This window comes from Amphiprion ocellaris, chromosome 4, assembly GCF_022539595.1.
Source record: "Amphiprion ocellaris isolate individual 3 ecotype Okinawa chromosome 4, ASM2253959v1, whole genome shotgun sequence".
In the NCBI taxonomy this organism is placed as follows: domain Eukaryota; kingdom Metazoa; phylum Chordata; class Actinopteri; family Pomacentridae; genus Amphiprion; species Amphiprion ocellaris.
In genome coordinates, this window is record NC_072769.1 from 6,201,378 (window position 1) to 6,344,805 (window position 143,428).

Here is a 143,428-nt window from a genome sequence, read left to right on the forward strand (position 1 = left end):
TGTTATCTTTGTATTTCACATAACTGGAAAAGTTTGAGTTCAACAGTCCTTTGACTCTTAATTTTCGGCCACCTCAGGTCTCCTGCTGCTGCTAAGTGGAAGTCTGTGGACACGTTAACCAGTTTAAATGCATGGAGGAGGATCTTTCCAGTGACTGAGAGGGGCGTCCTCTGCAGAACGAACTCTGTTGGTGATCTTTGTACGTCTCAGCACTGCGGCGCTGCTTCAAACACTGATCTGAGCTGCTCTGTAAAGGAAACATACAAATTGATGGGCACAGTATGCACTCAGACTGGAAACATGACATACTAATGTAACAGGCCCCGTAGGTGAAGCCTGTTTTCCGATTAAATTGTCCTGTGAAAACCAGGACAAAGAATGAGACGGGCAATAATGGCTGTTGTTCTTCTTCCCTCGCTTCTGCCAGTCTGTTTATTTCATTTACATAGAAATGTATTTCATAAATGATACCTATGATGCATCTTAGTTAACTTTTTTCCTCTTTGTCTACTAAACTTCCATGTCTTTTCACATTGTACACAATGCAATAGTACAAATAAAATCTATAAAATGTGCCACTAAAACAGATAATGGGAATCCCATGATCCCATAAAAGCACTGGCGAGTCCGGCAAAGTTGACACAACCCCTTTTTTACACACAGAACAGATACAGAACAAAAGAACACAGAACTATACATATTTTAAAAGAATGTCAAAGGAGCCCCACAAAGTTAACAAAAGCAAAAAAAGCACGAAAACAACAATACCGCAGCCATTATGTGCTACTCCTAGCTGAATGTAGCCTGCTAGGCTAATACTTGCTAGCATCTGGCGAAACGGACATTACAATACACAAAACACACATACTGACATCAAACATACCATCCTTATGAAATTATTTAAGGCATAACAGACCATGTATGTTATTTTAACATCATGTGCACTTTATGATGATAACCAACCTGTGAAAACCAGGAGAAAAAATGAGATGGACAATAATTGCTGTGGTTCTTCCCTCGCTTCTGCCAGTCAGCTGCCACCTAGAGGAATTTACCACCAAGCGTTTTGTCAACTGCTGCAAAATGTCGAAAATAATAACAACTCAAGTATAAAGACAAATAAATGACTTCACCTGAAATTTTGTGTCTGATTATAAAGTGCAATAGGAAACTCATATTATCTTGATGACTTACTAAATGCTAGTTTATCTACGTCTATCTACAATGCTCACCGTATTTAATACTTGACAAAATCCTACTAATGTATTCAAATGAACTTTTAAACATGTGCAAAACATATGAAATACTTTTGTGAATTTTCTAGATGGTAATTTTTAGGTGGGTTACAAATACACTAAAATTGCATATAAAGTAAATTAAAACCAGCACCAATAAGAAAATAAACATTTACTTGCCAAACTATCAGAGTCCTTTCAGTGTCATCTGGTAGAATCTGCCATTGTTAGAAAACTGGTAACTGGGAAGAAAAATTGTCTGTGGAAAATGTTCTGTTGCTCCACAAATACATAAACTAACAGTTATTATAACAGAATTAAATCCAAATGAGGAGAACAGAGTTTTTTTGTGATCAAATTTTTATTTTATTTAACATAGAAAAAAGAAAATAAGTCAGGCATGATGCGTTACAAACTAAAGTGCAAACTATAAAATATACATACCTGTACAGAACTTGTATAATAATACGTAATTGCAGTAACTGAAAACATACACTTAAAACAATACAAGATAGAACAAAATCAAAACTGAAAGAAAAATAAATAAAGAAATAAAATTTAAAAGAAGAAACACCCCTTCCCTGGATCCAGAATTACAGGCCTCATTCTCACATTACACTTGTAACCCATGGAGACTAGTTAGCAGTGAGTACCAAGTCTTCACAACAGAGTCTGTGGCTCTGTGGATTCTGGCTGTTGACAGCTCCAAATAAACAATATCCAGATACATCAGAACCCATGCTTGGAAAGAGAGCAAATGTGGAGGTTTCCATCGCGTGGCGACTAGTTTTTTCCAGCTGTAATTCCGGCTAACAATGCTCTTCTCTTGTCCAGGGTTAAACCAAGTTTTGGCAAATCATTGAAGATGAGTGTAGTAGGGAAGGAAGGCAGATTGACCTTGAATAGCTTAGAAAGGTTAAAGGCAATCATCTTCCAGAACTTGAACACTGGGGTACATTCCCAGAACATGTGGAAAAAACTACCAATGGCTTTGGAAGAACAAAAAGTACATATAGGATTATTAATAACCTTCATCAAATGGAGCTTTCTGGGAGTTGCACGTGTCCTGTGTATATAATTGTAATGTATTTGCTGATGGTCAGGATTTCTGGATGCTAATCCCACATTAACCCAAACTTTATCCCACTCAAATGTGGGTTCCAGATCTGGAATGTCTTTCCTCCACAACATGTCTAACGCCAGGGGTCTGTAAGAATGCTGCAACAAAAGTACATAGAGTCTTGACACAAAGCCACTTGTGCTTCTAGTAGAATGAAAAAGTTTATAAAGAGGATGTGGTGTGAGAGGCCTCTGCAAAGGGACGCCACTACATTTTAAAGATGACCTCAACTGCAAATAAAAGAAAAAAGACGTACATGAAGTACCGAACTTAGCACATATGTCCTGGAAATTATGCAGTCCCCCCTCTCCATATATATCACCAAGTGTACGGATATTATTTGTTTCCCAATCAGGAAAGTGGATGGGTTGGCCACCAATCAACAATTTGTCATTGTTGAATATTGGAGAATGTACAGCAGAACAGTCAGCCAAGTTCTCAACCTTCCTCCATATAGAGAGTAAGTATGACGTTAGAGGACCAGTTCTCACACGGCACTGATGAATTGAAATATTAGAATGCAGAAAGTTATAAAAAGAGTAAGGAGCTAACCTCCGTTCCTCCATCACTCGCCAGGATACCTGTGCATCAGATTGAAACCCAGTTAGTAGAGGCCTCAATGTGAAAGCCCATTTATAAAGTTTAAAGTTTGGGAGAGATAGGCCACCGTCTTGTTTTCCTCGCTGCATTGTGGTGAGCTTGATAGGCGGTCGTTTGCCTCGCCAGAAAAATTTTGATATCGCTGTTTGTAATTTGCTCCAATATTGGGTGGGAGGCGGAAGGGGAAGCATCAAATGAACAAAATTGACTCTAGGCAGAATATTAATTTTGATAATAGCTAACCTACCACGAAGTGAATTTGGTAGGCTAAACCACCTGTCAAGGTCCGCCACTACGTTTTTAAGTGTATTAGAAAAGTTTTTATCAGTTATTGTCTGTACGGAGGGAAATACTTCTATTCCTAAATAAGTAAAATTTTTTGTGACAGGAATAGATGCAGGGATGGGAGCATTACCCATAGCCTGATTTAAAGGTAGCATAACAGATTTCTGCCAGTTTATTTTGAAACCGGAAAGCTTGCTGTAATGTTCAAAGGCAGTCAATACATGTGGGATACTTTGCAGTGGGTTATTTAAATACAGCAAGACATCATCAGCATACAATGAGATGTGGTTGTTATGATTTTCTTTGAGGCTCAGGCGCAGAAACAGAGATCGAGACAAGCTGATGCTAACAAGAATACTTTTATTGACAAAGCGCAAGGATCAAAAGACTACAACTCCCAGTAGCTGGTCCCCGGAAACAGGAATTGGAAAAAAAAAACAAAAAAAAAAAAAACCACACTATATACAAGGGCAAGGAAGTCCCTAGTGGCAGGTGGACAAATGGTCATTTCTAATACAAAACAAAAAAAAAAACAAAAAAAAACAGCAAAGCAAGATCGGGAACTAACACAATGGCTAGTGGAGCTGATAAATACTTGTGGTAAAAAACAGAACGAAAAACGAGGATCTTTAAGTTTCGAAGCTCACAAAAAACCATGCAGATTCAAAGCGAAAGAGCAAGTAAGCTCCCTAAAAAATTCAACGCAGACTCCAAGCTGTAAAGCAACTAAGCTCACTAGAAAACATAATGCAGACTCGAAGCGGAAGAGCAACTAAGCTCACTGAAAAAAAAAACACAATGCAGACTCAAAGCGAAAGAACAAGTAAGCTCACTAAAAATGACAGGGTCTCAGGTAACGTTTAACTACACAACTCTAAATACCTCAACCTGGCTCGTGCTGGGGACGGACAGCTGACTAGGGGGGTAACGGGCTGAGCTAAAGGTAGAGGCAGCGACAGCAGAATGGAGTCCAGACTGAAGATGGAGAGTGGGTGGAGAGGATCCCGGTGTCTGCCTGGAACGGTAGTTGTAGGGAAGTCCAAAGAGGGGCAGATGGTTCGGCCACAGGAGCAGGTGAGGTTCCAACTAAAGGGGGAGAAAACAAAATTACAAAAAATCCAACTTAGGTTTGGCTAGAGTGAACAAACGGCAGAACTAACTGTGTGCATTCACAATCCGGCGTCCAAGTGGTGACTGGCGTCTGAATATATGGAGAGGAGGTGGAAGACTGACTGGCTCCGACACACCTGTTCCTGCTTCAGCTGATGCCCCTGATTGTTCACCTGCCGCCGCTGCCACAACACTCTGGATACCTGAAAAGGAAGAAACACAAAAGGAGGGAGGAGCCCTAGCCAGAGCCTGCTGGAGCAGCCCTGACAGTGGTGGTTGGTTCCATTTAAAGAAATTGGAGAGACTGTAGGCGAGCTGCGAATGGCTTGAGCCAGTGGTTCAAGAGAAAGCGCTTAATAGTTAATCAAATTTATCAATTCAACTTGCACTGATCAACTAATGAGTAGACGTTGTTAAATCTGATTTCAGTCACCTCATTTACAAAACAAAGAAATAAATGTCAGCACAGATAATAATCAAACATAAAATAATCATTGTCTACTCATTATGCTGTTTGAAAATATGAAAATGATACAGCAACATGAAAACTACAAATACAAAGACATGGAAAAGTGGTGTAAAGTGACACTTTCACTTTTACTGAATGATTCTTCCACCACTGGTCATCATCAAGTATCTGTACTTTAGTCATCATTACTCTTTAAATGTCAGGAGTCAGGACTGATCCCAAAGTCAGAATATAGTATGGTACACTATATAATACACAAATACTACCATTATGTCAGATAAGATTCACATGCTGACTCCTGAGGCTATTCATGATGATATCTGTGAATATGGCTGAGAGGAAGTAGATACTTTATTATTTTTTTGGGGCTTCTAGTGTTTTGAAATACATTTGAATGATTTATGACCACATTTTAGTTTTACATTTTACTAATTACTGCTTGCAGTCAGATGGGAAACCTGGGATTAGGGTTATTTAGGGGACACCTCATCCATCCATCCATCCATCCATCCATCCATCCATCCATCCATCCATCCATCCATCCATCCATCCATCCATCCATCTATCCATCTATATTATTTGAACTGGAAAAGTCAAAGTTATCCAAAGAGGATAAATACCACATGTGGCTGCTTTTGACATGAAGAAGAAACATTCTTGCGTTTTATTTTAGCAATGACTTTAATTTTTGACCTTGGAAACATCATTCTGACAGAAAAAAATGACTCTTTTCACAACTTTAGCTGATTCTTATGATCTTCAGAAGTAGACACAGTCTGAAGAAAAGCAATTCATAACCCATAAGATCTGATTTTGTCTGAAGGATAACTTTTTACAGAAATATCACTCAACGTTATTATAAAAACTGTAATATGGATGGGCAGGTGTTGCTGTGGTGCAACGGTTAACACTGTTTCTTCTGGGTTGAAACCTGCTTGTCTGATCGGAACTTTGGGCCCTGCGATGGACTGGTGATCAGTCCAGGGTGTATCCAGCCTCTTGGTTGGTTCCAGTTGGGCTCTAGCCCATCTCAACTTTCTGCAGGATGAAACATGTCAACTGTAGGTCATTTGAAGTTCATTCATCTCAGAAACTTCAGCTCCTCTGCTGCCTTAAAACTGGAGTTAACTGCACTGAATGCAAGACATTAAGTTCAATCAATTACTCACACAGAAAACATAAACGGCAAGGCAAGGTGTTTTTATTTGTTTAATGCATTTTACAATACAAAAAAATGAGTGAAGGAAGTACTTTCATTTTGAAAATAAAATTTGTCAGTTCAAACAGTGATGCCAAAACCATGTATGGTCAACATTTCATCAGCTAATCAGACTAAAGTTACCAACAAAAATTAACCAAAGGAACTGAATAATCTGTGTTTCTGTACACATCCAAATAAAGTACAACACATACAATTAGACAGCTGCATTACAACCCATGTCAGCACAGCACTCACTCATTTTACAACATAACAGAAATGAGTTCAATTTCTTTCTTTTCTTTAGAAATCCTTTTCTTTTCTGGAAAGACCCACCACAGAAATACAGACTGAAGTTGAATTGAATTACAACCAATTTACATACATCTGAACTTAACATGAGGGTTTGACAACCATGTAATGTGTTCCTGTAAAAGTCACCCAGTATCCATTGAGCAGGTTGACAGATTTTAAAAGATCCATCTGTCAAAGTCTGACATGTAATAAACTAACAGAATCATTGTTGAAGTGGTCTAAAGGCGCTTTAAATCTACAAGACCTACTTTTACCCTGAACGATGTGAATGAATGCATGTTTTTTCAAGGTTTGTTCTCACTGATGTTCCAGGACAACAGCTTCTCACCTGTGTGAGTTCTCATGTGGGCAGTCAGATAACTACTTTTACTGAAATATTTCCCACATCTTTCACAAGAATACGGCCTCTCACCTGTGTGAGTTCTCATGTGGGCAGTCAGATGACTACTGTGACTGAAACTTTTCCCACATGTTTCACAAAAATATAGCTTCTCACCTGTGTGAGTTCTGATGTGGACAGTCAGATTACTGCTTTTACTGAAACTTTTTTCACATCTTTCACAAGAATACGGCCTCTCACCTGTGTGAATTCTCATGTGGACATGAAGAGGACCAAGTTGACTGAAATTTTTCCCACATCTTTCACAAGAATACGGCCTCTCACCTGTGTGACTTCTCATGTGGACAGTCAGATTATTACGTTGTCTGAAACTTTTCCCACATGTCTCACAAGAATACAGCCTTTCATCTGTGTGAATTCTCCTGTGGGTAGTCAGATGACAACTTTTACTGAAACATTTCCCACATGTTTCACAAGAATACGGCCTCTCACCTGTGTGAATTCCTATGTGGACACAAAGTGTACTATGGTCACTGAAAATTTTCCCACATCTTTCACAAGAATATGGCCTCTCATCTGTGTGAGTTCTCATGTGGACTTTCAGCACAGACTGGAAACTAAAACTTTTTCCGCATGCATTGCAAGCATATGTTTTTACACCCTTGTGGATATGTTGGTGTTTCTGGAGTTGGTCCTTATTCTCAAAGGTGTTTCCACAAACATTTTACAGACTTTCTACCTGCATCAGTATCATGGTGAATTCCTGACAATGAAGACTTGTCTACGTTGTTACTGTGACTGCTCTTTCTATTATGACTCTTCTTTGGCTTCAGCGCAGCATTTCTAGTTGACTCTGAGTCTACATGCTGACTTCCTTCCTGATGTGGGCTCTGACCTACTGCTAAACTGTCAGAGATGAGCTGGTCGCTGTTTGGTTTGACTTCACTTTGGTCACTGTCCTTATCAGTTGAAGTCAATAGAAAGGTATCAGCCACTTGCTTCAATACAATCTGCTTTCCCTGCTGACTGGTGCAGAGTTCTTCCTGTTCCTCATTAATCTGTGGAGGCTCTGGGTCTCCAAAACCCCGGTTACTGATGTCCACATGCAGACGCATAAAATGGAGAATTCGCAAATCTTCACTTTGGTCGGAGTTTTTAAAAAGAATCGTTTCTGATGACGTAAATCTGCGTTTTCGTGTGGATGATAGGCCGAATCATAGAAAAATATCTTCGTTTTGTGAGATACCCGGCTACGTGTGGACAAGGCCTCAGTCAGTGCTTTGATCTTTGTTCTGTTTAGTTCCTTGGTAATTTTCTTGTGGTAACAGTTTTTCTCCTGTTCTGTAGTCCTGGACATCCACCTGCCTGCCGTTCCCTCTCCAGTATCCTCCGTCTGCCTCCTGCCATCTGTCTGGACCCCTCCTTGGATCTCCACTCACACATTCCTCCCTCGTCTCTGCCACTACTCCTGCCACACACCACCTCCGCCCGCCTTGCCCAGCTCTGTTCAGTTCCAGTCTGTTGGCACTTAAATTCCTAGCTCAATCTCCAAACCCAGTTCTAGCTTAACTGTTGTATAGCTGATTACTAGGTTTGTGGTCTGCCGTGCTGGCTTGTAGTAGTTTCCGAGTCCTCTTGGTGAGTATTATTCTGATTAGTGTTCTGCTGACCGCTTTCGGCCCTTGTGAGTTTAGTTCTCAGTATTTTCTAGACCTAAGTATTTCTTAGTGTTTTTTGGTTATTTCTAATTGTGCCGTTTTGGCATCTCATTTCTCTGTAATCTGTAGTGTCACTCTGCTTAACTTTCCTGGCTTGGTTGTACTCTGTTCGGGTTAGTTTTCATAGAATCATCCGTTCCTTGACTGTAGTCTGGTATTTCAGTTTTGCCCTCCCATTCCCATAGGGGACTCTCTAGTTTGCTGGCGGTTCTGCTTCTGAGTCCATGTAACTGTCTATTTTTGAAATTAAATCACTGAATTTAAATTCCTGTCTGTCGTGTCGCTGTTGCATGAGTGAGTCTTAGTAACGACACTGTAACACCAAAACAACTGTTAGTGACATCAGCAACAACCTCCAGGAGGCAGAAGTGAAGGCATCACAATATACTGTTTGGAGAAGACTTCACGAACAAAAGTACAGAGGCTACACCAAGAGATGCAAATGACTCATTCACAGGAAGAATAGGAAGGCCAGGTTGGAATTTGCCAAAAAGTACAAAGATGAGCCTCAAAAATTCTGGGACAAAGTTTTATGGACTGATTAACTGATGAACCTTTACCAAAGTGATGGACAGGCTAAAGTTTGGATTAAGGATCTGTTCATATTCCCAAACATACAAGCTCATCTGTGAATGCAGTGGAGGTAATGTCATTGCTTGAGCTTGCATGGCTTCTTCACTGATGACGTAACACATGATTGCAGCAGCAAAATGAACTCAGAAGTCTGCAGAATCATTTTGTCTGCCAATTTAAAGACAACCAAACTGATTGGGAGATCCTTCGTGCAGCGAGATGTTTAGATTATTCAACTTTATTGTCATTACACATGTACAAGTACAGGTAATGAAATGCAGTTTGGCATCTAACCAGAAGTGCAATAAGCAGCAAGTGCAAGATTTACAAAATGTACAGAGATAAACAGATGAATGAGACTTGATATATTATAACCATGAAATACGAATGGTTTGTTGTTGACATAATGCACCGAATATTGAGATGCTATGCACATATTTACAGATTGTAATATACAATTGGAGGTGCAATGAGCATACTATGCCAATAGACATAGAGACATATATGAATGGATATAGACATAATATACAGATTACAGGGACAAAACACAGTGCCAAAATAATAAAGGAGTTCATCAGGGACCAGAAGTTAAAGATTTTAGACTGGCCAAGTCAATCTCCAGACTTAAACCCTATAGAGCTGCATTTTACCTGCTAAAGAAGAGACTGAAGGAAGTAATCCCCAAAAACAAACAACTGAAAGAGGCTGTGGTGAAAGCCTGGAAAAGCATCACAAAAGAAGAATGCAAAAGTTTGGTGATGTCAATAGATCACAGACGCGATAGAGTTATTGCAAGCGAAGGATTTGCAATTAAATATTATTCACTTTAATCTATTTTAAGTCTATCTGTTCCTCACCTAAGACTTTGGTGTTCGGTTGCAAATAATGCTATCTTCCAAGTTGTGTATCAGATCCAGATGGAAATACCTAGAAATAAAAAATGAAAAATTAATCTCTTGTCTCATATTCATCGTTTGATGAATCCAAATGTTTTCAGTCTACAGCAAAAATAAAGGAATTGGCCTTACTGTTACTTTTAGAATACTTTTAGAGGGGACTGTATGTTGCACGCAGATAACATTTAGGCTGCATGTTTTTCCTCACTCTAAGTATCAGTGTGATGCCAAATACAATGAAGAGTAAGAACATGTAAAAAATGAAAAGGTTCCATTGAACATCACATTTGAAAAACATTCACTGTCAGCTGAAGTGACATTTTGAAACAATATTGAGATTATTATGTCTGTATATAAAATGATTGTGTTCACTTGCATACATTCATCTCATACAATGTCTCTAAACTGTAAAAATCAAGGTGAACACACTCAAAAGGACATAAAATGAACACAAAAACAAACTTTCTGTGTAGTTTACATGAAGACTTATGTGACCTTTGCAGGAAAGGTTCACAGTTGTATTTGTTATCTTTGTATTTCACATAACTGGAAAAGTTTGAGTTCAACAGTCCTTTGACTCTTAATTTTCACCTCAGGTCTCCTGCTGCCGCTAAGTGGAAGTCTGTGGACACGTTAACCAGTTTAAATGCATGGAGGAGGATCTTTCTAATGACTGAGAGGGGCGTCCTCTGCAGAATGAACTCTGTTGGTGATCTTTCTACGTCTCAGCATTGTGGTGTGCTGCTTCACCAGGAAACGCTTATCTGAGCTGCTCTGTAAAGGAAACATACAAATTGATGGGCACAGTATGCACTCAGACTGGAAACATGACATACTAACACACCCCAGCAACAATGATTCTCTTACTGGGACCACACTGACTGTAAGTCACACATTTCCTTATCATCTTTCTGTGAGTAATTCAGAGGAATGTGCTTACCATAACCAGCATGTCTTTCAGTCTCTCAATGGCCTTCTGATTGGCTCGTCTCCGTGACACATACGAGGTGAAGATTATGCTGAGGAAACACAAAGTGTTTCATGTCACATTCAAAGACCAGCCGTTCAAATCAAAATACTGCATTGGTATTTTTAAAAAGCTTATCTTCATGGATCATGATGAGTTTTCCACAGAATGTCATTTTATTCATTTAGTTTGTTGTTTGTATGTTGTTAAATTTGTTTATTTTTCATTTCATTTCTATGTTGTTGCTGTTTCCACACTTAGACATCAAAAAGTTTGAAAAAGTTACACAGCTTTCTCAAAGATGAAAAAGTCTGCATCAACCATAGCTATAAAAATATTATATATTACGGTAATATTATTTTAGTACATTTTTAACCAATATCTGTCCTGACTTAGCTCTTAGGACTTAGCTGTAGGAGAGGTGTTACACTAACAAAGTTTGATTGGCTCCTGTCCCTTCACCCACAGGACAGAACAGTCTGGAAACAGGTTGAACTGAACAACTTATCACATTGGAAATACAAACAGGTTGCTTTGTAGTGGAGTTAAATCTACTGTCACTTTGCATGCTTACATCTCAGCCAGTATGAGCGGCAGAGCGAAGGCCTCAGAGGCCAGATAGCGGATGGTGGTCTCTGCTGCGCTAGGGAGTTTATCGACACAATCTTCTGTCACATTAAACACAGTTTGTCCATTTCCAAACGGACCACAGGAGGACCTGGAGCAGAAAGAAGAGGAACAAATTAGAGGAAGTAGCAGCTGAGAAAAGTACAGCATAAATATGATCTGCATGACTGTGTGAAAATGTCAAAGAGGTTTTACATTAACAGTTAAACACCTAAAGAAGATAATATGTGTATGTTTTGGATGCAGTGCTGAAGGGTGCAGAGTTACAGTAAAGTCATGTTTGTGTCCAGTGTGAGCACTTGCCAGTAAGGGTAAAGGTAAAGGTTGAATCCCAGTGTGGCTGCAGCCATGAGGAGACCAAGCAGCAGCATGAAGTGGAACAAAACTGAGGAGGTGGAAGCTCGAAACATCCGCTGCTCTGCCACACAGCAGCGCAGGACACTGAACTGAAAACAGAGAGAGAGACGGACAATGTTGGAAAACTATTTGTTAAAAAAAATTAAAACACAGCTGTCCAACAGTCATCAGACTTTAGCAAATAAGAATGCCAACAATTAGATTTGTTTTCTCTGTAGACAGTGCTTTAGAATTATTTGTTTTATTATTTCATTTTCCTCTCATTAATCAATTCCATCAATTTTGTCAAATTAATTCCTCTGTCAGATTTTTTTTTTTAATCAGGCTCTTAAACTGCTTTTATGTTTTTTTGCCTGCTTGATCTCTGGTGTTGTTTTCCTTCCAACCTGTCTGAAAGTTCCTTGTTCTTTTGATCATGATCAATAACAGTCCATCCATCCATCCATTATGGATACATCGCTTTTTCCCCTGTAGGGTTGTGTGAGGGCGATGGTTTGGAGTCTATCTGAACTGACGTAGGGAAAAGGTCATGCTCATTCTGGACAGGTCACCTTTCCATCTCAGGGCCACACAAAGAGACAGACAACCAAGCACACTCACATTCACACCTACAAACAATGTAGAATCACCACTTAACCTCGGCACATCTTTGGACTGTTCTAGGAAGCCGGTGAACATGCAAACTACAAGCAACAAGGAATTAAATACATTAACTCAAGTACTTTACTGAAGTATAACTTTGAGGTCCTCCCATTTTACCTCGGTCTTTAACGCTACTTTAAACTTCCATTCCAAAACATTTCTGCTCTGCAACATTATTCTGACAGCTTTAGTTAGTTTTAAGACAAAGATTTTACACACTGAATGAAATAACAAGCTTTCAAGTGCTACTTATTTTTAAAGATCAAACCAGCTGTTTCCTACTTTTTGGGATTTTTACTAAAAACCGTGTGTTTTCAAGGTCACTTTTTTAGATGTCTATGAGTTGTTAAAAGCCTAACCAAAAAATATTTTTTCATATGGTCTCATTTCAAAGAATCTTCAAATGATCCAATATCCAAAATACATAAAAATCTAAGAATAGCGTAAAAACCCCAAAACCAGGGAGACAGATTTGTGTATGAGGTTGTTAATCTTCTTTCTTTTATCTGAGGAGCCCTCAGATTTATCTGCTGTCTCTGTATATAAAACTGTGTTTAATGTAATTTAAACTGGCTCCACCAGCTGAACAGTAACATGCTGCTGATATACTGATATACTGATGCTTCACTATTAATGATGTAGAGATGCCACATATAAAAATATATCAGTCAGAGGGACTTACCTTCATACTTTAACCACATTTTGCAGATGTACTTTTATTAAAGTAAAGGGTTTTTTTTGCAGGACTTTACTTTCATTGAGTACTTTAACACTAATGTATTGGTATTTTTTTCTTAAATAAATTATTTTTCTGTGCTTTCCTAATATAATACTATAAAATGTTGTTTTAATTTATTAAAGTTGTGCTTGTAGCTATTTGGATTGTACCTGTTTTGTAGATTATTCTTGCACACTTTGTAGAAATCATGTTAGTGCCATTTTGAATTAAATTTTAACATTAGAAAATACACAGAGATGGTGAGATATATTTGAAGAGTCGATTCATGATAGGTGATGTATAACTGTCATGTTCCAGACAACCTTTTTGACATAAAATGTGGCCCCCAGTGTGACGGTTGCTATCAGAGGCAGCAGAGGGCAGTAGTAGACTCCCACCCAGCACACAGTCTGACTGTACACCAGATCCAGAACATTGAAGGGGATCAGAAAGTGTTGTTTCCCCAACAACCGGGCCAGCAGGGATGTGGGATACTTCTCCTGCAGCAGCCTGTCAAACACAAGGGAGATATTTATTTGTTCTTTGTATGTTGTTAAAATGTATGATGTCTTATTCAGTTTCACTGTTGATTTTTTTTTTTACACTGAGACGTCAATTTTAAAATGTGACACAGATTCATTGAGGATGAAAATGTCTGCCTCAAACAGCCATAGAAATATTACATATTAAGATTATTTTTCACTTTTACTGTATTTACTTTACTATATTCATTCATTTTCAAGACTTTAATCCTTAAATACTGTTGATTTTATGGGAAACAAACATCCCACTCAGGAGATCAAAGACAGAAATGGACATGTCAAAAAACTACCATAAGAATGGTAGATACTGATATTATTTTCCATTTTCACTGAATAAACTTCCACCTATATTCACCAAATTTAAAAAAAAAAAAAGTTTTAAAAGGTTTTGTTCACTTATTTATAAAGTTCACAAAACCTGATTAAATCTTTCCAGATCTGCTGTGGAATCTACTTTGGACAGACATCAAGCACACTGATCTTTCCATCTAAGGCACAGTGGTGACTAAGAAAGAAACTGAGTGCTGATCTTATGCAAACCCACTTCCTGGGGTAGTTCAAAAGAAAGGTGGCGCAGAAAGTGGCGAGGAAGTTGAAGATGCAAAGCTTGTACATCTCTCTGCCAAACTTGTTCTCACTGCACTGAAAAAGATGCTGCAAAAAAGCAGACAAAAAACTGGGTTAAAGAAACCACTTTATTCCTGAAATTACGTCAGTCCTGAAAGTGTGAATCAGTGAGAGCACTGATAATGTCTCTTCGAAGCTGCAACAGCATTAATCTCACTCTCAACTCACTTGCTGTTGTTCTGTTGTTGTGAACACGAAGAATAAGTAGATCCCGAGGGAGGCCAGCTTCAGGAAGATGCTCCTGAAGAAGAAACAAGATGAATCCATGCAGGTGAGTTTGTGTGTGTAGTTGTGTATCTCCCTGGCCTGTGCATCTTACCTCACAAGTGTGGTGTTCACCTGCGTGGTGAAAGAGTAATCTTCAAAAGACGAGATCTTACGGAAGATGTGAGGGAGCACGAGGTTGACGAAGGTGATGGTGATGGGAGGAAGATACTGGAGGACCAGACTGACCAACCAGTAGTGTTCACTCTAAGAAATACAGCCACATATGAAAAGCCATTACTTCAATCACACACCACAGAAAAAAACAGGATAGTCAGCATCGAATCCCTACCTCATTTTGAGATGTTTTTGTGGAGAAGTAGATGAGATAAAAGGCTCCACCCAGCAGTGACAAGACAAGCAGGTTGAGGATGAACCTGAGCAGGTGAAGACGGATCTTGTGACCTAGTGTCCTCTGAGCCGCCCGCAATGAGAAACTCTGCTCCTCCAGGAACAGCTGAGGAGGAACATGAAGAGATACAGTCTGGTGGTGTCCATATTGAATCACTTTCATAACTGATACAACCGACAGTTAAACACCAGAAGAACCACAGCGCATGTCTGCATTATACACTGTACATGGACATTTTCATTCTTCCCTCTGAACCCCAGTACCTGCTGGAGGGTTTAAACAGTATGTTGTCTTTAAAGAAATGTCAAAACCACACCATTTATCCGGGTCACAAACTCTTAAAAAAATAGAGAGAGTCAACAGAGTTTATAACAGCTCTTGAACAGTTGGGAAACTCAACCAAGTCAAAGCTTAAATCCATTATCAAAATAATTTTATCTTTAAGATCTCATTACAGAATTGCACAAAATGAAGCATTTACTCTAACCAAATTCAGAGAAAAACACACACACACACACACACACACACACACACACACACACACACACACACACACACACACACACACACACACACACACACACACACATATATATATATATATATGCAACTGCAAACCTATGAGTGACTCAGCTGCAACCAACAGTCACTTAATAAAAATATCAAAGACTTTTCAGCTGAACTGCAGGCTTTGTTTAGTGCAAATTGTAGACAAGTATGGAAAGAAATTTTAATATATATTAAACAATATTTAGAGTGATATCTATGGGAGATATCTGTGGGAACTTAGAAAATAGTTGCACATGCTGATTCCAGATTTTTATTTTATTTTTGTGATTTATGGTTTAATAGTTGACATGCTATAGAAAAGACATCTTTAAGTTCTCTCTACTTCTAGCCATGGTTGTACCATTTCAATAGAGGTGCAGGATTTTATATCACAGTAAAAAAAGAATTACCCAGTAGTGAGTACAAATGTGATGTGAGCAAAAACAGTGAGAGCAACACTAAATGACCTTTTGTTGACAGAAAGTTTTAGAGTTTTACAGTGTAACCCCCTTCAATGCATAAAACCTGTTATGGTGAACAGTTGAATCAGCTTTAGGGTAATTTGGAGACTGTAGTTTGTGGTGCAATAGAATTGCATTGACTTATACTGGTAATATTTTGTAATATTTTGCCATTTATGAGCTTTACTGGGCTTTGGTCAGGAACTCCAGCAGATTTACACCTCTGTACTAAAGAATGGCCTCATTTATGTAGATATAGAGTTTATTTACCTTGAGGTCATTTCTGATGAAGCTGTGTTTGAGAGCAGCAGCAGCAGGATCCTGGATGGTAAAGTCCCAGCCACAGAAGATCTTATAGCTCACATTCATGCTGTAGCGCTTCCCCAGCATCCACGTGTGCTTGTAGCCAACTGTGGTTCTATCAGAGGTGAACAGATGTGAGGAAAATGACTATTGCAACTTTTGTTGTTGCATTGTTCGGGATCACTAACCTGCGAACCACCATAATGAGACTGAGGAGGAGGATGGTGAGGATTCCAGCAAGGTACAGCAGAGGTGTGTTCAAGCACAGCAAATCCAGGGAACCACGAGTATAAAAACCATAGAAGACCGGAGACCGATCCAGGTAGCCCTAGAGAAAACACCAAGATGAATATGAAACATGTACAGAAAACACACACTACACATGAAGAGTAAACTAACTCTTACCGATCCCAGGAAGAAATCTAAAACAGAGTCATTGCCTCCGAACCTCAATGGTTCTGTGAAATCAAAGAAAACTGTCTTGTTTAGGAGTCTACATGCAGTTGTGGTTATTTTACTGACATCTTTGATCACAGCTGACTCACCGCTGTTGTGGCCTCTGCCATAAAATGTTGTAGGTCCCAGAATGAATCCCCAGATAAGAGCACAGTGTAGCAGGTTTAGGTGAACCAGATATCGAAGGAAGACAAAGTAGGACTTCACGCCAACTCCAAACCTGCCTGGAACAGACCGCAGAGAGTTTGAACTGTGAGATGGATGGATGAAAGGTTGCTCATTGTCTCTACAAGCATATACACAGTAGAGGTGTTTAATACCTTCAATGATGTGAAGTGTGTGCCGCCATGGCAACAGGCTGGACAGAGCTTCTCCCATCTGTGCCCAAACCCTCCTCCTGCTGATAATCTGGCTCCTCCTCCAGGACTCCCAAAAACCAATATTACTGATCTGCATCTTCCTCCTTTCCCTAATCAGCAGCATAAACAAAGTATTCATGGAACTGATTCCAAGGCCTTAAATGTGTAAATGGCAAAAACACAATATTTTATCAAAAACTAAATATAAAGCTGACAAAATTTTTATGCTGAATGAAGATTTGAACCTATTGGGCTTAAAGGGTCAATCCACTGATTTTATGCCTGAAAATCTATTAACGTCTCTCTTTGGTCTTTCATTATACCCTTAAAAATCAGCCTCTGTCTTTCTCTCTACTTACAGCAGCTCAAGTACACCAGCTCAAACACTGTAAATCTTCTCTCCGCTGCTCCGTGGCAAGGTGTAATGTTGGAATAATTTAGCCATATATCAAAATCAGGAAAAATATTCCAAAGAAGAATAATGATATTGGAAACCCCACCCTGCAGGTTGACCAAGTTGATTCCTTGAAATTTTGGGGTTTTTTTTAAGTATGAAACCCCTGAACTCTGAATCCATGTTTTTGAGTGTATTATTGCAATTTCCACCATGATGTTGACTGCTTGTCTTCCAGTGTATAAAAAACACTAAATGGACATGAATAGCAAGGTAAAAAGGTTGATTTTCACCAGAGGTGGTCAATCATGGGCAGGACTGTGAAAACAGCTGAACAATGTCTTCTGTGATTGTGTGGAGGAGCTTTTCCAGTCTATGAAACAAACAGACTGAGCTCGTGGCAGATTTGTTGAACCAACTTTTGCAAATTGCTTAAAATGGTAACATGCAATTGAATTAAGTGGGGTTAATTATTATTAGGTTAACAAGCACTATCAATGTCACTGATTTAAGTTAGATGTACTTAAACAGTTAAATTCCTCTGAAAGCAACAATTTGCATTACTGAAACTTTATTTTGCGAAAGTCAACTTGACTTTTGGTATTTGCTTAGGCCAAAAATAAAATGCAAAATGATTCTGTTACACTTTCTTCTGCTTTTCTTTTGTAATTACATTTTTATTCTTTCCTTTCTCTACTCTGTAATCCTACTTAAAGAAAATGGCAGTTGATTTGCAGCAGAAAAAAAATCATAGAAATGAGGACATCACGATGTCAGGCGCATAATACTAACGATGTACCAAATGTAGTTTTTGCACTTTTTCCAGAATCAGAATATCAGTTTAAATGGACAAAGTGTGATCTCGAGTTGACAGGATTCCACAAACATGCTGTCGTCAGAATGTCAGTGAATTAATCAAACATTATATTTTACATTAAGCTGTGATTTTGTGCTTGCATATGTAGCAGCAGGAACTTTCACACTGGATGTAAAATGGCGATTAAAAGGAGCCGGTTTGGTCAGTGTGTACTTTTCCCACCTGGCACTTCTCTTCCCTTGAATACACATGGCCAAGTTTCTGAGTGGCTCCTCAGACGTCTTGTCTCTTGGTCCTCTGGACGGGTGGCCCTGGCTGATCCTCTCCCCAGACGCTGGACCACCATGGTGGGCCTCACAGGCTTCCCAAGGACCATGTCTGCTCTGTTCGGGCCGCGAGGCCTGGACGCTGGGAAGCTGGTCAAATATCTCCGTCTGATAGTACTCACAGGAGTCCGAGGACAGAGTGGACTGAGTACTTTCCTCTGTGGGAGAGAAACATTAAATTAAGTTGCAGGGCAAGACTCTTTATCTTTCAGGACTGAATGTATTATTTCAATTATAGAATATAGAATAGAAGAATAGAACAGAATATTCTTTATTGTCATTACACAATGTATTACAATTATGAATTATTCTGTAGATAGTTTCCTTAAGGTTACATCTCCAAATGTCTAGCAGCGCAAGACCCAAACATATTCAGTTTACAAAGACATAAACAACTGAAAAACAGCAAAACAATCTATAATTGATTTAGTTCTTGTTGTATGCTTTATTTAATTTATATCTACTAAGGTTTAAAGATGGCACCATATAGATAAACCATTTCTAGTGTCATTCAAGTGTCTTCTTTTTGAATGCAAACACCTTAATGTGTAAAAAAAAAAATCTATATATTTTCGCATGTATAGTCTTGGATTTGACCTGAGTTAGACACAAACCAGCAACTTGTTTCATGCTGCCGTAAATCGCAAAAAAATGTACTGCATGTTTTGTACCGTAAATGCATTATTCAGCATAGTTACATACACAATCACACTGATTACATAGACTGGGCATTGAAAAAGCAAGGTGTCACCTTACTCTCTCACACATATATACATTTGTTTTATTCACTGTTACCTGATAAGAGTCTCAAGAAGTTGACAGTTTCGTGCTCCTCCATTTTTTTCTTCTTGCACTTCCTCTTTATTTAAAAAAATGGAACAACAAAAGCACCCAAACTCCTCACATCTTTTACAGCACAAAGTTCTTCACATAAACTGTTATTTAGATTTCTAAAAAATTATAATATCAATAATATCTGCTGAAGTGAAGACCTGTGAATGGCCGATCTGGAGTCGTTCCTCAAGCTCCGTTGTCACGGATCACTTTGTGGCAGGTGGAGCAGATGTTGAATTTGTCCACACCGAGGCTGAATTTGACAGCTCACAGGAAATCACATGACAGGATGCAGACGCAGGCGTTGCATTAGTAAGAAAAAAATGCACAAACATACACACTGGACTGATGAGCAACAAGTGAAGTGAACTTTGACAGTTATATTTAGATGAATTTGTAATTAGAGAAGTATGGTTGGGGTTTTGCTTAAGGTTGGACCTGGTCAGATTGGACATCCTAGTGAGCTTTTTAGTATTGACATGTTCTGATTTGTCCACTGAATCCATGAAAACTATCAACAGGCATGCTACAAAGACCAGACATCATCTACAGTGGAAAGTGCTGGACCAATTTGTAAACTGTTGTTTCAAAGTAATGTGTGAAATGATGTAGCAAAAAGGCTCTTTACACCCACACGCTACACCACAAAGACATTTGAGGCTTCCATTTACACAAGCATGGGCGTCATTTCTTATATACTATTTCAACATGATCGGTTTCAATTCTACTGAGACTTCAGCATTTACAGATTATTTTCATTTAGCTAGAAACATGAGCTCACAGCAAACCTAAGATGTGGCACCAGGGATGGTGTTAAGAGAAGTACATTTCTCTGTACCAGCTTTTTGGCTGAAAGTCAACCCAGAACCCACAGGGTGTGTGGATCTTTTTACTAAGCAGTAACATTTAAAGATAAAAATATGACAGTAAGAATAAAAGTACTGCATTCAAAACCTACTTACATACAACTACAGAGAAGTCATCATTCAGCAAAATTACTTTTATTGGTAAATCTGTTTTTTTGTTTTTTTTAAAAAACCATCTATATTACAAAACTGTAAAATAAAATTTAAAGAAAATCTTACTATATGTATAACTAATATAACTATTTGCAGCTATCATTTAACAGTTAGTGCTGCTCTTCCAAGGTAGTTGCTCTAATTCAAACAAAAATAAATGTAAAGTACAGAAAATGTTACTCATAAAATAGCAACCACCTTAAAATGACAAGCATATAATGAAAGATTACGTGTGTATTACATGAAAGATAAGGTTCTATATAAATATAGAAAAATAATCTGTAATTTAGAATGATAAATCCCTCAATAACAGAAATTCTGGAAAAGTTAGCATAAAATACCTATAAAAAATATATTTTTTCATGGTTCGATGTGCCAAAAAATGAATTTTGTCCAGTTTATATCAGTTTCCATCTGCTTTTATGCAGTAGGACAATAATTTGTACAAATACATTAAACTTTATATCTATGTTGATGGCTAAGGTATATTTTTGTGAAACTTTAACGTATCACACAACCAAATAATTGTGAGGAAAGAAATATTTGTAGTTTATCGTGTAATCAGGCATGACTTTGTGATTATAAGTAATATTATAATTAGTCTTTGTGATGTTTATGGTGGATGTGTTTGGTGTCTAACATTCTTGTTCATATCTGCAAACTTGACTGTACATGATTTATAGATGGGTTTCAAGCAAAAAAAAGTTATCATACGATAGCTGTAATCCTTAAAATCTAGCTCTCATGAATGAAATCATTCTGCCAGCATCAATTACATTACATTACACAGGTAAAATAACGCACGGACAAGAACAACTGAAAAAACGCTTTTTGACACAACTATTTTATGTGAAATTACAAACACGCCGGTCGTTTAGCTGTTAAATTACACTCTCTGACTGCCTTTTTATGGAGGACTAAAAGTGCCAAAATTAAATAAATAAATACATCATTAAATAATTAATTAAATATGTCATTAATTAATTAAAATTGGAATTAAATATTTCATTAATTAATTAAAATTGGAATTAAATATGTCATTAATTAATTAAAATTGGAATTAAATACTTAAATGTGTTATTAAATAAATATATCATTAAATAATTAAATATGTCATTAATTAGTTAAAATTGGAATTAAATATGTCATTAATTAATTAAAATTGGAATTAAATACATAAATGTGTTATTAAATATGTCATTAATTTATTAAAATAACAATTATTTTAAGTAAAAAACATATTTCATTATTTCACGATTTAATTAATTATTTCATGGTCCTTGTGTTGCAGTGGATCATGAATTAATTTTATCTGTCAACCTCGCCCGTCAAAGTCCGTGGGCGGGACTAACGTGAATCAAGTCTAATCCACTGCTTTTGTCTGCCTTGAAACCGGAAGTAGAAGTCTTTCTAAACATGGAGGCTGTGTAGAGGGAGAGTCGCTGTGAACTTTCTAGAGAGTTGGTGAGAGATATTTTAGACCTTGCAGAGTATGTGGAAGCAGGACCTGCTGACCGCGAGCATGTAGCGTGTAAAGCAGAGGAATTTATTGAAGTTGTTGAAGTTATTTCCGCACTTTCCGACCAAGATGTTGACCGTAGAGTGACTGCAAATTTAGAGGAAGTACTCCGCCGGTTTTCTGGTACCAGGGTGCAACAGGAGCACACACAGGGACCAGGGCGTTTGGCATACCGAGGGAAGTTCTGGAACATCACGTTCTTTGTGGATTACCAGCCTGTCAAATTGCAGCGATGCTCGGAGTGTCGAGCGCTTTTCCTTTAGGACCTACTCGGCGCGGCACGGCTCCGCTCGTCTTTGTTTAGCCGCGATTCCACAAGCATCTACTCGGCACGGTACGGCTCGTCTCATCTTTGTTTGCGAGCGTTTCCATACGGACTAATTTTCAGCACCTTCTCGGCTGAGGTTCCCAGCGAGCTGAGATGAGCCGATAATGTGGCGTTTACATAGTGCAGGCCACTGATTGGGCAGGGAGTGACGACACAGAGCAACTTCAGCACGAAAACAAAATCCTGCATTAAAAAATGACTGTAAACAGCGACGGTGTGCATTGCTCTTCACGAAACTCTCTGTTCTTCATAATTTTAATGTGACAGCCAGACCTGTACCGTGGGTGAATGAAGAGGTCGAGACTTTGTCTTTGGTGGTGGATCAAAGAATACAGAGAGAGCTGGACGGAGAAAGTTTATCAGGAGGTCTCTGAGCGGATGGCCGCTCACATATACAGTAGACTGTATATAAAGAGAACAGAAGCAGTGTAGGGAGAAGCTGAAAAAGCTCAAAAGTGACTATCGGTCCACCCAGGACCACAACGGCCGGCGTGGGTCAACCAGGAGGTGTTGGAAGAGGTTTAATGGACGCTATTTACTGGCACCGCACCGGCGAGCAACAGGAGGGAGACTCAGCCGCTTCATTGTTGGAGACGTTCGAGGACGGTGAGTGTTTTGTGACTTCAAGAAACTTATACATCATTTATTCCATTGGTGGCAAGCTTCTTTTAAGCAAACAAGTATTTTTAGAAAGTAACGTCGTTGTCTCCTGTAGCAGACAATAAGATAGCTAGTTAGCCATCGGCGCTAACTCCGTGCTCTGCTTGTATTTCGTGCTGCTGTTTCTAACGTTTAGCTCTCAGAAGCTAATACTTCAGTCAGCATGCCGTGTTTTTCTTGTACTTAGAGTGAGTGTTTATTTCTGTTCAAGAATCCCTTTCCACATGCGAAGCCTACTCCACCTCCGTCGCGGAGCCCCCGGCTGCCCTGTCTCCTCTCCAGCACCAGCACCAGCTCGGACACCGACACCAGCACGTCACAGCAACGTCTTATCACCGGTAAGACACGGTAAACAGAGAGCATGGTTGATTTTCGCATTATTATTATTATTACTACAGGTGTAAATGCCTGCAAGCATGATCAGAACAGTGAGACCAACGACCAAGAATTGAGGCAGGTGTAAATGCAAACTGTGCAGCAGCCAGCTCAGGAACGCCTGATGAAAGTTACATGTAGCTGCAGTGACACATAAACAGAACACATGCAGCTGCATTTATTTTCCATTGACTTAACAAGTAAGTCACTCTAATTAATTTACGTTCTGGTGCAGTGTAGTATTGCAACCATTCTTCTTATAGTCACTAGGTAGCTGTGAAACTGAATGAAAATATACATAAAATGAGAAAACATAGCTCTTCTTAGCAACTCCAAAATGTGCACAGGATGAAATGAAGTTCACACCACGTCGTTTTTGTTTGTGGTGGAGGAGTTACTGCTTGTGCTTTGGTTAAAGCGAAGAGTGCCAGAAGTTTATTAAAGTATCAAAGACATGATCATGATTGAAAATGGATGGACGGGTGGCTAAACACATCACATCATAGCTGTGGAGTCCTTCTAGCTCCTGGGGACTACAATCTCTCAGGACCTCCTGAAAAAGGCTCAGCAGAGGATGTATTTCCTACAACAGCTGAGGAGACATGGCCTGCCACAGGAGCTGTTGATCCAGTTCTACACTGCAGTCATCCGATCTGTCCTGTGCACCTCTGGATCAACCACACAGCAGGACAGAAACAGACTACAGCCCATAGTACGGACTGCAGAAAACATCATCAGAGACCCCACTCACCCTGGACATTTGGACTACAGAGCCCTGTACACAAAAATCACCACTACTGTGTTTATAGCAATTACCATTTTGCTAATGTGTTCATACATTCCAGTCTAGCTGTACATTTCTGTTTATATTGTGTTCTATTTTACTATTTCTTTTTCCTCCCTGTTCCTCTTTCTATTGTTTATTTTTTATTATTCTCTTCCATATTCCTAGGATGACACCAACAGCCGAAACCAAATTCCGTGTATATTGTGTACTTACTTGGCCATTAAAGCTGACTCTGATCACTTTTCTGTCTTTGGTCTAGGCAAGAGGAAAAGGGGCAACAGAAAATTGGACCTTCCTAGCGTACTTGTGGAGATGCAGGCTGAGGAGGAGTGGAGTCATGCCCAGCATGATGAGAACATCTGGTTGCTCCTCAGCGAGGCAAGAGAGAATGAAGCGGCCTTGCAGCGGGAGGAGATGGCCCAGAATACTGCCTTCAACCAGTCATTCCTGGGTGTGCTGGGGCAGCTGGGGCAGGCAGTGCTGGGTGTGCTGGGGCAGCTGGGGTAGCTGGGTAGGCAGTGGGCAGCCGGCGAGTGTGAGCGAGTCCACCTCCCATAGACTTGAGATTTACAAATGCTGGTCATATAATTAGAATATCATGAAAAAGCTCGTCTTTTGGACAACTGTCAGGTCAGTAGTCTTCCCCATGATTGTGTAGCCTACAGAACTAGACTGAGAGACCATTTAAAGGCCTTTGCAGGTGTTGTGAGTTAATTAGCTGATTAGAGGTGTCTTCAATATTGAACCTTTCTACAATATTCTAATTTTCAGAGATACCAAATTTGAGATTTTTGTTAGTATTCAGGTATAATCAAAGTTAAGAGAAATAAACATTTGAAATATATCAGTCTCTGTGTAATGAATGAGTATAATATACAAGTTTCACTTTTTCAATGGAATTACTGAAATAATGAACAACTTTTTTCATGATATTCTAATTATATGACCAGCACCTGTAGTTGTATATAGTTTTACTTTTAGCCCTCCACTGTAGGAGAGGCCCACCACAGTTTGTACTTTGCACATTGTAAATAGTTTTGATTTTGCTGCTGACTAATAAACTATTTTGTGACTTATGTGACTGCATCACAACTTCTCATTTTGTCTGTTAAGACACTGGTAGAAAAAGAGTCAACAGTCTGAACCAAACAATTCTATATTCCCTAATAATGTATTTGTGTTTAATGGGATTTAACATGTTTTAACACAAACTCCTTTATGGTTCATAATTCCGGTGACTGAATTACACCAAAGCAATACTGATTTATCAAACTGTAATTTTCTTAAAACAGCTGTTTTAATGTTTTGGCGTTTAATTTTTTATTTAATCTTGCTAACCTTCACAAACAAACAATAGCATAGACACATCTACAAAAGTTTATTGTCAGAATTGCATTAAAGAAAACAATAGCGGTCCGGGGACCGAAAAACAGAAGTATAACAAGAAGAATAACTTTGCATGACACGTAGTGCATCAGTGCATCCTGTACATCTCTGTCCTCCTCCTCTACACCTTGTGCTACTGCAGGCTCATGTGCTGCTGCTTCAGGTAAATCCCATGAAGTCTCATCAGACAGCATCTGAAACACATACACAGCACACATATTTTAATACCTAACAGCGATAAACTGCAGCCATTACAGGGTCGTTCACAGGACTGATACACGATAGCTAGCGAACTAGCATTAGCTTACCCTCATATGTCGTCTAGTTCATATCCTCTTGTCTTCGGCTTGATACTGCTGCATCGCCTCCCAAACTCTCCTGTGTGTCTCCTCAGTGTTTCGACTCGCCGCTCTCAGCTTTCTCCGACTCTTCTATTACTCTGAATCTGACAGAAAGCCACAGACCGAGCAGCAGGTGTACTATCGCCTCCATGTACATTGTTGCATTGCGTTTGTGTCGCACAGAAATGACGGTAAGGGACTTTCGGGCCGCCGTGCTATGACGACTCCACCCACGATGAGGTGGTTCTCAATGTAATGGAAAAACAACTAAACCGAGACGAGCCGTGGCGCGCCGAGTAGATGCTAAAGGAAATGCTAAAGGAAAATTTGTCTTGCACCGCATGTATCAACATTTGGGAAAGAGGACCGAGTCTTTAGCGGTTGCTAATAAAGTTTTGTTTTATTGAGTATCCAAACCAACGTAGAGGTGAATAGCGCCACCCAGTGTATCGGAATGTGTTCACAAGCTCTGCGTCAATCCATTATCTGGAATCGATTTGCCTTGACTTGATGTGCAGGGTAACCAATCAGGTGTTAGGATCCGCCCACCGACTTTGACGGGCGAGGTTGACAGATAAAATAAATTCATGATCCACTGCAACACAAGGACCATGAAATAATTAATTAAATAGTGAAATAATGAAATATGTTTTTTACTTAAAATGAATTGGTATTTTAATAAATTAATGACATATTTAATAACACATTTATGTATTTAATTCCAATTTTAATTAATTAATGACATATTTAATTCCAATTTTAATTAATTAATGAAATATTTAATTCCAATTTTAATTAATTAATGACATATTTAATTAATTATTTAATGATGTATTTATTTATTTAATTTTGGCACTTTTAGTCCTCCATACCTTTTGTGTGTGTTTGCTTTGTTTGAGCTGCAGACAAACACCGGTAGACGAGCCTGAATAGGACTGAACCAAGAGTGCCGACTCTGCGGGGGTACGTCAAAGTTACTTGGTTATCTGTAACGGGTCGTTCAAGTGAACAGGTCGTACCATTTGGAGGTTACGTGACATTTTAAGAGATTCACCGTGATGTGAGTTGGAATAGACGAACCATCCGTTTTAGCAGTTAAGAACGTAGAAACTCAAACGTCCCACCAGTGGTTTCTCCCCGTTATCCTGTTGCGCGTGCAGACTATTTTGACTGACAAACTGGCAGCAAAGACTCAACGGGTTAGTTTGGTTTCCGAGCAGGTAAGTTTACAACTGACAGCGTTCTTAAGAGTTGAACTGTTGTTTAGCTTCGTTTGGCGTCCTTCTGTTAATTGCGAAATGATTCGTGCTCAACTGTGAGTTAAACTTCGGTCAATTTCATGAACCTCTGACAGGTTGACACGGGCAGCCAGCCGTTGGTCCCCAAGTAACTAGCATAAGTTAACCTTTAAGCTAGTCGACAACAAACAAACAACAACCAGGGAGAAGTTCGCTTTTAAATGCCACGGACTGTATCCCTTTGCCCTTAAAATCACTCTGAGATGTGAGCTTGTTAAGCAGAAAAGTGCTACAAATTCACAATCTCGCCTGAATAAGCATTTCTCCTGTATTCTGTAACTCCAGACTGGCATGTTGTAGTGTTTTTCCCCTACTTTAAAAGGAAGACATGCATGTTTCTTGCCACATCAGTTTCCAGTTTCTGTGATGCAGCCAGCTTTAAGCCTATAATTTAGCGTCCTCTGTTCAGAATGAGAGTGGAGAGACTATTGTGAGTCTCAGTAAGAGTGCAGTAACAGTGTAATTTCTGTATCCATGGACGTAGGTTTTGTTTGAATGTTTGGGGAGGAGAGGGGACATATTAAATTGGAAACTGGGGATTTTAGAGCATATCACTACTACCTGCTTTCTGGTGAGGTTTTGTGCTCCAATTGGTACCTATTTGAAACAGTTTATGGTTGAAATGTATGCATGTAAAAGAAAGCACAAAATTCTGACATTTTAGATTATAATGGTACATAAGGCAGCATTGCTTTTGCAATCCTTGTGTTCTGTAGTGCTGCACTTTTTGTTTATATTATCCCTGGTGAGTCAACACTCAAATATAGACACGATTTAGTCTTCTGTCTTCTTTTGTGTATTTTGTTTTGGGAAGTGATGTATCCCCCTTACGCCTATGCATGACTGTGTTAGAGACAGCAGAGTTGTGTTGATTACATGCACATTTTCTCTATTGTGTGCCTTCATCTCCCCAGTTAATAGCCTGTTACTACTCTCCGCCTCTCCTGCTTGACGAGTTTCCTTTTTTTAACTTTTGTCCAGCTCCTAACCTTTGTGTCTTTTCACCTTCAACACAAAATTGCAGGTCTCATTCTCTCTCTGTAATCCTTCCATTCCTGAGGCAAACTGTGATGTGTAACTGAAAACATCAGGGTACAGAAATACAAGTCTCTCTGCTGCCATGTTGACTGCAGCTTTGTGTTCCCCTGCTGCCTCTATTGGCTTTTCTCAGCACCGTGGGAACTGATTGCCTTGCAGTTGTCGAAAGCTGTCAGGGTGGACAGATTCCTTTACACCCTTCTGTCTTCTTTACCTCTTGCTTCACCCTCTTATCTCCTGGTAACCCTTCTATTCTATTCTGCTGATCATGTGATGCCCAGCAGTGATAAGATTTGTGGACTAGAGTAGTTTCATTATTCTCTTTTGTATGTCATCCAATTCTTGTAGGATTTTGTCTGGATTTATTTTATACTACTTATTTCCTATTTATAAAAGAAAAGTGTTCTGTAATGAACCCGTTATCTAGATTAAACTCACACTGAACCACTGCTGTCCCTTACATTGTTTTCCAGGATATTTTATTTGGCAGTAGTGCAGCTCAACTCTGACCCCCTGTCAAGCTGTTCTTGAGTGTTCATCCCACTCCCACAGTATCCTGCCGTGGCTGTAAAGCCTCAGAGGACAGCTTCAATATTAGTAATTACATACACATGAAAATAAAGAAAACAGTGATTCTAAATGCTCTCTACAAAAGCGAGAATGACTCCAGTTCTGTAGTGTAGCATAAAGCCATTTGTTTTGTTTGTTTCTCTGCTCTGCAACAGTGGCAAACTGGCTGAATTAAAGTTGTTAAAAACGAAGCAAAGCAGAAAGAATATATGGAAATGAGACATAAGGAAAGTGTAACATGATCCTGGAAACCTTGGGTAATGAGAAAAGTAAGTTTGAGAGGAACAAAGAGCATATGTGTGCAGTAGATTGCTGTAACAGAGCCTGAAGAGAACACCCTCAAAAAAAGGATTAAGGTGGTAGAGGGATATTTTTGAGCCATTCAGTCATTTCATCAGTGTGTTGGCTGATAACCAGAGCTTTGCACTGATTTATGCATGCTGTTTGGATCATGCTCTCTCAAGATCGAAACCAGAAGATCTCCACCCAACCAGAAGACCTGGGTCTTTGTTATAACCTATACACATGCATATTCATGCATAAGTAATAACTGAACTATTTACCTTTTGTATGCTGTTATTAAAGCAGTATACATTATATAGGGCACTCCCATTAAACAAACACATTCATTTAGTATTTGTAAAATGGTGGATGCATTTATCTTTAGCTCTTTGCAGTGAGTAGTTTCTGAGCTGTATGTTATCAGTGTAAGAGCCTCTTACTTGGAAAAAAATAGCTTGATAGTGGTTAAGCAATTCTCAGATTTGTGGGGATTTTTTTTTTGACTTTCCCGGAATGACACAAACTTGTGCAAGCTTCTTACATCCATGTGTGCACTTTAAAGGTTTGTTCAAAGGTAAGCTTAACTGAGTTTAGCTTGATTACTGGATGTCTGTAGGATCAGGTAGCAGCTCTTCACAGAGGCACATACAGGGAGATATTTCTCTGGTGATTAAAACCTCAGCAAACCTAAGCACTTAGATAAAATCCTAAGAGTCCCATCACCACTGTAGTTACGAAAAACCGCTTCTCTCATGGTTGCATGTAAACAGGAAATGGATCTGACATTTGATGTAACCTAATCTGTTCTCACAAGGAACTTTATAAATACAGAAATTGCCATCTGTTATGAAGTTGTCCATCTTTAAGAAGCTGCTCTTTGATCCCATAGATATCAAGTTGAGACAAGTCAGGCTAAGCTGACCTTTCATAATAGTTTTCAATAATGCTATGTCTCAACTCCATAATGAAACTTTTTGTCTCTCCAAATAATTAATTCTCATATGATTATCACTTTTGTAATGGGATTGTAAATAATTAACACTCTAGTAATGTGGTAGAACTGTGATAATTCATGCACAAGTAATTTTTCTATGTTGGCCACCCGTCTTTCAAGCTGCTACAAGTGCAAAAACAGCATTTAATTTGAGACAGTCATAAATTAAACAGAAAAGGACAATAAAATGTGTTCTTTTGCTGTTTATGTAACTTTATTTTATGGAAAGTCCATTGCTAACATCTGATGTAATCATAGCTTAATGGCTGTTTTTGGCTTTTCTGGTGATGCAAATACCCAAAACATCTCAGTATTCTGGCACATTAACATAAAAATCCTGTAAAAATGCATTATATCCATTAAACGGTCATGCTCATTGATTTGCATTGTTATTCACAATGACCTCATAAACCAAAAAATATTAAAAGGGAGCTCTACCATGATATAAAAAGAATAGCTAAATCTCTAATGGTTGACATTTTAAATCAGTTCACCTTATGTGTCACCTATCGCCGGTCCCTTAAAGTGAAATTTATAAAAGTAATCTGTATGCTTAATATCAGTTTATATCCTCCTAAAAGGTGAGGTATGTGGATATGTTGTTGGAGCAGCTTTTTTTTATTGTCAGCTGTGATGTCAAAAGCTGTTCTATCAAAGCACAGCTGGGTAGATCTTGTAAAGACATTTTATTGGTCATTAATGAATATCTGGATTCAATTTCCTTGAATCCCAAATTCTCTACTAATACTGGCTTTAATGTATAACCACCGATGTCATAAAAACAACAGGACAGATCCTCACTGGGTCTTTGATGAAGGATTATATGAAGTTGTTGCACATAAATGAGGGCAGATGGGCATTCAGTGCACCCAAACACACAGTAACCAGCGCATTTCCTCCAAATCTTTGATACATAACACAATTTGATGGTACAATCTGACAATGCATCATTCTGTCTAAGTTCATGAATATTCATTTCACTGGTGACACTGTGCCTTCTGACTCTGACCACAGTCCTCATCACAAGCAGTGCCACAAAGGAGCTCTCATATCAGAATGGACAAAATGACGCAGTCCCTCGTGACAAGTCAACCTCATGAGTCACTGTCAAGTCATGCTTTTTGTAAAAGCTGCAGAATGTTGACAGCAAGAAAAAAGGACATAGAGAGATTTATTTTTTTCCTCATCAACATATATGGAAAGTATAAATGGGACCTGAGGGTGGGAGTGGCAAAAGCAGCTCTCATATAAACACTCCTTGAGGTTTGTTTCCTGTGCAGAACAAGCAGTAACATGATAAGAGCGTTCAAATTCCACGGAAGTCTGCTGGCATTTTTTCTCTTACCTTTAACTCACTTATCGCCCCGCCTCCCCCCCCTATTTCCCCTCCTCTCTCAGGTAGAGGAATAAACACCATGGTGGAAGTGGAGTGCAGGTCTGAGCAGGTGAGGGCGTGATCCCGCCACAATCGGTCGACAACGAGGCCGACAGCTGGACTAATCGATACTGCCAGTGGAAAAGAAGAATGGCCCGAAATGTAAACTTTGACTTGAACCATCCTCTTATGGAAGCTGGACTAGAGTAAGTGTTATCGTAGGCCTCTCCATTTCTTCATGTTCCTCCCATTTTCCTCTCAGTTCTTCTGTTTGGTTTTGCTGATTTGAGCTGTTGCCTAATGACACTCAACGCGAAGGCCGTGAGAGTGGGAGGAAAGGATTAGCTGGGTAGACGGCTCATAATGCAAACTGTCCCAGGGCTTTCATGTATGTTTTTCTTTTTGAGTCATGTGACCAGCTACTTACCCCTTTGTTCTCATAGAAAAGACTCATGTTTGGTTGAATGCGTTTGAATACATGTGTATGCTTGTATGTTTTGCTTTCTGTGGTATCTGTGTAAAAGTCAAAGAGAACTGGACGTGCTGCCTTCCCTTATGTTCTTTTCCTTCTTGCTTTAACAAGACAAAAACAGCCAGTAAGCTTGACTTTAAAGTACTGTACATCTAGATAGTGCCGGAAGAGGGGCACACAGAAGGCAATCTTGGCTATACTGCTGTACCCATGAGACTACTGGTGACTGAGTCAGAAAGTGTTTTATCTGTTGGGGAGTAAGTAGCCTACAGTGCCCAGAGCACTCCAGAACTGTACTGAAGCATGCCTTTGAATCCAGCCTATCTTGTACCACCCTCTTTCCCGTCTTTGCGTCTGTCCTCATGTCCATGTGTCCCTCTGTCAGGAGTCCAGTGGATGAGGAAGGTGTTCATGACTCTTTCAACCAGCTGATAGCAGAACAGAGTCAGAATGGAGGAATATCTGATGCCTATGAGCTGCAGCAGCTGCAGAGAGAACTGGACGAGGAGGGCCGAGGTACTGTGTTTAATGCATGTGATGAACTTAAATGAAATTATACAAAAATTAAATATCCTGAAAATATAATATGGTTAAGTCATATAGAGTAATATGATCTGGGATTGTGGATATTGTTTTGATATTCCTGTATAAGCGTGGTTGATGAAAAACACCGATGTTCCAGAGATAGACACGTTCATCAAGAAAATAGAGAATAGTAAAATGTTCAATAGTGTCACTTAAATCCCTTACATGCAAGCTGCTATAAAAGAGCATAATGAAAACACACAGTTTAGTTGCATGAACAAACGCCAAACAAGCTCCCTCTGTGGTTCATAAACAGTCTAGCATATATCTTAATAATCGCCCTACTCGAGGCTTCCATGCAGGATTCAGGAGGCGCATTAATCCACAATCACCTGGGCCTCTTCTCTCCCTCGATTATGTGCCTGCAGATCTCCCCTGGTGGGGACTGCAGCCAGCAGGGACCAGTGGTTGCCCTTGTGAGATGACTTTCACAATCAAAAAACACCCACAACCATGTATCTCACACCACTGCCACCTAAGCGATACACTCCCTGAGGGTGGTATAGGGTCCATCTGAGGACACCCAGTCTTGGACAGCCAGTCTGAACTTTAACTTCAGCACGGTGTGAATGCTTTGCCCTGGTCACCCTCCATACACCTCCGATTCTTACTTTATTCCTTTATCCCTTATTTTTTATCGAGGCACGGAAATGAGTTTGTGTGTGTTTTTAATTGTTGTTGTAACATTAAAATTATACCTGTGTATCTTGGTTAAATGGTGTCAAATTTGTAATTTTCCTCTTGGTCTTTATTTAAATTAGATTGTTATAAAATTTATTGACTAAAATGGAACGTTTTATCAAGGTAAATTTATTGCCCAGCACTGTTTCTATAGTTACTGACAATGTAATTTTCTGGTTAAATGCATGTCTCATTTTAGTTAAGTGTCCTTGCTGAACAAAATGTTCTGCAAAGTCCTAGCATCACTAAAATCTTCTGATGTGGAAGTCATTTCAGAGCACTGTTGGTTATTCCTAAAATGTCAATTTACAGTCTAACGTGTCAGTGCTTGATTCTCATTTGCCAGTTTTGCACAGAAATATTTAAAATTTTTTGTGGGTTTTTTTTTTTTTTTTTTTTTTTTTTTTTTATCCACAGATGATGTGGCCTACCTGTCCAGCCCTGTACGTGAGTTTAGGGGCCGGAATAAAGGGCGACGGGATGTGGAGTGGGAGGAAGATGAAAGACAAACAGACCCCCTAATAGCTGAACGCTGGTCTTCGGCCACCTTGAGGATCCTGTCCTCCATGCCCAGTCGCACTATCGGTGAGTCCTGCAGAACGCTACTGAATACTCATGCAGAGAGAGCAATAGAAATAAATCTGGAGTAAACTATTCTTCAATTGAAAGTCCACTGAGCATATGAATTAATTCCTGCTTTAAAAATTTGTATTTTTCAAATGAGTTTTACAGATGTTATGACATTCATCATTTTGACATTTAGTCCTACTGAGAAAATAGGAAACAAACTGCCCTGACCTTACTAACCACAAGGGTGAAAGCTGCTAGTTGATAAAAATGAAACATTAAACATTTTTTTGGTAAGATCTTCGTTTTAGCTAATCTCTTGTCTCAGTAGTAGCCTAGTGTTGCATGGTAGATCAGCATATGTGTTCTATAAGACTGAACAGTTTTGCCATTGTAGCCTTTTGACATCCCTGAAAGATCTCAAGCTCCTTTGCCTGTTGCAAAAACTGTTACCACACTTAGTCTGTAGAAATCCAGTCACAGCCCAATATGCATCCTTTCTGAGAACAAGGCTGCTCATCATAGTTCATTGGTACTGTGCATGCTGGAGATGTGAAGTTTCATAACACTGTAAATACTCTATGTGCACTGAAAGCTGGATGGATGTAAAGTGCTTTATAGTAGCCTACTTAACCAGAAAACTAAGCAACTGTGTTACCATACGTTAACTTTGTGTAACTTTAACACTTCAGCTGGCATTATTGGTGTCATACTACACAATGCTGCATGTTAAAAGGTTCAAAAAATAAGTGTGTTTCAATTGAGCAGAGTTTCATGAGGAAGCAGTTTGTTTGTCGTCTTCCTGTCTGTGACAGATCATGTGCTTCATCATGTTCTGAAGATAGCTTGATAACTGCTACTTGGTACAAGTGGGTGGTAACAGTTTGTATTTCAACGCTTAACTTATGTAAAAAGTCACATAAAGTCATGCTACAATATGCTTGTTTTTTGTGCATTGTGTACAGAATTTTATTATGATGTATTGTCTTGTCACTGTTGCTATCTTATTTTTGTCTCCAAGTTCTCAAATTGAATTTTAGTGAATTAATAATTAAACCGTGTGTTAAAGAACTGCTGAATAGATTTTAATGCTGAGGTAGATTTGAAGTAGCTTTGTGTGTAATAATAAGGTTAAAATTGTTCAATGTTAGTGGAGCACCTTTAAGGGAATTAAATGCAGTGGATCCATCTCTGAATTGTCTGATCCTCTTTGTTGTCCAGGCCGCAGCAGGGGAGCCATCATCTCTCAGTACTACAACAGGACTATGCAGCTTCGCAGGCGCAGGCAGAGCAGACCATCCATCAAAGACTTTTCCCGCTCTGCCAGACCGAGCATACGAGGCTATGGCATGGAGGCAGATGAGGCAGATGGAGAAGACACAGAGGGTGAGGAGATTGATGTGCACTGATTAGACTGTTTACTTTAAAGACTAATCTGTTTGTACTTTTAAAACTGTTGTCCATATGTATTGCAGTGAGTAAAAGGGAACGTTTGGTGAACAACCTGCAGAACCTGTCAGTGACCGACAGAATCAGGATGCTCCGTGCAATGCCTCTCAGTGTGGCTGAGAAGAATGAACTCAGGTAAATGCCTTCCTCATTCTCATTACTTCTGTTTAGAATAACTGTGTTTTTATGTATCAGTCTGAAATGACCCTTGTTTTTTTCTGTGTACAGAAGGTTAGCATTACAAAAGGAAAAACAAACACTTTCTGGCAGCAAGCTTCCCTGTTGCAGTCGACTCAAATATTACATCATCATTGTAAGTAACAGACACTACAAGAAGCATTTGTATATGTTCTGCCTGCTGACTTTTGTTTTGTTGGTTGTTTTTTTTAAGCTGCTGGGTCTCTTTTCCTTTAAAAGGGTGGCTAGATACTGTTTCATTTGGTATTTCTGTTGTATAGGAATTAGCTAAACAATGTATATTTAGGTGCTGCAGGTGAAAAGTAATTTTTAACCTTGAGAACAGAAGTTGGCAGAACAGTTTCACCCCAGGATCAAATTAGTGACTGCTGTGGAGCATTTTGATCAGATCATACCATTTTAATCATTTTGCCTAAATACCATTGAACTGTGCATGTTCAAATTTCTGTTGTTTTCCCTAGCTTTAAATATCTTCTAATCCAAGTTGTGTGGTCTATGTTATTCTAATACAATGCATTTTTTGTCAAATTCACACCGCCCTGTAAATGTGTAACAACCAAAGTAGCTCTGACTGATCCATACAACACTACTCCAGCATGTGTACGTTTGACCTGGAATGGAATATCAACTCTCTTTCTCACAGACTCTGCCTTTAACAGTTAAAATCTAAAGTTTACAGGATTAAAAGTATGCTATTAAATCTTAAGCAGAGTTTAATTGTACTGAGTTGAAAAGCCCTTTCCCCACACATTTTAAAGTTTTAAAAAAATCAGCCATTACCATGTCTGTGTCTGTTCTACATTGCTTGCTTTGTGATTGTCAAATACAACAGTAGCGCATGTTGTCAGGTTGTCCTTATCAGTAATGTGTGATATCATGAAAACACAGTCACATCCCATACAATTAATGGTGGCTACATTTTATTTGTACAGTATGAACAAATGAGCAGGGACCAGACAGTATTATTGTCGGTGCTCGCTGGTTAGTCCTAAAGACAACATAAATTGAACTTACAGTAAATCTTACAGTTGTAGAGGAGAAGTGTGGGTGTGATGTATGCAAGCAAACTGCTGATTCGATGCTTGCTACTTTTTGCAGCAGAGACTTCCTACAACACTGCATTTCCTGTACTAATAAATAACTAGTGAGCAGTTAAAGACAGATCATATGCCTCTCTAATATTATCTACGTAGTAATCGAAGCATGATAATAGTGTAGTCAGTGTGGCTGTGCTCTTTCAAAATAGAGTGACAGATTCCTAATTATATAAAGAGGAACACTGTAACAGTTCTGGTTTATGTTTTAGATTAAATATATAGTTAGAATGTGCTATGAGTTCAACATGTGCTGTGAACAACATGTGAATTGTAGTCAGTTTTGTCAGATGATTAAAGGGACACAGAAACATTGACATGAATGAAAAGACACCACAACACATTCTTTAAGGCTGCAGTTGGGTATCGGTGCGTATTTCCTGTAGGTGTTGTTATCATGGCAGTGTAATTGCTCTGCTGCCCAAGCATTTATGACTTTCTGTGTGAGTCACAGATGTTAGATTTACAAAACCACAAGCACATGTGTACTTGGCCTTGTATTGCTACACTGATTTTTTTTTTTTTCTCTGCCTGATCTCCTGCACCGTCTCATCCCAGGCTGTGAGACAGAGTTGGTACAGCTGGTTGTCCTTCCTGCACTCCCTCCAGCTGTGGCAAATGCCACTCAAGAGAGTGAGCGGCCGTTTTGGCACTGGAGTTCTCTCATACTTCATTTTCCTCAAGACCCTTCTCTACTTCAATCTCTTTCTGTTCCTGGTCACGGGTGCCTTCTTGGTGCTGCCTCAGGCCGTTCACCCTCCAATGCTGCCCGCAGAGAGACGTCCTTTCTCTGGACTAGAGCTCCTCACTGGAGCGGTAAGCTGTTTGTTGTGGTGCCACGTTATTGCAACGCTTCTCACATGCAATTCAGTTTGTATAGTTTGTAGAAAGCATCCATCGCATCCTTGATGTGTACTCAAAAGCTTTAGACCTGTACAATGAGTTTACAGTAATATAGCTATCTGTAACCCTCTGAAGCCAGAGCAGTTTCTAGATGTTTTTTTATTTTTTGGGGGGGAGGGGGGGAGGTTGCTCTTATCGCTTTGGACTCATTTTACATTGTGATATAACTTCTGCACTTTTATGTCAACAGTACAGCCATTGTTAGAAGTAGAGAGAACTAAAAAAAAAATCTTTGTCTCCTACCTAGTCTTTGTAAGTGCATTTAAAACCCAATTCTGTCAAAAATCCCTGAATTTGTGTCATGTGACTGTTGGCCACAGCAAATATGGCTTCTCAGTTTTAAGGAGCTTAGAATTTTTAGTTTTTTGTTGTTTGTTTTTTGTTTACAAAATTTGGTTACTGCAAACAGTAGACAAACATGCTGAATGAACTGATTTTGAAGAAATCTCATTTATGTGCTTAAATTTGGTTGTTGTTCCCAACAAACTGAAATTGCATATGATTAGTTTAGGGGCCTTTGAAAAGTTGATAGCCGGACAGTTCCATCTATTTTACTTTGTCTTTTTTTGCTTTGATAGATGCCGACATTTTGGCTTTTTTTTAGGACAACATGCCTTTCAAACCCGCCAGTGGGTTTTGGGATTTAGAAGTTTAAACTACTGTACCTGAAGTCCCGTTTCTCTCAAACATTTAGGTTTCTCTATAGTATTTTACTTGGATATTTGAACTTCATAGTGCCAAAGGATATTTGTGCAGGGTTTTCTTCGAATAATTTTTAATGCCGTCCAAAGAGATTTTATGCAGCACCAAAAAAAACATCACCAATATTAAACTGATACGTACAGGGGATTTTTAAAACATTTTAACCAATATTGGTAATCAAGGTTTTATTTGCTCCGGAATAATACATTTTGTTGTTTGTTAAATGGTCAGAAATAACAGGCAAATTCATAGATGTCAGGTAAGATAACAGACTCAACTTGTTTGGAGCCAATTTTACTCTGTCACTGAAATAGACGTGATGGGGAAATTTGAAATCTCCACTGTAGATTAGCTGAGTTGGGCAGTTTATGAATTTGCTAAATAAAAAAAAGCTGGATTTTTTTCAATGAAGGGAAAAGTGTAGATTTTGCAAATTTTAGTATGGTAATTATGAAAAAGAAGTATTGCAGACAAAATGTGTTTAAGGCACTTTGATTTAGTGTTTTTATGCTTAAAATATCCTAAAACCTCAAAAAAGTATGCTTGCAAGATAAATAGTTATCACCTTATAGATTTCAACCCAAGCCAAATAAGGCAATGTCATCTGTGAAATAATATACATTTTTCTTAGTTTATTACAGGCTTAGTTGTACTTGCTTGCTGCTAGCAGTGTTGATATGAAGTAATGAGGTAAAACTAAAAACTAAACAGCTGCTTTTATCATGTGTTCCTGTCTTAGGGCTGTTTCTCAGACTCAGTGATGTACTATGGATACTACTCTAATGACACACTGCATAAGAGCTGCAAGGATGATGGTGCAGTGCAGAATGACTCTGTGTCCAATTCAACCGGACACGACTGTGTGTCAAAGCGCCTCTCTTATAAAATGTCACTGGCATACTTCTTTACCATTGGAATGGCCTTCTTTATCACGTGTATCATCCTTGTGTACAGGTACAAAATCTAAACCATTGTAACTGATTTCATTTTAAAAATCTGTCGACCTCAGGCTGGCTTCTTTGCCTAAATGCATTTTTTTTAATGTGATCTCCCAACAGTATGTCAAAGTCGTTCGGTCAGAGCTTCAGAATTGACAAATCCCATAGCATCTTGGCCATGAAAGCCTTCTGCTCCTGGGACTTCAAGGTCATCAAAAAAACTTCCGTTAAACTTATGTCAGAAAATATCTGCACACAGCTCAAGGTAAACACACACATGCATGCACAGAAATTACAAAAATACATCCTCCTATCTATTGACAAACAGGAAGATGATGATCTAATACATTCTTTCCCTTAATTATTCCCTGTCTCTGTCCCTCCCTCGCAATATCCTTCTGCTCTGTATATCTCTCACTCCTTTTCTCTCTCATGTTATCTTTCTCTTCCTCCTTCATCTCCAGGAACTGCTGGCAGAGGTGAATCATAAACGTGTCAAGAACACAGTGGGCCAGAAGTTGTGCCGACTGATGGTTCACGGCCTGGCATGGACAATCTGCATAGTAAGCACCGCTGCCTGTGTGACTGGCATTTACTTCTTCTCGGACTACATGCACCAGGTGAGTTGGGGTGGTTTGTTTTTCATTGATGTAGAGTCTTGGGTCCATGTGTTTCTTTGCACATAGAATGCCTTTTTCTACTACTACTACTACTACTGTCAATATCAGTGATGATTCTGTACCACATTTAAATTGCAGATGAGCTGCATGACTGCACCTTCTAATAGTACGGTATCATCTAAGCAATGATAATCTAAAATAAATAAATCTCAACAGCTGTTGTGTAGCTCAGGACTGAACCTGAGGACGGCTGCTATGTAACAAATGATTTGATGGCAGCTGATAAACTGTGACTCTGTGTGACAGGTCACCTGTCTGAGGTGAAGAAAAACACTAACTTGTCATTAGATTGTGACTGATCTTTTCTCTATGTCAGGAATAATTTATACGTGATTAATGAAGTTACTGCTGTTGTATTGTGCATACACTGTGGCTCTGGGGACCCTCATATGAATCCTGCTGCTGTCTGATGCAGCAGATATTTAACAAACTTTGAAGAATAACTCCTACAAACATCTGGGAGCAGCAAACTAAACTTCAGCTTATGGTCACATGTTCTCAGCAGCCAGATTACATTTATTATAGGTGAGTCATTATTGTGAGTCCTCACCATAGTAATTTAAATTTTTTTATGGACATTTCAGTTTGTAATTGGTGTGAAATTGTCAGGGAAAGTGAATGAGAAAGGTGCTTTATGGTTTTACACGCTCTGTGATGTTTTTGGACCAAAGTGGATGCTGAAATTGGAAAAAGCCTTCCCAAAATCGCTTCACACAACTCAAAGTGCATCACTTGTGTGTGCCACTCTGTTAATGTGACTTGTTGGCTCAAAGAAATTCAGTTCAGTTCTGTTTTACTTGTATAGTGCCAAAATGTAACGTGTCATCTCAAAGCGCTTTAAGGTCAGGACCATACATTATTATCAAGAGATATCTAACAGTTTCCCCATGCCTTAGTGTGCTTAGTGACAGAGGAAACAACTCAGTTTTCTTTTATTGATAGTGAGGCTTCAATCAGTGAAAAGGAGTTTAATAATTAACATCTGGTACAAACAACTGTTTTGGACTGTAGAAGAAGTGTACAACATTAAAGCAGACATCATCAAGTTACAAATTAACTTTCACCACCTTATCCATCTTTGGTTTTGCTCTCTCCTTGACAGAACCTGCAGCAAAGTTCTCGTAGTGTCAACCAGGACCCCTTGTTGAATGAGGCCAGCCTGCTGGCTCTACCTGTGCTGGTGTCCCTCATCAACCTGCTGCTGCCTGGCCTCTTCAACCTTGCGGCCTGGATGGAGGACTATGAGTCACCTTCTGTACGCACATATGTGGCCATCAGCCGGTATGAGCAGGGAATCTGCATGTACAGAAATGATGTCAGAGCTAAAGACAGCTCAGAACTGATAGATTTGGTTGTTAACATATTGTTTGGTGTCCGTGTAGAAACTTGATGTTGAAAGTGAGCGTGCTTGGAGTCCTGTGCTACCACTGGCTGGGTCGGGTGGCTGCTGACCCTAACAGTATTGGGCTCAAGGTAATCTAAATGACACAGTTTACGCTTTCAAAGTGCCAGACCACAGAACCTCACAGCTGTGTGAAAAAAATATCATCTTAAGTTTCTGCTGATTTAATGACAACTTTGTGCTCTGTTTTGTGTATTTTCACAGTGCTGGGAGAGTTTTGTTGGTCAGGAGCTTTATCGCTTCCTGCTCATGGACTTCATCTTCACCCTACTGGACACCTTGTTTGGAGAGTTTCTTTGGGGGTGGGTCATTCATCAATAAGATCCTTGTAACTGTACCTTTTTTGTGTGTTAAGGCGAACTGTCATCATTTTAAGACTAATTATTCAGTCAAACCCGTGTGAGTCAGTGAAAATAACACTGTTTCTGTTGGTTTTTTTTATTTTTTAATGTCTTCTTGTTACTCTTCTTGTTACTACTTAAGTCATCTAATTCTGCCCTGCTGCTTGTCTGCAGGTTGTTTTCTGAGAAGGTGCTGAGGAGAAGGAGGAAACCAGCGTTTGATATTGCCAGGAATGTCCTAGAGCTCATCTATGGACAAACATTAGCCTGGTACAAACCTCATTGTTCGTGCTCAGTGAAGTCAAATTGTTATGATTGTTTCTGGAAAATGAGATTTTTTTGTGTGTGTGTTTTTCAGGTTGGGCGTTCTCTTCACTCCTCTTCTCCCTGCAGTGCAGATTCTCAAACTGCTGCTCCTCTTCTACATTAAAATGGTACTTAAAATGAGACACTTAAGTTAAAATGCACTGAATATAAGCTTAAGTTAATAATGAGAAAGAGGAAAACCATTAATAGTATTAGTGTAATTCTTTTAAATGTATGTTGTTCTTGTTTATCCTGTCACATTTTTAGTCAATGTGGGCTTGTTTTTCATTGTCATGTAAAATCGTGCACCTCTATGGAAACAGCACAACCATGACTACAAGTATGGAGATCTCAAAAATATCTTTTGTGTGGCATGACAAAGTTTTAATACCATAAATCATAACTTAAGAAAAAAACTAATTCGACCTTAATTGATTATTTATTTTACGCAGTTGAAACAAACTGTAATCAACGCAGGTCACAGAAGTTACCAGCACTGTAAAAATAGATGGTGACATTTCGTACTATAGATATAGCGTTTTTAATTTGCTTCCGTAATTGTCTTTGATCTGCTGCATGTCACTGTTTGTTGCAGCTGAGTCGCTAATAGCTTCACACTTGAACTCTGGAGCTCCTAATCTTTAGTTTGTTTAGTCTTGTTATTGCAAATAGTTAATTTAAAAATTAGACATGCAGAAGTCTTCTGACAGAACAGCAGATCACAGGGTTCTGCCGATTCTTTCAGTTTTACAGTTTCTGTACTCTAATAAATGGTGTAATCGTGGCAGATTTTTAAAAAACAGTTACCCGTCAAAACTACCGGCAGGTTTTAGATACTTGGCTGGTTACTTCTCACCACATTTTGACCATGTGTGTGTTTTTATTCTTACAATCTGTTGATTAAATTTCTCAGTACTGCAGCCATACCATGTGTGCTCATATCATTGTGCAATGTGTATACTGTGTTTGACCAGCTTAGTTTGTGTTAGTCATTCCACTAAAAAGCTTTAACTTATGATCCACTCCATAGTTTCTAAACTCCTCTGACAGTGCTGTTTGCTCACTGACTTCACTGAACCACAACTTCCTCTGTCACATTTTCTCTGCCTTGTTGTCGAGCTGCTGAGGGTTGTTATGGAGACAGTGACCTCTGACCCCGGCCTGCGTTTTTCTCCCCACAGAGCAGTGTGATGATGAACTGTCAGGCCCCCAGGAAGCCGTACAGAGTCAGCCAGATGACCACCATCTTCATCACCCTCCTCTGCTTCCCCTCCTTCCTTGGCGCCTCAGTGTGTGTCACTTACACAATGTGGAGGTACTCGCACAAATAAGTGTTTCATTTTGTCACTTCTTTCTCTGTGGACCTGCCCTGTCCTGTCCTTCACTGTAACCACTAAATGTCCAACCCCAACCCACAAACTAGTTCTATAGCCATGTTTAGTCACTGTGGTAATTTTGGCACCTTTTTCAATTTAGTTTAATTCTTTTGACAGAAATATGTATTGATTCTAGTATAGTTTTTATATACTATAGTCGTATAAAGTATTGCGCAGTACATAGGAAGATTGAAAACATTTTTGTTTAGTTTCCAAGGTGCCATTTTAGTCTAATTTGTGCTTTTGAATTTTTTCAAAATCACCTAAGTACACTGAGGCCCCAGCTGTCGCTATCTTTGTGTGCGATTACCACGGTTACAGGTGTTACTGTGGTCTGTGGTGAAGTAAATGGAAAAGGCTCAGTGTTCATTTCCCTCTGCTCTGCTTTAATACAACAGACAGACTGTCCTCCTCAGTAAATCCAGTTTCCAGTTTAATTTCCAAACTCTGATCTGCTCCCTCTCTGCCCTGCTCACCTATCATTAACTTTACCCCAACTACATACCTCCTACTCATTCAGTAGATAATTTACCCATTTGTTCACTAAACTCCTGTGTGCTGTCTAGGCTTAGCTTTAGAAGATATAATTAATACAATTATCCAACAGTGTTTCTTTTGTAAGCATCAAGAGGAAACTTTAGCTGAAAGTACCATTATTTAACATTATACCCACATCACCTTCGTTAAGTTAGCAGTGTAACATTAATCTTAGCTGACCTTTTTATAAATGCTGCTGATTGTCTGCATATTTGTAGTTTGTCTCAGTTGCTTTGTTGCCGCTTCTCATCATAATTTCTAGATAAGTTCAGTTCATCAGTCTGTTTACTTTCAGATAACATTACTGTCTGACATGCAACATTACTGAATGTTAGGAGCTCGTTAATTACCAGCAGTACAACAGGTCAAACTGATAAGCGGAGGAAACTTTGATCAGGAGCAGCAGTATATGATTCCACAGATTCTGCATCTTCACATGAACAGTGTTTTGTTCATTTGTCCATTCAGTCGTCTTAAACGTTATTTTTTTTCTTCATTAAAGGAAAGAGTAAAACATTTGCCATAGTTCCTGTCTTAAAATATTACTTTTTATTTTATTTTCGGTATATTTTCATTATGAAATATATTTCATCATAGTTGTTGTTAATGAAATCACTACTGTTCAGACCAACCTTAGCCCTGCTTGAACAAACACATTTCCCTCGTTTATTTGAAAGTGTCTTAGTTTAACACAACATAGTAAGAAGGGCTGCATTGACCATCAAGTAGCCAATCTGGTACATTAATTTGCAATTTAACAATTACTGTAGTTCTCCTGATTAACCCATAATCATGGTGAGAGTTAAATGATTGTCGCACCTCAAACTGCTCTCTCTTGATTGTATTTACAAAACACAATTCCACAAATTGAACTGTTGTGGGGTTTCACTGTTATGTTTCCCAACGGGAGGCAAGTCCCCATAGAGAAATTGTACGACAAGATTTTTATCACTCCAAGCTGAGTCCAAGCAAACTATCTCACACACAACATAAGTGTTTTTGTGTATTTAATCGGCATGTGCGTGTTGAGGAAAATGAAAATTGACTAAAGCAGTCAAGCAAACACACACTCCAGAGCAGTTGTTTAACTGTTGATCGGGATTATGTTTTATTTCCACAACTTTATCTGAGAATCACAACTTCGTTCTGTGACCGTGATATGATTCACCTCTTGTTTTCTGGTAACCTGCACACATGCTCACAAAAAAACGCTTTCACACGTACAGACGTCTGTGTCTTCTGTCTTTAGTATCAAGCCATCTGTATCATGTGGTCCGTTCCGTGGGCTCCAAACGATGTTCCAGGCAGGAAAACTATGGGTGCAAGAAATGGAAAAACATGATCCCAAGCTGTCCGTAGTGGCCAGAGCTCACTCCTACCTGGTGGAACACCCTCTTTTCCTGTTTGTGGGAGCAGGAATATTTCTGTGAGCATAAACATACACATGAGCAAACATTAAAACTGCAGCATTAAGGCAGATCAGAGTATCAGTCTGTGTTGTATCTCTCATCTCTCAAGCAAGAAAAAATATCTTGTCATGCTGCATGTTTGTTTAGGAGAGTGTTCTCTAGTCAGCACTGGTTGTATTGATCACTTTGTTTCCTTTTCATCAGGATAGTCATCTACTTCTACAGTCAGGTCGTGGATGGTCAAAGAAAGATCATCAGTTTACTGCAGGAGCAGATAGAAAATGTAAGATATCACCTAATGTACATATACAAGTTTGTTTCAGTTTAACTCATTTTTAAAGATATGAAACTATAAGAATGTCCTCCTCTGCTGATATTTGTTGTCTTTCAACAAATCTCTTTCACCCTCTTCTTCTTCTTCCTTCTTCAGGAGGGAGAGGATAAAAAGTTCCTGATCACTAAGCTCCAGTCCATCCATGAGCAGAAACGAACGCCTGCTCGAAGACTCACAAGTCAGGTTGGTCTTTGAAGCTCTTTTGCACATCTTTTCAACTGAGTGTGATACAGTATGAATCTGGACATTGTGGCTTTTGTTTAAACCCACTTTTCTTTTCTCTTCTTTTCTAGGATTCTACGTGTTAAAACACTGCAATCTCCAGAAGACAAGCTTATTCAATTCTCTGAGATTTGAGGTCAGGAGTATTGCTAAACCAGACGGTATATAACTGGAATATTAACATGGAAAGACAACAAATCAAGTGTATTATGCATTGGTAGAAAGTTTTGCCTGATTTTAATGGCTGGAGTATTTGTAGATAGAAGGAACAGGGTACGGTTATAAGATAAAATACCTGAACTGGAACTTTTAAAGTCAGAGTAAAGTCGGTGTTACTTGTGAGGCCATCAGCTCTGTATAACTATTGACTACTCATAAGAATTGAGGAAATGCAGAATTACGCAGGTGGCACAGGAGAGGAAGATAACCGAGTTTTAAAAAGCTAACTAAGCAACGAGAAGGCAAGTCTGTATGCATTACAACCAGCAGTGTAACTGAGATATAGCTCTTCTCAGGTAGAAGCACTTTTATACCAACTGTGAACAGTATTTTATTCATAGGTGAACTTTGGGTGGTGTGGGTGTGAGCATGTTGATACTGTAAATGATTCCTGTTTTTAATGCTTGTTTTTTCTGAGTTGTTCTTTTAGGGTGATGACTGCTGTCTCTGTACTTTTTTAAAGTAAATTATGTTTTATCATAACAGCGTGTATTTGTATTTATTAGTGTGGGCACCACTACATTACAAGACAATACTTGTTACAAACTTTACAGCCTGAACAACAATATGCACAAAGTAAGAGAACATGCAAGTATAAAAGTAAAATGTATGGAGACATTGTTAACTGTGTCTGACTATAAGGACATATAAAAGCTATTTTCAGTAGAAAAATAAATAAAGCACTTAACCGTGGCCTGAAGTACAAAGTAATAATCATAATCTTTTTATTAGTAAATATTACCCATTAAATTATTATATTTTCCAAACAGAGAAAAAGCAGCATATTTGGTGGAGGGTAGAAACAGCAGCACCATAGATGGATTTCTGAATGTGATTTTTAGAGTTGACAGAAGAGAGCACCAAATCCCCACACACATGCTGGGAAAACCCACAACAAGCTTCTCGGTCCAGTGCTTTCCCATCAACACTCTGAAGACTACTTTAGACAACTATCATGATAATCTCACCTGCACGTGCATTTTATAGAGCACACGTTACTGTAAACACCCAGCAGCCACAACATTAAAACCACCGAGCGACAGTCTCGTTACAATACAATGTTCTGCTGAGAAACCTTGAAATCTAAACACTGTTGCAGAGGCCTCCCTCAGCAGGACAACGTACAAGAGCCCAGGGCATGACCCGGCCTCCAGACTCCCAGATCCACAGTGCTGGAACAGGCTTGATCCTCAGAGGTCCTACCCTGCAAACCACATGACCCAGAGGATCAAACACCGCAGGACTCCCCCAGAGGTGCCCCACCTGGCCAGAGCTATGGAAAACAAGGTCATCTGGGCATTTCTGTACATCTTCAGTCAGTTACCACGGTGGAAACAAAACCACTCACTGGCCAAAATGCAGTAAATGGAATGTTTTTGTACTCTTAGACTTGTCATCGTCGTACCTAAAAGTTGTGAAGCAGTGTGCAGTATGGAGCCCAGAGGAGCACCTAGTTTTTATAAATCTTCACAGTCATTAGACCTAACAAGACTTTACCTACCTGCTACTACTTGCATAGAATGATTTAAAGTGACTGCAGCGTTACCAGTTACTGTGATACATTCTAGCATCATCTGTGCAGGTATTCTGAGTCATGTCTGCAACAAGCCTTACACTTATTTGGAACATTTTAACAACCATTTTTGCTCTTGGACCGGTCAATTGTCAGTTTTGATTGTCGTAAGCTGTTTCAATTTAATATCTGTGCAGTTGCATGTAGGCTGAGTTTGACCTGCAGACAGAGGACAGTTTAACAGCCCGTACATGTGGTTTGTTTCCACCACAGTGACTGAGGTGACGTGCTCCAGTGGCAGGAGGAACCTACAAAACGTTAAGCTGTTGATTTTAATGCTGCGGCTGATTGGTGCATATACACAGTTTCACACTGCATCCAGCTTCTCCGAATAATAACATATCTGTATATCTTATGCTGATCTGATGTGATTCCATATATTGTGTTTAAACAGCTCAAACTTTCTGGTTTGATTGTTTTTGTCTTGTCTTCAGAACTCATGAGGCACTTCTGAGTTTTTGAGTCGTTTTTCAGTAGATTTTTATGTTGTTGACAGAAGACTGCGAGTCTCATCAGTTTTTTTTTTTTTTTTTTTTTTTACATCTGTCATCTTCCCATTGTGTTCAGCTTCTCGTGCAGAATGGCTTCATGACACGACAACGGCAGTTTATTCAGAATCAGTTTCCGTTATTGAGCATGCCCAGTAGCTTCTTGGCGTCCATCCCCTGCTGCTGAGCCATCTTCTGCACGTCGAAGCCCATGTGCTTCAGGAACTGGATGACGCTCATCTCTTGTCCCGTCAGCTGGTCTCGAATGGTCGGGCAGGAGGGGTTGCAGTGCGGCCACGGGCAGCTGTCGATCAGATGTAGGGGGCAACCTCTCGCTGGAGGGGTCTTGTTGTGCTTTTGGTGGTTGTGGCTGCTGTGGCTGCTGTTGCTGCTGTTGCTGGAGTGGAGGTTGTCTTGGAGGCTGCGGTCCCAGCAGTGCAGCGCTCTGGCCAGAGAGGTGCCTTTTACCTGAATGTCCATCCAGTACCTGCAGGGAGAAGAAGACAAAGAGCGATGGAGGATGCAGACGAGGAAGAACACGAGACTAATCGACTGTCATCGACTCATGTCATCACTTCACAGGTGAAAGAATACGATGTGAGCCTTTCAGAATACGTAGATTATGTATCACATGAGTTTTTGCTGCCAATCAAAAACAGCATTGAGACACTGTGTTGAAAGAAAAGTTGTTTTTTGAGAATGTGATTAGATTGTTTTAAATCAAAGCACCGTCAAAAATGGAAGCTTTTTTCATTTCTATGGCATACATGTTCTTTCTGTTTGCAATTATACATGGTGCAGTAGCACAGTGATCTCTCGTCTATCGTAGGGGTTACATTCCAGACACCCGCGCGACAGGTGAAAATCTGCTAAGTAGCGACCTTATTTATTATTATTTCTATATGTGTTTTAAGGCTTTATAAACCTTCTACACACACTTAAAAAAACCTTTTTCCACACTCATACACTTTCTACACTCTTAAACCTACGTTATGTTAACAACATATAAAATTCTATATGGGCACTCACCAGTGAACATACTACAACTTTAGTGATGAAGATGATGATGAATTAGCTGCAGTACTGATGACGATGAGATGAATGTACTGCACAGTGAGAACGGACAAGGCCAGATGCTAAACGCTGACATACATGGAAGACGGAGGAGACAGATGCTATGGTCGCTGAGCCAATCAGTGCCCAGCGCTGTACGCTACGCAGTTTATTTGGATTTAATATTCTTTTAAACCCTTGATGCCTATTGTCGCGAATTCGCAACATACCGCTTTCATTCAGACTGCGGCCGAGATAGCGCATCCATTCCCCCAATGCCGGTTTGTGCATATTCAACCTCGGAACCTTTTGCAAGCACTGGTTTCTCGTAGGATCAGTCGGAGTGGGACCTAATTATTAGATATCTGTTATCATATATCTGTGTATCTGTGTTCTATGTGTAAAAGATAATATTAACAATCTCCACTTATTTTTGTATCAGCTGGAAAGAAAAAACACACAAAAAATTTTTTTTATATTTAATTGTAAATAAATTCAGGTGTCAAGGGGTTAATTTGTTTTTAATTATTATTTTTTAAATATTGTTTTAATATTTTTAGGCTAGAAAATGTGTATTTTACTGCCAAAATAATTAAAATAATACATATATAAAAATACCTATATACTGCAAAATCCCACGACACCAAATACAATTTAAAAACCCGCGACAGAGTGAGACCGCGAAAAGTGAACCGCAACATGGCGAGGGACCAATGTATTTTTTTTCGGTTCCAAATTGATTTTCTGTAGAATGAAGATCATTTACTGTTTTAATTCACTTTTTCAGGATCAATAAAACAACAGCAAACAAGAGTAAATGATGGCTACATGTGTATTCAGGGTACAGAAGGGTTCACATGAGCTGCCGTGTGATGAACGGGACCAGTTTTATGAACAGAATGAAGACACGTGAGCCTAATACGAATATAGTGTCAACTGTGGGATGGAAGGCAGAGTTCATTTGATTTATTTCTTGATATGAAATGGTTTTGCAGTTGCGTTTACATAAAGGTATATAGTGTGGGCCTGAAATGCACATAGAGAAAATAGCTTTTTTATCAACCTGATTGTATCACACTTTTGTTTTGGCATTGCTGGTTTTTTTTGTTAAAGGGTTGCACTGGTGGTATATTTTTTTTTTCTTTAAGTTTTATTTCAGATTTATTTGAAAGAAAAACCCTTACATGAACAGGTAGGCGCAGTCGTTGCTGCATTTGGAGTAAATGCTGCGTGTTAGGGATTATTTTCAGCAGTGATGAATCTACATTTGCTGCTATAATGATTATTTATGATTATTATAGTGTAAAGTAACCAAGTATTTGCTTTACTTTATGCATTACATCTAACATAATACTTTGACCTTATTAAAGATTATAGGTTCTCTATAGGTTCGTCTTACATGTTAGGCATTGAATCAGCTTGTGGAACAAATTGTCAGAACTTGTATTAAAATGTTTTGTTTACTTACGTTCTGGTAATGAGTTCATGAGACAGACATGCTGGAACAAACATCGCCCTGCCAATCGAAACACAGCATCACAGTCAGTAAAACGGTCACTTCATCTTGCGTGTGTGTGTGTGCGCGTGTGTGTGTGTGTGTGTGTGTGTGTGTGTGTGTGTGTGTGTGTGTGTGTGTGTGTGTGTGTCTGTCAGCCTTACGGTACGTCACGTAGTGTGTTCCTCAGCTCCTGTCCCAGGTTCTGGATGTATCTCCACTGGCCCTCGTGGACGGGCTGCCCGGTCAGATGGATGTTATCGACTGTCAGCTGGGCTTCATCAAACAGCCACTGCACCACGAACACCGGGCCTGCAGGGTGGACAGAGGAACCGCAGGTCAGGCTTTAAATAATGTACCAGCGTCCGTCTTTGTCGTTTTGTGTGTGTCGGCACTCACTTTTCAATGTGGGGAAGACTTTATATCCAAAGAAACAGTTCCACTCCTCTCCCACATGAGCCTGTCTGCAGCTTTCTGGCACCAATCCGCCCCAGTACCTGCAAAAAAAATATCACCACTTTTCTCAAGTGACTCTTTGATCCCTCCTACAAACCATCTTGTAGTTAACACCATCTTTGTCCTACCTGATCCCTCTCTTTATGGCCTCTGTCGGGGCACAGCTGATGGTGTCCAGGCAGTCGGTGAATTTGTACTGTTTGTTGTCCAGGAACCATCCAGAGTCGGCGAGGCCTCTGACCTGCACCCCTCTGTGGCCCTGCGACGCCAGCTGCTCTGCGACCTGGTCCACGTTCAGGAGGACGCCTGTACCGCCGGCACTGGTGACCAGAAGAGTTGGATTAGATCGACCAACTGAGCAGTTACCTTTGGTAAAACACACACTTATACTAACACTGACCTGCTGCCGGCCAGAAGCAGAACCTTGGCTTTGTCCAGACCTTTCGTTAGCAGCTCATTCACCACCTCCTTAATGATCAGAGAGCCCATGAACGCATAATCACCTGAGAATGTAAATAGTATTTATTTATGATGCACACAGGAGAATTATACAGGGTTTCTGTAGAAATCAGCCAGTCAAATTTAATGCTTTTTAATGCCATTTTAATGCTATACTGTAAAAATTTAATGCCACGACTGTGAACGCAACAAATTACACAGGTTTGTTTTTTTGTAAAAGATGATTTTTATATGAAAACTGTCCCCACATTTCACTATTTCTGAATCCGGAAACCACCCCTGACCACCCACGGGCTGCAGTCATTCTCTGAATTCCACGTTTTCGAGCCATTTTTGCTAGAATTTGCGTTTCCCCATTTCCCAGTTATCCTCCACCTTGTCCAGGCAGCCGGACACTTTCCAAACATGCAGTTTTGGGCAATTGTACCTGACCGGCTGGAACAATTACTGCAGTGGTTCGGCATGTTTATGCAGATGCACATGTCTGACGAATCGCAGTCTATAATTACATGTTATTATATGGTTATTATCAAATGTTTTTCTTGAAAGCTTCAGAAAGATTTTTTTATGCCACTGAGAATCAAATTTAATGATTTTTAATGCCATTTAAGGTCTTAATTTTCACAAAATCAATTTAATGACTATTAATGCTTTTTAATGCCCTGCAGAAACCCTGTTATAAATCTACCAAAAATATGAAAGAAAGAGTTAGAGCTTGGGAGCTTGGCTTTGTTGTTTACATTGGTGGCATTTCAAAAGTTACAACACTGTTTTCCAAGTGTCTCAAATGTAATAAAATTAGCTTTTCAATAACCCAGACATGGACAAAATCATAGATTAATCTGAAAAAGTTATCGCTGATACGAGAGCAAAACAGCGAAGGCACAGAAAACTGAAAAACAGGCTTCGTAAGATTATCTGTTCTGTTCTTTTCACTCGCTTCTTTTCACTGCCTCTTCCAGCACTTTATACATCCTCAGTAGGGCTGGGCAATATGGCTTAAAAAAAAAATCTCCGATTTTTTTCACAAAAAATCCCGATTCAAGATTTATCCGATTTTTTTTAACCCCCTACCTAATCTCTGGAGGAGTCCAGTCTACTTAATGCAAATGAGCTACAGCCAGGTAAACACACCGGATTGCAGCTGGAAATGCGCCGCACGCAGAATGCTGGTCCGGTTGCAGTGCGTTTCCAGCTGCCATCCGGTGTGTTTACCTGGAGAGGGCTGCAGCTCATTTGCATTAAGTAGAGTGACTTCTACTTTATGCAAATTCAGAGAGGCGTGCGGGGATTCCACGCATCGTGAAACTGTCCTCAAACTTCTAAACTAGGCGTCGGTGACCTAAAACGAGGACAGATTCAGCTGCTGCACAGATTATTTCTCGCCTCAGATGCTTTCAGAAATACTTTTCGGTGACGTGTTTTTTAAATAAAAGGGAAAGTTTGCGGCTGAGCCGCTGTGTTTATCCGACTTGTCTGCAGGACTGTCCAGCTGAAAGCTCGGTCACGTGACCACGTAGCGGCCTGCTGTTGCTCAGTGCTGTCATGTGATCATATTGTGGTCCGCTAGTGACCGCCGTCCGTGCGATTTTCAGATGTGGTGCGTTGCTGTGCGGGAAAATAGCATCTAGTGGACACGTGTCTTTAGACCTGCACCGCTCGCTGCCATGTTGTTTGTGTATCAAGCGCGGGGGGGAGGGGGGCGCACTCTGAACTACGGGAGCCCAGCAGGCAGGCGTTGGTGGCGGATGTTGATGAGAAAATCGATTTTCATAAAAGCAAATCGACATTAAGTACAAAGTCGAATTAATCGATAAAGTCGATTTATCGCCCAGCCCTAATCCTCAGCAAAACTTACAAGCTCTCAAAGCCAGACCATCACATTCACTGTGTCTTACTGTGATCAGTCTTCAGGGTGACTCCGCTCCACACATCACTGGAGCAGTACGGGATGAACCTGCAGGAGACAGAAAGACTGTTAGAAGCAGCAGAAACAAGCTACAGTCACAATCCAAATCAGAGCGCTTTTCATTTGAGCTGGTTTGCGAATGCTGACAGATGTCCAAATAGACACAACAAGGCCTCAGACAAACTGATCACAAACACAGCAAGTGTGCGCTCAGATTTGAAACAGTTTTTAGTAGAAGCCAATGACAGACCGCTGCTAGAAAAACAGAACTACTGACAGGCAAATACTGGCGATATTTTTTTATGGATGAAATGTTGAAACATGAAACGTGTACGTATCACAACTGTTATCGAAAGTAGCAACATTCATGTTAAAATTGGAAAATAAACTAATAAAGGTTAAAGCCTGTACTATGCAAATAACTTATAGGTATAACATAAACACCATATCAAATATAAAATGTAAAAACACTCATTCAGTGAAAAGGTACGAAATTACTATGTATTAATACTCATACTAATACTCATACTAAACTTACTTTCAGATAAACTGAATAAACATTAAAAGGCCCATAAATCATCTTTCTTTGTAAGTATTTATACTAAAATGAAATAATAACAACCAAGGAACCTTATGTTTTTGTTGTCTTTTTGTTTCTCTCTCCTGACCTTTTCTCTGCTGTCATGTTACTCAGACTGAGACACTCAGATGTAGACTGCAGGTATCAGTTTGACATCAGCCACACATTTCACATGGATTTCTTGTCCTATTCTGCTTTCTACATGCTACCATTTTTAAAAGCCCCTCCACTACAGGAAAAAGCAAACATAATTTCTGGGGTAGCAATACACGACTCAGAAATTTCAAGTTTTGCCAAAGGTTTCCCGTCACTGCTGCGTCCTTCACTTAGCTCCACCCAATACAACTGTGACTGGTTTAAAGAAATACAAGGCAGAGCATTTTCCCACTATAGCAGAATGATAATGAGGTGCAGCCAGAACATTCTATGCTGTAGAATGATGTGGCCATGAAAGACTCCCCCTCACCCCAACCAGCCGAGGCAGACGGTTGCCCTGCCTGACCCAGGTTCTGCCGGAGGTTTCTTCTGGCTAAAAGGACGGGGTTTTTTTGGTTGTTGTTTTTTCACTGCACCAAAGAGCTGTTCAGATGGAATCACTGGATTTGTTGGGCTTCTCTTTATAAAATATTACTGTCAGGCTTTCATCTTACAATGTGAGATGCCAGGTGATTACTTACAATAGGAAATGATGCTATATACAGTAAATAAAACTGAACTGAAAATTTAATGGAATTATTGAACATTGGCTAAATTAACAAACAAACAAAAAAATCCTATTTTAAATCAAATTATTTTCATTTTGATTTAGAAAATTGTGTTTTATTATTATTATTATTATTATTATTATTATTATTATTATTATTATTATTAATAATAATAATAATAATAATAATAATAATAATAATAATAGGTTAAGTATCACTGCATTAACCTGTGAGAAGTATTTTACTGTTGCACATGTTTCACAAGTAAAGCTAAATCTGACTACTTCACAAGTCGTAGTACTTTTAACACACTGACCACTGCATCATGTTTTACAAAGATGATCTTAAGCTTTTATGGCAAAGTTGACACAGAAAATGGGAAAAGTCATACAAGGCACCTATGACAAAAAATATACATTAACACTAATAAATTCTATCTTTTCAACTCAACATCCTGACTCCCAGGAGCTGTTGTCTCCCAGGATGTTGCTTTCCCAGATGTGTGCACCCACACACACACACGTTGACACTGACGTAAGTAGTTATCCTTGACAAACAAGTAAATGGAACAAAAAAACTAAAACGCACACACATGAATGCATTGACTGGCATGAGTTCTTACACCATGTTGGCGTTCCACCAGTGAGGGTTTTCCTCCGGCTGGGGAGACAAAATTCCTGTTCCTGTAAAAAGAGGGAAGACAGATGAAACAGTTGAGGTGAGAACTGACACATTCTGGACAAATGTCCTCATTGTAGAGTCAAAAGGCTTCAGTAGAGTTAACACACGCTTCAGGCTACTTATTATGATGAGTGTGTTTATTGTGGATGTGTGGTTTCCTCCGCGGCAAATAAGTCATTAACTTTCCCAGCTTTGGTCAGCAGTTACATGCAGCCACTGAGGAGCTGTGCGGCTGCTGCAGTGGCCACCAGTGTAAAGTATGCAGAGGAGGAGGGAGAGTCATAAACAAACAAGGAGTTCCCTGATGACTGGAGGCAAAGAACCACAGAGTCAGACTTCTAAAGATTAATGCAAACTCAGCTAAAGAACAAACACAAACACTTCCATGAATCTCCTTCATTCAGAGGAAGTTTTTTTTCCGACTGAGGAAATCTAAAGCTCTGTGGGGCTGTGTAGAGATTCTGCACAATCTGCACAAACAGGGTAACACTGTCAGGAATAAGACACAGCGCTGTGCCTGGATTCTGCAGCTCACAATGCAGGACTTTTACCTGTTCTGGTTTGTGGCCACTTGGTGGAGCTCATCAGTCTCCTCATGGTCTCGTATCTGCTGTCACAGGTCTGTCTGTTGAAACAGTACCATCCACCTAAACACAACACACACACACACACACACACACACACACACACACACACACACACACACACACACACACACACACACACACACACACACACACACACACACACACGTTTGTTACCAGGCTGTGTTGAGCTCTGTGTGTTAAGCTCTGGTTTAGTTCACAGGTTCATCCTCACCTTCCAAAAACACCAGCCACCTCCTGCTGCCTTTGGACTCCTTGATGTAGTACCTGCACGAGAACACCAGAACAAATCGCTGTGAATGCGCTCGATTGTGCACGCCGATGCATTCAAACACCAGCGCCACACTGGGGATGCTACCTTTGATCCTGACATGAAAGATCTGGCTCTGATCGCACCACTAAACTTCTCTGCAGGAGCCTGAGTGGAGGCTTTCAGGGCCCTAATGGGTTTTTTTTTCTTTCTTCACATATGTAGAGGATGTTGGCAGCACACACACTCTCACACTTGACAGCTTGGGTGGCATGTGGGAAGGTCCTCATATTCACAGGGACAACAGTGTGGTAATTAATTAGTGGTTTATTTTGTCCTGTTTTAGTGCTTTGCACAGTTTGCCAGTAGTGTTGCCTAAATGAAAGCTAATTGAACTAAACTGCCGCTGGTATACCAGTAACCTCTGGCTTTTTTTTAAATAGGCAATGCTTAAAAATTATTATTTATTTGAAAAAGTAGAGTGAGTCCTTGTTAACTTGCCTCTGAAACTGACTACAGTTCATTTACTCACCCCAAAATTGTAATTCATAGTGATGAGATACTATTCATGAGCAATGCACCTGAAACTCTCTATGACATTAAACACTAACATTGATACCACTTATATACACTAAATCTTTCTGCTATGGGATTATTGGCACAACTCTTGGAATTTGATGCCATCTGCCTAATATAGTCTGATTTGGACATGTTTTTGCTTTAATGTGTTTCAAGACCAATCCAGACTGTAAAAATCTTTCACACTCATTGGAAACTACCTGAAAAATAATATTTTATTTCCTCGAGTGTAGAAAAACAGATGCTTGTCAAGGCATAAACTTTTAAACTAACTGTAATCAGCTGTGCTGCGAAGACCAACAAGCTTCTTCATCCCTGCAGGGATAAAAGCCTCTCTGTCGGGAGCGCGCACGGTCTCTCGCTCCCTCACTCAGCGGCAGCGCGCACTGCTCTCTCTCTGATCTTGTCCTTTGATCCATTTTGGTCACATCCGGAGTGACAGGGGAATGAAGGGCAGAGAGCTAAACCACTACACTGCCTGCCTGCCTGCCTGCCTGCCTGCCTGCCTGTCTGTCTGTCTGTCTGTCTGTCTGTGCGCCTTCATGGCTTCAATGAGATTCACTCCAGTTACCAAATACTATGCCAGGCTGTTTAAGTCACATGTTACTGCTGAGAAGCTGCAGCCCAAACACTTACCCTGCAGGTGACCCGTCATTGCACGTCACAGACACATTCTTCAAAAAGTGCAGCTTCATGTCTTGGTCCAGCTTTTGCGCAGAGCACGGATACAGCGACTGCGCCAAGTTCTTAATCTGCACCATGAAGTTGTCCATGTTGCCCTCCACGGCTGTGAAGTCCAAAGGGAAGCTCTCCGCTCCTTCCACCCGCTCCCTGTACGCCGGAGAAGGCGGCGGCTGCTGCTGCTGAACACGCCGAGTTTGCGCCCGACCGCCGCGCACTCTCCTCGCCTCCAGCGGTGCGCTCATGTGGATGAAGAGCAGCAGCAGGCAGGAGCGCAGCGCGGACAGTCCGGCCGAGCTTCTCAGCACACCGCGGCTCTGCATTTTCTAAACTCTTAGTGGGAAACGTCTCTCGAGTGTGTGCGTGAGGTGTGAATAAAACTCAGCATATCCTAGGAACAGACGGAGAGGAGGTGGAAAGTTCTTCGAAAACGCACGGAGACTTCCAGGAAACTCACGCAAGGTGTGCGGACTAAACGCAGCTCACGGACCTCCATGGTGCCCTGAGAGGTGGGCAGCTGGCTTCAAATTCGCCCCACGTGAAGTTCCAGTCCATTCCCTTAAATGTGGAGCAGCTCATCCAGTAAAAAAGCGTCATTACGCGCGTAAAAATAACAGTGAAGTCTCGTTGCGCGCGGCTTCACTGGCGACCTGTTGCCTCTTGGCTCAGGTCCTCATGAGCTGCGGACGAAGGAGGGAGTTTATTTGAAGTCCTCCCTCTCCTCTCCCCTCTCCCTGCCCCCGTGCCTCTCGCTCCCGCGGGCCAATCGTTATTACTGTTGACTGATGCTCCTGGCGGGGCGTCGGTCTCACCCCGAGAGCGCGTGTGTATGCCTGGCACGCCCCCCTCCGCTCGGTTCACTCACACACTCGGCCCCTTTGATGTTGTGTCATCATATGACCACGCTGCCTTTGAAGTGTCTTTGATTGAACGTACTGTGTGAGGAGAGACAGGCCGTCCTGCTGCAGCCTCCACTGGATGCATATATGCATGTTTTGTTATGTTTTTCATTCGCTGAAAAGCAAACCTGCAGTTTCTTCTTGTTTGTGTCTGTGATGATTTTATATCTCTAGAGGCGGTGATGTGACTGGGAGGCTTTAAACCATGACTGACACTATGAGGCATCTCTCAGTCTTTACTTAATTTACTTACAGACATGAGATATTCTTTAGTGTTGTGTCAGTTTGAAATAAATTTCTTTTAAATTGTCGCTTTGTTATATGACGTCCAGGTGGATGAGCAACGATCTCACACTTTGTCCAGCAGCAGCAGCAGCGCCGCCTCCAGCCAGCATCACTTCTCAGCATATTTGCTATCTTAAGACATCAAAAACCTGCAGGTCACTGGTGCAGAAATTAAGAAATTATCTGCAGAAAGGAATCTTCCCTCTATTGTACAATGTAGATCAAATGTATGGATCAAATGTGCAAATCTGTACAATATCATCATTTATCAACATATAAATGTGTGCAATATCATTATTTTATATATCCAGAGCAATCTATGCAGTATCTGAATTTCCACATATGGAAGCATCTGTACACTACCAGTCAAAAGTTTGGACACACCTTTTCATTCAGTGCTTTTTATTTATTTGTATTATTTTCTACATTGTAGATTAAGACTGAAGATTAACACTTTTTTGTTTACAACATAATTCCATGTGTATTATGTTATAGTTTTGATGTCATCAGTATTAATCTACAATGTAGAAAATAATCAAACAAAAACCACTGAGTGAGAAGGTGTGTCCAAACTTCAATCGTAGTGTATGTCTTAAGTTTAATTTTTTATTCTGATGTTCGGTCCATGTTTGCACCATCCTAGGAATAATAAAGGTGTATCTTATATAGTGAGCTCCTGCTATTTTTTGATGCGGTTTTCTGATGCCATTGGTTGTTGAACATTTACCTATACCTATATACCTGTACCATCCTTGTATCTGAGCCCATCCAGGGATCAGATGAGCTCATCAACCTACTAACTGTGAATGTCTTTGAATCTGAGTCAGTGGCCACTTTTCATGTCAGATCTTTCAGTTTGTGTTCCACAGTTGATTATTCCTCATAACATTTCGCATAAAACCACCATTTTCTTTCAGTTTCTGGCACTCACGTCTGAGTATTTCACTGAATTGTACAGCAACCTGGTATGGTTGAAGCACTCTGATCAGATAAATCATTTTCTTTTTTACATCTCTAAAGCCGCTCCTCAGATCCATCATCCTCTAACATTCAGCAATTCAATGTCATTACATTTTTATTTCCTGACTTTGATACGTGTTTCAAAAGGAAGAGAACCCTATTTTCTAGTGTGTGTTTGCCATTCTGTGCTTGACTTGGAGTTTGCATTCCGTCCAGACAGTTTAAAGTTTTCTGTCCTGCTGAGTGAGGAAGGAAACCGATTGTTTGCTTGTTTATTCAGATGATGGCAATTTCCCACCAGTACTGAGAACTGTATTCACCTCTCTGCCACTCTCTCTCTCTCGGGTGGACTCTGCTTCTAAATGTTGAACTGGTCAGCCAGTCGTACGGCCTCTAAAGCTCTGACCTCACACCTTTCCATCTGTTGGTACCACATGTGATGTTGTCCATCCAGTCTGATTCCAGCTTGGATCCGATCTGATCCTCGCAGACAGAAAACGGCCTTGATTCTCTCAGTAACTGTGCAGGTGAACTGCATATGGTACATACATGAAGCCATCCATATGGGGAGCAGATTGACTGTGTTGTGTCCAGTTTACAGACATACTCTTTCTTCTTCTCTTGCATGGGCCGCTGGAGTTAAATATACTAAAGGTCAAGGAAGAGGAATAACTATCTTTGTATCATTTTGGATCCAAATTATAGAGAATCTGATTGTATAAGGACTTTAGGATTTAAGAACACATAGGAAGCTTGACTTGAATGTTATTCTTTTTTTAAAAACTTTATCAGGCTAAAAGAGGGCCAGTTGCCATGTTTAATAAATTACAGCATTTTGATATGGTAAAGCTACAAATGAAACATTGCAAAAGCAGAGAAGATCAGTGAAAACAGCCACAACCTTATCAAAAGTTCATCGCTCTGCCTTCGTCAGTCCCCCTTATCTGTTTTAATGAATGTGACGTGTGATCTTACACCAGAGAAATATATTAACTTGTGTGGAAATGGCGTCATTTAGTGTTTTGGTCATGATTCTGGAGAGAGCTGCCTACAGTTCACGTTTGATTACAAAATCTTGCATGTTTATCTGGGTTCTTGTAGTGACTGCAAATGCAATTATATGCATAAATACAATTAACAATATTGTCGTACCTCATTTTGTGACTCTGAGTGCTCTCTGTATGTAGAGACAGACTGTTTCCCCACAGGCATATTTGATTATTATAAGAAAAAAGAAGCAGGTGGAACAAATTTAACGAGTGGTGGCTTAATTCTACTAAAGTGCCCCAGTAAGTCAGTTCAGTGAGCCAGTATTCATGCAATATAGTGCTGAAACTGACATGAACATGAACATTCATTAATTTCATAATTGATGACATGTTAGAACTCATTTATTCATTTTTTTTCTTAAATTTGTCACATCCATATGTATATGTGTTTGTAGTATACTTAAAGTAATTCTCTGGTTTGCTAAATAAACCTAAAAAAAATCGTGTTTAGAACTTTTTTTCCATGAAAATAACCCTTTTGTGCTTAAATTCAATTAAATTAAATTCTGTTTATATAGTGGAGATTCACGTCATCTCACGGCACTTAGCATAATGAGGTACAGTACTTACGAATAATAAAAAGCTTTTAAAAAACCTGGAATCTAACTGTGCTGTTAAGTGAAACTACACTGTTGTCCCTGTTTCTTTACACCCATCTCACTGCACCTCATACACACCAGCTCACCTATGAGAGCATATAAAAAACAGTATATGGACATTTTAACAAGGTAAAAAGCTAGATTTTCACTGGAGAGGGTCTTTAAACAATGAACATACTTTGCAGCGGAAGTCATTTAATCATTTTCCTCTGTTGTAGAGTAAATCCGTGTTCACTGCTGTGAAACAAACCAAAAATATCTTACAATTTGGGTGAACTGGCCCTTTAAATCACGGTGTGATGGAAGGTAAAGATTTAAATAAAGTTCGTTCAAACAAACACCGTGACGTCACTACAAACAATGGCAGCCAGCGGCACAGCTGTAACGGTTCTGACTCCAAATGGGAGAAGACAAACAGTTAAAGTGGCTCCAAACACGCCGTTATTACAGGTAATTTGTGTTTACGGAACATTTAGTGTTTTCTGACGTGGACGGTTTTATTAATTCTGCTGTTTTGTCAGCACAACGGAGCGAATTGTGTTCATGTCAGTTAGCTTGTGTGGCTAACAGTTGTTAGCCAGTGACTGATCAGTTTCCGTTTTCGTGCGACAAAAATCAAGTAATGTGTCTAATTATGAAGCAGAAATTAATTTATGACATCTTTCTTACATTTTCCGTCGTCAGGTGCTGGAGGACGTCTGCAAAAAGCACGGATTTAACCCCGACGAGCACGGTTTGAAGTGAGTATCAGTTGGTTCATGTAGTCGTCACGTTAGTAACATTTAAGACTACGAGTTAAGCTGTTAGACTACAGTTCCTCCAGCTTAAGCCGTGGACTGCATCTACATACACGTTAATACAAACGTAATAGTAGTTGACAGTAGTACAATAACAAACTGACATGGCTGCTGATATTTAACCAGTTAAATAAATCAATATTGTTCGCAGCAGGTGTCAATCCTGACTTGTTTCTTTGAGCTACTCAGCTCTCATATCTCTCAAATCATAGTTCTGCAATAAATGAAAGTGGAAAGATGATTTTTCTATAAATTTGGTTGTAGTTAGACAACAGACGAGAAGTCAAGGTGACAATAGTTGTTGAATTTTCGGACATTGACCTAATTCACCCTCAGGTATCACATTACTGTTTTCTTCCTTTTAATGATGGAATAAGTCATCAACTCCAGAGCAGGAATATTTTGTGAATTTCAATAGTTGTTCCTTTATTATTATTATCACATAGGCAGAAATTGACTATCTCGTCATTCTCAGCTGCCTCTTTCCTCTATCGTCACCTGTTGACAGGTTTCAGAGGACCGTTCTTGACCTCACGCTGCCATGGAGGTTTGCCAACCTGCCCAACAATGCAAAACTGGAAATGGTGACAAGTACGAGAAAACAAGGTGCAACGGACAGCCAGGTTAGTTACAACAAAGTGCAAGGTTGTATGTGTATAAGAGACACACATATGGGTAAAACGTAATATAATGCTGTTAAACTGTGGTGGTTTACTACATAGTAAAAACACACAGTAGTAATTGGCAGAAGTGTGTCTGTGAAGCACACAATTTAAGGTACGTATGGGGATTGTGTGGTTTTCAGTATCAGTGGTAGCACTAGAATAGTAGCCTGAATCATAGGTCTGGCTTAGTGAAGCAGAAATAGCACTTTAAGATGTAGAATACATATCTGAATTTTTTTGTATTTAGTAAATGATGAACAGTTTCATGCATCAAATGTAGTTAACTGCAGTTGTTGTTTTTTTATGGATTTCAGAATCAAGAAAGTTTTTACTGAAATTGGCTGAGAATTCCTTGTCAATTCATGCCGCAAATCTACATGGCTGCATATAGTTACTTAGGCTCTGCATGCATCTACCGTTTATGTTTTGGCACATCTGGATGATGTTGACTGAGTTCAGTTTGATAACATTTTAGACTGAATAATTTATATGTTGATGATCTTTTGTTGTGGTGTTTTGATTAATGACCAGTATGGACTCTGGGGAGAAATATTAATGTGACAAAGCAGGTAGAGAGATTCAATGTGGTTTTCGCACAAGTACAGCAGTCAGATAAATGTAAAGTTTTGTAACAGCACTGTTCAATTCTATGAAAAGCTGATGCTAGGCTACAGATTGGTGTCAGATTAAAAGGAAAAAAATGGCACAAAATGTCACAGTATGATGCTCAGAGCTTTTCCTTGTCATAGTTCCTTCAAGTCTACTGGAGGGATGAACACCATTCAAAATATATTGCCATGTTTGGTGTTGGAGAGAGTAAAATCTAAACTGTCGGGCATAGCTTACAGTTCACGTCATTGTCTAATTATCAGGTTGTGAAGTGACCCCTTGTGCACTGAATGAAAACATCTCCATGGGTGTTGATTTCCTCTTCCTGATGCAGAATCTATTTAGGAACATCATCAAGGTTATGTCATGACATCTTAATAACAGAAAAAAAGCTAGCTCTGAAAAGGAAAGATGTTTCTTCACAAATCAGTCTCAGATCTGTTCTGACTATCATCCGAAGAACCTGCAGTGTCATACAGTTTATGGTAAACGGATATAACTAAGTGAATAAACAGGACGTCTGCAGAGAGACCGAGTCATTTAATTTGTTCATTAACAAAACACATCGCATCACAGTGATGTCAAACAGCTGTAAACTGCCAAAAAGGCAGGTATGTCAGTCTTGTATCATGTGAGACTGTATGAAGATAAAGGCTACTTGTCCAACAGATAATTGTCTTGGGAAGAAAAATTCTCAGTTGATTTGTGACCTCATCATGCACCATGTTCTGTTATTTTCACATTTTAATCAGTTGTATTTGTGGGTCAGTACCTGAAAGTGCATGAATTTTCCATCTGTGCTCACTCTCTGATTTGTGTCCAAGAAAACACTTTGTAGCTGAGCTGTAGTTTCCTATGACATCATGGCATCGTAATCTAAGCAGTAAAATCCCGACTGGGTTTGATCTGCTGTTTTTGTTCATTTGATGGATGGTTGACTGTTGATACCTCACAGATTTTTATATACTTACACACACCCACACACCTCAGCCAGACTGGTGTGTGAGAGCGTGTCGTGTTTGACGGCCAAGGAAATCTTTTCATCTCTCCCGGTGTGCCGAGGTGCAGTGCGTTCTCCGTGCTGGACAACAGCATTATTGAGTAAACACAAACAACATGGAGTGACTCACGGAGCAAAAAGAACAACAGAGGCTCACACTTATGCCTGGTGTTACTCATTTTCAGACTGAGGTAGGCCCACATGTGCGGCTGAATCAAGTTTGATTATCAAAGTATTTTCTTCCTGCAAAATGACTCAAGACTGAAGAGCCAAGAACTTACAAATGGCCACCTAGGGAGATTTAGATCCTTAGTATCGTGAGTTTCCGTTAAGGAATTTGAGGAAACTTTTCTGCTATAAATTCCTACAACGTGAAATGCTTGAAGTTAAGACATATATTGTGGATCTGCACCATTGCTGTATAATGCAGGCAAAAACGCTCCCAAACAATCTTTGAAACAAAAAAAAAAGTTATGTTGTGCGTCTTATTTTTAGCTTTTGTTGTGAGAAACTAAATGGGTAAATGACTTCCAGACCCAGTGGGAAACTTTAAAGTGTTTAATATGTCTGTTTAGCATTAATGCAATGGTTTCCATTTTTTTTAAATTTGTTTTTCACCTGTGATAAGTTCCTTGGTCAAATCCAGCTGGTGGCTTTTCTTGCATCTGTCACTTTCTAACAACTTATCAGAATGCGTGAAACTAGAATTACTGCCTCTGCCAACCAGTCAAGTTACAGTTCACATCTATGTCTGTCTAGATTGGTTTAATAGAAATTGTGAAGACTTTGAAGTGTTTAAATTCATTGAGAGAAACAAAAACTGAGTCACACTCCTTGTATGTGTTGGCATGTATGGTAAATAAAACTGAATCTGAGCAGAAAGTTGTATTCATGACTGTAGATAGAGCTTCAAAAATAGACATTGCTGCAAAGGAACTACAAATTGTAATGAAAAGGAGCAGTGTCACCAATTCAGTGTCTGATCAAATGTGAAATATGGTCACAATCATGCCTTTTGTTCTTGAGTTGTGATGTTTTTGCAGAACTTTCTGATGCCACTGTGAAGCTTACCTTTTGACTAAAAATGTGATCACTTCATAATTTTATCCTCTTAGAGAATTGTGGGTAATTTTGTCACAAATAGTGTTTGAATTATTGAGTTTATGGCCAAAAATGTGTTGTTTGAGGTCACACTGAACATCCAGTTTGTTCCAAATTCAATTATAGTGTCTCAAAGCATTCAAGAAATACTGTGGTCACAAGTTGCGACATACATGTTTTGGAGCATTGTCTATTGTCTGTTCATTTGCATTTTGCATTTTTTAATCCCTCTTGTCAGCATTTTTTTGTGATTCACCAAATCACCATACTGCACTCTTTATATGTGAAAACCTACTTGGGAACAAAACTGATTCTCATTCTGCAGATTGATGAATTACTCAACAACATAATGTATTAGGTTTCAGCTGTCATCAGCACAGAGACATAAACTGACACAAAAACCCCAAGTGACCCCCTCAGAATCATTTCACAACCTCTTGTAATGCACTCAAGCTGTAGGTTTGACATCTAGATTGTGTTTATTTGTTTGGTTACCATGTAAAGATTGTCCGTGACCTCTGACATACATTTTAACTCCACTTCTGTGTTCTTGTGGTTTCATACTCATCAGGTGCGGATTGCTCTCCAGATGGAGGACGGCTCTCGGCTCCAGGATTCCTTCTCCTCTGGATTGAATCTTTGGGAAGTGCTCACACATTTCCCCCAGATCAGGTGTGTACATGAGCATGTGCGTACAGTGGATATAAAAAGTCTACACACCCCTGTTCAAATGCCAGGTTTTTGTGATGTAAAAAAATGACATGAAGATAAATAATTTCCCAACTTTTTCCACCTTTAATGTGACCTATAACCTGTACAACGCAACTGAAAAACAAACTGAAACCTTTCAGGGAGGTGAAGTAAAAATAAACAACCGAGATAATGAGGTTGCATAAGTGTGCACACCCTCTTATAACTGAGGATGTGACTGTGTTCAGATTTAACCAGTTACATTCAAACTCATGTTAAATTGGAGTCAACACACACCTGTCACCATTTAAAGTGCCTCTGATTAACCCCAAATGAAGTTCAGCTGTTCTAGTAGGCTTTTCCTGACATTTTTGTAGCCACATCTTCCAGCACAAGCCATGGTCTGCAGAGAGCTTCCAAAGCATCAGAGGGATCTCATTGTTCAAAGATATCAGTCAGGTGAAGGGTACAAAAGAATTTCCAAGGAATTAAATATACCATGGAACACAGTGAAGACAGTCATCATCAAGTGGAGAAAATATGGCACAACAGTGACATTACCGTATCTTACGAAGAAAAACATCCAAGCCCGGCTTCATTTTGCAGAAACACATTTGAAATCTCCCAGACGCATGTGGGAAAATGTGTTATTGTCCGATGAAACCAAAGTTGAATTTTTTGGCCATAATTCCAAAAGGTATATTTGGCGTGAAAACAACACTGCTCATCACCAAAAGAACATCATACCTACAGTGAAGCATGGTGGTGGCAGCATCATGTATTGGGGGCTGTTTTTCTTCAGCTGGAACTGGGATCTTAGTCAGGGTGGAGGGAATTATGAACAGTTCCAAATACCAGTCAGTGTTGGCACAAAACCTTCGGGCTTCTGTTAGAAAGCTGAAGAGGAACTTCATCTTTCAGCATGACAATAAGCCAAAGCACACATCCAAATCAACAAAAGAATGGCTTCACCAGAATAAGATTGAGGTTTTGGAATGGCCCAGCCAGAGTCCAGACCTGAATCCGAAGGAACATCTGTGGGGTGATCTGAAGAGGGCTGTGCACAGAAGACGCCCTCGCAATCTGTCAGATTTGGGACGGTTTTGCAAAGAAGAGTGGGCAAATATTGCTACATCAAGATGTGCCATGCTGATAGACTCCTACCCAAAAAGACTGAGTGCTGTAATAAAAGCCAAAGGTGCTGCAACAAAGTATTAGTTTAAGGGTGTGCATATTTATGCAACCAGGCTATTTTAAGTTTTTTATTTTTAATTTTTCCCCTTTAAAGGTTTCAGTTTGTTTTTCAGTTGCGTTGTACAGGTTATAGGTCACATTAAAGGTGGAAAAAGTTGTGAAATTATTTAACCTTGGTGTCATTTTTTTACTTCACAAAAACCTGGCATTTGAACAGGGGTTGTGTAGACTTTTTATATCCACTGTATATGCAGAGTCTGCGTGTGTGTGTTTGATCTTGAATATTTATCTTTGTAAAAACCAAACTGAGAACTATTTTTGGAAAATGGAGATTCTCGTGAGAATTACACTGGTTTAAAGTTGGGATTACCATTAAGGAAAATCCAGTTACAGAGTGGCTGAAGCAGTTCGTTCTGCAGTTGTTTTTTCCTTATTCTGTATCGTCAATTCAAAAGTTCTTTCAACAGTAATGTTAATGTTAGTTAACATTAGTCTTGCAGATAATGTAAGGATCCTGTAGGTTTACATTATGGTCATTTGTTCAAACCTTTTGTTTTCTTTTTTTTTTTTTTTTAAGAAATGACGCTTTTTCTTTATTTCATTTGACGTGATAGACATTTAGAAATACTCCAGTACCCATGAGCTGCCTCAGCTGCCGTTGCCATGGAGAAGAAATCAGTCAGAAATGTGAATCCGAGCAAAATTGGAAAAATTTGGTGCTGCTTGGGAGTTGTAGTTAATTTGTAGCATTCCGTAATTTGACTATTTTTTAATGAGCCAGATTTTTTTAATGCAGTTGTTAACCCTTTGTCCTGAGTCATCTGACTTCACTTTAACTTGGCACAAAATAGCTTTTGTAACTTTGCAACTTGATTTTTATAAAAACCAAAAAAAGTATGATTGCATATTGAGTTTTAAAAGGAATTGCACACATAATACAATTCGATTTTTCTATTCAATTCAATTCAATTTTATTTATATAGCGCCAATTACAGTCAAATTGTCTCGAGACGCTTTACAGAACACATATGCCTGATCCCCAGAGCAAGCCAAAAGGTGACAGTGGCAAGGAAAACACCCTTTTAACAGGGAAAAAAACCTCGAGCAGAACCCGGCTCTAATGTGGGGGGACCCATCTGCCTGCTGGCCGGGCGGGTTGAGAGGGACAGAAGAGGTAGAGAGGTAGAGATAGAGGGATGGAGGTAGAGGGGAAGAGGTAGAGATAGAGAGGTGGGGGGGGACACAATGACCATAAAACACATAGTATAATACATGCATGATAAGACAGATGATACATGCAAAGTACAACTAACATGGAAACTAATTATAGTTTACTGCTATGGTGTACAGCTCTGGCATTAAATACACTACGAATATAGCTGGTGGTAAATTCAAAAAATATGTAGATAAGCAAATCAAGTATAGTAAGGGCAATGCAGAGTAGATCGGTGGAAATGGGCAGCTGGAGGTGGGAGAACAACCACACATCTGAAGCGTCCAGCTCTGGGACCAGGGACACTCAGAGAAAGGACACAGAAAGAAACAGAGTGAGTGTAATGCAATAATGGTATATATAGTAAATACATAGGTAGTTAGAGAAGGGCTCAGTGCATCAAGAGAGGTTCCCCAGCAGCCTAGGCCTATAGCAGCATAACTAGGGGCAAACTAAAGGGACATCAAGAGGGAAAGTCAGTTGTGCAAATGAAAACACCAGCTCACCCCGTCAGGGTCCCCCAGTCAGCCCTAACTATAAGCTTTGTCAAAAAGGAAGGTTTTAAGTCTGGTCTTAAAAATAGAGAGGGTGTCCGCCTCCCGAACCCAAACTGGGAGCTGGTTCCACAGGAGAGGCGCCTGATAACTGAACGCTCTGCCTCCCATTCTACTTTGAGAGATTCTAGGAACAACAAGTAAGCCTGCAGTCTGAGAGCGAAGAGTTCTGCTAGGGTAATATGGTACTATCAGGTCTTTAAGATATGATGGAGATTGGTTGTTAAGAGCTTTATATGTCAGAAGAAGGATTTTGAATTCTATTCTAGATTTAACAGGAAGCCAATGAAGAGAAACCAATATAGGAGAAATATGATCTCTCTTGCTAACTCCCATCAGTACTCTGGCTGCAGCATTTTGGATCAGCTGTAGATGTTTTAGAGAGCTATTGGGACAACCTGATAATAAGGAATTACAGTAGTCAAGCCTAGAAGTAACAAATGCATGGACTAGTTTTTCTGCATCACTCTGAGACAGGATGTTCCTGATTTTCACAATATTTCTCAGGTGGAAAAAGGAAGTCCTACAGATTTGTTTTATGTGTGAGTTAAAGAACATGTCCTGGTCAAAGATAACACCGAGGTTCCTCACAGTAGTACTGGAGGCCAATGTAATGCCATCCAGAGTAACTTTGAAAGCAATTCTCTAAGATGTTTGGGGCCAAATACAATGACTTCAGTCTTTTCTGAATTTAGTAGTAAGAAATTATAGGTCATCCAGGTCTTTATGTCCTTAAGACAATCTTACAGTCTGCCTAGCTCATTAGTTTCATTTGGCTTCATAGATAAATACAACTGAGTGTTGTCAGCATAACAATGGAAATTAATACAGTGCTTCCTAATAATATTGCCTAAGGGAAGCATGTATAATGTGAACAGTATTGGTCCTAAGACAGAACCCTGAGGAACTCCATGATTAACCCTAGTATGCTCAGAAGAGTCATTGTTGACATGCACAAACTGGAACCTGTCTGATAAGTAGGATTTAAACCAGTCCAGTGCTGTCCCTTTAATGCCAATAGAATGTTCTAGTCGCTGTAATAAAAGTTTGTGGTCGATTGTATCGAATGCTGCACTAAGGTCCAATAAAATAAGTATAGAGACCAGTTCATTATCTGACGCTATGAGAAGGTCATTAGTAACTTTCACCAGAGCTGTTTCTGTGCTATGATGCACTCTGAAGCCTGACTGAAACTCTTCAAACAAGCTATTCCTTTGTAAATGTTCACATAATTGATTTGCAACTGTTCTTTCCAGAATTTTGGAGAGAAATGGGAGGTTGGAAATTGGTCTATAGTTGGCTAAAACATCTGGATCTAGAGTGGGCTTTTTAAGTAAAGGTTTGATTACAGCAACCTTAAAAGCCTGTGGTACATAGCCTGTTACTAGAGAGAGATTAATCAGATCTAACATTGAGGAATTAATTAAAGGTAAAGCCTCTTTGAACAGTCTAGTTGGGACAGGATCTAAAAGACATGTCGATGGTTTGGATGTAGAAACTATTGAAATTAGTTCAGAGAGAATTATGGGAGTTAAAAATTCTAAATATCCATCTGGTCTTACAGCCAATTCTAAAGCATCTGTACTTGATGATACATCTGTGACATTTGTAGGAAGGGCCAGATTAATTTTTTCTCTAATCGTAATAATTTTATTTGTAAAGAAGCTCATGAAGTCGTTACTGTTCAAAGCTAAAGGAATACAAGGTTCAACAGAGCTCTGACTCTTTGTCAGCCTGGCTACAGTGCTGAAGAGAAACCTGGGGTTGTTCTTGTTTTCCTCTATTAAAGATGAATAATATGTTGTCCTGGCATCACGAAGAGCTTTTTTTATAAATTACTAGACTATTTTTCCAAGCTACATAAACTTCTTCTAAATTAGTGGAGTACCACTTCCTTTCCAGCTTTCGGGATGCCTGCTTTAAAGTCCGCAGCTGGGAATTATACCAAGGAGCAGGTCCTCTCTGAGATACAACTTTCTTTTTTACAGGTGCAACACTATCAAGTGTTGTACACAGTGAGGCTGCAGCATTATTAACAATATAATCCACTTCTGTGGGGGTAAAATTATAATATTTCCCTTCCATTATATCAGTAAGTGGTGCTGGACTAAATAGAGAGGGTATTATTTCCTTAAATTTAGTCACCGAATTGTGAGACAGACATCTACTGTAATGATATTTATTCTTAACTCCTATACAATCTATTGTTGTAAATTGAAATGTTATCATAAAATGGTCAGAAAGAAGAGGGTTCCGGGGAAATACTGTTAACTGTTTGATTTCTATGCCATAAGTCAGAACGAGGTCAAGGGTATGATTAAAACTATGAGTTGGTTTATTTACATGTTGAGAAAACCCAATTGAGTCTAATATTGAATTAAAAGGAGTCGTAAGGCTGTCACTGTCCACGTCAACATGAATGTTGAAGTCACCCACAATAATGACTTTATCTGAGCTGAGCACTAAATCAGATAAAAAGTCTGAGAATTGAGATAAAAACTCAGAGTAAGGAGCAGGAGGACGATATACAACAAATAAAACTGGTTTCTGAGCTTTTAAATCTGGATGAGAGACACTGAGAGTGAGATTTTCAAATGAACTGTAACTAGGTTTAGGTCTCTGGTTCATTTTTAAGCTAGAGAGCTAAATTGCTGCCACTCCTCCTCCTCTGCCTGTGATTGGAGGAACATGACAGTTAGTATGACTAGGGGGAGTTGATTCATTTAGACCAGTGTTTCTCAAATAGTGGGGCGCGCCCTCCTGGGGGGGCGCAGAGGCATGTCAAGGGGGGCGCGGGCGACTGGGAGGAAAAGGTCCTTCAACGTGGAACTAATTAGCTGAACTATTGTTTTAACGTCGGCCTGTTTTTCGTGGCGTACAACAATACTGAAATTGTGCTGGCCCCATAGACTGTATATGCCATAGATATAAATAATAATAATAACAATGATCTTCTATATATACCTATGGTATATGCACTGGCCGTTCAGACTCCGAAGTACAGACTCCTGAGAACAGGAGAACGCGTCGTTAATGTGCAGTCGGAACACCAGCGTACTCGATCACGTCACATACTCGGCTCATCTCCTCTGATTATTTTTACCAGCAATGTCAAACATACGGCCTGTGGGCCAAAACCGGCCCACCAGACGGTTCATTTCGGCCCGCGGGATGACTTTACAAATGATAAAAATTACAACAACATTAACTGTAAATTTGTAAAGCTGTAAATTTAAAATAATTTCTAGAACTTGACAAGTTGTTCTGATCATGAAGTAAAATACTAGATTGTTCAGTTGCAGATACCTGTGACTGAATGTTTTGTGTTTTTGTAGATAAACTGTTATCTGGCAGTTACAATGCATGTGTAAATGATGAATTGAGGCATAATAGGCTACTGTTGAAATTGAACTTGTTTTCCTTAAGAAATTTCAGATTCATAATATTTTGTACAAAGATAGTTCATTAAATGTGAATATTTTCAGAATGTACTTTTTTGAACTAAAAGAAAGGGGGAAAGTTGGAGCTGTGGTTATTTATAGGTTATTATGCTGTGATTTTACTGGTGAGGCCCACTGGAGATCAGATTGGATTTATGTGGTCCCTGGACTAAAATGAGTTTGACACCCCTGATGTTTACTGTGAAAAACAACAAAATGGAATCAGATAAAATAACACAGCCCTGCATATTCATGTTTTCACAGTTTCATATATATATATATATATACACACACACACACACACACACACACACACACACACACACACACACACACACACACACACACACACACACACACACACACACACACACACAAAGTTATTGAGGGGGCACGAAAGTTTTTTGTCCTCCAAAGGGGGGCCCGACAGAAAAAATTTGAGAACCACTGATTTAGACTAACATATTCTTCCTGCTGCAACCAGGTTTCAGTCAAACAGAACAAATCGATCTGGTTACCAGTTATCAAATCGTTTACTAACAGAGATTTAGACGAGAGAGATCTAATATTTAACAGACCACATTTAATTGTCCTGTTTCTTCGCTCAGTTGAAGTAGTGGTATTAATTTTAATTAGATTTTTATGGTTACTATGTCTTTTGTTTACTTTTGAATTGTTTAATTTATTGAATTTTGGTGGTCGGGGGACAGACACAGTCTCAATAAAGCTAAGTGATTTACTGGAGGGTGACAGCTGAGAGGAAACTGCAGAGAGGTGTGGAAGACTACAACTCTGCATCCTGGTCTGAACTCTGGGTTGTCATGCTTTAGGAGTTCTAATAAAATCAGCCATATTTCTAGAAATGAGAGCTGCACCAGCCAAAATGGGATGGATGCCGTCTCTCCTAATCAGACCAGGTTTTCCCCAGAAAGAGCTCCAATTGTCTATAAAGCCAACGTCGTTTGCAGTGCACCACGTAGACACCCAGCGGCGAAACGACGACATGTGGCTAAACATATCGTCGCTGGTCAGATCTGGCAGGGGTCCAGAGAAAACTACGGAGTCCGACATGGTTTTGGCAAAGTTACACACCGATGCCACACTAATTTTGGTGACCTCCGATTGGCGTAACCGGGTGTCATTACCGCCGACATGAATAACAATCTTACTGTATTTACGATTATCTTTAGCCAGCAGTTTCAAATTTGCTTCTATGTCGCCCGCTCTGGCCCCTGGGAGGCATTTTACTATGGTCGCTAGTGTCGCTAGCTTCACGTTTCTGACTATGGAGCTGCCAATGATCAGAGTTGGTTTCTCAGCGGGTGTGTCGTTGAGTGGGGAAAAACGATTAGAAATGTGAAGTGGTTTGTGGTGTGCCCGGACAGTGGGCTTGAGTTTAGGACTACGTTTCCTACGAACTGTCACCCAGCTACCCTGACTTCCCGGCTGCTCGGGAGCTGCTAGGGGACGGCTAGCAGAAGCTACACTAGCAACTATGCTATTGCGGTCCGCACCGGCTAAGGGGGCCTGGCTAACAGCTAGCGGGGTGTTTTCCATGGTGCGGAGCCGTGCTTCCAATTCAGAGAGCCTCGCCTCCAAAGCTACAAAGAGACTGCATTTATTACAGGTGTCGTTATCACTAAAGGAGGCAGAGGAGTAACTAAACATGTGACACACTGAGCAGGACAGAGAGGGAGAGGAAGAGGGAGAAGCCATGCTAACTGCTAAGTGCTAGGCTAGCGGACAGAGATAACAGATTAACTTAGAATTATGTACTGAGAAGGTGCTTGAAGAAAGTGTATGTTACGATTCAAATAATACCGCTACACACATTAAATGAATATCAAATTACATGGAGTGGATAAGCTACAACAGTCACAGAACACAACACAGTGCTACAACAGGAAGTGACGCAATACGCTCACCGTAACGTCAGACGTCAGCAGGAAGAGTCGAAACTACTATGGAGGCAGATCTGGGCAGCCAGACAGCTGTGGAAATATTTTTTAGACCCCTATGACCACTGTTTTCTGCCTTATCCTTTGCGATTCTTGGTGGAACTGTATTGTGTTTCCTTGACAGCTGTTAGCCGACTCCTTGCCGGTTAGCAATGGCTCTCTCAATGTATCCCTCTAAAAACCAAGATGTCTGTCTTCCTGTCATCTCACGTTCACTTCTTTTGAGCATTTATGTATTATAATTTTGTTTAAATTATCCGTTGACTTTATATAGACAGCTTGTGCAACAAATAAAGGCGATTCACAAAATGTTTTCAGGTATCCAGGGCGAATTTTGATATTTTTCCGTTTTAATTCATCATATTTTAAATATAATTTGTTCTATTATTAGATCATTATGTGACATATTTTATGTCTTTTGAAAGATTCTGTAATTATTTAACTACTATACTAAAATTGAAACAAAATAATCAATATTTAAGTCCTGTTGTGTAGATTTTGTAAAGGAAAACAACAGGTGGCTTAATAATTATTTCCAAAGCTGCATATGGTGCCATGTTATCGTTCTACAGATTTCTGTCAAAACAAAGGTTATTGATTCTGTACCAGTAAAACTAAAAACTAAAATCTATCAGAAAGACAAAAAACTTAGCAGTGTTACTTTGTAAAGTTTAGTTTTACTTGACATTTGTGTAATTCTTAGCAGTGAAATGACTGCTTTCCATACATTGTTAGTAAAGTGAAGGTGGTCATCATGTAGGAATGAACACAGACCAACATAACATCCTCTCTTCTCACCACTCCTCCACTGAAATTGAAGCTTTCCCACACATCACCACCACTCATTCAAACACACACACATGCAGCTGTTGCTCAGTAGTTCCAGCTGTGCGGTCCCAGGTGCTCGTGCATCCGTCCAGCCCTCATCTCATTACTATTAAATGACATCACTACATATCCTGATCCTCTTCCAAGGAAGTTAGGCTTCCATGAAATGAATATTAGCTCCGCGCCAAACGTAAAAGGCTTAAGGAATGTTGAGAAGCAGAGGGGCAAGCTTTGATTTTCAGAATAGAGGAGAACAATAGTAAAACATTTATGGTTCAATTAATTTCCACACGGGATTGCGCACACATGGTTTACACATGCAGATAGTGTGCCCCTGCATCGCATGAGCTTTCATTGTAAAATCACAGAGCTGATTCCTAGATCAAGGAAAGAGCCACTTCTGTGTTTTGCTTTGTTACTGTTAAAGAAATGAAAATCATTTGGCTATAATTTTAATCACAGTTTCTCTTTTATTCAGCGTGTCGGAGCTGTCTGACTCAGGATCCACTCCTGTGTGTGTTTACATGAGAGACGAGGTATGCAGCGCTTTAACTCTCCCTTTCTCGAGAGATGAAAGTGAGTTTTATGGTAACACAGATGTGCGTGTGCGTGTCTGTGTGTGTGTAGGTGAGCGGGGAAGAAGCACTAAAGAAGGCCACTCTGAAGTCTCTGGGTCTTACAGGTGGAAGTGCCATTGTCAGGTAGGCTGCTTGTGAAGCTTTGATGTGCTTTTGTGAATGATTTTGTATTCATTCATACAAAGTCAATGTAAAGTACAGCTAATAATCTGCTCATGGAACTGTCAAGTCAAATCACTGTTATTTATGTAGCATTTTTAACCATAAAACAATATTTTAAAAAAGAATAAGATTAAGAGCCTCCATAATCATAAATAATAGAGATTTATCTAATTTAAGTATAACTGTGCAGTTTGGGGAAACAAGGTCAATTCATGCTTTCCATGTCTGCAAAGGTAGATGTGACATAAAATTCGTCATCCACCAAAGTCTGCCAGGGTCAACGTGCAGCCCAGTGCAGACAGTCCACGCTACAAATGCGCCAACTGCGAATTGTAGTGAATGTTTGGTATGAGGAGAGACTGTACAAGGAGATTCTTGGTCATCCGCACCTTTATAATTCATCATTAAAGGAGTTGGAATTGAAGTTGTCGCTGCCAGACTTTAGAGGAGCCCTGCACAACTTGAGAATAATGACCGAAGCAGTGCTGCAGTGTCAGATGCTGTTTCCTCTTTTTTTTTCTGTTTTTGATGTGAGGGGAAATGTAAACAGCTGTGTAGTCGTCTGCTGAAGTACGAACAGAGCTGCATCTGCAGGACGCCTTTTAGAAAGCATGAATTAGCCATGACGCTGAGAGTTCATACTTATGGTGAAATAACTGCAATTTCTGTTTAAGATTTTTACTCAAAAAGGACAAAACACCAGGAGAGGAAGATGAGCCTGAAACACCTGCTATGCCAACCACACCTGTTGCCAAGGAAACCACGCCTAGCGTATCACCTCAACCTGATCCTGTTCCATCGCTTCCAGAGGCGTCAACCACAACGGTGCCAATTAAAAATTCAAGCCCTGATTCGCCAATGGAAACCATACCTGCACCAGTTCCCATGATGGCCACAGACACAACTCCTGTTCAGAATAAAGATGTTCCAAACTCCCAGGATGCAGTTCAGCCTAAAGTCCCTCCCACAGGAAGACAAACACCAGAGGCAGATGGAGAGGAAGCAGGGCCTTCAGGACTGAACTGTCACCCATCTTCTTCTGCTCCCTCGGCTCCATTCATTCCTTTTTCTGGGGGTGGTCGGCGTCTTGGGGGTCCGGGAGGTGGAGCAGTTGGTCGCTCACTGTCTTCATCATCATCATCATCGCTGTCAGCTCTTACTGCTGCAGTAGAATCACCCAAAGCCAAGAAAGCCAAATCCAGCCACAGTTCGAGCAGCAAGGTGAGCTGCAGCATCACAAAAAGTCCAAGTGAAGTCAGTCATATTATGTCATTTTAGGACAATGAAGTCTTTTTCAGCTGTGAAGCAGAAATAAACCTCCCAAAGCCAGAAACAGTGTCAACACCAGATTGTTTGCACATCTGTGAGGGAATAATAGATGTTTTTGAATTTCTGAGCACATCAAGGACTGTTTTTCACATTGACTTAAATACTGATGATTTGCCTTTTCTAATGAAGAACATATGATTTGCTTGAAAGCTACAGAGCTGCTACTAAATGGACCTTGCACTGAAATTGCTCCCAAATTGTTTCCAAGGTCACGAATAACTTTTAGCCTCAGATTGCGAAAGCAGAGGAGAAATGGTTCTGAAAAGTAGATTGCACAGTTAATATCCCAAACATCTTTGAAGTAAAGCTGGGGCTTTTTGTTTATTTACATAAAGAGGCCAATTTCAGACTATACAGAGCTGTATAAATCTTGTTTTTTGTGTGTCCTGTATTGTAATGAAAATGAAAAATTTATGTTGTCGACTCAAAAATTGAGCTGAGTCAAGCCTGTTTGTTTAATTTCCCATCAAGGCTTTCTTTCAAACTGATTTTTTGGCATCTTGATAGTGAACAGCACAGAGATAGACAGACAGCCCTCTAAACACTTTATTACTTCAGGTTTGACAGTCTTCTTCATGCTAGCCTCTGGAAATTTAAAGTCATTTTGCCTTCCCCATTGACAGGTTTCTTTTTCAACATTTTGCTTGAGATTGAAGTTCATCATGATTAATAATTGTTGTAACTTGACCTTTTCTTGATCCTCTCACAGTGTAAAGCCACTGCCAGCCTGCAAGACAATGACATGGATCATGAAGAAGAGTTCTTGGAGGTAAAACCAATTTGTTTCCGGTCAGAAATAACTTGCTTATTTCAATTTATCAGCTTCCCTCGCTGTGGATTTTCAACTCGAATGAGGCTTGGCCACAATATGATGAAGTATCTCTTAAATATGTGCTTGTTCCAGACTTGTGCTAAATACAGGGATAATCATGATGTTTCAGGGTTCTATAAATGAAAACATTAGCGTGGAAACTCTCATGTCTCTGCAGCCGGTGGAGAGGGAGCCTCTTATCTACCACTTGGACTCGATGTCCCATCACTCTGAGGACCTGTCAGATCTGCCCGACGAGTTCTTCGAGGTGACCGTGGATGACATCCGGAAACGCTTCGCCCAGCTAAAGAGCGAGAGGTGAGGAGGAGGAAGTGAATGGAAGTGGCTGAGTGACTTGTGTGTGTGATATTTAGTATAAATACCGTGTTGCTGCAGAAACACGCCTGGATCAGATGTGTTCCTGTTCTGTTTGTAACAGATAATTAGTCAGTTTGGCAACTGGTCCTGCGGTGTTTTGTCGATGTGTAACCCTTAATTGCAGAATACCATAGCAATGATGAGAGGCCATCGGCAGGGAGAATGCCGGGCATCACTGCGTGCGTTTTGAAGTTTTTTTATTCACTAGTTTGAAGTTTTTATTTATTTATGAGCGCTTCTTCAAAACAGATGCGTACAAGTTTATTCTGCACTCTCTGGATGTGTATGCAGCAGACCACAGCTGTTGAGACATTGTGTGTGTTTGCAAACATGTTCTCATTTATAAGACACCACACACACTACAAAAGCTTCTAAATACGGCACACTGTTAGCAATTAGTAATTCTGTTTTGTGTAGACGTTTATCTTCCAGCCATCGACCAAACACCGTTAGGCTGAGACCTCACCGCGCACATCCTTTAATCTCCGTCTACATTGACTTAGCTGGCTGCCTCATGGCTACACTACTACCATGTCAATGACTGCAATTACTAAGGGTGGAATTAAGCCGACCACAGCAATTTGTCTCTGCCTCTGACACGCATTCACGGCCACACGCGAGTAAGGGCAGGAGGACGAAACACTGCCTCTTTCTTTTCTGTGCTCATCTTTTTCATTAAACAGTCTGTTTTTTTTTAAATTTCGCAGCTAATTTCAATCTAACTCAGTTTGTCTTTGTCCCTCATTTCTTTAGGAAGTTGCTGGAGGAGAGTCCGCTTATGACCAAATCTCTGAGAGAAGCACAGATGAAAGAGAAGATGGATAGATATCCCAAAGTGGGTATAAGTTAAAGATGCATTATCCTCTTTTTTGTATCATGTTTGTTTAAAATATGCAGATTATAAATAATCCGCTGCCACTGTGCACTTCCAGGTGGTCCTGAGGGTCCAGTTTCCAGACAGACATGTTCTGCAGGGTTTCTTCAGGCCTCTGGAGACAGGTGTGTGTGTGTGTGTGTGTGTGTGTGTGTGTGTGTGTGTGTGTGTGTGTGTGTGTGTGTGTGTGTGTGTGTGTGTGTGTGTGTGTGTGTGTGTGTGTGTGTGTGTGTGTGTGTGTGTGTGTGTGTGTGTGTGTGTGTGTGTGTGTGTGTGTGTGTGTGTGTGTGTTTGCTTGTGTTTGTGTGCACAGAGTGTTCATTTCAGCTGGCTAGCCACAGGTATGGCTGCAATGTGAAAGCTACTTGCAGCTGCCTCACCACAATTATGACTGTAGCCACACCAGAGTGACAGAGACAGAAAGAATGAGACAGGTCTGTAATTCCAGGGATTAGATGCACCTCAGCCTCAACAGCAACACGACAACCAGCAGAACAACAAATTGGAGGGAAATTCCTTGTGAAAAATGAATTCCACTCCACACAGTGACTGACATAGATGCAGAAAGGTCAGTTTGTTCGTGCTTCAGCTGATTTTCTCTCTGTGTTTTGTGTCCAGTCGGTGCTGTGAAGCAGTTTGTGAGGAGTCACTTGGAGGATCCTCAGCTTAGTTTCTACCTGTGTAAGTGTCATTTAATTTCCCACTAATTTGTCCCTATATCATCAAGCCTCAAAATTCACCATGTAAAGGGGTGAAGATGTCTTAAAACTATATTTCTGTTAATTAATGCTTGCACTGATTAAGAGACAAATTTAGTTTATTGCAATTCAGGTCTTATGATCACAGCTCTAGTCAAGAGTTCTATTATGGAATTCACCAAAATATGTTCGATTGCCAGGATCTGGAACATGGATTGCCACAATAAGAATGTTGCCAGTCTGTCATATTATCAGTCAACAGTTTAGCTAGGTGTTTATGGTTTCCACACAAAAATACATACCATGAAATACCAATATTCTTGGTTCCTGGTTCGATTTTTGGCTGGGGATGTGTATTATATGTCATTCTCTAAATTTCTCCCAATGTTTAAAGTTGGTCTGTACTGTCAACTATCAAATTAGGACAATGTTTACCAAAACTTTAAATTATAGCCCAAGCCTAAAGAAACTGAAAATAATTTGACAGCTTTCCTCACCTACATTTAGCTGTTTTTGGATTGTATTTAGACATTTTTTTCAGTCCCAGTGCATGTAAGCAAATCTAACTTATGAAGAGACACATCTTTTAATGGAACTTTAGCCAATTTGGCAAATGCAAAAGCTTACAACAGAGGATCTGTTGAGACAAAATGCTGGTATGAGGCTTCATTTGAAAGGCAACATCTTCTAGTTTCTGTTTAGCTTGCGGCTAAAACACAACCAAAACTACATCACTTCAAACATGACTCAGAAATGTTTTGTTTTTTCTCTTTGGTATCATAAGTCGTATTTTATGCCAGAACTATGCAAATCACCACATACTTTCTCCATTTTGTCAACCACACCTGTATGAAATTCCAGATCTCTTGGCCTAACCATACGGAAGCTCGGGACTTTCCATAAAATAAACAGAACAGTTGAATTATGTACAATCTAACCAGTCCAAACACATGTGGCATGTCCATATTAACAAAAGTTTCAGCAGTTATATCTTTGTGTGTAATTCTAGGCCTTTTTCAAAGTAATTTAAGCAGTTAAAAGCCAAATTTTGCATCTTATAGGTTTATTATTTATACTGTTTATGTTGTTTTACTTAGAAAGCACTAAAATCTATTCAGCCTTTGTCTGTCCTGATTCTCAGTCAGTCAGGTCATGATGATCATAAGAGTAAAAAGTGACTCGATTTCTCTTTTTGTTCTTGAAGATGTTTCAGCTCTCATCCAAGAGGCTTCTACAGTTCTCAGAATAAGAAATTTTGTTGCTTTTTCCTGAAACTCTCATGATTCAGCCTTTCTTGTGCACAGTAACTGTTGATAAAATGTTGAAAGCATCATTTTTTTTAGGTAAAAAGTGATATTTTGGAGAAGCTTGACATTCTGTCCATTTGTTTTCAACTAGATTGTGAAAGTTACCATTTTTGTGTTTGCAGTGTATGTTTGTAATGTCTTCCATTTTTCAAAACTTTCTTTCAGTCATCACCCCTCCAAAAACTATCCTGAGCGATCCTTCAGCTACACTATTCCAGGTAAGATTCCTCACGCTGTCCTTTAAAGCATGTAGACAATGCCTCATTTGAAACTCAATAATAAAATGGCTGATTTGGCTCAAACAAACCACATCACAGTCAAACACCAGAAAACAACAACTACAAGCCTGTGACTGTAAAATGCATCGGCTGGTCCTTGTCTCCTCTTCAAAGCCCCACCACATTCCCGTTCTCCCCCTTTTCTCTCGCTTCCACTCACACTTGTTCCCCCCTCTCCACTGTCCTTGACCCCAGCTGGGCTTGATTTTTCCCAGACTGGCACATGGGGTTAATACAGGCCTCGCTTTGATCTCGACACACTCACGCACACACATGGAGCAGTGGGCAGCCTTGATGCTTTGTTGCCTTTGAGTTTAGAGCAATTCAAATAATGAAACCGTCAAGAGTGAAGAGATACAAATAAAGAATCTCTGGTGCGCTTGATCGTTCTGTACCTCAACACCCTCGTGGATGTTTGTTCTTTTTATTTTTAGGTACATTATTTTAGAACATTTTCATCATCAGCGCCTCCCGTTTCCTCACTTGACACTTTGACTCAACCTGAAGCACACGAAAGAAGCAGAAGTGGAGGAAGAGAAATTTGTGTGAAGTGATGTGAAGTGATATCGTGTTGTGATGATGAACAAGATTCAGCTCCTCAGAGGGACTGCAACAAAAGATAACAATCCTCAAAAGCGCACTTTGAAACATGTCTGTGTTATGTGCCCTTCTGGTGCCACGATCTCTCTGAATCACATCTGATGTTCTGATGTAAGTCGTCCGTCTCTCTTTGTTTTTCATCTTTCAGTCCCTTTCTGAACTCTCGCTGCCTGTTTTTTCCACCACTTGTCCCTTTCCTGTACCCCAACTCCAGCACCCATACGCTCCCTCTCTCCGGCCCTCTCTTGTGCCTCACCCCTCCTCCTCACCCCCATGTGTCTCTATCCATTAGGGACTTAAAAGCGTTAAAGTGCACAAAAACAAAATCTTTCATCCCCTCGGTGTCATTTCACACACACACGCACGCACGCACGCACGCACGCACGCACGCACGCACACACACACACACGCACACACACGCACACACACACACACACACACTGTCTGCCTCTGTTTTCCTGTCTATACATCAATCTTTGCAACACACAAGGAATCTTTAATCTTTTTTTGTCATGTCACATAGACATGAGTGCACGTGCATGTGTCTTTCTCTCTCAGACACACACGCACACACACAGACGCACACTTTAATCACTTTGTGTCATGTCAGGAAAGGAATGTTTCCCAACCCAGAAGCCCTTTGATACCAGGCGTCCCCTCCCTCATCCGTCTCCCCCTCTGTCTTCCATCAGGATCCGTTCTGCCTCTTTTTCTTTCTCCATTCCACTCTTCTGTGTTTTTCTACACACCCTTTCTTTTTCGCTCTAACACACACAGACACACAGAGACACACACAGGTTTCGTCCCATTGGCCCATCTTATCCCAACTGGAAGTACCGGTGCCGGTGGGAGCAGGATAGCAGGAATGCCCGGTGTTCAACTGTAACACAATGTTTTCTGCTCACAGAGCTGTGATAATAGCAATTAGGCCAGTGTGTCCCAATTTAGCAATCGGCTACACAAAAGACAGAGAAAGGACAGTGTGTAAGGCGGGTGATAGTGGAGGGTAAACCCAGTAGACCCCAGCAACAGCCCTCTGTTTTATACCGCTGATTATTAAAGTCTGGAGTTTCATTGATGGCGCTAGCACTGCAGCTAACCATTATTTTCAGTACTGAATAGACTGTCCGCTAAGTCTCGCCCCATTCGCTGCTGTTGTTAAGCCATTTTCATTCTCACACTGAAGTGTGCAGTTTATATGTGCAGTTATGAATATTTTCCAAACAATAGCTCCAAAATAGATTTAGACAAAAGCAGCTTCTCATTTCTAGTTGTAGAATGAGAATAAGTGATGCTGATGGGTTTTATGATGTATCCATTTCAAACAGCTTTGTCCTCCCTTCTTCTGTCTGTTTTACATTTTTCTATGCTGTGGGGAAACTATAGCAGCAACTCCTGGACTTTCAGCATACGACGGTGAAAATTTCAAGTTCTGCCGAGGATTTGGATCGTGCAGTAAAGCAGCCCCACTAGTTTGTTTCAAAGGATTCTCCATTTTAATCACAGAGCTTATCTTCCTGTGTGCAATTGTTCCATCAAAACAATCCCAACCATCACTATTTGGGAACAGCTTCATACATGATGACTGGTTTAAAGAAATACAAACATGTCAGAATTTTACCCCCTATAGCAGAATGATAGTGAGATGCAGCTAGACAGTTGTGTTGAACAGAGCAGGTAGAAAAAGCAGGACTGGTGTTAAGCGAACAATAGCTTGATAAGTTAGTTGGAAAATACAGGCACCCAGTCACTTTTTATAATGTCTCAAACTTGAAGCTGCAGACTGCTACATGTAATAGAGTCACCGCAGGGAAATTACATGTGAAATAATAACAATATTGACTCAGCCAGTTTCACAGTCCTGGTGTTGTGATTGCTGGTTCACTGGGACACCGAAATTCATCATTTTTCCTGTTTCACCTGTGCTTTTGGTGCAATGACGAGTCAGATTATCTCTCTAAAGGGACTCTGGAGGACGTGTAATCTCTAAGACAGGAGTGTGGTACCAAACTAATCATTTGTAGAAGAATTACTTTATTTTAACACTAAAGATGGGGTTGAAGTCACTTTTTCACAAATGTTTACTGGCATTTTTTTTTTCTGATAAACAGTTAGGATTCCTGAAACACTACCACTGGAAACATTATAAGGGAAACATCCAACCAGTTGTGGTGTTGCACTGACTCAAATGTAGAGTCATGAAGGTGTGTGTCTGTGTGTGTTGTAGAAGTTTAACCTGTTTAGAAAGAACACTTTTTTAAAGCTTATTTTATGCCAAAATCACCAAACTCTTCGAGGTACTCCTATCATGAGTCTGGTGAGTCTGTATATGCAGCTTTTATGTCCCTGTGACATTGAAACTGCAGTTCTGGCTCTTTCCCCTTACATTTAAATAGGAACCTGGTCTTGTTAGCCCAACATCACTGGGCAGGGATGATGCCAAGAAGGCTGTCAAGTGGCATGACTTTGCTACAGCCCACACAATTATTTGCAGAGGTTTATCTTGTGTATGTAAACTGATCAGCCACACCATCAAAATCGCTGACAGCTGAAGTGAATGACGTTGCTCGCCTCCCTACAATGCAATATACTGCCAGGAAACCAAACATTATTGAAGACCAAGCAGGACAATGCCCCCCGCTACACCACAAACACTGCTCAAGAACGGCTCGAGAAACACGATCAAGAGCCCAAAGCATTGACCCGGCCTCTAAATTCCCCAGATCCCAAGCTGACAGACCATCTACAGAATGCATCAGAACAAATCTTATCCACAGGACCTAAAAAAATTGGATTCCAAGTGCCAGATACCACAAGACAATCCCAGAAGTCTTGTGACCATAGCCCAACAAAATGAGTGCTTTTTCTGGTGGTACAATATTAGGCAGGTGGCTTTAACGTTGCTCTGTGGCTCAATCTTAAGCTAAGAATATACGCTAACCTTTTGAAAATGAACGGGAAAAGCAGCAGCTGTTACTCCTTTTCCCGAATATTTTTCATGAGGGTGAATTTCTTTAGTTTTTTTGGCCACACGATGACCACTCGCTGAAATCGTTAACTTCTGCTTACAAGCTCTCTTGTGCCGTAAATGTTTCCTTTCTATTAGGGTGACAGACTTGTGCCCTGCCTGCCTGCCTGTCTGTGTTTCTACCTCATAATTGTACGGTTCATAATATCTGCCTGCGACTGGTCCATTATAACCATTAAGACTATCACCGGAGAGGAATGCGGTGCTTCAGGGGTGAAAGTGTTGTCTCTAACCATTTGATTGGTGCTCATTTTGTGGTCTTCTTCAAAGAAACATGGTTACTGGTTCAGATCCCCGAGCAATGAATCATCCTCCAAAATGAACTTGACTTTTGCTTGGATGTGGTGGCGGCACTTGGTTTGCGTGTAGCAGGAGGCAGTTTTGTTTGGATATTTCCTTGTTTTGCAGAAATTGATGTGTGCCAAACATCTTTTAAGGCTTCTGTTCACTCCGCCTCCCTCTGTCTTTTTCTCTCTCTGTCTGTAGGCCGACCTGTTTCCTGGTGCATTAGTGTACTTTGGCTCCGATGTAAAAACAGGTTTTTGTCTTTTTTTGGTTCCTTTCTTTCATATGCTGATTTGACTTAGATACTGGTGTGTTACTGAGGAATGTAATTTAAAAAAACAATCGTTTACATTGTGTGTGTGCTTCCTCCGCAGAGTTTTACATAAAGGGAGAACTGCTTGAATCTTCTGTCTCGGCCTTTCAAGCAAATGAGTCCATTGCGAGGTATGTGCGCTTGTGTGTATGTGTTTAAATGTGTGCCTGGCCATGTGTGTGTTTGGGTGTGTACATATGCACTTGTATCCTGCGGCAACCAGCCTATTTTCCTGTCACAAAGCTGTCATCATTGGAATCCCTTTGAGGTTCTGCCTAAACAGCAGGTGCCCCCATGCGCCCTCATTTCCTCCACACACACATGCAGATTCTCACACATACACACACACAAACCATTTTCCAGTCCTTCTAAAGATAGAGCCGGTTTTCCAAACGTGACCCCCATCTGTTGTCCTTTTTCTACTTTAACAAGGTCATCACTCCACCTCTGTTTTAGATCTTTATGTCATTTAACTTCAGCTCAGCTCCTCTGCCAGCAAGATAATGCTGTTTTAAGCAGATACATGAATTCCTAAACAAAACAACATCCTGTTCCAACTCCAAAGCATCTGTCCCGGTGACACAATTAAGCTTTAAAACTTTTTGTGTTGTTTTTCTTGTTCTTTCTTCTTACCTCAGCTGCATGCTTCGGTCCCCGACGCCCCTGTCCAGCTCTGTGGGGTTCAAGGAGTCGCTGCCGCCTGCCCAGGAGCCCACAGCGAACAGCAGCGGATCCACACAAGACGAGCGGGATCTGTCTGCACAAACCCAGGCTGCTAAACCCACCAGATCTGACCCGGGGAAGGTGCCAAAGTGGCTCAAACTTCCAGGTCAGAACAGGATGGCGAACACACACAATTGAGTTTGAGTTTCCACACCTGCACTTCAGCTGAGGGGGTCCAGATCAATAGGGCTTTTACCATGATTTATGTTTTTATAAATAAATCATGAGCACAGAAGAGACCAGAAGGTAACTTGTTCATTGGACCGTTTTGCCGATGCAGCGCATTACTGGACCTCATGTTTATTTGTCTTCTAGTGTCACAAAGAGCTCACCAAGGTGTTAATGATCATGAAAAGCAAGCTCCTTCAAACGTGGAACATTGCTGACTTTATTCCGTTAATTTTTGTCATTCAGACAACTTTCATACTTATATTAATGTTCCTCACAGCTTCATTCAGACACACCCACAGACATGGATTGGTTCAGGGTTTGCACATTATTTGGGCTGGTTGCGTCAGATTGGACAGAAGTGATGTATAGTGTCTCCCCTCAGAGTTTTCATTTAACAACATGTTGGTGGGCGTGCAAGAGAGATGTTTTTTCTCGTTCTATCACTGCTATCTTCAGCAATCATGTTTTTTAGTGAGCTGAGAAAAATCGACACAAAAGATGTGCATGAAAAACTGAAGCAAAGCAGAGAAGAAAGCAGTGCTAATACGCAACAACAAAAGCAGAAGCTGTTTGCTTTACCGGATCCAAAGAAACACCAACCGGTTTAGTTGCCATGAGAATAATGGAAAGGAGTGCATGTCTAAAAAGGGCTTTATTAGTTAAATTAGGTACATGGTCAACAATTTAAAGGGTTAATAGGTTCATTCTTTGGCTCCTTTCAAAGTATGAATCGCCAAGACACTGAACCCCTAATTGCTTGATAAGTCTGTGTTTTAATAAAAGCCCTGTACAAATGCAGTAGATTCACCACAACAGAACAAAATACAGTATAGCAGCACAACACAGATTTGTTTTTAAGTCTTTTTACTTTTTGATGCATCATATAAAGTTCCCTTGCTTGTGGTAATGCCCCTATGTGTTCCTGTGGTTTAAAAATGACCATTATATTATACATTATTCAGACTTTGCTCTTCACCATGACATTCTGCTGTCATTTCGACTGCTGGTCCATTTCTGCAGTAAAACACTGGAGTTGTTATCACTTGTCAGGAATTAATTTCGTCCATTGCAGCAAAACACGAGCTGTCGGGAATTTCTCCAGTGATATGACTGGCTAACCACAACTAAAACCCCAGAAACAAACGAAGCCCAGCAATGGTAAGGCTACAAACACCATAGCTGTGTTATACCAATGCTCTCTTTTCACAGAGAAAATGGGATGTTCACAATTATGTGGTATTTAAATATAATACGACCCCACTTTGATTTTTACTTGTGCATTTAACAAAGGAAACAGAAGGCAAAAATATGTGTTTATAAAACTTAGCCCAGGTTCAACACAAGCAAAAAAACACAAAGAAAACTTTGTTCTCCACAGACACATCTATCAAATATGGTAAGTCATCTGAAGTCAGTTGCATTCACAGTATTACCTCAGCCACCATAGACTGGACTTCAGCATCTCAAGCACTTCATGTAAAACCTCTGTCTGTAATGGCAGATAAATTGGCAGTAATCCAGGAAGGGTTTGCACCTTTTGTTCAAACTTTCAGTTGTTGAAAGTGTTTGCCAGGTCTGGAACCTGAACAAATAGTTTTTATTATTTTGCACAATATGGTAGGACATTAGATCATTTTCTGTGATCTAAATTAATTATACACATGTTCAAGACACCAAGCAAAAAAGTTACTGGATCTAATTGAAGTTAAATTCTCAGCGTGCTAGTCCTCGACTTTTTGAAATAAAAATATTTACTCTCATATTCATGTCAGCGCTGCAGCTTCCATCGACGCCTTCTTGACAGTTTGTGATCAGCAGATGGGTTTAATATTAACACAGCTTTTGAACTGAAACAAATATATTTGCTGTTGCAAAATTGTGCAGTTGGTCTGTTTTGCTTTCACACCTCAAATATGCTAAAATCCAGCAGGAGGACCCACTTTTTCTGACAGCGTTCAGTCTGCATCGGGGCTCGGGTTTGATTGGCAGCTTCCACTCCAGCCCAAACGAACCGGTGAACACACCCGAGTGAGGTGTGAAAGCACCCACACGCACTCAGTACAACAACAAACAAGTATTTCACCCCCTAGCCGTCCTCACTTCCTCTTTTCTGCGGGGAAAGAACAGAAGGCTTTGAGCCACACGATTCTTGTCATGGCAAACACACACACGAAACCCCAAAACCGCAGTTAATAGGATCTGGCTTTTTGAAAGCAGAATTCCTGATGACTCAAAAGATAAGGATGCATGTTAGGATGAACCAATTAGTTCAGGCTGGTCACCCCCCCACCCCTCCGGTCCAGGAGACCACTACAGACACTCAGTGCCCAGAGAGGGAGCCTGCTGCTGGGCCACATCACACGGCACGAGTCCCTGCGGTCTGTCCAAGCAAAGAGCTTTTTTGTTGTTCTATTGTGGTGTTTCTGGTCACCGTATTGATGTTTTTGTTCAGAGCACTGCTGCTTCCTCGCTCTCTTTCTGTCTTGTTTGTGTTTTTGTGCGCATTTTATTTCTGGCTGATCTCTGTGTGTGTCCATGAACGTCTCGTGGCTGTTTTCTCTTTCATGAGGAAAGTTAAAAGAAAAAGACGGAGGGGAGGGGGGCTGAATCAGGAATTATAGATTCCATGTGTGGACCACTACAGAGGACACACACAACCACACACAGTTAACAGAGTCCGTCTGAAACTGGTTGTCCGTTACTGAAGATATTAACACTGACATGCCCGAGTGTTCTGATGCATCCTGGAGGACTCAGCGTTGGAGCCAGTTTACTTCAGGTCTGCAGCGCTCTGCAGACTTTGTGGCACTTGTTTTACAGCTTAATATCTCTTAAATAAAAAAAATTGTCTACTTCTTCTTATATTGGGATGATCGACATTGTGTTGATGCCGCGTTGACAGGATTTGTTGCATGTCTCATGTTTCACACTGAGTTTTCAAGAATCAGTCCCAACTGGATGATGCAGTGCTTGTTTTCCATTGCATGCAGTGTCAGTTGTGGTTAGAAAACAACATACATGCTTTTTTTATACCTAAATTATTCATCTTTGTGGTAAAAACACTCGTATCGATCAGAATGTGTGTTTTGATGAGATATGTCTGAGTTTTGACTTGTACACCAGCATTACATGTCAGAAAATCCTGCACACTTTCTAAGGGAAAGCTACAACAGTGTTAAAAAGCACAGCTATTAATTGCTTTTTCTTGTTTCCTACACAGGTAAGAAATAGGACTTGTGCTGTGTGTGGATGGAGGAATGACCACGACAGACTGACGCACTTAAATCTTAGCTATGCTTCACTTAGAGGCTCAACTTTGTGACCGCAGCGGACTTATTCCGTCGTGGAGGATGCCTTCACTTACCTAGATCTTAAAACGGTCAAAATTATGCGATAAACAGCGGAATTACTGAATTGCTGAGAAGAATGCTGTGTTTCATTCTAGCTGATTGCTGGAAGGAGAAAGTGTTGAGGAGAAAATGTAGTGCGAAGTGAATAAACGTTGTTGTACTAAAGTGTGTCTTGTGTTGTATTTAAATTTCGATGATGCTACCACTTGGCTAGACAATCTGTTACAGTAAATTTAACAGCTGCTCAGATTTCAGCCTTTATCAGCAGTAGATAGTTGAGCTTCAGTGTTTACCACAATATTAAGAATAACTTGGAACAGATATTTAGATTTGATTAAAAAATATATATATATATATATATATATATATATATATATATATGGTCTAACTCAACGAGTCAAAGGCAAAGCATGAAATATTTTCTCATTAACATGCCTAAAAATGTCATATTTTGTTGATTTGTGTACTTAGATTATCCCAAATGTTTCCAACAGAGAAAGCAGTTCATTCTTATCGTCTTTCAGTGGCATTACAACCCAGCCTCAAGGGTCAGCTGGACACAACAAAAAAACAGATTGATTCAGGTAGAACAATTCATTGCTTAGTGACAAAATTAACACAAAAGAACAGTGGCAGTACAAAGAAAACGGGACTGGTGCATGCTGCTAAACCAAAAAAACAAATAAAACCAAACAAACTGCTAACAGTTATGGACCTAGCTAAATGAAAAGCAAGACAACTGAACTCCTTAGGCAAACTTAAACACAATAGCAACATCCACCACAAACAAAAATAACAAACGAGGGCTGAGTGCACAGAACTAACTAGACCACAGCAGGTGCCTCAAAATACTCATTACAGAAAACACAGGATGCGAATCACCACCCCTCAGTGGCTGCGAAACACAGGATACCTGGAACTTCCCACCAAGTTAGACAACTGCTAACTGAAGTTGATAGTCTTTACCAAGACTCGGGCTACTTCCACACTAAGCTAACAGCTGCCAACAGAAGTTAAAAGTTACACACACACAGATCCAGGTTAATCAGCTGAGATGACTGGCAGCTGGTGTTCTGGAGCGAGCTCTCAAACCAGCCACAACTGGGCCTACGTAGGCCATGTCCCTGCACAAAGTCCACCACAACAGCAAGACAGCACACAAGCACTGATTCCCCTAACAGTAGCATCATATCACTTTAAACAAGTGTAGCTGGAGAAACGCATCAAACTCTAGAGGAAACATGAACATGTTGAAAGGCTAGCTAGCTAGCCAGCCATTCTGTTGTTTCCTCCTTTTGTTTTGGTTGCTTGTAAGGGATCATTATTTTTTCAGTATGATGGTTTCATCAGAGACAGCAGTGCCAGGCTACCGCATTCCTGAATTCATCACATAACATCAGCTACACCGATCGGGCATAACATTATGACCACCTGCCTAATATTGTGTTGGTCTCCTTTATGCGGCTAAAACTCCTCTGACCCAGTGGGGCATTGACCAGGACCTCTGGACGTGTCCTGTGGCACTGGGATGGAGGCAGTGAATTCTGTGGGTCCTGTGGGTTGCAGGGTGGGACCTACCTAGATCAGGTTTATCCTGGCACATCCAGATGCTTAATAAGATGTGGATCTGGGGAATGGTGAACCTAGGTGAACAGCTTAGCTCTGTCATGTTCCCCGGACCACTCCTGAGCACTTTTTGAGGTGTGTTGAAGTGAAATTGCCCTGCTGATGGTGGCAACTGGCATCAAGGACTTCTGTTGCCATGGGGGGTGCGTGGGTTGCTTGACCTGCAATGTTTAGGTGAGTGGTACATGTCAAACATCCACATGAACATCAGGACTCAAGGTTTCCCAGCAGAACGTTGCATTGTAACAAGATGATCAATATTAGTCATAATAATGGTAGTGGGTGTTAGCTTTATGTTAGTTAACACTACTTGTGGCTGTTGGCTAATGTGGCTAACGTTACCATTAGCTTTGAGTATATATCCATTCAGAGATGGTGGGAAATTTAAGACTGATATGAAACAAATAAACAAGGATTTGGCAGGTAACTAATTTCATACACAATCTTACCTTATATCTTTTTCTCTCCTGCTCACTGTGCTCTTATATACTGCTTTTTCATGCAGCTGGATTCTCAATATAGCTTTTCTCATTTCATCTCATATTTTTTTCCATTTCTGTTGTCAGAGAACGGAACAAGTATACAATAGCGACTGAAACGCAGTCCTTTAATATTACATGTTACCCAGCAGTAACTTCAGAGTCATTTTCAAGCTGCTGGTCTGCACAGCTAAACTACTGATTTTATAACTGTAATGTCATCAGACAAACTCCCTGAACACGAGTTAAAAACAGCAGTTATGCTGTGAAATCAGCAATATTTCCACGTCAGATTAGTTAGAAGTAATAGAAAGTCCTGATCTCACACTCACTCATGTTTGTGTCAGCAATAGGGCAGCCATTGGTTGTACTTTGTGCTGTCAGTCACACACAGAAAGAGTCTTCTTCCTGAAGGGGGTGTGGACAGCAGCATTTAAAGCCGCAGACACTGAAGCAGCCTTTTTAGAACAACAGTAAAACCAGGGCAATTGTGAATTGATCCATCTTTGCAGTATTCTGAAGTGAAATGCTGAAAGACACATTTTGTAGACGTGAGGCTGTCATTCATTTGCTTTAAAGGGACACAATGTGCGAAAATAACCCTACATAGAGCACCCATGACAAGTTTAAATGGTTATAAAGTGGACATTCAACACTGAAGACTAAAGACTTCTGGTGAGCTTCATCACCCCAGATAATTTAGTGTTTTTAATTTTCAGACGTGATCCTCAGCTAAATCTATTAGATTTAACACAGGTTCCTCTAAAGTCACAAGAAGACCCAGAGCAACATTTCTGCCAAATATTCACTCATACTCCACAAGACCTGTCAATAGAATTACATTTTTTAAAATCTTCCCTTAAAGTATCAACTCATAATACAGTGCAGACCATCTTGGACCAGCAGGTGGAGACAGAGACCTGAACACAGATCTGCTGTTTGTGAGATGGCAGACTAATTACATGCATAAACTCAGAACACAGATCTAACTCTTCTGGTCACTGCTGCCGCTGTGAGGTAAAGCTGAAGTCGTGGTTCAAGCCATGTGAGTATTTACAGGGTTTGTAGGCACCAAATATCTCAACACCCAGCTTAATTATCAAAGTGACATCAGCTGATAATTAGAGAATAGTTATTAGCAACCACACTGCAATTAAAGCAGCCTGAGTTACAAAGTTGGAATCACTTCACATCGGTCTGTACCTTTATATCATCCAATAATAAATACATTTTGACAACAAGGAAAACTGCATTTCAGACTTTCATTTCCTGAAAGCAGATGCTCAGCAACATAAAATATAACTACATGTCTGAAGAATGGTTTATTTGAATGTACACGGGCTAAGATGTGCAATGTGATCCTTTACAAAAATAATGAATTTAATCACCTCCAAGGCTAATATTGTCAGCATGTCTAGTCATTGTCCCTGTCTGTCCTGGAATTTTGTCATTTTATATTTTCCTCGCAGCAGTTTTTATCAACCAGCTCAAATTTAATGATTCAGATCAAACTGCATCTTCATTAACCTGCATCCAGCTGCAGCTAAAACAAAAGCTTGATAAGTCCTCTGCTGGCTGCTCAACATGGTGCAGAATTATCAGCCGTTTGTCTTGGCAGGTGGAGGAGACCAAAACAGAGCAATAAGGAGAGAGGCTATCAGTTTTTGGCAGGAAATACAGCCTGAATTACTGATGATGCTCAGTAGGGGATTCTCATTTATGATAAATGTCTCCTTGTCTCCTTCACTTGTGTCTTATTCTAATATCGTAGTCCCTCCTAGTGGAGACACGAGGAGAGAGGAATTGAGAACTTCTACTGAACAAGACTAAGGCTGATACGATCTTGTCAGTGCCAGTACTAAATCCGAATATTAGTGATCAAGAAGATCAATATTTTTGAACCAATGTACAGCATACACGCAGTAGAAATTTTATCTTGCTGTCAAAATTTTAGACCAGCAGAAACTTCAACACGTTTATTTATGTTTTAGAAATATTTAATTAAAATACAGCTTTTGAGCATTTATCACTGAGTGTTGATTGGCTGTAATTTGTGGCGTGTAACCAGTCAAAGCTGTGGGCAGGAGATTGCTCGGCACCACAAAGTAACCACAGTTATTTCATTTATTTTAATCGGAATCTGTAAAATAAATACATAAATAAAAGACAGTACAATCAAGAAAATGCTGAATATTTGATTTGATAATCATCCAGCCTGATAGTCAAGTCGAAATGAATTAGAGATGGGTCTGCAGGTATTTACTCCATCATGTGTTTTAAAGTGTGTATTTGCAGAGACAATGTGACGAATACTCCACATAATAACATAAAAATGAAAAACTATTTAATACCACATGTTATTTCATTAAAGTGAGTTTAGATCATTTAAATGTGATTTCACAACGTTTTAGTTCATGTTTTTAGGTCATTTATTTACCTAATTATTTATTTCTTATACCTTTTTATCCATATGATATTGAACACTTTATATAGCTGAGAGGCCCTCTGACACATAAATTACCTTGTGTTCTCTCCAGAAAGACAAACATCTAAAAGAGTAGAAGTCTGTTCATTCAGTGGAGGTAGCAGGACTGACGCTGAAATCCTGCACTTAGAGGCACAATGAAAAAACTAAAAAGGATGTTAAAAAAAATCTAAATTCTTCTGGTCATGTCAATTCAGTGGTACCAGGAGTTAAAAATGTCTATAGAATTTATTCAATGTATCTGATATTGATCCTGATTTGTGTCTGTGCTTCACGGTCGGCTTGTCTTGCCGTCACAGGGTCAGTTATCCCACCTCATTCCACAGGGTCTGTAATGTGTCTGCATGCCCCGACTCCACGCCCAGCCACATGTACGCCAGCCTCCGACGCTCATGTGGTGACGGCCCAACCCCAAATAACTTCCATTCTGGTCTGTGAGCTCCCCTCCTCACAGCACAAGGAGGGACACCGAGGAAGGAGAAAGTGTGTGAGGAAGAGTGCAGGACAAACAGAAAGTAAAAGGATGAGAGCTGAACGTCACGAGGGGATTCTGAGTCTGGACCACTTCAGCTGCGGCATCGGCCCAGACCAGGTTCTGATGTGACGCTGTGGCAGCTATTTACCACAAGACTCACCAGAATCTACAAGTTCATCTCAATTTCAACTCATCTTTTGTGGTTTTCTGGGTGCACAATACTGAGCGTGAATGTTTGTGCATGATCAGAGTGAACTCTCAGCTGAAGGGTGAGTGTGTGACCGACTTGAGCTCTGACCGAAGATCTCAAAAATGCGTCTCCCCTGCACTGATTCATCAACACAGAAATAAGACTGTCAGAAAGTCCCCACCAACACGAGTGACACTGCAAAACCACCTGCGCCTCTGGATATCCTGCCACGTGTTTGGACACTGGAGGATTATTTGAGCAGAAGGGCAGACACAAGTTCTGGCTTTGGAGGCACCAGAGTTTTCCAGGGACTGAACAGTGTAATATTTCATCTGAAGGGATGCAAAGCAAAACTGAAAGTGGATGAAGAGAACACAGAGAGGTAAACACACACGCTGATTTTAAAGTGGAATCTGAACTTTAAAGCTATGAAAGTAAATTATTTTAACAACTCCTTGCTTTTTTTCTGATAGATGTCATCAAGACGCTGGAAAAGGTCACATGACTTCATCTAAAACTCAAAACCCAGAAGTCTTAAGACATTAAACTCCACCTCACCTGTTTTGTGCGGCTACTGGATCTTTGAGGCCCTGGAGGTTCAATTTTGAAGATTTCACTGCAGTATATTTATCTCCTCGCCATCATGGATCCTCAGGGTGGTCCGTACCTCAACAAGAAGGCCCTCCTCTCACCTCTGGGTGCTGCCCGCCTCTGTCAACTGGCCATGGGATGTGCTGTGGTCGCCATGGTAACCCACAGTGCCGGCTACAGCGGTTCACACGGCGTCTTCTGCATGGCGGCGTGGTGCTTCTGCTTCGCCATGTCGGTTCTGGTGTTCTTCCTGGACGCCACTCGTCTCCACGGCTACCTGCCCGTATCCTGGGACAACCTCACGGTCACGTGTGCTGCCTTTGCGACGCTACTGTAAGTCACATTTTCAGCTCTGAAAATGATGGTACAGAAGACTTACACACAGGAAGCTGCACCGGGGCCCATCGCTGTTATCTCATCCCACAAGGCATCCGTTTTTCCACGAGGCAAATTTGCATCCGCTCAGCCATGACTCAGATCCATCAGAGATTAACACATTAATTATGAGGCACAAACCTTCCTTAACTTTTAACTATCTTTGCAGAGAATTGGGACTTGTTTTACCCTAAGTGGAAAAGAATTGATGAATACGCTGTTAGGTTACAAAAAGGCATAAAAATCTTACAGTATCATATATATAGTGTTAAAATCATGTTGTCTGCTGTCATAATCTATCATTTGAATTGTATACTGTGGCCAAAAAATGGTTAAACCTACTATATAACCAACATTATTACATTAAACTCCACCCTGGTTGTTAATTTAACCCCTAAAAACTAATTTCTGTGCATTGAAGTCTTGTATTTAGAAGTTCTTTCCATGAAAACTATGTCATCTTGTCTTAAAGTAACTTAGATGTAATTCTACACTATTGCTTCCACTAGAATGTGCCGATCTACACACCCACCCCCTCTCGCTGCATCTCGAACACACCAGCTCACCTTCAACTCTGATATAATACTGGTAAACTACCACACTGTGGCAAGCTGTAACATGTTTAAACTGATTCTAAAGAAGAATAATGTTATAAAATGTCCCACCAGCAAGCTGACAGGATTGGTTCTTTAGGTCTGTTACAAAAAAAACTCTGTAAGTCTGAAGCCAAGTTTTTTTAGACTGTGATAAATGCGCTGCAGTTTTAAGGTGGAAATGCTCAGCCATGGTACAATGGTAAAAGTGACAATGTTTGGCATCAAAGTGTTGAAACAACTGAGAATTATCATTAAACTCTGGAGTTCCTCTCAGCTCTACAAGGAATTGTTTTAACTCATTGCTTTGGTTTCACTGTTTGGTCTACTTTTGCCCGTCTTGTCAGCATCTTCCAACAGCTTCAGGCTGCTGTTTGCAGCTAAAATAAGGCTCTGATAAACCCTCTATTCATGCTAGCTGCTCAGCACCAGAAGGCATAGAGACAAAGTTAGCTCCTCACTAGTGAACTTAAGTATGTATACCAGCGCATTAGGCAGCTCAAATGGTAAATAGTTTGCTCTTCAATATCGCTTTTCTACCTTAGCGGCACTCAAAGAGCTTTGCAAGGTTTCCTATTCACATATGCACTAACTTTAGGGTCAATGTCTTGCTCAAGAACACTGCAGAATGACTGGGAATTGAGCTGTGAAATTTGCGATTAGCCGTCAGTCTTATCCCCAAACTGAGCCACACCCAGAACCAGATATTAGTGACGAGAGGAAAAGAGCTAAAAGGAAAGTGAACAATGTGCTCCACATGAGTTTTCTGATTTGTTCAAGTCAACGATTTGCTCTTTCAGACTTTTGCTGAGCTCCTACTTTCCCACTGTGGAGTTTGTTGCTGAGTGTAATGAGTGCATCAAATGGGCCTTACTGTGAGTGACTCAGAGGAGTCAGCAGCTGTAGTCAATCATATTCTCTCATAAGAAGTTAAGAGGCCAGAAAATGTGATATTTCCCAGCTTTTTACATAATTCAAGTTGCTGTATGCATATTTTTGACGCATCAGATTTTGTCATTTTTCCAGCAGACCTATAATAATTTTAGGAAAAACAAACAAACAAAATGCATGATTGTTTTTCTTGTGACAAAGGCACATAGGTTTTGATCATTTTATCATTAGGTTACAAGTTACAAGAGTCACTGGAAACTAAAGACTGCCATGGTATACATAGTCTTTACAAGTTTATGTAAACTTATGTTGACGACTCTAGTTCAGAACTCCACCTGCTGGATGAATAATTGTTCACTAACTGGTTCCCCATATAAACTTCATGTTCTGTTTGTGCAGATGTAAATACAAAATCATTCCAATTTAACATCTGTTTGATTCAAGATTCAAGACCGCAAACACAATTATACATAGCATAATGTGCAGTGAAATGCATTGTGCACCTCTCAAGAACTTGCAAACACATCTCATGTTCTTCATCACTAAAAGGAAATGGATCAGGCATCTATACATGATCCCAGAGCAGAGCATCAGGAATGTTTGAACAAATAGTTCAATCCTACATAAGTAGCTGTAACCATCTTTGAACCGAGACAGAGTTTAAGGCTTTCGTCCTACATATAACCACCTGTTATCCTTGTGCCGATTGAATAGTTTACAGCTACAACAAACATCTCCAAAAACAGCCACAACATTTTAAATTATTGACCCCACTGTGACCCTCCAGAGCAGCTTTTCCTCCTGTGCTTTAACAAAATATGAACAATCACGTTTTTCTGTCTTCCTCTGCAGCTACGTGACGGCCTCTGTGGTTTACCCGCTGTTCTTTGTTAGATCTGAGTGTCCCTACGCCGGCTGTGATGTTCGAGATTTCCGCATCGCCGTCACCGTCTGCTCCATCCTGGGTACTCTGGCCTACGGAGCTGAGGTGGTGCTGTGCCGAGCCAGGCCGGGCCAGATCGTGGTGGGCTACATGGCCACCGTCTCCGGCCTTCTCAAAGTGGTTCAAGGCTTCGTAGCCTGCATCATCTTTGGAGCTCTGGCCAACGGGAGTCAGTACTACCAATATGCCGCTACTATCTTCTGTGTTGTTGTCTACGCTTTCTGCTTCACTCTGACTGCGGTGGTGGTCATAATGACTGTGTGCAGGCGGACCAAGGCGGTGCGCTGCATGCCCTTTGACCGCTTTGTGGTGGTGTGCACGCTCCTGGAAGTGCTGCTCTACCTGAGTGCATCAGTGGTGTGGCCAGTGTTCTGCTTTGACACTAAATATGGTTCCCCATTTAGACCTTCGTCATGTCCACGGGGAAAATGTCCGTGGGACAGCAAAGTAGTCGTGGCGGTGTTCTCCTTTGTCAACTTTGGACTTTATTTAGTGGACCTGATCTACTCTCAGAGGATACGATTTGTCTCCTCACAGGTGTCCACTAACTCACGAGTTTAACACCGTTTGAAAACTTGATGTCACATCACTAGCTTAAAAGGTTTAACCCTCTGAACCCCAAGCAGTTTCTGGGTGTTTCTAGCTTCTGTCATATTTCTACTTGCTGTGGGCTCATTTCTACTGCAAACATGACACAGCTATGATTCCTTAAAAAAAGAAAGTTGAATTTCTTGAAGTATGCCCAGCCAGCAGGCAGATGGGTCCCCCCACATTAGAGCCGGGTTCTGCTTGAGGTTTTTTTCCCTGTTAAAAGGGTGTTTTCCTGCCACTGTTGCCTTAGGGCTGCTCTGGGGTTCAGGCATATGGGTTCTGTAAAGCGTCTCAAGACAATTTGACTGTAATTGGCGCTATATAAATAAAATTGAATTGAATTGAATGTTTTACCAAAGCTAAAACCTGGAATGTACATTTCCCACATGCGTTTAAAAAGTTGGTTCTGCACATAATACATATTGTACTATTTTCATTTTTGTACAGCCTGCAGTTCAGCCCAGGTCTGCACAAAAGTCCCTGAAATTTTAGGGTTACTCACTGACTTGTTTATTTTTGGCATTTTTAAAGGCGACTTTCAGAATGACACGATTCGGATGATCATCTTAAGCTTGTTAAGTTTCTAGCTCTGATAAATGATAGAATTTTAATGATTTGTTTTCAAACCTGCAGGCAGGTTTTGGGGTTCAGAGGGTTGAGCTATTTTTTTGCATCACTGTTTATTTTATTTGTGAATATATTTGATATTTAAAGCCACAGAAAAGACTGAAGGGTGAAAATGGTTATTTATCAAACATCCCATGCCCACAACATCACTGGTGCTGCATATAGTCTGCTGCCTCAAAATCTAACTGTAAGCACTGTTGAGGAATTTCACCACGGTGTCCCCTCTGCCACACCCCACTCAGGTGGCCCCTGCCTCCCTGAGAACCAGCCTCACCCAAGCAGCCCAGGCCCACTGGTATGTTCCAATAAATCCTCATAACACAAGACACTCCCACAATTTCTGACCCTTGGCATAGCACATACTTCCTGTATATCTGTTCAAATAATAGATAAAGTCTTGAGTATAAATAGTAAATCTGGCTTTGGCATCTGTGGCATCCCTGCCATCTGCGAACCCCACACCAGCGATGTACGGACTTTACCCAGGCTGCCAAAAATAAACATGAGCTGCCTGCGCTCATATTGAAGCCATGACACAGCATTTATAAGAGGTTGGTGACTTTAAAAGCCTCTCTGTGAAAAGCTTCCCTCAGTCTGTAAAGTAAAGCAAAATCAAGCTCAAAAACAAGTCTCTTTGCTGCGTTTTGTCTGATGACCTGCAGTCTGAGTTGCCACGTTTCACGGTCAGTGTGACCGAGGAGTGTTTGCACATTCTCACAGAAGATGGTACAAATGACCCGATATGTCACTAACAGCTAAATGCCAAACGGGTTAGAAATGATCTGTGTGGTTAGATGGCCCGTGTAAAGTGCATTGATGTGATTTTTATACTCAAATAAACTTCGCTAATTTACCGACTTCAAGCTGCTGTAGTTATTCCAGCTCGTTGAACAGGCTCTTATAAACTGATTGCACACTACCAACCCAGCACCAAACAGAGTTAGCAACTAACTGGTGAACATGATGGAGTACTTAGCAGCTGAAGAACCACATATTTTTCTCAGGGGTTTGTAGAAACCCAAACAACACTAATAGAAGAATGAATATTTGACTCCCTTTTCCTTGGCCTCCAGAAACATGATTTCAAATGAAACCTAATGTTGCTCTGTACACTGCTGTCAACTTTGTAAGGCAATAATTCCTCAGCCACAGCATTAAAACAACTGAAAGATGAAGTGAGTGATTTTAGTAATCTCATTACAATGCAATGTTCTGCTGGGAAGCCTTGGGTCCTGATGTTCTCCACATAAATGGATTATTTGCAGCAGCACTCCCCTTCAACACTGGCCTCTCCCAGCAGGACAGTGAGCCATGCCATACTGCAACAGCTGCTCGAGGAGCACGACCAAGAGTTGAACAGTGAAACCAAAGGATCCTTTGGTGATGTTCTGGGACAGCTGACCATGACCAAGGGGCTCTACTCCATATGAAGCAGATAGTTTTTATGTTGTATTTAACGATTGTCGCACGGCCCCCTAGTGGCCATAAAAATCTACGGATTCTGGTTTAAATTTAACAATGCAAAGATATGAAATTATTTTACATAATTACCCAAATATTTAATTAAATTAAGCCACTGTTATTTATACAGCACACCTATAAGAATACAAATTGAGCCAATTATGAAGCTATTTTAAATTTGCCTAACTTTTAGGGTTACTGTTCAGCATTTACTATGACTAAAAATGAGGGGCAAAATCCATAACATTATTAATTCTATAAAGTTATTAGATTAATTTAAATATGAGAGGCAAATGCCATAGTGTTACTAATTCTAGAAATTTATCAGGCTAATTTAAATATCAAGGTTAAGACTCTACAGTATTATATGTTGCATAAATTTATCTGACTAATTAAAATATTACGAGACTCAAGACTGTACAATATTATTTACTGTATCAACTGATCTTAATAAATGATATATTAAATGTTAAACCATACAATAGTATATATTATATACATTGACCTTACTAAATTAAATATTAAGGTTAAGACCCTACAATATTATGTATAATGTAAATGTACCTAAATAAATGTAATATTAAGAGTTAAGACCCTATAATATTATTTATTGTGTAAATTTACCTGAATAACTTAAATGTCAAGGTTAAGACTCTCATTTACCTGACTAAATACTAAGGTTAAGTCCATGTGATTGAGAACACTGGTGACAATAGTTAAAAAAAAAAAAAAAAAAAAAGACCTCTTGCAGAATTATACCATTTTCCAGCATTTTCATACATAAATAATGAACTAAACTCAACTGTGCTCAAATTTTATGTACACCTCTTCACTCTGCAGACATGAAAGCAAATATTGTTCACTCTGTCTGCTGCTGCCACATGTGAGTATTCAAGTGGTAAATGACTCCATCTGCAAGCTGTGTGACGCGATTCTTAAATGGTCTCTTTCAATAATGAATCCACAAATTCAGGGCTTGCTGTTGTTTCTCTGCTGTGTCAATTTCCTTTTCATCATCTCCTCAGCTGTGTGCGTTCAGGACATGATCACTGATTCTGACCGTACAACCCAACAGATCCTCTCACACAGTCTCAAGCTCTGGTCCTCCATGATTAAATTGCCTGATGGAGTGACTTTCTACCCGACCATCTCTGCACCTTTGAGGGTAAATGAGGAGAGATGGAGGTATTTTTTGTCGGCAGTGCTAATTTCCGCAGGAATGAGACAGAAGATCTGATCCGCTCAGTCTCTCTTTGTTCTCTTACATTAAGATTTCTCTCCCCTAACTCCAAGATTTTCTCCTTCTCTTCCTGCCTGTCTTTCTCCCACATCATCACCAGTCGCCTCTTCTTCCTCCTGCTCTCCATCCTTCCTTCCTCTCTGCTTTGGTCACCTCGACGAATCTCATCTGTCTAATCCAGGATCAGTGTAGTGCCCTGTCACATCTGCGAGTGCTATGGATGTATTATATTAAGTCTTCGGGAAGCGACTGTGGCACAGCAAACACCTCCTGAAACTGTCTCGGTGCTCAGCAGCAAATCCAACACCAGTTGGCTGCTCTTGTATCCAAATCTGTCTCAGGCTGCAGGAAACGTCACTGCGAATCTGAGAGATTTGCTATTTTCGACACTGTGCCAATTTATGTAAATTAGTAAGTAAATACAAGTGAATAGCTTGTACATACAGAGAGGACAGCTGAGCAGTGGATTTGGAGGTGGTTTGTGTAAACTGGTGATGATTTTTTGCAGCAGTAAATGTTGAAGTCGTAAAAAATGTGCTGCTTTTAAAAGTATTTTGATTCTCTGATGTATTCAGCATCTTTACTTCCATTGACAAACCCTTTAGAGGTTTCATTCACTTGCACTCTTCTTTCCAGAGGGAGCTGTAATATCAGTGGAATATGACAGTGAAAGTGATGGAGGGTGTCACTACAGAGAAATCTGGAGCTCCGTTAAGGTCTTCGCCCTCCCTGCTCCTCTACAGACCCCCTTATAGCAGCTGTTCCATGTTTGGCACTGGTTTTGCTCCTCTCTCCCTGTGGGCCTGGGTCTTAAACATAGCAGTGTATGAACTCTGCTGACAAAGATGAGCTGCGACAGGTGTCCATCATAACTGTCCTCTCCTGGTTTTTCCAGCTGGGAGGCACATGGAGGGACGACTGGCTCGCTTTTGTGACTAATCTCTGATGGCGCATGTTGCTGAAGTCAGCTTCCACTCGTAGCTCTCGGCTCTTGTTTTGCCTAACGTTGTGTGTAGAACATTGTTAAAGTCTAAACCTTCACTCCCAGTGGATCTAACGCAGCTCTCCTATCCTGGAGTATAACAGAAACAGCAAAAGTGCTTATTTTAAAGTGCAGAACAGTTTCAGAGGTGGATGAAATAACAGAAAAATTGAGCAAAAATGACACATATTTAATGCTGATTTGGACTGAATCACATTGCACAGTGTTCCTGATGTAAACTATCTATATAAAGAGATTTTTAATATATATTTATTAGTTTTAATAAACCAAAAAAAAAACATCTGCTCAGTTTCCTACACATTCTTACTTTACATCAAAAACATTGAACAAAAACCTTGCAGCATGTTAGCTAATATACTCGACTCCATGTATGTCACATAAGATTCCCACATCTTATCCATCCAGCTATCCATCATCTATACACCACCTAATCCTCATTAGGGTCGTGGGGGGGCTAGAGTCTATCCCAGCTGACTTAGGGCAATGACAGGGGACAACCTGGACAGGTCTCCCACATCTTATATAATTGATAAATCTTTGAATGTAAAACACATGTAAGATATTCCAACATTCTCTGACAGCTCTAAACTGTTGGTACTTTTTCATTGGTGCGCTGCAGTAAAATGTGCATAAGTAAGAATAATATACAGTCTCTTGTTTCTTGGTGTAACATGGCTGTTTGGAAGGCAACAGATGAGAGACACTGGGTCGATTTCAGATAAAACATTGAACCAGTAGCTTTGGAACTTACAGCATGGCCAGAAACAGTGAGTACCAATTTTGGTCTTCGATTGCTTCTCTCCTGCTCCCTGTGCTCAGGTATACTGCATTTTAAAACAGCTAAACTCCCAATAAAGTTTTCTCATTTTGTATATTTTTCTGTTTCTGTTAGTAGACAATGAAATGACTATAAAACAGCGGCTGAAATGCAGCTTATTAAGACTACAAGTTTATCGTGAGTCATTTCAGAGTCACTTCATTTCAGAACCCCAGTTTTGTAATTGTAACGGAATCTTGCAAATTCACCACAACACGAGTTAAAAACAACGGCTGAAAATGATGATATTTGGCAATATTTCCGTGTAATATGTTGGCTCAGAGATGCACACACCTGTTTATACAGTCACTGTGAAATTAACCATCTTTGCACTATTTTGAGCGAAAAAAAAAAGACATTATGGGTCCATGTGAGACTTTTATTAATTTGATTGAAAGCGGCACAGTGTGGGACCTTGAAGGAAGGCTGGAGGAAAAAGATCTCTTTCTCAGATGAAGAAACCCTCCTGCACCTATAGTCCTTCTGTTTGTTTTGCTGTTGTTCCACATTTTCTTTTTAAGGATGCAAGTCTGAGACTGTAATTTTGTTGCTATGTGCTGCTGATTGCTGCGTTGAGCAAAGTGTATTTTCTATGAGATGATTTCTGGATTATTTAAAATCAAGAATCTTTTACTCTTATATTATGGCTCACATTTTTCCATTATCATCCATTTTACACTGACATAATGGTACTGTTGTTTCAAGAAAAGCTAAAAAAGGATTCATGATCAAATTAAAGGCAAGTTTGATCGTCTTATTTTGAGGATTATTAGACGAACACAACCCCCTGTCAACATTAATTTCCATAAAAAGTACACAGATGACACAGCCTTTAGTACTTATTCATCCTACTGTGACATTCTGGCCACAGTTTTGCCCTCTCAATCTCCTCTTGGCTACCTCACTACATTTATGAACAAAGGAAGTCTGTATTCTTTGATTAATTCAGTTAATTCCATCATCAATCTGTCCTTAATACCTACTGAACCCGAGATAGGAATACAGAAGAAGTGCACCTGATTGTACAGCTCGTCTTCTACAGGTTCTTTTGGGACTTTCAGGCTGATTTGTTCCTGGGATTTTGTGATGTGCTGTGGGAAATTAGTTTTTGGTTTGACATTAAATTGAAAGCTGGCATTACACTGGATGCCTTAACTTCCCTGCTGTCGTTTCTTTTGTATTCAGTCTTTGTCACTCATTCTTGTCTCAGACTGCAGGAGGGAGACGTATGAGCACTTGGGAAAGATTTTCTGTCTGTCTGAGATATTAAATATGCACATCTTCTTCTCTCATTCAACAAAGCTACTTTTCTCTCTCTCTCTCTTTCTCTCTCTCTCTCTGCTGCTCTCTCTCGTTGTCACATTGTCAAACGTGCACACAAACACACTCGTACACACCTCGGGACCCTAATCACTGCAAGCAACAATTTGTTGTAAACGCTTCACCTAGATCTGCTTGTCGCTGTGTGCTGGAAAGACGAAGAAGAAGAAGAAAAAAAGATTTGTGCTCTTCGGTATTTTTAATAAATCTCTTGGGGTTTTGTCAAAAAAAGAAAGACCGAATGAGTGTTGTCACGCCTCAGCACACATACGGAGTCTGAGTGATAGATAGAACAGAGGCAGGCAGTGGTAAATTGACTTTGTCTGTCTGTCAGACTGAGAGGCAGAGTTGCACGGATGTATCACTGGAAACTTCAGCTCGTTTGAGACGAGGTTCAGAGAACAGATTTGTGGGTAATAATTATTCCAAGTCAATGAAGGGAAGAACACTGACACTTTATATCACCAGAAGGGGAATATTGTTCCCCAATTCTCTAATTTTTCCTGTTTTGTTCTGAACATGAATGCACACGGTGGAAGAGACAATCTGGCATTCTTTGCCTCTGATGTTTCTGCCGATACTATTTAACAAATCACACAAAATGAGGCAAAATCAGTCATTTCTGTGTCATTTTGGGGATTTTTGCTTGAGGTTTTAGTGTACATTTTACAATTAGAGAAGAAATCATCAATTTAAATTTAAATAGCTTTAGATTTATTTGCTTTAATGTATAAAATATTGAATTCAGCAGCTTATTCCAGCACTCTCATCTTGCACTTATGGGAGAGTCGCAGGTTTGACACCCCTCCCACTGTCTCAATCTGTCCTGGCTCACCTCAGCAGACAATTCAGCTTCAGCTGATAAGGTTCAAATGGATCTTTGAGCTATATAAACTGGCCCATGAGCTTCCTCCTGCCTCACTGTTTCTTCATCTTTTCAGTCTGCACTTTCAGCTCCTCCTCAGTGCAAATCCACATATTGCTTTACAGCTCAAGCACACAATGTATTTGAGAGGGATTTTTATTGTAATTGTTTCCAAAAAAATCTATTTAAATCCTGGCATCAATCAGTAAATCAAGTGTTCCGATACTTAGAAGAGAAAAAATCTTTTCTTTGTGGCAATCACAGGCCTTGTAAAAAAGTGTCCAATCACTGACTTTGACCACATGCTGTGATTAGATGGATAACCTACCTGTCTGTTTTAACTGTGTATCTGCCAGTCAACCTACATGCATTCTTACTATGCACTTATTGCACGCCACCACAAGGCTTGGCAGACACTTTGCTGGAAATAAGAAGCAGGTAGCACAGGAATGGCAGACACAGTTCAGCCACTCTCCCTATTACATATCAGAGTACGCTCACAATGATATTAAAGCTATTGCTAAGTTTGAATAGTTGCATAATGCTGCTTAAACTATGACCGGTTCCAACTCAGAACTGGTTCCAAAGCTTCAATTCTAAAAGGTTAAGGAAGATTGATTTTAACTCTGCTTAACAGCTCCAAAACAAATTTCACTCGTTTTGTTCACACCTACTCTGTCTCTAGTGCTTTTCCACTATGTAAACTGAATTCATGCCTGTCTTCTGTCTCCTGATTCATTTGTCTTAAGAAATCTGGAGTCTTGAGTTACCTACTCAGCTGTTAACAATTTGCTTGGTTATCGGGTGAACGGGTCAAATGATTGCCTCGTAACCATCACCTTAACTTAGCAAATGCTGCCACAAAATGCTTTCCAAGAACAGCAAATGCAAAATTTTACTGTTGAAGTAACTCAAATAAACTAAACCTCAGACGATCAGTATCGAGGATTGTTTGGAACCAGATTCAATAAGCAGAATAAAAATCCTCTCATGGATGTGAGGAGAAACATTGTCAAGAACTACAAAAAAGGGAAGTCCAGTTGTTTTACTGAAGCGTTGCCAACAACTGCAGTTCCTTAAATGTCCACTTGAGGCTGGCTAAAAAAGTGAGTCATTCCACATAGACAGCCATGTAAAAATACTGAACATTACAGCAGAAATAAATATGTTTACAGCCTGGTACAGAAAACTGTTTTGGTCTCTATAGCTAGTTTTCCCATCCCCGAAAACTGAACAGAGCATGAATTTTTAACTAACTTTTCTGCTTTGATTATATAAATACTTAAAGTTGCATATATTTTTATTATTAGATTTTTGGATTAGTGGAGAGTTAGGAGGACTCAGGCATTGACAGGATGGAACTGAGCTTCAGAACTGTTTTTCAAGAAATCTATGGGTAATGTCATGAAGGGTTTGTTCATCTTTAAAAGGTTAAATCCAGTTTAGTAAGACACATGGAGGCTTGTTAAGTTGTGACCTGTGAAATCAACATTAGTGATCGTCGTGGTTTGGGGAAGAAGAGACAAGAGACACGTGAGAGATTTTTAAATAAGAATACTTGAAACCACAGCAGCAAATGTGAAGATATCCTGACTTTTAGTCTTGGTGTGAGTCAAGTTCCAGAAATGCTACATCCTACACTTCCCATAATGCAACAGGATAGTTACTCACAGCTTCGTAAATGTCACTTTCCACACTCCACGTTTAAAGTTTGCACCAAGCCTGATCAAGCCTGAGCTCAGATAACCCTTGTGACCACCTTCACTGGGGTTATATTTTCAAACTTTAAAAACCAGAATGGCAGAAGCCAGTCAATCAGGTTTTTCCACATCTGTCTGTGAACTAAACTTTACATTTAAAGTCAGTAATGTGACCTTTCAAATTTATACAGACTTAAGTCATCTGATGTTAATCCAGTAGAATTATATTCTGGCAGGTGGAGACAACATCAAGTAACGAGGTTAAACTGGCATAAACTGAACCATTCATTAATTTAAATACATTTGATATTATATGGCTGTGCCCAGCTAACTGGAGAAAGAGTATTCAAACAGCTGGTGCTTTTAGAGCTCAACCTCAGGCCATGCATTCTGTTTTATATATAGACAGAAGCATACGCAATCTCACCGTCTGCATTCCTGCGAGAAAATAAATGGAATGTGGTCCCTCACAGGAGACATACTGCTTCCTCCTGTGGAGTGTAAATTTAGCCTGGCATGGCATGGCATGGTACGGCATGAGAAACATGAAAGGAAGAGACAAGCAGATAGACAAGGAGAGGGTCAATCCTATTAAAATGTGCAGAGGCGAGGTTTAAGCATCAAACTGACAGCTACAGGACAAGGCCATGGCTAATTTTAAGAAGGCGCATCGGTGAACTACCAGGGGATAGCAGCCAAACTGTATTCATATTCCACGGCTCATTAGTGTATTCGCCATCCGATTGTGCTTTATTTCAAATTCAGTCAAATCTGCGGGGAAGGGAAGTCTCCTGCCAGAATAACAATCCTCCATTCAGATCCAGGCCCCTATAATATCACGAGCCAATTCTGGTAACATGAAATGTTTTAGTGATTCTTGTTCAAATTTCAGTGCATTTGCATTCAGAATGATCAACACTGAACATCTGTCTGCTGGATGATTTGTTTTGTTGGCATGTGAAGAGGTGATTTGTCCTCTCCAGTGCAGAATCACAAACAACAGCTACTTCTGGTAAACCTGCACCCATGTGAATAACAGCTGTGAGTTTTTACAGGATTGAGAGAATAACAATATAAAAACATCAGTGTGCAGAGTGTACGTCCTGTAACCTGCCATTTTACTCTGCCTCTTTATACTCACTTTGTTGTGTAACACATGGGAAATCTGGGGAATTTCTCCTGAATGTATCTGGTAAAAAAGCATTACTGTCAGGTAATTCTCAGCATATGGACAACAGAGATGGAAAAAACAGAAAAACAGGATGAAGTTTAACTCAGGTGAAAGAAGGGAAACAATATCAATAAAATATAATTGAATTATGATAATTTTTTTTATGCATGATTTCCTCTTTCGGAGTGTAACAAGTGTAGATTATGTATTACTGGATTATTGCAGACTACGAGTAAAAGTCCTGCATAAAAAAAAATCTATTTAATTAAAGCGCAAAATGTTAGCAGCAAAATGTACATAAAATGTAAACTGAAAGTACTAATACTGAAATATTACATATGGCATCATTAACAGTTAACTGGAGTCTGTAGTTCACCTATAACTTCATACACAGTTTTATGTGCAGAGACAGCTGATAAATCTGAAGACTTGCTACATGATTAACGACAAGAAGAAAAAAATAAATTCTGGTACACAGATCTGCTTCAGTTATTGAACTTTTTCTGCAGTCTTGGACTTTAGGTGAGACCTGTGATCATCTGACCCTTTAAATGAAACCACATGAGAGGTTTAGAGGAGAAAATCACTATTTGGTAGTCACTGGTTTATTATTGAACAATGTGTTGTATTTTAAAAGCTTGCTGTGTAAAATCTTCATCTTGAAAGTAACTATAGCTGTCAGATTAATAGAGTAGAATACACAAAATGTTATAAAATAAAACAAACAAACAAAAACATCGACCAATCCACATTTAAAAATAAATAAATAAATAAAAACATGCAGCAACAACACCAACAACAAAAAAGTTGCTCAAATCCAACAAACCCTTGGGTTGGTTGTGTATCATGTATATTTTTATAGAGTCAAAACTTTCTAAATTAGTCAGATTAATCTCTTAGTCTTACTGTTTAAATTAGTTAAGAACCATAATTTAGAATTTAAAATTCCACAGATCCTTCGCTATATTATTACATTAGTCAGGATATATTCTCTGTATTGTAATCAGGTAGGATTTTCAAGTAGTATTTTAAACATTTTTATTTTTTGGGAGAGTTTAAAACCCACACATATGTATTTACTCAAGTAAAATCACACAATAAATAACTCTATAGGGTCTTAAACCCCATATTTAAACTTGTTAGGTTACTTTAATAAGGCCGATCATAATTCCTTTTACTGGAAAGCACTTTGGTGCAATGGTTGATGTCTTAAAAAGACTATATTATAAACAGTGACTTGACTTCACTTGAAAGTACAGAATTTTCCTCTGAAATGTAGTGAAGTAAACATAGAGAGTAGCATAAAATGACAAAAATCAAGTAGAATCCAAATTACATTTTTTGTACATTTATTTAAAACACAGTTTAATTTTCACCACACATTCAAGAAGACAGATCTGCTAATGTATTTTATATTAAATGTTTTATTTCTAGAGGTACTCTGTTTTCTGTCTCCACAGTAAAGATCTGGTGTGTCTGTGTTTAATCAGTCAGAAATGGTGTGAATAGGTGCTGCTAAAAATACTTGCTCTTCCCAATATAAACATGACCTACTTTGCACCTCATGGTTCATGTATTTGACCTATATTCCTCCTGCTGCTTCAACGCGCTGAAACTCACAGGACTGATGCAACTGGGCGGGCCGGACAGCAAACCACGCTTATATTTGCAAATCTAGCTTCTCATTGGTCAATCGCCCCTGATATCTCTATCACGATTGGCCAAGCTCGCTGTCTATTACCGGTATAGACCGCATGGGGGTTGAGTAAAAAGGAAGCCACGTTGACACGAAAAGTGGTGTTTTCTGTTTTTTTCTCACGCCGGGAAATAACGGTCACGTCGACAAGTTACCTCTGTCCGCTCAGGAGCCTCAGCTGAAACATCTAAGGACAGGTATCAAGATTTGTTTATTATGTATTTGCCGCTTTTCTTATTCATTTCTGGCTGTTAGCTGAGCAGTTAGCTGACCACAGGCGGTCATTAGCTAGCTAGCAGATGCTAACATCATCCTGATAAGCATCAACTGGAGCTAATGCTAACACCTCATTAAACAATGGATAGTTAGCAAACATTAGACGGTGTCAAAGGGTAACTTTGATAGTGAAACTCAGCTTAAATGCTAAAATAACATGATATTTAATTGGAAAAAGTACATAATTAGTGCTCTTGTTGAACTAGAAATCAGTGTCCTCAGCTGAGTTCACACTGAAATAGAGGCTGCCAGTTTTTGTTTGAAAAATTGTATGCATAAGAGTTTTGTGTGAATGTAAAGCTGTTATCTGTGCCAGTGTAACACTGAAGTCACCCATGGATGCTGCCAAAATGTCAGAGGAGGAGTTTCATCATTATTCCCTGTCTGTCTGTGGACCAGCTCCAGGATTTTTCTCCAGATTTCATCACCACCAAAGCTCTCTTTACTTTTCGACAAGTTCAGAAACAAGACAGTGAAAAGCATGTTGTGTTTTAGTTCAACATTTTGGTAAAGTGAAATAAATTACAGTCTGTGGCCTCTTTTCTTTCTTTTACAGTTATTGTGCAGGTCAGAAACGCCACATCATCTGGCAGGATGAGCGTTGGATTCATTGGAGCGGGCCAGCTGGCTCATGCACTGGTGAAGGGTTTCACAGCTGCAGGTGAGGTGTTGTCGTAAAATGAAGCCTTTTTCAGACCTTTCCATTATTCTGACAGCAACTGAACATGTTAGCTTCTTGTCTGAATCTTCATTAAAGATTATGAAGGCTATCTTACAAAGTCTGACCTGGTAACATAACTTTCAACACTGCACAAGTCTGAACTGCATTCAGTCACGTTAACAAACAGACATGTAATAATGTAAGTACTCTGAGTTGTGTGAAGAGATTGAGGGAATACTTTTTCCACATTTCGGGGCCGTTACTCATCCAGAAAGAGCACAGCGGATGCAAAAGGCACAGTTTGCCTGCCAAAATCATAAAACACCTTTCTCGTTCACTTTGCTGTACAATTTCACATCTGTTACACTCAAAACTGAAATGTCCATAAAAATATAATTTTACTGCAATAAAAACAGAGACTAACAGCTCAGAATAATGGCACTCATATCTATACGTTTTTCTTTTTTTTTTGACAAAACATTAACAGTTGAAGTTCAGTTTGTTGCTTCCAGCTGTTTGTAGGAATCTCTCCGCTGAGTTTATTACATACCTGCTGCATCAAACAGCAGCGGGATCTATATGAATGTCTCTAAGGTGAGAGGATTGCACGCAATATTATACTAACATGTGTATCGTTTAAATTTTAAATGTGCAATATTTCATTATCTTATCTGATATTACTTCACTACTCCAATATTATTACTTCTTCTATTGTAGTTTTATTTTTAGCTTACTTAATTTTATTTTCAGTACTATATTGTACTTTTGTCTTATTGCTTTTCCACTTGGCACTGCGTTTCTCATGTTATCTGGTTTTGTTTTCCAAATAATATCAGGCAAAAGATTTTCCTTCAGGGTTAATAAACTTTTATCTTATCTTAGTGTGTGAAACAGTAGAACAGCTACACCGGTAACTTAAGTAGTTACTTATAAATTATCTCCAATATGACGACAGGGTCAGTGTGAATCAGGATCTAACACACTGTGGTCACACTGTGTACCTTTCCTCACATCAGACAGGTGAGCTGTCAAACAGAGTCACTGTTTATCAGCTACACTTAAGTCATTTGTTGCATAGCGGCCGTCAGGTTGACAACTGAGCCCCGTCACACCTGTCGGGTTGCATTTCCGTGTATTACACATCAGTTGGTGTACTGTCAAACCTGGTGTCACTGTGTAGGGTTTGTCTGAATGAAGCCATGAGGACCATTGACGCAAAACTGACTTGTGTGAATGTCTAAATGACAGAATGCTGTCACTTTAATGAGTTGAAGCAAGAAACGTTACATATCCCAAGTCTGAAAAGGACTTTATATACTCAGTTCTTGCGCTGCTGCAGTGTGGATTTCCACTCTGGAGATGAATAAGTTCAGATTTTACTTTCCTCATTGTACATCCTCACACTTCACTCTCTACTTTTTTCACCAGGTGTGATTGCCACACACAGGATTACAGCCAGCTCCCCAGACACAGACCTGCCCACTGTGACAGGACTGAGGGTGAGGAGATCAGTTTTTACCTGGTCATGCGGTGGAGAATGTGAGCGAGTGTCAGCTTGTGTTTGAATTTTGAATGTGTGAACGCCACTATAATAACACCTGTTTGCTTCCTTCCCTCCGTAATATCCTCTTTCTTCACCGTCACTGACTTCCTTTTCTTGTTCTCCTGCAGAAAATGGGCGTAAACCTGACGACTAGCAACAAAGAGACGGTTAACAAGAGCGACGTGCTCTTTTTGGCTGTCAAGCCCCACATTATCCCCTTTGTTCTGGATGAGATAGGACCAGACATCGAGGACCGTCATCTCATAGTTTCTTGTGCAGCAGGTGTTACCATCAACTCCATAGAGAAGGTAAGCCTCACTCACTTTTCAGTGTGTTGAAGTTTACAGATGCTACAGACCTTATTGTTCAAGCCTTTATACGTACAATATAAAAAACAAATTTTGCATCCTCCTTTTCTCAGACTGAGTTTATTCAGCCTGGCACAATTCCAAACATAAGAAAGAAAGTTGTTGCATGCTGTCTCGTTTACAGAGATTTTTTTTGTAATTTTACAGAAGCTGCTTCAGTATCGTACTGCTCCTAAAGTCATGAGGTGTATGACGAACACTCCAGTGGTGGTGAGAGAGGGAGCTACGGTGTACGCCACTGGAACGCATGCTGAGGTAAAAAGTAATGAAATGACGGCTATGAAAAAGGGTCAAAATATTTATGAATGGCGTCTTGAGGATTCAGTTAACTGTTAGATATGTTGAGATATGTGCCATCATAAAACTTTATAACCTCATTGACCAGCATTTTGTTGTTATTTAAGGTGGAGGATGGCAAGTTGCTGGAGCAGCTGATGGCCAGTGTAGGTTTCTGCACGGAGGTGGAGGAGGACCTCATTGATGCTGTAACCGGTCTGAGTGGCAGCGGACCTGCCTATGTAAGTAACTTCAGGACTGTTTTATTTCCCAGACTCGTGTCATAGATCCAGTTTTGGCCACTACAGCAAGCTCTTGCAATGAAGAAATAATCTGTGAAATCCTTTATCCTCAAGCAGACTAAATCTGAGCCTGCTGCACAGTTGGTGGTTACAACTTCATCTTGCAGCTTGTAAATAAGAATTTTTCCTAACTCTACATTTTGCACTCAGAGAGCTACTGAGACTCATTTGGATTGATGCAGGGCTGATCTGATAAGCTCTGTTTTTGGAAGATGGGTTGCCATTACTTATGTTTATCTTAACCTGACAGGTTTCACAAGCAGCATCTCACCAAACATTATTATTTTTTGTCTTGGAGATGTCAAAAATAATGACAAAGTGTTCAATTCATGAGAAAATATTGAGAAAAGTAAGCATCTTCAAAGTTAGAAGTGTAAAATGTCTGCTATTTTTACTTGATAAATGACGTAAAATGTATTGTGTTTGTTGATTGACTAGCTGATGCAACAACACATCATTTTGGGTTTATGCACAGCAGTCAAGACTGTGCTGACTGCTAAAACCCTCTGCATGTTCACTCTGTCAGTCAGTCTAGACATCGGAAAAACAGTGACAGAAAGAAGAGCTTAAATGAATGCATATATTTCTCCAGAGAGTGAGCCCAGCTGTGGTAATGACTTGTATCGCTATGCGTGCATTTCCAAATCTCAACACATCTTTCAGCACGGTGGTTGAGGAAATTAGAAATAATTGTGTCTTTGGGTTTTTATCTGCTCTCTGTATAAAGGTTGAGCGTTAGACAGGTATTTTCAAATACAATTGAAAGGATCTGAGAACATTTTTTTTTCCTGACTCGCTGTCCGACTACACATCTGAAGAACTAGCTTTCCTGGAAGCGGCAAATCAATTGTTGTGCCTCAGACTGTACAGAAATAAGGCTAGTTAATTAGTAAAGGATAAAACACTGGTGCTTCAGATTACTGTGTGATTATGTATTTTTATGGTGGTTGTATAGCTGTGAACATGTGCTGATGACACCTTAAATAAAAACTGATTGCTTTGTGTTCAAACAGGCATTCACAGCCCTGGATGCTCTTGCAGACGGAGGAGTGAAGATGGGTTTGCCCAGGAGGCTCGCTGTCAGACTTGGAGCTCAGGCCCTATTGGTCAGTTGTCCTTATTGTTTGTATGCATGTTTCTGGTATTCGTATCTCACTCGCTGCACTTCTTCTCAAAATTAAGTGTCTTCAATCCAATACTGTGCGTCTTACGTGAGGCAGAAATCTCATTAAGATTTAGTTGCTGCTTTCGGTGCACTCAGCCATTCTACTGTCTGATAACTGCTGACTTTTGTTCAATGAAATAATGAAATGCCAGGAAAATAAACACCTACAGGGCATTCTGGCTTGCCAAGAAAGGAAAAGAAAAGGATGAAAAAATTAAAAAGGGTGCATTTTGATCCTGTATCTGTTTTCTTCAGGGTCTATGCAAATTTAAAACTGCTGTTACCATAAAATGTAAATGTTAGTTGATTATATTAGTGAAGACAGCGTTGCAATCACAGTTTGGCCGGTCATCAGAACAGATTTCTTGAAATTAGTTTTTGTTATCTTCATGTGAATGTTTTCGTATGTGATACAGCAACACAATGCATATGTGCTCCATTCTGATAATGATCACCTAAGGATAAACATAAATCAGAGTAAATGTGAAGCATAATATAAAATGGTAGCAAAAATAAGCTTTAGACAAAGTGTCAAAAGCATGACCGCTGCTGACTACAAACAGTGCATTAGCAGCTGTAGAGGAGAACACAACAAGCAGTTGCGTAAATTAATTGTTCCCTCCTTTCATTTTACGTTCCGTGTTCTTTTTTCCCTTCAGGGAGCAGCTAAGATGCTCCTGGACTCAGAGCAGCATCCCGGTCAGCTGAAGGACAACGTGTGCTCACCAGGGGGCGCCACCATCCACGCCCTGCACTTTCTGGAAAGTGGCGGCTTCCGCAGCCTCCTGATCAACGCTGTGGAGGCTTCGTGCATAAGGACACGGTGAGTCTGTGGCGTGTGGAAATGCAAACGCACACACCTACACCTCACAGTTTCTCAATTATTTATCTCACACTGTGTTTGTATCCCAAAATGTTCATGGCCTAAGCAACTGTCAAGGTGTCCTGAACTTGGGTAGTGCTGCAGCTAATGATTGTTTTCATTGCTTAATAAATAATGACTAAGTCTGATCTATGACCCAAAGTTACTAAATTTCTATTGATCTGAAAGTCAAAGAAAAGCAGCAGGTTGTTGATGATGAAATCCCTCAACTTTTGCATTTTTAAAAAAATTGAAACCAGTTTTAGCCAGTTCATTTAAGCCAGCTATTTTGGTATTAAGTTGTATGAATTATGTAGAAAGGATGTCATATTGTTAACATTTTTTAATTGTTTAAGAAATACACTGAAAATGTTGCAGGTGTCGAATTGTTGTGTGTCAGTGACTCCAGTTTTTGTCCTGACAGATTTGTGATACTTCATCTCAGAGTATTAACCTTCCAAAACCCCAAACCTGTCAGCAGGATTGTCAAGCATGCTATTTTCAGAAAAACACCAACATTACACTATTTATTAGCACCAGAACCTGTGAAATCAGAAAGAATCATCAGCTTTTCAGCTTTCTGATGGTCTTTGCACTGCTTATGTGATGCATCATTCTGAGGGAAAGTTAAGAGTTGCAGGCTGTTTACATAGATCAGATAGAAGATAACTGAAAAACATAATAACAGAATAAAAATAGAAATAGTCTAACATTTATAGAATGCAGAGCTACCATTTTTTCCAGCATTGGTAGCATCTATGAACATTTGGAAAAATGCTATACATGTTGTTTCCATTGTAACTGTGAAACAAAAGACTTTCTTGAATTCTCTAAACTTCTAGTCATGGTGTTGCTGTTTCCATAAAGGAGCAGGACTTTATATTACAGTGAAAAATAAGCCCACAGTGAGTAAAAATGAAGCATAAAACACCCAGAAACTGCTTGGGTTTCAGAGGTTTGAAGTGTGTTGCTGTCTTTAGATGAAATGAATAAAAAAATATGACACATACACAACTTCATTAGCACTGTACACCTGACTTTAAGGTTTCCCTTGTTCTCTCAGGGAGCTGCAGTCGCTGGCAGACCAGGAGCGAATTTCTCCAGCAGCCATCAAGAAAACCACGTTGGACAAAGTCCTCCAGCAGCCCGGAGTCACAGTCAGCGGAGTGGCTAATGGGAACGGCAAAGCAGGGCTCAGCTTGTTCAACAATCGTACCTCTGGGATCAAGAAGAAGAACTGAGTACACAGAGAGACAGACACACACCAACAACATGTTACAGGTTTCAGTGTACCGCTGTGTACATATGTGGACATGCATACGTTTTAAGCCGATGTTCAACCATAGAAGTGAAAAAATGGACTCAGGACTGCTCGAAAATCATATCCACACTACTTTGCCAAATAATGTATTCGTACTTGAGTGACATGCAGACTGTGGACCTGGTGGTGACATCACCACATTACACACAAGCACAGGTGTCCTCTGCACACATTGCTCACAGTTACAGCCTTATGTTGTGATGCAGGATTACTATCTACATATACACAAACCCAGATACGCACTGAAGAGCAGAAGTGCATTTACAATCTGTCTGTCTGTGTTTGGGCTCGAGAGTCTCTCGGGCCGTTAAACGGTAATGACCTGGTGGGCCATCATTGTCTTCTGGTACACACCAGGCAGCAGATGGCTGCTGGATAACATAAAGCTATTATTGTATGTCTTCAATGTCTGTCTTTTAAAAAAAAAAGTCACAGTGGAAATCAACATGTACCCTTTTTTCCTTTTTGCAAATAACTATCTTCGGCCAGCAGTATTACACTGTTAACAGGGACTGAATGTGGCTCAAACAAGCATTTTAATAACTTTAATAACTTTTGGTTGTCATGTATTACCAATATTGTCTTCTAGCACATTACAGATTTTGTGCCTTTGGCCCAGAACGTATTTTTTCTTTCATTAAGGTCATTCCGAGCTTTAATACACTTCTGATTTCCGCATGTTTTTGCTGTTCTGAAGGACATTGTGTGTCTTAAAACCCAAAGGCATAGAGGTCTTCTCCTAAGGGAGTGTGATGTTATTATCTGGAACCGCTTAAATTATTTTCCCAGTGATGCGCAATTTATATAGACAACGATGTAAAGGCATTATGCCAGCCATCAATCCGTCCAAGCTGTGCATTTTGTATTGTTTAAATTTTATCCCGATAATGTTTCATGTTATGTGTTGTTTTGTTTGACACATCAGCCACTGAATGGGTCTGAGTCAAGAAGTTGATATTAAAGAAGCATAATCTGGTTTCTTTGTTACTCTTTGTTTTAATTCTCTCACTCTGTATAGCTTGTGTTTTTTTTCTTAACACTTACAGATTTAGGTCTCTTGTCTGTCCATCACTGAGTAATTAATATGCACCCTGGCCTCCAGATGGCGCCCTCTGATCAATGTGACCCATTCCTACATGCCTGTGAAGTTCAAATTACCCTCTTCACATTGCTGCCAGCTGAGAGTGACTTAAAATTTAACCCAGTCTAGCATCAAATATAACTACACAGCCTCACTTATTGGTAAACGGCATTAGCTGTGGAGATACAATTACACGTTTCACTCACTCGTCATTCAAAACTCTCCCCTGCCTTATTTTGTCGCCGCTTGTAGGTCACTGCCTCCTGAATTCTTTCCCAATAAGATCCCTCTTCTGCTAAAATTAGACCCTCTGTATGCCTTAAATAATAAGACCTAACTGTGTTTTTCTTCACGGGCTTTGATGTGCATTGTGATCGGCTGTTTGAAGAGGAAACACAGTCCAATTTTAGAAGCTTTCTGTCAGCCGGACTTATGAACAGGGAGGTGGGGATCATGGTTTTCTTTACAGATCCAAACCTCTCTTCAGTAGATCAGCGACATTGGGGTACAGCACATGATGAAAGATTTGTGTTCACTAAAAGTACCCCAAACTAAGTGTCACAATACTTAAATGCAAATAAAAGTCTTCCTTTCAAAGTTCTAGTTTAAAATGCATAATATAAAGAAAATCTCTCATGAATGATACGATATATGGTATTAGATAATTGATGTCTAAGTACTGATGGTTGAGGTGGAGCTAATTCTCTGGTTGAATCAAATGGTGTTTGACCAAGAAATGTAACCTTTCCAGAGTCATGTGAACAGCCTGAGAAGTCATCAGATGGTCATAGAAAAAGTAGTAAAACACAGATTTCTGTTACACAAATGTGTACTCATTGTTTGGACTTTCCTTTAATCTGCTAATTCTGTGAAATTAATATTTCAAGGGGACCTCTGTCTTTGGTGCTAATCATCCAGACATGACAAGCTTTTTTTAAAGATTTCATAAGGTCACTGACGATACATAAATATGGACAAACCCTTTGTGACGTCACACAGGTTTTCTGATGAGTGGTTCTGAGATTTAGTGTGGCCATCTTTGCATGCGCTCACTCCATCCATCCATTATCTATACCTCACTTAGTCCTAATTACGGTCACAGAGGGGCTGGAGAATATCCCAGTTGACTTGGGGTGAAGGCAGGGGACACCCTGGACAGGTCGCCAGTCTATCACAGGGCTACATATAGAGACAAACAATCACACTCACATTCATAGCTACGGACAATTTAGAATCACCAATTACCCTCAGCATATTTTTGGACAGTGGTAAGAAGCTGGATTACCAGGAGAAAACCTACACATGCACAAGGAGAACATGCAAACTCCATGCAGAAAGATCCCAGGAAGGCTGGGATGCGAACTGGGGATCTTCTCGCTGCAAGGCAACAGTGCTAACCACCAAGTGACTGTGCAGCTGTGGGCAGACTCCAGCTAATCCAAAAACTAGAAAATCGGCACTGAGGAGTGTCATGCAGATGTCACTGGGTCCCACCTGTCACTCAAAGTTACAGTCACACCCTTAATCATGTAAAGTTTGAGGCTTAATACAATTAAAATGAACGAGTTGTATAAAATGGGTCTCATTTGTCATGAACAGTTGTAGTAACTATATAGACCAAACAATTGTTTTTGTTCCAGGCTGTAAACATGTTTATTCCTGCTGTAAAGTTGGACATTTTAACATGGGTGTCAATGGGGATTGGCCCACTTTTGGAGGCAGCCTCAAGTGGCCATTTGAGTAACTGCATCTTTCTGGTTTTTATGTACAATTTTTATGTACAATGCACATCTGGAAAGTGCAACCAATAGAACCAAATCTTGATTTTTAAAACTAACGCTGATAATGATTGTAATAAGTAAAATATTCAGATGTCAATATGTTGGCTGATATTCTTCATAGATATGTTAAATTGATATCCATCATCCATTATCTATACACCACTTTATCCTAACCCTTTTGAACAGGAAAATAATGGGTCATTATGCAATAACTTTCTAGCAATGCATTTTACAACCAGTTAAACAACACACTGTACAGACACTGCTTGACTCCACACCACTGTCTGCTCAACTGTAAAACGCACTCTGCTACGTGCTGCAGACACTGCTGATTGTAAACAAGGGACCTGAACTTGCACTGCTTAACAAAGTATATCATGACTTTATATTTAAATTATCCCAAAACCTAATTTCCTTTCCAGCAATATATTTCACAAATTAGAAACTTACTGTGAAGGCGCCACTTGGCTCCGCACCACCGTCTGCTCAGCTGTGATACATATTCAGCTACATGAGCTGCAGAGAGTGCTGATTGTAAATAATGGAATCTGAGCCACTCTGCTGAGCAAACTATGTCATGACAGCATTTCTAATTTACCTCAGGAATCTGGTTTTGCAAAAGTTTTCTAATACTGATATATTTGTGATAGTTTAGTATCGGCCAACAAAATCAGACTATCTTAAGTAACCAGTACATACAGCTGTAAGATAAATGTTGAAGTAAGAGAGAAAATATAATGGAAATAGTCAAAGCAAAATACAGGTACCTCAAAATCTCACATAAGTTCAGTATTTGAGTAGATGCTGCTTTCCGCCACTGGGTGTTGTGGATTTATAGACATTAAATATCAATGAATTGTGAATTAGGTGATAGCAGAGGACAGAAGTGCGGTAACATTTGGGTGTATTAAGAAAGCGTGGCTACAGCAAGCTTCAGGTCTGTAAAGTGCTTTTTAGATATTCCGGCCCATTGCTGCGCTGCAGGCTGCAACATTTTGGATTAACAACCAGCACTTTGTGTTGGAATGAGATAGGCCTGTGGGTGTATTCAGGCAATACACAGGTGCATAATGGCGAAGTAAAAATGATGGAAGAGGAGTGATGGTTTGTGAAGAGCCATGTCCTCATTATAATTGAACAATTTATAGCTGTTGTAGGATTAGTTTATTTTCCTTAAACTAATACACACACCAGTGTCCCTTGATTAAATTGCGTCCTGTGTGCTCTTAGTGCACTCTGGCTGTTTATTTGTGCGTGCAATGGTTTTTCCTCCGCCGCTGAAGTGTCTTGGTAATCCCTCTTTTATTCCAAAAGGTTATTCTCCGCTTGCTCCTGCCGCTGTCCGTTAAGATTAGCCATTCCTGGAGAGACTTCCATTTGCCTCTCATTATTAGACTTCTGTTACCTTTCGTTGGTTGGGCGGCTTTGAGCGCTTCTCTTCCACCCAAGGTGAAGAGGATGTGCTCTGTGTCAATCATCTTGACACCGGCTGAGGGTCTAAGATGGCAGTTCAGTGGTAGATAATCCTGAGTGGAAAGTTTGGATGGTGTGTGTGTGTGTGTGTGTGTGTGTGTGTGTGTGTGTGTGTGTGTGTGTGTGTGTGTGTGTGTGTGTGTGTGTGTGTGTGTGTGTGTGTGTGTGTGTGTGTGTGTGTGTGTGTGTGTGGGCTCCAGCCCAGCATGGGATTTCTATCCACAGGTAGGCCAGATGCTACCTGTCATCTCCATTCAATCAATGTAATCACTGACCTTTGCAGTAACATGGTTGTTTGCATATTGTATCAAAGCCAGGAGGAGCGCCAGAAACCATGATGAGTAAACAGATGAAAGAGCTGTTTTCACCAAGCGGCCACCTAATCCTCTCCAAAATGAAAAACTTACATAGACAAGCAAGAAAAGAGGTGTTTGTTTTCCATGTTCCGCTCTTTTGCTTTTTGTGCACTGCAGTGTTGTAAGCAATCTGTGTGTGTGTGTGTGTGTGGGTGGGTGCGTGTGTGTGTGTGTATGTGTGTGTGTGGGTGGGTGCGTGTGTGTGTGTGTGTGTGTGTGTGTGTGTGTGTGTGTGTGTGTGTGTGTGTGTGTGTGTGTGTGTGTGTGTGTGTGTGAGAGACTTGTACATGGCCGTGATCTTGTAGCTGATACAGTATCAGCTCTGAGCAGCTGTCTGTTGAAACAGTCGCAGAAAGAGGAAACTCTGACAGTTGCCACACTGTCAGTGAATGAGCATTATGAGCTTCCCTCTAAGTCAACTTGCACTTGTACAGGCCAAGAAGATTCCTGGAGACAGACAACTTTATTTTCCTGATGCCTTTCTAGGTACTGCAGTGGACAAAGTATTTATGTCGCTTTTACTTGAGAAAATGTTGTGCATTTTATAAATCACAGTTCTGCATACAGAAGAAATCAGTAAGATGCAGTAAAACTCATAAAAGTACTTTTACAGCACTACAAAAGAATTTCATTAAAAGAAAAGGTCCTGCATTCAAGATGCTTGAGATACCTAAATACTAAAAGAAAAAGTACTCAGTGCAGGAAAAATGACCCCCGTGACTCTTTTATCATTGTATATGATATCATTATGTTAGTATTACCCATGCATTAATTAAAGCTTCATTTTACTGTTGTAATTGTGGAGAGAAATGATTACATATTAGGTTCTACCTAGTGGTTATTATCATTATGGATTATTCTGTTGATTGTTTTTTCATTTGTAAAAACTCATTAAATAGTTTCAGAGCTCAAAGTGTCACCCTTACAGTGTTTACTTTGTTCAAACAGCAGCTTTAATCTCCAAGTTACCAAAATGATTGAAAGGAAAACAGCAAAAGTGCATATTTAAAAAGCTGGAACTGTGAAATTTTTTTACATTAAAAAATTTACTGAAACATTAATCAAAGTATTTAATTTCAGTCAATCATGCAAGAATTTCAGCTCAATTTCTACACACAGGTTAATGTATAGTTATATACATTATGTAATATTTATATATTATAGAATTCATACATGTGGAAAAATGTAATACAGTATAACAACGAATTACTCTTGTGTGTTAAAATCTTGATTTCTGAATAACTAAAGCAGTCAGATAAATGTAATAGAAGTATAAAAGTACTCAATTTAAGTACCAGTACCCCAGTTTTGTACTTAAGTACTATGATAAAAGTGCATAATTCAATTCCAACACTATACTTAAGTACCAAACATATTCCTTAAGTTCAATGTTAAACGTAAGCATTATGTTGACGTACTCTCTGTACTGTTGTTGGGCATTATCGTTTTACAGAATTGTGTTTTATTGCGATTTTTCTCTAAAATCAACTAATTTCTTCATCAGAGCTGCAAATTAACCTGCTAATGTAGTCCTCAAAGAGATTAAATGAGGTTAAAAAAAACAATATTTCAATTTGAGATGTAGTGGAGAAGAATTATAATGTAGTGACCATTGCCAATAGTCAGCTCAAAATAATCAAAAGGGTCAGTATATAATTGCGGGACCTATTGTATCATAGTTGACAATTTTTGCTGTTTTCAGGCCTAAAATCAACATAACCAAACACCACATGACATTTCTAGAGAAAGATTATTCTAAATATTATTTATACAATTAAACTGAAATTGAAAGTGATTTTTAAAGTTACTGTAGTAAACATGTTGACATGCAATAAATCCACACACACTGCTTCATATTAAATAACTCAGAAAGCCGTGGAGTCTTTCCAGTCCCTCCTTCAGGAGGAAATGACATCATGTGGAGCAGGTCATGTGATCTGGAATCAACACACTTCCTTGACAGGTGTTTTTGTAATGGGTAACTTAGTTAAAAGTGATTTCTCAGACACAATTTCCATATAAAATTTGATATATTGCCAAAAAAGAACTATCTGTCATGATAATCTCAACTAAAAAGAACACAATCAAAACAATTTTTGAATAAACTCATTTTTTTATTGTTCAGCTAGTTAGAAGGTGGTTGTTATTAAATTCAGACAGTTATTTAGTTGACATTTTAGTCATCTTCAGTCATTTTTCTTATTAATGTGATTGTTTCCATAATAAATAATGATGGAATTTCTAAAGACATGATCATAATGAACATTAACAAATATTAGCTTTTTTACTTTTAATAAAAATGTATATCCCATGGACTTCAAAGGTCCCTCAATTATATATTGACCCAAAAATACTTCAAAATGTTGCTTAATTGCATGAGTAAATGTGCTTCCAATGGCACTTCACTCATCAGGGTTATATAATATAATTCCATCTTTCACTAAATGTAAAGATAATAATTCTAATCATGTTGAATGGCTCATTTCAGAATAATATAAATAATTTTATTCATGTGTTAATCTATAAGTATCACTTTAATATTATGGCCCTCTCTAACACATTTGTGCACTGGTTGGTAGCACAGCATTGACACAAAATTGTATTTAAGTACCATACTTGATGCACTTATTTACTTTCCACTGCCTTCACTTTAGCAGTATAATGAGCATTTCTAATGTCATCTTTCCTCAATATACAGTATGCCACCTCTACTCAAAATCTGGTATTCATCAGTAGTGCGGGAAAGGGTGGCTTTTATGTCTAATCCTGCTCTGACCTAAGTAACCTGCTGTCTAATAATCATTTCCTCAAAAATACCAAAGTGATATTTCACAGTGTACCTTCACTTTCTGCAGTCTGGTACAGATTTATTCCTCAAAGGCCCATGGACGCCCAAGTGGAAATATGAGTCATTGACGGTGTAATACTGCCTAGTTCCTACAAACTGAGTTTCATTATCTGGAAATAGGTTGCTAATAGCGCCTGAGTGCTTCCTAGTCCTGTTGCAAAGTCATTAATCCCTCAGAAATGGAAGTGGATAAGCTACTGTACATCAGTCCTAATAGTTTTCCTTGTTTTGTAAACGAGGACTGATGGTGTATGATGTGTGTTTATGGAGGATTAAGAAACTATTTGCCCATTTAAGTCATCTGATTCAAAAATTGAGCTGAACTTTAATAATACAAAATGAAAAAATACTGAATCAGTAAGTGGAGAATACTAAACTCATGAAACCAAAGTCTGATCCCCTGGTTTCATACTGTTGAATTAATTCCAGATTGCATTGTTTTTTAAACTTTGTGGTCTCAATAACAGTGTCAAAATATATGCAATACAGCAAATGTGTGGAAACCGAGTCAGAAACTTCACAATCATTGTTGTTTTGGAAGAAGTACAACAGTTGTGATATGAATCTTCATGTGAGTTGGATGTGTTTTGTAAATTACTTTGTCAGCTTAAAAACAGAACCTGTGTCAGAAAAGGTTTTTGTCCCTTCGTGAAATTTCTCAAGCCAGAAACTGAACCTTTACTGCATTACGTTTATTGCTGTGTGTAGATAGATGTTAACGTGTTGTCGATATAAACAGTCTTACAGTGTATTTAGTGCTTTTAATTAGTTTCTCTGTTTTCCTCTTGTGTAGTTAAATATACATTCAATATTCTCACTACAGTCCTAAAGCTTATATGAAAAATGACAGCATCATTGGTTTAGCATTGGATATTTTCTCATTTTTATTGTTAGATCCATACATGAAGATAGAAGGGGGGATACATTCCGCTCGATAATTAGAACATATGCATCTGTTCCTGCCCATAAAAATATGAAAGAAACACTTTACTAGTAGATGAAATAGCCCAATAAAAAAGTCTTGTAGGTTTTTAACCTTTAGAGATAGAATCTTGTAGAATATATATTCCAATCTATCCACTTTATGGGAAACATGTTTGACTCTATAAGAGTTTTGATAGAATTGTATTTTTTCTATTTGAATTTGCACAATCCTGTAGGAAATATATATTATTTTATATTGGATTTTACCCCACTATTTGAATTACCAGTACTTAAAAAAAAAAAAAACAACTAAAAATCTTGACATATATATAAAAACATTTCCACCACAAATTGATGCAGAAAAAGCACAAATTAAAACCTACACTGTAAAACATCACAAAGGAATTGAATCTAATCAACTCATCTTTTTGAGTTATATAAATGTAAATGTATGAGGTTTCTAGTTACTTGAACTTAAAATATCTAATTGTTGTTTTCAGATCACCTCCAGACTTCCTAAGATGCATTGTTAGAGAATTAAAACTGTAAAAAGAAAGCAAGTCTGCCGTTAAAACTGCTATCTGTGTGATCACTTTATTCAACTTAAAATCCTACATTAATTCAGTTTGTTTTCTCAAGTCCAGTTAATTGAAGTCAGCGTTTACAGTTTGTATTTAGGTTCAAATGTACTCCCTTATGTTAGTATTAAAAACACAAGTTCAGCTGAGGGTTCACTCAACTAAATATATGAAGTTTATCAGAAACAAAATTAGCATATTAGCACATTTCCCAGGATTCACTGTTTCAAACTCCCTTTAAAATCTTTAATGTTCAATTAAGCTATGGTTGTCTCTTTCATAAAAATTAAACAAGTATCTATGTGACTAGTTGATTCAAGCTATTATCTTAAGTGTATTGAACTTATTTTCTGTAAATCAGATAATTTAACACCTCATTTTACATTTTTACAACTCAATTAAATTACATGTGGAAAATGTAGATCCATATGTAATTCTGTTCCTAATACTTTAGGGATTTTGATCACTCAACTCATTAAACTGAGTTCTTAGGGGACAAAACTAGCATACAAGCAGCATTCTTAGCCAGTTAGAAGTCCACAATGACTTTTTTTTTTTTGTTGATTTAACTTAAAATCTTAACCCTTGTGTTGTCCTGCGGGTCAAATTGACCCATTTTAAAGTTTGAAAATGTGGGGGGGAAAAATATATTTTCACGGTGAAAATTTCCACATTTTCAACATTTTTGGGAATTTTTTGAACATTTATTGGTGAAAAAAAGAAATGTTAAAAACATGTTTTTTAAGAACATTCACAAAAATAAATAAACCAAAATCCAGTGAAATTCGCTGGATTTTGGTTGATTTTTTTCTGAATGTTCTTAAAGAAAATATTAGAAGTTTTACTGATATATATGTAATCACTTTAGATATTTTTAGGATTTCTTTGGATGAATTTTACTATTTTTAAAAAAAAATTTACAAGAATTTTCTTGTCAAATTTGGGGGATTTTTTTTATTTACTTTTTTTTTTTTTTTTTTTTAACAAAACTTTTTAGAAAACTTTTAAGGAATTATTGGAATTTTCTTCCTGAAGGTTTCTGCAAATTTTCAGGAATTTGGGGAATTTTTTTTGCTGAATTTTTAGATTTTTTTCAAACAAGGAAACAATATTTTTTGGTGCCCGTAAATGAAGACAACAGGAGGGCTAATTTTATTGAACTTGTTTTCTCCAGATCAAGTCATTTAACTCTGTTAGTTCTAGAAGTTCACAGCTCAGTAAAATGCACATTGTTAAGGCAGCAGGATTTAAGCTGAAGGAACCTAGAATGATTTACAGTGCAGGTCCATGTTTGGATCAGCGGTTCTGATCTAAGTTTAGAAAAGTGCACAGCTGTCTGGTCACACTTTCCACACTGCGTGTTGTTCAAACACACGGTAGTAAACTGTCGTGTCCCTTTAAATGCGGGCTGCGTAGATCCTTCATGAATGAAACCATGTGATCCAAACATCATTTGACGTCTGGCGCCTCCGACCACAGACTAAAACAAGCGAGGAAGGAGTGGATATATCTAGAAACCTGCGAGAAGGCGGGAGCGGAAAAACATTTCTCCAACTGTCTCCTCTCCACACCGGCTCCACCAGCCATCGGCGAACCCTCAGCCTTCGTACGGAGCGGTGGGCTAACGGCGCCGGTTTGACTTCTGGTGAGTCAGCTTTGTGGAGATCGGAGCTGAAATTGCTTTTTAAAAGTGCTGAATGTCGATGTGTTGTTTTGCTGAGTGTGCACGGCCGCTGCCGCCGCCGCGGATCGCTCTCATGTTGTCGCTTGTCCCGCCGCTCTCGCCGCCACCGCCGCTGCCGTTTAAAGGGCAGTAGTGCTGAATCATCACCGCCCGGGTCTCGGTACACTCCGCACCGGCGCCCGGTCGAGTCGCTCGAACCGCCACGCACCGCCGACCAACCGGTGATTTCATAATAGCACAGACAAAGGGGGGCAGGCTGCGAGCGGCTGTCAAGCTTAAAGAGAGAAGCCATGTGTCGGAATTGGAGGACCGAGCCGGGACGCTGCTACCGCCGGGGATTCCCTCGCTGCGCTGCCGACACACGGCTACAGATTTAGAAAGTGTCCCAACTTAGCGCGCCGGTGACCGTTAGCTTCCCCCGGTAGTCCGCGCTCCGAGAAGCGGCAGCGGTGGACACACAAACTGGACACTGTTCAGGTAAGACGGCCGGTCAGCTGTTATCGCTAGCTAAAGCGGTGATTTTATTTGTTTTACCGACTCCTAAACGAGCGTTTTCGCCTCGTCTTAGCTTGTTTGGTGGCAGAAATGAGTAGAATATGTGGTAGAAGGAGGAGAAACCCCCGCGGCTGGCTGTCATCCCGGAGTAGCTGTCAGACGTCCAGCCGCTAGCTAAACACCGTCTCCCGGCTGCGACTGTTTTGACATTTGCTTTGTGTCAGGCCTCCACTTTATGTGTCTGTACAACAATAGCGGTCTGTGGGGGGGTTTTCTGCGACTTGTGGTGCCGGTTTAGACGCGGGGGAAACGGTCGGTGTCCCGGCGTGCTCACCGGCTGGAGCTCGCGGCAGAGATGCTGATTCATCACAACGTTGTTATTTCTCGGAGCGGAGCGGAGCGGAGGCATGAGGGAGCCATGGCAACATGGCACCGGCGGCGGGCGGACAAAGGTCTGGAGGAGCGAAGGAGGCAGAGCACGGTTTATACCGGATGGGGGGGTTTCGGCGCAGAGATCAACGGGGCCCGCTCCTGTCGTGGATGTGGACGTGTTTTGTGGGGATAATTAAAGCTCGCATAGGCTGATTGATGGCGGTTTAAAATGGCACTAAATGTGTTTGACTATTCAGTGGATTCAAAGAGCAGCTCCCTGCCCGGAGACCCCAGTGAGTTATTGTGAATGAAAGAAGAGGCAAAAGCTACATTTATTTTGAAGAAATACGTCCACATGTGCGCTGTGATTGACTTTTTTGTGATGTCACAAAAGGGGGAGCAGCCAGAAATTAAAAATATGCATCATAACATCCGTTTTGGTGTTCAAAATGTACATTCATATGCACGTGATGGACCACAACTATATTATTTGGATCCTGTTGAGAGTCTGAAGCCATATAATTGTCAATAGATGTTAAAATGTTGCACAAAATAAAAACACAAAAATGCAAATTAGGCTTGTTTCCCTTAAATGATTTGGAGCAAACAAATCAGAAGGTGGTGGTTTACACTACATTAGCTGTGTTAAACAGATTTAAAGAAGCTGGAAACGAAACCAGTTGTATACCACACACCAAAAATAAAAATAAAAACTCCAAAAAAGAGGAAGAAATGAATAAATATTGGATATTTAGGAGAGAAAAACTGATAGGATGTGTTTTCAATCAGGGAAGTTGTAATTATTCTTTGGCTTTGATTCATGCTGTGTGAAGATGCCAAAATAAGAGGAAACCTGTGAGCAGTCATATGTGTTACATGTTCAATACATCAGAAGTGTTAAAGGAAAGGTGTTTCCATCTCTGATAATGTGCATTAATCCTTTATTGAGAAAGTTGCAAAAAAAAAACAACACTTCAGTCAAAGTCAAAACTTACCTGCAAAAATGTTTTCAAATTTTGTAGCTTCCATTGACTTGTTTTGATGCTTTACCTCAAAATGCATGTAAAATATGTGCTGGAATCGTTACTAAAGAGACCCTGAACAGAAAAAGATTCAGAGAAATTAATTTGTGGTGTGAAGAGAACAGAGCATTTGCACAAGGGCATGACAAATAGTATCATACTTCAAATTATTTAGATGCTTAACCCATCCTGACTTGATCTCACTGTCACTTTTTTTTTTGAGAAAACCTTGTCAAAGAAATCAAAACTCAGCTGTGTGTGTAAATATCGTTGAACATGAAAAAATACATGAAAGCTGGAGGGAACATCTGATTCCCAGGACAGTTATGGAACCCGTGCTAAAAAAAGAAAGCACCTCACTGAACTATAATGCAGAATATCCTCTGATTGATCTCCAGCGATGAGCCATTATGCGCTGCGTTGTAGCAGCTTGGGAGCATTGCAACTGTTAAACACTGAAGAGTAATAGGGAAGCTCTGTGGGCACAAGAAAAACAGAAACTTCACCCCCTAATGACTCCATATCAGCAGCTTTAGTTAGAGTCAGCACTCTGCAGAGTGTATCAAAAGTATGTAGTAAGCAAGTTGGCAAGTACTGTAATAGAGGGTCATAATGATGAAACAGTTGTATCAGTATTGGAGAGAAGAGCACCCCCCCTCCAACCCCCCCATACTGTCTTTCTCTTTCACACACACACACACACACACACACACACACACACACACACACACACACACACACACACACACACACACACACACACACACACACACACACACATTTTCCCATTTCCTTTTCCTCATTGCATGTACGCACACACACAACCTAGGGGCTTAGCTTTTTATACTTGGTATCAGTATTTAATCAGTGCTTGAAGTGCATTTCTCTGTCAAGTACTTTCCCATCCTTCCCTGGTGTTCACGGTAATTGAACGCTGACCAATGCTTATGTGTGCAACTTTGCTGATGGTGGCGGAGCGGCGAGGCGCACGGAGCAAAGGGGGATGAAGGAAGAGGGAGGAAGAATGAGAGATGGGATTTGCGGAGAGATTGAGAACAAGGACCTTTTTGTCTTCAAGGCATTCCCCTGAAAATGCTGAGGCGAAGCAAATGCGCTCTCGCTTGACAGATGGCGTTTTCACTTGTTACTTACCACAGCTAGTTTCTTTGCCTTGTCGTGTGAGTGTATGTGTGTGTGTGCATGTGTGCGTGCGTGCGTGCGTGCGTGCGTGTGTGTGTGTGCATGTGAGCGAGCATGCAAAGAGTACAGGAGATATAAAACACCTACAAGATGCTAAGGTCTGTATATGTGCGTGTGGCAAGCACCAAGGTTAAAAACAGTGTGTGTGTCCTCGAATACCTTTCTGCACTTTTGAGATGTTGGAAAGAAGATGTAGCAAGGGGAAGTGATTTTACTATCAGCTGGCCATTAGATTTCATTTTGGTGGTTGATTCCTCGCATCTTTTCACAATGTCTGTCCCGAAGCTTCTCCTTTCAGAGTAAAGTCCTGGTATAACATCAGTCCGTTTTACCACATCTGAGGAGTGTGTGCGTCTTTGTGTTAGTGCTGTAATAAATTGGTTTGATTCCCTGCATGTACAGGGGTCAAGTTGATGAAACACCGTGTAAAACCTGCTCCGGCTGTGTGTTAAAGGAAGGATGGGGTATTGAGCTAGAAAGATGTTTATTCTGGAGGAAGAAAGAGATGTACTCATGTTTATGGCTGTGAAAAAATGGTATTTTAAGACATTGTTATAGACACAAACCAACTGTTTATTGAGAAAATAAGTAGTATTGTCCTAAATACTTGGGTTTGTTTTTCATTAGATGCTCACAAGGGATGGGCACATGCTATAAAATGCAGTTGCCTTGCTATGAATGTGGCTTTTGTGAAGTTAACAATGTTGTCTTTTGTCCATACTGATAAAATCTTTAACAGCAATGCCAGTAAGATATGAGTTTTTGTTCTGTCACACATACTTAAACAATACCTCTCATCATCCACCTCTTATTTTCTATATTTTTCACCTATTGGGCATGCCTGAATGTAAAGAACTGTCGGTAAAAATGCATGTATAAAATTTAATGTGAAACGTAATATGTTTCAGTGTCTGAAAATGAGCATGATACTGAAACACAGTGTAAACGACATCAGGTCAAACATGACTGAAAAAACCCCAAAACTGATCTGGTGAATGGTTAAAGAATAAAACAGTATTTTTCAGACACATCAAGCACAAAACCAAAAAAATATCATAGTTGAATAAACTGCCTTGCTGTAACTGTAAATGAGCTTTTCAAGGCTCTAATTCTGAGGAGGTGCTAGTTAATGTTGTTTTGGTCCTAATGTACAGCATTTGTGCAGCATTGTTTCTGTATTCGTCTTCGCTCTGTGATTGCACTAAGGAAGAATCTGCGCAAAGGCAGCATTTATTGCAGAGCTATAACACTGGATTGCATTAGATTGCACAGGTGTTCACAATATTGTGTCCACCTCCTCCTCTGTGCGTGTTTGTGTATGCATGCCAAAGAGTTTTGTGTATGTGAATATAATTTCTAAGTGGCGTCTGCATGTTCATGATCTTGTTTACTTCTGGGATCCATTTCAGAAAAAAAGTCTTGTTATGCTTGCAAATTTCTGAGAGCGAGAGAGAAGTAAAATGAGAGAAGTAAAAGCAGGAATAAAAGACAGAATCAGGGAGAGAGAGAGAGAGAGAGAGAGGCAGAGAGAAAAGGAAGCAGTGGGGCAGATCAATAGTTGAGTGTTTTTTCTCCACAGTAATGATGAAATATGGTGTAAGCAGATCTGGTGCATAATCATTGCTGTGCTCCACTCTTTTTGTTCTGCTTCTGTGTGAGTGTGCTGCTTGTCCTTGTGTTATTTTGACGTGCGTGTGTGCGTGTGTGTGTGTTTAATGTAACCACCCTCCACAAGTGCCTCGACTCCTTATTTACATAACCTCCCTGAGAACCAAAAAATGTGTGAAATCAAGACAAATCCCAATGCAACACATGCGAGAAGTCAAAAGGATTAGAAGGAAAACAAGTTTAAGTTCGGTTTAAGTTGCTCAAATTACTGATCCAACCTTCTTTTCTGAAATGGTTGTGTTCAAACTCCAGTGTTGCTCTTCTGATCGGGATACTCTCAGAGGAAGGTTCCCTCGTTTTCCCCTCTGAGGACCTGTGGGATTATTTTGGAGTTTTTTGAGAAGGCTCCAGTTCGAGGAGACTCCCTTTTCCTCCACACATAAACAGACACACTCCACACCACAGCAATGTTGCGGTGTTGAGATATTGTGAATGGCGTGTTGCTGAGAAGATGCAAGGCCCTGGTAACAAGGAGTATCTGTACCAGCGGTTGTCTTCTAGTTGCATCATCTCTATGCGCTAACTTGCCGCAGTTTTTAACTGCAGTGTGACGATCTCAGGATTGTGGTATGAATTTCTGAACCTTTTAAAAAACACACACAGTAGATTAAGACCAAGGAGCAAAGAGAGTGATCAAAGATGGGTATATGTGTCTGTGTGTGTGCGACAAATGCGACGCTAGCTGTTTGCCGTCACCTGTGGCACTAAACAACAACTGTTCTCCTGTGAGTTTTAATTTCTGTTCAGAGTGAAGCCTTGTATTCAAACTACACATCAAACCTGTTCTCAGTCAAAATGGATCAAGTTTTAATATCCAATTATCTCCAGAATGATCAAATGTCGCTGATGGCATAAAGAAGCAGCATTTGGAGTCAGACTTGTCTTTATTTTTCTTTGTTAACCGTGATGTTTTCTGCATATTGATGTCTACAACTCAAGTATCTTAGGAGCCTGTGTATGATTATTTCATTACCGAGTAATCTACTGATGTCGAGCAGTTTCCTGTCGGGGCTCTGGGAGTGAGTTTCTAAAGTCTAAGATGACATCTTCTAATGTCTTTATTCATCCAACTACCAGCCCCAAAACCAAAGATTTTGAATTTACTACAGTAGAGTAAGAAGAATTGAAACTATTCTACAAAAGCCTGAACAGACAATGTATGGTTCACTATTATGAAACCGATTTCTTCAAGTTTGTTTGGAGAAAGCTGGAGGATGAGACAAAAGATTATTAGTGGGATAAACTTTAAGTTCTGCTGGCTACTTCCATTAAGATTTTCTCAAATGAAATGAAGAAATCAGAAACACATGTCAAAAGCTGACCAAAAACAACCGGGGCATAGTTAAAAGGAGTATTAGATTACTCTGTTGTATGACAGCACTCAGTTAAAGAGGTGGTCAGTGCATGGTGGACTTTGTTGGTGGCATTTTAAAATCTATCAGGGTTGCACATCATCCTGTATTGAACTTGAGCTCAGTTAACCGGGTCTGCACAAATAAGCAGAAGTATTTATGATGCTGTAAGTATGTTCTTATGGCAAACAGCTGTATATGTTTGGCTTGACAACGTATGAAAGAAACAGTAGAACACGCACATGCCCTCATATCATGGTGCTGTGTGTGTGTGTGTGTGTGTGTGTGTGTGTGTGTGTGTGTGTGTGTGTGTGTGTGTGTGTGTGTGTGTGTGTGTGTGTGTGTGTGTGTGTGTGTGTGTGTGTGTGTGTGTGTGCGTTGGCAAAATGCCTGTCATACCATCTTAAATGAGTGATGGCAAATGGAAAACCGTAAAATGGTCACCAGGAATGTCTGAGCGCAGAAGGTCACCACTCCCCATAACGCTTCTGTAAGCCACAAACACATTTCCCCCTTGTGTCTCCCTGCGTTAAACATTCGCAAAGAAGTTTCCAATGATAGTTTCTCATTAATGTGATGGATAATGATGAATGCATCCCCACAGAGTCGCACGGTGCTTACTTTGCTGCTGCGCTCAAACTTTCTCTTTGTCTCAAGTTAGTATTGCTGACCAGGGGATGTGCGGCGTTGGGGGGAAATAAACTCACCATGTCGTTTAACTTATCGCTGTCTTCCTTGCAGCTCTCTGTTTGTTATTCACACACACACACACACGCACACACACACACACACACACACACACACACACACACAAAGAAAGAGAGAACCAACTTAACCTACGGTACATGCTTTTTCTCTTCAAAAAAAAAGGAGGGGAAAAAAAGCACTTATGAAAAAAAGGAGCCAGAGCTCAATTGCCTGACAGTGCAGTTTTTTTTTTGCTTGTGTTGGGAAATTTGTCATCACACTCCGACTTGCTACCTGGAATGGGAAAAACGTGTCGACGCCAGGACTTTTTCTCTCCTTTAATAACACACTTGTCTCACAAACAGGCTCACACACACACACACACACACACACACACACACACACACACACACACACACACACTCTACCCTTTTTGAACTCTTAGAAAAGTGCGAAAGGGATCGCACTTCTCTCACCATACACTACAATATGTACACGAGGGGCTAGATTCTTGCTCTTTTGTGGGTCTTTTCATTCACTCTGCCTGTGTTCTCTTCATCTCCCCTCTTCGCCTCTCTGTCTGTCTGTTATCATGCTTATTTCACGCTCTGCATACCTCCCAGTTAATAGCTTCCTGCTCTTTCCTACACACACACACACACACACACACACACACAAACACACACACACACACACACACACACACACACACACACACACACACACACTCAGAGCTCATACTGGTGTCTCCCCCCAGTCACTCCTCAGTTCCTCACTCTCTCTCCATGGTCCTGTATCTCTACCTTTCTCCACGCGCAGGTTGCTGTTATCTCCAATCTGATTCCTAATTCTCAATTAGCCTCCACACAGTGCTCATCATTAATTATTTACCAATTCCCTCAACACTCTCGGCCCATGCTAGATCAATGAGCGCTCTGCTTTTTTTTTTTAAACAAATGCAAGGGGACTGTGGCCAGGAGCTGAGTTTTTATGTCTGAGGTTTTAAATCACGTTCCCTACATTATTTTGCTTCCGCTTTTGTGTCTGTCCCATCGTGTCCTCTCTGCGTCCTGCTGTGCGTCTCCGCTGCCTCTCTCGGCTGCCATCCTTTGTGCTCTCCGTTATTGCTCAGAGAGTTGCCTGAGGGAGAAGACGCAGTTAAGGCAGTTGTTATGGTCGGCTTATTCAATAAACACAGCCCCTGCCAGCGCATCACAAACGACTTGTGACTCTTACAATCTATTCTTGATCATTCTCTGTATGCCGACTTGTTTATGCTCGCGTACACCCACACAAGCCTGCCCTCGGGTCGTTTTTGGAGCGACTAATCTGGCCATTTATTTTCCCTCGGTGTGTGTTTGTGTGTGTGTGTGTGTGTGTGTGTGTGTGTGTGTGTGTGTGTCTGTGTGCAGCATGCCACCAGCTTTTAAGTAGGAAGTCTCTTTCTAAGAAATTCCTCTCTGTGTGTCTGAGGCTGGAGCTAAAGGTTCTCTCAAACAAGATTAATTAGAGCTGAGTCTGAAGCCGGCCACACACACACGCACACACACACACACACACACACACACACACACACACACACACACAGAGTTCATCATCCTGGTCATCTGCACCGCATGTCTTGTGCCGTTTCTAGTGCTCTTTAATCTATCTTTATAAGCCCCCTGATCACCGCGTTCACCTTCTGCCACACAATTACTCTTGTTTTCATCTCTTCTCCAGGACTTGATTTGTCAACAAGACGCAATGTGAAGCTTTCCTTTCTTCCTTTGTGTGTGTGAGAGAGCAGGGAGATGGTCAGCAGTGGTTTCATTGCACTGGATCAGCTTCAAAACTTCTAATTGGAGGTTTTAGTCGTGGTCGTTGCTGAGTTCAGGCTTTTTTTTTTTTCATCCCCAATCCCCCTCCATCCATTCCTCCCTCTCCTCCCTCCCTCTCTCCCCCTCTCAACAGCTAAGCTCTTACAAATGTGTTGAGGATGCATTTTCACCCAAACGCTTCCCCACTTCCCCCCTTCTTCTTCTTGTTCTTCCTCCTTCTCTATGCCCTCCTCACCATCCTCCTCCTCCTCATCTTCGTTTCTCCCCTCCATCCCCACCCCTGTCCTCCTCCTCCTCCTCCCTACTCACTCGCCTCTCTTTTTCTTCTCTTCTTTCTCCCTTGTCATTTGTAACCCCCCTCCCACCCCACCCCGGTCCTCTCTCCATACTCAGCATTTTTCTCGGCTGTGGGTGTGATGTCTCTGTGTAACGCTAATCAGCTCTGGAGACGTCAGCATTCTTTCAGTCCTCCTTCACCACCACCACCCTTCCTTCTCCTCCTCCATCCTCCTTTCGTTACCTACTCTTTCTTCGAGTTGCCATCTTACCGGTTCCTCTTTTTTCTCCTGACTTTCTTATCTTTTCCTCGTCTTCTTGCCGTGTTTCACTCATCTCCACCACCCCTCACCTCTCCCTCCATCCTCATGTCCCGTCCTCTGTGTTTGAGTGTGTGTTTGTGTGTTGTCTCTCCACTGTAACCGTAAGCAGCTCTGCTCTGGAGTCGTCAGCGTTCTTTCACTTGCTCCATAAAAATACAGCCTTCCACAGCAAAAAAGCTGTCTGTTGTAGCAACAGTGGCTGTGGCATTGACCACACCGAAGCGATCACCCCACAAGCATTATGGGAAGGACACCTCTGGCCCTTTATGTGTGTGTGTGTGTGTGTGTGTGTGTGTGTGTGTGTGTGTGTGTGTGTGTGTGTGTGTCTGAGTGTTCGCCCAAGATGAATGGCGATGCCTTTGCTCAGCAGATGATCCTTAACCTGAGTGACTTACACATGGGCCAAGCTCTCCAACAAAACACACACACTAGTTTGTTGCAGTTTTGTGCTGTGGTGTAGGCCAATTTTTTTGTCTAACCTTGATGAAATAGGACATAAAGTTAATCTCCTGTCCTCGTCTCCAAGTGTAGACTATTAAAGCCACAACTCTAACTATAGCTACAGATGAGGCAAGTTTATTTTCATTGTTCTTAACCATAATGTGCATTTTCCTTTGCAAAATGAGTATCTACGATTATTTTTTGAGCTTTTATTTCTTTTGTTGGATAGGGACAGCTGGTGACAGGAAAGTATTGTGGAACCTGCATCGTTTGTATCTGTTTGTCTACTAGCTTGTATACATCTTCTTCCCTTTGTTTGCGTACCGCCATGTTTCTTGGTTTGTTGCTGCAACCTATCTATCAGAAGAACTATGTGAAACCATCAGCAGGGCTGTATATTCTGTCCTATTGTTGGTGCTTAGACAAATACTAATAAAAAATGGCTTCATAGCTCAACTAGAGGTCTACTGTGATAATCACTTACTTAGTCAACCTACTTTTTAAACCAACAATAGTCATCTCAGATGGTTAAAAACCCCATTCGGTCAAAGTTTTTTTCAACTTGTTACCTGTCTTCATACTAGAGGACATATCATGAATGAAATATGCAATCAATACCTTGGCTCATCATCTCTACCTCGAAGTATACGTCCAGACTTTTGCGGTTTCATATATAGTTAACATAAGGAACTGATCTTGTGGGATAGAGCTTTCTGTATAATTTTTCTTATTCAGAACTGCTTGCTGGCTTTACTACAAATGGCAAAATTACTCCAATGTTATAACTTGTCATTGTATAGTGTAGAGTAGTTATGCAGTGTTTGAGCAATATCATAGGTGAGCAGGAGTGTTTGACCTGCAGCAGATAGAGAGGGGTGGATGCAGAGGAAGGCAAAGCATTCATATATCCACGTATTTTAGAGGGAGCAATAGTGTAGTGTTGCATCTAAAACATTTTAAGGCATGAAGGGTTATTTTCACTTTGATACACAGGGATGAGTTTTTAAGGGTTTAATAATAATCGGAGAGGGACATTAATATGTGTCATAGATAATCTCTTTAGGTTTTGGACTACTGGTGGGACGCAATTGCTGCAACTTATGATTATTTCCATTGGCGATTCGTCTGTTGATTATTTTATTTATTACTTAGTTTTTTGGTCTATAAAATGTCAGAATATTCTGAACAAATCTGTTTCAAGAGACCCTGTCTAGTTTACTGTCAAGGAAGTGTAAAGAAACCAATGTTATTTAAAAAACACATGAAATACTATATTGTTTGAAAATGCCATTATATGTTATATTAAGGAAGCTCACATTTTTTCCTAAAAAAAATAAATAAATAAAAATAAACCTAATGAATCAGTTACTGAAATAGTTAGCAACTAGTCTTTGCAGCACTGTTGGACATGACAAATAATTTGAAGATGATACCTTGGGCTGTGATGCTACCTTCTTCTGTTGGTAATAATACAGGTCAGAACAGACAAAAAGCAAAGGGAGAGAGGTTTGACATGCAACAAACACCCAGAACCAGACATGGGGTGTTACAGTTATATGGTATTCTTGGTGAATGCTTAACCATTCTGCTACAAGGATGTGCTGATACTTGGCAGATTACTCTATAATTAAAATAACGATTTGTTGTCACCATAGCACCAGTTCCATCTTTTTCTCAGCTGTGACTTAGTTGGATTTGCTCATGATCACATTTAGTTACTGTTTATTTTGTTCACAAAATTGGCACATCTTGTAATCAGATTTTTTCTCATCTTTACTGAACACATTTTTCAACCCACAGGAAGTGATTGGTGACTCTTAGTGGAAGAGTATCTGAAAGAAGACCCTTGCAGATAACAAAAAGTGATTATAAAGGAACTATATCAGTGCGGATGCAGAGTACAGAGCAAATGTTTAAGGCAAGCGAAGTGAGAATGCTTAACTAATGCCATGTATTAGTTTTGTGTGTGTACAGTAGTGCATTGATTTCTAAGGTGCTTGGTCAGGAGGTTGTTCCATTCATCTTGGAGAACTTGCCACAAATCTTCTGGGGCTTTCATGCTGTTGTCTGTCTTATCATGTAATGACTCCGTGATGCTGAGAGCAGGACTCCGTGGGAGCAATGCCATCTGTTCTTGTCAGTGAAGATACCTCTTTATGACTGACCGTATGTTTGGAGTTGTTGTGATGCTGCAGAATTAATTTGGCATCAATCGAACGCCTCTCTGATGGTCTTGTGTCTAAACATCTAAAGTGATTTTAATTATGTTTAAATTAAATATGGCATCAAACCTCTGCACTGTACACAACAAATCTCCAGTTTCCACACGTATCAAGCATTGTTTGGCTCGTTAAACACCCACGTTTACACGTATTTGCAGTCAGCCGTTTTACATGTGTGTTTTATTGTGCCCCGCTGGCATGGCAGCAGGGATATATGTGTGTGAGCGTGCTTTTTGTTTGTATGTAGATGGAGTGTGGGGGGTTTGGGCACAGGGGAAATAAACCAGTGCCTGCCAGGGAAACAGCCTCCTATTTGCCCCTCTGTTTTCACTCCCACCCCCCTTTACTTTTCTCTTTTCACCACCCCCACCCCCAGCAGCCACCCTCGGTCTTCATCTCCTCCAAACCATCTTTTGTGTGAGGATGCTCCTCCAGCTCTGGAAAGCTGCAATCCCAACAAAATGCAAGAGTGCAGTAATGCAGGCATTTGAGATGAAGCTTGTTAAGCGCACAGTTAAAAGAAAGAATGTGCATAATTGACCGATCCGAACCCATTAACAAGAATTTGAAGTACCGAAGTCAAATGCTTTGAATGAAGCAGTGCATTTGCTCCATCAGATTGAACCTCACCTGTGAGGAAAAGTGTAGCATCACTCTTTTCCCATGTTCTCCATCATTTTGTAGAATTTTAAACAGAATTTTTGAGTTGACATGTTTTGTGTGCATGCCTAATTACTTGTATGTGCTTGCTGGTTTGTTTTTCTTTGATCTACAGCTATTTATAACTATAGGATATGTGGCAGCGTACGCACAAACACTCACGCACCCTCAGAGACAGACAGACAGAGGTGCATTGTGGGGGAAGCTCACTGGCATGCTCAGTGCAGTGCCTTTTGATAGAAAAGAATGAAGATGAAACAAGACGCGCTGCCTCACGTCTCTTAAATGTCATCACTTCCCTAAAGAAGGAGCTTTTTAAATTACCCAACTGGAGTGAATGAAATAGGAGGCATTTCCAAATATACTTCTTACTTGCTTCCCCCGGTGTGAAATACATTAGAGAGTGTAAATATATACAGTGAGAGAACAGGCTGTTGTTAATCAGCAAATTGGTTTAACTAAAGTTCTGGTTCAGCAGTATCAGGTGCAGTGGTTTGGGTGGAGAAGCAGGTTTTTTATGCTTTGAGGACAACTGCATTTCCCTATCTGTTAAACAGCCAATCACACGTGAGCTTGTTCTCCCATTGAATCCCATCGTGCCCTCTGGGACTCCCTGAATCCTGCAGCTATATTTTGGGCAAATCCTCACGTTTTAGGGGTGTGGAGAGAGAGAGGGAGAGAGAGGAGAGGGGTAAGAAAAGAGAGAGAGAGGAGAGTAGAAATTTGTGTGGAAGGAGAGAGAGAGAGAGAGGAGGGAGTGAGATCAGGAATCTGCTGAGTCATCATGACTGGTCTCCTGATGATCGCTCAGCAGCAGCAACAATAGCCACCCTTTATCGAACACACACACACACACACACACACACACACACACACACACACACACACACACACACACACACACACACACACACACACACACAGGTCTGAGAGATGAGAGCAAGACCAACAACACACCACACAAAGCATCTCATTGAGAGCTTCTGGCAATGCTCATCCGTGGAGCCGTGCGCTCTAAGGTCTGATCTCATCTTTTGCACTTCCATGCTGCCTCTTTGTTGACTCACACTGTTGTGTCTCCATCCTTTTGTCTCTTGTTTCCACTTTGCTGCATTTCATTTTGGTTCGATTTCATGTTTATCCTCAGAGTAGCTGCAGGTCTATTTCTGTTTTTCTACTTTGCTAAGGTGTGTGTGTGCACATGTGTATTTGTGAGGCTTCGACAGTTGGTTTTTCCCCTGGAGTCCTTCCCACAAATTTTACCACTTCCTCTTCGTTCACACTCATTTCATTCCTATTGGCCTGAAGCCAGCCAATAAGAGCCTAACAACACAAAGGTAGTGGGCACTGTCAGTGTAACCGCAAGGAAACAGGAAGTCGGGGAAATTCTAAGAAAAGTTTGTGTCACTTTCACTCATACAATCTGATACCGATGCATAGTAGTGTGATATGCTCCCACAACAGAGAATTTAGATTTGGTATGTCTCCACTTCTCTTGGTATGTATTGATCTACAATTAATACATTTCTACTGATTGCTGGGAACAGAGGTCTTTAGTAATGCGGTTTGATGTTTCATTGCTTTATGTATGTTGCTTTCCTGCATATCCACAGGTCTGTTCAGAAGAGCAAGGCTCTTGTGGCATGACGACGACTAACAAAGGAAATAAAGCCTTGAAGGTAAGCGAGTCTTGCACTGAAATCTCTGGATTCGATTTGCTGCTCCATCTCCGTTTCACTCCCCTCCTCCCTCCTGTTTCGCCCAGGTGAAGCGTGAGCCGGGTGAGAATGGCACCAGCCTCACAGACGAGGAGCTGGTGACCATGTCGGTGCGGGAGCTGAACCAGCACCTGCGAGGGCTCTCCAAAGAAGAGATCCTGCAACTGAAACAGCGGCGGCGCACCCTGAAGAACCGGGGCTACGCCGCCAGCTGCCGGGTGAAGCGCGTCACCCAGAAGGAGGAGCTGGAGAAGCAGAAGGCCCAGCTGCAGAAGGAGGTGGACAAACTGGCCAACGAGAATGCGTCGATGCGTGTCGAGCTGGACGCTCTTAGGTCTAAGTATGAGGCGTTGCAGACCTTCGCCAGGACTGTGGCCCGGAGCCCAACTGTCGGGGTCGGGGTCAGGGCTGGAGGGGGAGGAGGAGGAACAGGAGGTGGGGTGGCGTCATCGGT

General features: G+C 40.1%; 8 protein-coding genes and 1 long non-coding RNA gene across 14 annotated transcripts in view; 5 read left to right on the top strand and 4 right to left on the bottom strand.

Annotated features, from left to right (window-relative positions):
* Positions 1 to 6,080: 6,080 nt before the first annotated feature.
* LOC111581962 (zinc finger protein 239-like) lies at positions 6,081 to 9,038 on the bottom strand. Its single transcript, XM_035957313.2, has one exon. The coding sequence runs from the start codon at positions 7,262 to 7,264 to the stop codon at positions 6,617 to 6,619; it is 648 nt and encodes a 215-aa protein (XP_035813206.2). The 5' UTR covers positions 7,265 to 9,038; the 3' UTR covers positions 6,081 to 6,616.
* A 147-nt stretch (positions 9,039 to 9,185) lies between these two features.
* tmc8 (transmembrane channel-like 8) lies at positions 9,186 to 19,710 on the bottom strand. Of its 2 annotated transcripts, XR_004848984.2 has the most exons (17): positions 19,416 to 19,710; positions 18,517 to 18,778; positions 17,045 to 17,193; positions 16,814 to 16,948; positions 16,674 to 16,726; positions 16,457 to 16,596; positions 16,236 to 16,383; positions 14,896 to 15,060; positions 14,659 to 14,810; positions 14,508 to 14,580; positions 14,257 to 14,366; positions 13,494 to 13,680; positions 11,757 to 11,899; positions 11,401 to 11,544; positions 10,800 to 10,878; positions 10,451 to 10,633; positions 9,186 to 9,890 (listed from the first exon to the last, which is right to left on the bottom strand). XR_004848984.2 is itself a non-coding variant. In XM_023290405.3 (16 exons), the coding sequence occupies exons 1-16, from the start codon at positions 19,456 to 19,458 to the stop codon at positions 10,526 to 10,528; spliced, it is 2,091 nt and encodes a 696-aa protein (XP_023146173.1). In that variant the 5' UTR covers positions 19,459 to 19,710; the 3' UTR covers positions 9,186 to 10,525. The 2 variants fall into 2 exon arrangements, 1 of the variants encoding a protein (XP_023146173.1); XM_023290405.3 differs by having other exon boundaries at positions 9,186 to 10,633.
* A 5,795-nt stretch (positions 19,711 to 25,505) lies between these two features.
* On the bottom strand, positions 25,506 to 26,631 carry LOC129348735 (uncharacterized). Its single transcript, XR_008601397.1, has 2 exons — positions 25,837 to 26,631; positions 25,506 to 25,722 (listed from the first exon to the last, which is right to left on the bottom strand). It is a non-coding gene; the product is annotated as an uncharacterized LOC129348735 (long non-coding RNA).
* Positions 26,632 to 26,931: 300 nt separating this feature from the next.
* tmc6b (transmembrane channel-like 6b) lies at positions 26,932 to 46,324 on the top strand. Its single transcript, XM_023290383.3, has 21 exons — positions 26,932 to 27,089; positions 31,450 to 31,632; positions 32,284 to 32,414; positions 33,582 to 33,749; positions 34,953 to 35,117; positions 35,207 to 35,315; positions 35,409 to 35,493; positions 37,031 to 37,288; positions 38,817 to 39,031; positions 39,136 to 39,280; positions 39,480 to 39,635; positions 40,798 to 40,976; positions 41,078 to 41,168; positions 41,302 to 41,399; positions 41,613 to 41,708; positions 41,797 to 41,872; positions 42,926 to 43,059; positions 44,907 to 45,083; positions 45,271 to 45,349; positions 45,497 to 45,583; positions 45,694 to 46,324. Exons 2-21 carry the CDS (start codon positions 31,577 to 31,579, stop codon positions 45,706 to 45,708), a joined length of 2,520 nt encoding a protein of 839 aa, XP_023146151.1. The 5' UTR covers positions 26,932 to 27,089; positions 31,450 to 31,576; the 3' UTR covers positions 45,709 to 46,324.
* Positions 46,325 to 46,542: 218 nt separating this feature from the next.
* Positions 46,543 to 58,082, bottom strand: notum1b (notum, palmitoleoyl-protein carboxylesterase b). Its single transcript, XM_023290407.3, has 11 exons — positions 57,310 to 58,082; positions 56,059 to 56,111; positions 55,791 to 55,886; positions 55,181 to 55,241; positions 53,264 to 53,322; positions 51,307 to 51,409; positions 51,035 to 51,226; positions 50,850 to 50,947; positions 50,615 to 50,762; positions 50,424 to 50,471; positions 46,543 to 48,389 (listed from the first exon to the last, which is right to left on the bottom strand). Exons 1-11 carry the CDS (start codon positions 57,675 to 57,677, stop codon positions 48,032 to 48,034), a joined length of 1,584 nt encoding a protein of 527 aa, XP_023146175.3. The 5' UTR covers positions 57,678 to 58,082; the 3' UTR covers positions 46,543 to 48,031.
* A 3,406-nt stretch (positions 58,083 to 61,488) lies between these two features.
* Positions 61,489 to 90,245, top strand: aspscr1 (ASPSCR1 tether for SLC2A4, UBX domain containing). 3 transcript variants are annotated; one of them, XR_004848986.2, is made up of 17 exons: positions 61,489 to 61,596; positions 61,831 to 61,886; positions 62,452 to 62,566; positions 65,890 to 65,990; positions 75,674 to 75,731; positions 75,823 to 75,896; positions 76,610 to 77,156; positions 77,974 to 78,033; positions 78,254 to 78,393; positions 79,207 to 79,288; positions 79,386 to 79,452; positions 79,946 to 80,008; positions 81,498 to 81,550; positions 85,725 to 85,776; positions 85,898 to 85,967; positions 86,475 to 88,763; positions 89,951 to 90,245. XR_004848986.2 is itself a non-coding variant. In XM_023290388.3 (17 exons), the coding sequence occupies exons 1-17, from the start codon at positions 61,507 to 61,509 to the stop codon at positions 89,959 to 89,961; spliced, it is 1,830 nt and encodes a 609-aa protein (XP_023146156.2). In that variant the 5' UTR covers positions 61,489 to 61,506; the 3' UTR covers positions 89,962 to 90,245. The 3 variants fall into 3 exon arrangements, 2 of the variants coding, with proteins under 2 accessions (XP_023146156.2, XP_035813207.2); XM_023290388.3 differs by having other exon boundaries at positions 86,475 to 86,665; XM_035957314.2 differs by having other exon boundaries at positions 86,475 to 90,245.
* A 4,847-nt stretch (positions 90,246 to 95,092) lies between these two features.
* LOC111581977 (myeloid-associated differentiation marker-like protein 2) lies at positions 95,093 to 100,809 on the top strand. Its single transcript, XM_023290413.3, has 3 exons — positions 95,093 to 95,717; positions 95,809 to 96,259; positions 98,638 to 100,809. The coding sequence occupies exons 2-3, from the start codon at positions 95,979 to 95,981 to the stop codon at positions 99,287 to 99,289; spliced, it is 933 nt and encodes a 310-aa protein (XP_023146181.1). The 5' UTR covers positions 95,093 to 95,717; positions 95,809 to 95,978; the 3' UTR covers positions 99,290 to 100,809.
* Positions 100,810 to 111,259: 10,450 nt separating this feature from the next.
* On the top strand, positions 111,260 to 118,969 carry pycr1b (pyrroline-5-carboxylate reductase 1b). Its single transcript, XM_023290377.3, has 9 exons — positions 111,260 to 111,416; positions 112,052 to 112,156; positions 113,585 to 113,655; positions 113,828 to 114,007; positions 114,215 to 114,322; positions 114,472 to 114,585; positions 115,659 to 115,751; positions 116,470 to 116,633; positions 117,736 to 118,969. The coding sequence occupies exons 2-9, from the start codon at positions 112,090 to 112,092 to the stop codon at positions 117,911 to 117,913; spliced, it is 975 nt and encodes a 324-aa protein (XP_023146145.1). The 5' UTR covers positions 111,260 to 111,416; positions 112,052 to 112,089; the 3' UTR covers positions 117,914 to 118,969.
* Positions 118,970 to 128,472: 9,503 nt separating this feature from the next.
* The window catches only part of mafgb (v-maf avian musculoaponeurotic fibrosarcoma oncogene homolog Gb), a 20,026-nt gene continuing 5,070 nt past the window's right edge, over positions 128,473 to 143,428 (top strand). The window contains exons 1-3 of one of the 3 annotated variants that reach the window (XM_023290409.3): positions 128,473 to 128,679; positions 142,870 to 142,935; positions 143,022 to 143,428. The exon at positions 143,022 to 143,428 is cut by the window's right edge and continues 5,070 nt beyond it. In XM_023290409.3, coding sequence (XP_023146177.1) covers positions 142,900 to 142,935; positions 143,022 to 143,428 — 443 coding nt within the window. In that variant the 5' untranslated portion in view covers positions 128,473 to 128,679; positions 142,870 to 142,899. Of the gene's footprint in view, positions 128,680 to 128,714; positions 129,196 to 137,005; positions 142,755 to 142,869; positions 142,936 to 143,021 lie in introns of those variants that run through there. The other 2 variants (XM_023290410.3, XM_023290408.3) reach the window with 2 other exon arrangements.

Excerpts from the sequence above, each read along its gene's own strand:
- notum1b (XM_023290407.3), bottom strand. The coding sequence starts at position 57,677 with ATGCAGAGCCGCGGTGTGCTGAGAAGCTCGGCCGGACTGTCCGCGCTG. Across the intron at positions 56,112-57,309 it reads AATGACGGGTCACCTGCAGG|GTACTACATCAAGGAGTCCA; the intron begins GTAAGTGTTTGG and ends GTTCTCGTGCAG. Across the intron at positions 53,323-55,180 it reads TGGTGGAACGCCAACATGGT|GTTCATCCCGTACTGCTCCA; the intron begins GTAAGAACTCAT and ends TGTCTCCTGCAG.
- tmc6b (XM_023290383.3), top strand. The coding sequence starts at position 31,577 with ATGGCCCGAAATGTAAACTTTGACTTGAACCATCCTCTTATGGAAGCT. Across the intron at positions 39,032-39,135 it reads TGTATCATCCTTGTGTACAG|TATGTCAAAGTCGTTCGGTC; the intron begins GTACAAAATCTA and ends ATCTCCCAACAG. Across the intron at positions 45,350-45,496 it reads TGCAGGAGCAGATAGAAAAT|GAGGGAGAGGATAAAAAGTT; the intron begins GTAAGATATCAC and ends TTCCTTCTTCAG.
- LOC111581962 (XM_035957313.2), bottom strand. The coding sequence starts at position 7,264 with ATGAGAACTCACACAGATGAGAGGCCATATTCTTGTGAAAGATGTGGG.
- pycr1b (XM_023290377.3), top strand. The coding sequence starts at position 112,090 with ATGAGCGTTGGATTCATTGGAGCGGGCCAGCTGGCTCATGCACTGGTG. Across the intron at positions 113,656-113,827 it reads CCACTGTGACAGGACTGAGG|AAAATGGGCGTAAACCTGAC; the intron begins GTGAGGAGATCA and ends GTTCTCCTGCAG. Across the intron at positions 114,323-114,471 it reads CCACTGGAACGCATGCTGAG|GTGGAGGATGGCAAGTTGCT; the intron begins GTAAAAAGTAAT and ends TTGTTATTTAAG.
- aspscr1 (XM_035957314.2), top strand. The coding sequence starts at position 61,507 with ATGGCAGCCAGCGGCACAGCTGTAACGGTTCTGACTCCAAATGGGAGA. Across the intron at positions 65,991-75,673 it reads ACACATTTCCCCCAGATCAG|CGTGTCGGAGCTGTCTGACT; the intron begins GTGTGTACATGA and ends TCTTTTATTCAG. Across the intron at positions 81,551-85,724 it reads CTTCAGCTACACTATTCCAG|GCCGACCTGTTTCCTGGTGC; the intron begins GTAAGATTCCTC and ends CTCTGTCTGTAG.
- tmc8 (XM_023290405.3), bottom strand. The coding sequence starts at position 19,458 with ATGGAGGAGCACGAAACTGTCAACTTCTTGAGACTCTTATCAG. Across the intron at positions 15,061-16,235 it reads TCATCAGAAATGACCTCAAG|CTGTTCCTGGAGGAGCAGAG; the intron begins GTAAATAAACTC and ends GTTCCTCCTCAG. Across the intron at positions 13,681-14,256 it reads CTTTTGAACTACCCCAGGAA|GCTGCTGCAGGAGAAGTATC; the intron begins GTGGGTTTGCAT and ends TGTGTTTGACAG.
- LOC111581977 (XM_023290413.3), top strand. The coding sequence starts at position 95,979 with ATGGATCCTCAGGGTGGTCCGTACCTCAACAAGAAGGCCCTCCTCTCA. Across the intron at positions 96,260-98,637 it reads GCTGCCTTTGCGACGCTACT|CTACGTGACGGCCTCTGTGG; the intron begins GTAAGTCACATT and ends CTTCCTCTGCAG.